Genomic DNA, 143,266 nt, shown 5'->3' with positions numbered 1-143,266 from the left:
GGAACTGGGAAGTTTGGTGTTTTAAAGCACCTACTGCTACAGTCTCTGCAAGTCTAATACAGATACCAATCACTCCATTAAGTAATCTCATGAAAAGTAATGATTGTCACAATTCCTAGTTTTGGGAATTGTTCTCTTGGTTGGGTAAATCTGCAATGCATTTTAATTTGCAGAGTTTGTTGAGCTGACCTTGCTCTTGCTGAGAAGCAGTATGATTTTATTTATTCTAGTTACTTTCATTTCTTCTAGGGGACCCGATCCTGCGGGTGACCAATATTCCAAATCTCCCCCCCCCCCGGAAACCTTCCCATCCTTCAGTGTGTCAGTGACTCTTGCAACATTGTTTCTTTTGCAGTTAAGCTCCCTAAACAAGTTTATTTCAAATGCTGAGAGACCTGAGAAAGTGAAAGCGAGCAGCTGCAAACTCAGAATCCGACTAAAAGGCTTTAGGGAACCAGCTCACCACCTTGAGGCACAGATGCAAAAGTCATTATTTACAGTGTTAAGAACAGCATCCTTACATCTGGCCCATCGTGGGGAGGACAGGACAGCAACCAAACAAGTTAAATCCTAGTTTTGATGTGTACTACCCTAATTTGTAACTTTCTATTCAGTAAGGTAATCCCTTTTCTATCAGTTCAGAGCACAGCAGCTCCATGATCCATTTTATCATCTCATTCTGACACCTGATATTTTTTCTAGATTGTTACACTAAGCTCTCGTATCTACACAGGGTCAAGTACAATTCAAGTTTAAATCTTAAATGGTGTCACTTCTTAGTGCCTCAGTGTAGCTGTATGTAAAATGGGGATAATTACTTACTTCATTAAGGTGTGGTGCTTGTAAAATGCTTGAGAGTCTCAGATGAAAAGAAGTGCTTGCAAAATGTAATTATAATATTATTATGCCAGAGGTAAAGCATAGACTTGTGATTCCATGTACAGTGTTTAAATACAATTACTTATCTATCAAAATCAAGAATCTGTGCTATTTCTCTTTCTCTCAGCTCCTGATCCTCTTACCATTAATAATCTGAGTAATCCTGACTGCAGTGAATCTGCTCACTTACTCCTTCAGTAAGGTGTACAAAAACAAACAGTAACAGCAACTCCAACATAGTATCAATTCTGATTTATCACTATTTTTAATATTTTCCCCTGTTTGCAAGAGTCCTTAACTTTCTCAGTGTCACAGTTGTTTTAAAGGGATACCTGCATTTGACATTTCTGTAGATGCTCATTGGTACCAGAGGTATTTGTACACACTTTCTAGAATGTGGATTATTTTTGAAAAGTAGATAATTTTAAGTAAGTGTAGTTTTTCAGGCAAAAATAATTTTGCAAATTAGCCATTAGCTATGATGCATTAGAGTATCTACACGTAATTTCCAATATTCACATTGCTCTTAAGCCTACTTAATTTGGTGTGATATATTCAACACTGTTGGTAGCCTCAACCTTCCTGACAGTATTCCTACAGTGTGATGTGTCCTTTTGTTGTTTACACCAGGCATCAGATGGGCTTTCCCACATCTGCCTGGGCATTTCGTGTAATTACAAACCACCACGTTTTAGGCCAACTTCAGGTTTTCTCCTGCTGGCTTTCCAGCAAAGCACAGAGGCATGACGGCGGCATCGTGAGTGTTTTCCCATCAGGGATATTTTACCCCCTGTGCAGCTGGAAGAGCAGGGGTAACCACACTTCTACAAGTGAGGGTCACACAGTAAGCAGGAGACCGAAAGGGCTGAGACGGGAAGAGCAGAAGCAAACACAGGGAGGAATGGAGAGAAAAGATGCTGTCGCGCAAGGCGGCAGGAGATGGACAAGGAGTTAAGGAAGGGCAGAAAAGTGGTTACAGAGAAGCAGGGCGGCACCGCGCCTTCGTACGGGAGGGCTGGAAGGAGGATCTCAAGAGCTCCCAGGCCCACGCGTGCAGAGCCTGTCTCAGCTCCCTCCTGCCCGCCCATTCCCAAAGTCTGTCTGGGGGTGCCCCCCAGAGCAGCTCCCCCGGAGCTCCCGGGCGGGCCGGGCCGACCCGTGCGTGGAGCCCCGCGGCGGGAGGGCCGGGAAGGGGCCGGCACCGCACCTGGCAGCTCTGCCCTCCTCGGGAGAGCCGCCGCCGGCACCCGCCCGGATTGGCAGGAGCCTGCGCCCTCCTCTTCCTCCCTCCTTTTCCCTCCTCCGCGGGGTGGGTTTCAACCCTCCTCCGCCCTCCTTGGGGAGGGGGTAAGAGTTAAAAAAGAAAAAAGAAAAAAAAAAACCAAGAAAGAAAGAAAGAAAGAAGGAGAAAGAGAAAAGAAATCCCAAGTCGCGTCCCCGACGTCTCCGGGCCCCGCGGCCGCAGCGGCCGCCCCACATTCCTGGCATTCCTGGGCCGTGACTCCCCGCGCCGCCCCAGCCCCAGCCCGGCCCTGGCCCCGCCGCCTCCAGCTCGCCCGCCCGCCGGCCCCGCTCGCCCCCGCGGGACACCAGTCTCCTCCCTCCCGCCCTGCCTCCCTCCTTCCCGCACCCCGCGGCCGGCAGCAGCAGCTCAGGGCGCCCGGCCCTCCGCGCCGCCACCGGCGGCCGCAGCGCCCTCCCGGCCGCCCCGCCGAAGTTCCCCGCGGTGGCCGGGCCGGGGCGGCGGGAGCCGCTCTCCCTCCGCAGCGCCGGTGCCGGCGGCAGCCGCTGCCCGCGGGCCGGGACCGTCGCCTCCCGCGGGCGCGCACAAAGCCGGAGCCGCCGCGCTGCCCAGCAGGTAAGGAGCCGCCGCCGAGTTCGCTCGAGTTCGGGCGCGTCCCCCCGCAGACTTTGAAAGAGCCCGAGCAGCGCCTCGCACTCGGAGTGTGCGGTCGGCAGCGTTTGCATGGGGCTGGCTGTGCGCGGCAGCGGGCTAGCACAGCTCCGCCGTGGGTGCGTCGCTGTCTGTGAGCCACCAAAATAGCCATGCTGGAGTCACAAATGCCAGTCGGTGACCTGCGATAAGCGAGTCTTGGACGGTCCGTCCAGCCCGTGAATTTAATCTGTTAGACACTCAGATAACGCGGCATTTGTCTAGTCAAGAGGTATTTGTAAATAGCGAGGATCGGCTATTTACAGGGCTCCGTGCTGGGCTGCCTCTATTTACATCGCGGCATGCCCGTGTCTGCCTTCCCTCCGCCCGGGGCTTTACCTTGCTCTTTGTTAGTTACAGTCAAGCCTAAACTGGCCGTCTTCGGCAAGTCTGTAACTCTGCCGAGTGCTGCAGCAAAGATCGCAGGGAGGTACAGAAGAGTGACATCTGCTCTCGTTTCTGATGTGGCAAAGTCGATGAATTGTTAAGATCTCAAACCAGCTCACTTTATTGGGGTGTATTTGGGACGAGCGTTACATAATGTATGTGTGGTATGTGGATATGATGTGTGCTGGAGCTTTCCTATCGAGTATGTTTTATCTCTCTGATTCGCATAAAATATTCATATGTTTCCATTATAAGCGACTCTTTGGTTGTAACTTTAACAAGGTGGGAACAGTGACCCGTAAAAGGCTCAGATTCGATATGTTGTTGCCCAAGAAGTTTTCTGGGATTTTTGGCATGTAGCCTGAAACCATGGAAGAAATGCGTTTACCAGAAGCCAGTTCTTTTTTCTTTAAACTTTATGCAGATAGTTGCTACAGGGTTTGGTTTTTCCAAAACCACTGTTACATGCTGCAGTTCTTCAGAGTTTGGAAAAATATTCATAAAAAATGGCTCCCCCCCAAAATCACAAGTCACCACCTGCCAACTTCCATATTATGAGAAGAGATAGTTCTTTTTGAGGGGAGGCAGTCCCAGCAGGGACTGTATTCTCATTATCCAGCTGAGAATGTCCCATCAAATATGAGTGACAAAATACAGATTAAACAGCTTTTGCTCTTGGCCTCTGGGGGTTTTGTTGCTGACATCTAGTAGTTGTTACGTGGTATAAAATAGAGCGTGTGTTGACATTATAGTAATGCCAATAAGCTTTAGGACCTGTTCTGTTACTGGCACTACTTGAACTCTTTCTGGTATCTTTAGAAGGCTGTGCCAGAGTCGCTTACAGACAGAGGGCACTTGTGTATATCTCACGGGTCATGATACAAAACTTTGCAAACTTATGGGCTGAAGCACAGCCCATCAGCTGAAAGATAGTCCCTAAAATCTGTGGCAGAGCTTGTGGGCCATCAGTTCTGCCAGTGCATTTGTGTGTGAGAAGCTGTATAAAGTATGTCTGCCTTGATGCATCCTCAAGGAATCCAGTGGTGCATACCAAGGCCAGAGCGAGGGCTGCTGGGCTGATCTCTATACTGAGCAATAAGAGCTTTTGTATGTAGATTATATTTAGAGTTTTACACGTGCCTTTTAAATGTTTCTGTAATAGTAGCAGAAGTAGCTTTGGTGCAGCGTTGTTCATGAGGGTTAATTAGCAACCAGTGTTAGTACTAATGACTGACTTTTCTCCTGGTCATTCTTGTCCAGCAGAAGCCCATGAGTCAGTTATTGTAACTTAGGTATGGAATGGCTTTCTATGAAATGCATCTACTCTTGTGCACTTAGCAAATTGCTTTGGCCAATTGCCAATTGCTTTGGCTCCTCCAATCATGGAGAAAGTATTTTACATATATACACACAAATAGAGTTGTGTGCATAGTTCTGATAACTCTATGGCTTCCTTTTTCTATGTTTATAGAGCTGAGCCAATCTGTTTCTCATCATATGCAGTGAAGCTATGTTTGATTAATTGTTACTTAAGTAGCTCATTTAATGTAGCATTTAGCATTTAATATCGCATTTAGCATAGGTATATGCAGTATGAAAAGTGTACTTGAACTCCATCTCCTCAGCTGGAAGCAAATCCTCTGTTGCAAGGGTTTGTCAGCTGAGGGAGAAATGTATAAACTGCTGGTAGTGTACAACAGGTACGAAGTTTTCGGCAGGCAGTGCTGCTCAGCAGCATATACGTCCTAGTCCTGCAAAGACCCACCCATGTGTTTCAATTTACCTTGCCTTTGAAATGCCTTTGAAACCATGGGATTTCTTTTATATATGTAATAATAAAGGTGTATACAAGTCCTTGCAGGAGCCAGGCTATAATACTTAGTATGCAGTATATTTGTGCGTGTGTATTCAGCTCAGTTGTAAGAAGATTTCAGTAAAGGCCTGTTTTTTATGCTAAGCAGATGCCATAGAAGTTTTTTTTATGTCTAAGTCCACTGTGAAGTACAGCATACCTTCACCTACTATGCTTGTGGAGTTCTATTGGAATAGATCCTGATCTTTGAAAATAAAGCAGTACTGTGTAGATTTTCCTCCTGTGAGGAGGGAGTATGGTGCAAGATTGCCCACAAGGTTCTCTGAAGTTTTATGTGAAAAAGTCAGGTTTCTTTTTTAAAATCTAAAAACTGGTTTTCTATAAAGAGACTTCATGAAAGCTGCTGCATCCACCTATGAAATTGTTAAAAATACATATAAAAAAGCAAGAATTAAAGAGTAGTTCCTAAAGGAATGGAGGTAGACCGAAGCTGAAGTCCATGTTTGTGGCAAAAATATGATTTTGGTTTCATTATCTAACCCCTATCCTCCTGTGACTGGTGCAGGGGACCTTAAAACTCAGTGGGCTGGTGCAGCTTCCTCTGGCAGTGCTGGATCTAGTCCATGTCCAGAGCAAGTGTAGCCTGTCCCATGGGGTGCCCTTGCTCTCCTTAAAGCCTTTTGCTTTGCTGTGCACGTGGAGCTGAAGAGGTGATCGGTGAGGAGACATGTCACATCCTCTGAAGGAATAGAGCTCCTCGCCAATGTGGAGATAGCCCCAGGAGAAGGAACTGCAGTCCATGACTCTTCCCCTTTCCTTTGGGCTGTCAGCAGGAATGAGGAGAAATCAGGAATGTAAAAGGAATTAAGGACACAAAATATGTAAAAAGAAGTACATATTTGTTCTAAAATGTATTACCTACCTTATCATGGCTGTCCTAATAAGCAGTTGAACATGTTATTATCAGCTACATGTGAATACCTAAGTGGCTGTAAATTTAGCTAACATTAAGAAGGTTTTCTGACCAAAGGACTTTTCTGGAGGATGTTTGGTATATTACATAATGGATGCATGCTGGCTTGGGAAGAAGAGAATGCTGACCCCTCTGTTGTCCTGTAGCCATTGTGACAGTCCTATTTTCTGCTCATGTAAAGAGTTTAGGTACCAAGCTTTGCTCAATACCAAGCACGTCTTCTGGAAGCTGCAACTCTTCTTTCTAATTCTCACTCAGTCTACCTTTCCTTATGACTAAGAATACTTTTTTATTTTGTCAGTGACAATGTAAACCTAAAATTACATTATGTGATGTATAAACACCTCTGAAAAGAGGGTGGTGAACATGCATGTTGGTGATCTAATAAATTAGATGAATGATGGTGTGCCAAAACTTGCTAATGATGCAAAAGTATTTGGATTAGGCAAGATTGAAGAAGACTGAGAAATTGTAAAGGGAATCCAAGAAAGCTGGGTGAAAGGGAAGCATAGCAGATGATGTTGATCAATTCAAGAATATGCATGTAAAATGGAATAATCAAATTACTTGTTCATGTTACTGGATTGTAAATTAACTATATTTATTAAGGTGGAGAGGAAGATTTCGACAATGTTTTATTTGAACTTGTGCACCTTCTCAATGCTTAGTGTTGGGCAGAAGAAAAATGCCACAGTTGTTTTGCAATATTGTGTTAATGACACAAAGGATGTTATTAAACTGGTGCTCAAATTCACGTGGAATAATCAGTTTGTGGTCTCCTGTCACAGGAGAGTGATTGAAAAATATTCATATGATGTTGAACAGAAAATATTCCTGTAGGACTCTTTCAAGGGGGGTCAGTTAGAGGAGGTAGGATGTATATGTGCAAAATAGTGCTTGACCATTACCCTTTGATACAATGACATGTTAGAGGGAGTAGTTTGAAAGACCAAGTGTATGATACTTCTAAATCACCATTTCCGGTGTATATGCCACCAAAGGAGATCATATAAACCAAAGCCTGTTAGGATGAACAAGGTAAGTATTCCTAGGGACAGGAAGAACAGTCACAGCTACAATGAAGGGATTTTAACTGGCCTGCTCTGGGGTGTAAATCAGCCCTATCTGACAGGGACTGAGAAATTCCTCTTAGGACAGATGATGCTATATGTGCCTGTTGTGATATTTTGTATGTTTACTTACAGGGTAAGCTGCTCTTAAAAGAAAGGTATTGGGATGATGATTAGACACACTATAGTAATTTAGTTTCTCTATTGTACTGTGAATGATGCTGATGTTAATTACATATTCATTCAGGGAGAATTGAAAGATTAATTTTTTTGTATATGCTCAGGTTTCATGGAAAGCATGTCTTAGTCTTAAGACTCTAAGTCTTAAACACATCAAGTTTGATGTTTTAACTTCTTGAGATGTGCTCTGCTGTGGCCTGGGTTAGTATAGAGAAGGACAGAAGTGATGGTTAGGCTTCATTTAAAAGGCAGATAGCACTGCTATCTGTTATTAGTCAGTTTGGTTATGATTTCTAGTATGTTTTCTGATGGACAAAGGGTATTTTAAAATTTGGGTAGCTAATATAGTTTTGATTTCTGTATCAGAGTGGTAGTTTTGTGACTGTGAGAAGCACAAGGACTGGTTTATGGGGGTAGCTACATCTCTTGCAGCTTGTTGGATGTTACGAAGTAAATACTGTCAAAGCGGTAGTATACCAACACTACGGTATACTTGATTCTTGCACATCTATCAGCTAGGGGAAAGATTGATTTAGTAGCAGGCATTGTGATTGATCTAACAATCAACACCTCATTACCAGATTAGTGTATGTAGTGTATAACATAGTCAAGAGTTGTCTGTAGAAGTTTCAGGAAACTATGCTATAGCTTAAAAAATAAGAACCCAGGACTTGTGCAACTTTTAGGTGGTCTGACCAGCCAGAATGAGCTGTCTTACAGCCTGCCTGCCTTGCAGCTATCTGCAAAATAAAATGTGGACTGGCTTTGCCTTCCCTGTTGAAAAAGCTGAAGCTGTGTGAAGGGAGCCTCACACAGCTTTTTGAACTTAGAAAATAAAGTTTGTGGGAAGGCTGTCATTTGCAAAGGTGCATAAAAGTGATGTTCTCTCCTGGGACATCCTTTGGCCATTGGGCTGGATTCAAAGCATATCTCTCTGAAGGACAAAGGGTAGAGCCATAGCCCAGAAGAAGTTGGCAGTGTAGGAGAAGCAGGAGGTTACCAGTAGTTGTTTTAACTTGTGTTTGTGAAATTCTTTCTTGTTTTTACAACTGAGAAAATAGTTTGCATTCCTAAGGTTTTTGAGATTAGCTCTTATCATGGAACTCCCTCTTTTGAGAGGAGGCATTCACTACCTTGTAGATAAAATGCCTTTAGGTTTTTATTGGTGATGATAATTGAGCCACGTTTTTGGACAAGCCTGGGCAAAATCAGGGGACTTTGCCAATCAGAGATTCAACAGATAGAAGCCAGATCCTGTTTTGATGTCTATCGCTGATGCCATTTTGATTTTGACTTCTTCACACAGGATTTTCATTTGTCCTTTCAGTGCAGAGTGTGTCCTGTTGGTGGTGGAAACCCTGCATTTTCTGGGTATGTGATATGCAGTGCTTATCTCAGGTGCTTTGAAAGGGAGACAGTGTGTAAAGGAATTTCTACACAAAACATTGTGCTTGTTGTTTACCAGAACAGAGGAAGAGGAGAGGGGAAGGCAGTGTATTTAGGCTGAATTTGCCTTGTACTGAGGTGGAGTGAAACTTCTGATGCCTTCAGACGGATCAGGCCTTGAAAGTCCTACCTCAAACATAGAAAAGATGCATTTCAGGGGCAATCTGATGTCTCCATTGAGAGCTTTGCAAAATGCCCCACATGAACAGATCTGCCTCAGGAAGAAAAACCCTGATGAGCTTTAGGGGTGGGAATTTATTTGAAAGGTTCTGAAAAACGGGCATCTGAAATGATGATATTTTTTCTTTTATTTTTCTTGTTTTTCCTAGTTGGGCATACTTTTAAGAGCTACTGAGTGTAATTTATGTCTATTTACATTCCTTATAGTGTTGTGAAGTTTCAGCCTGTTTAGGAAGATGCTTTGGTCAGCTTAGCAGATAAAGAAATCATCTGCTAATTGAAGGGGATGGCTGGTATAGTCTGCTGCTGGTAGACAGAAATATTTATTGACAGATCTTCAGAGCTCCATCAGTTTCAGAAGGGAGGGTGGACAGGGCAAGTTTCTGCTTGTGATTAAAACAACTCATGTAGACATATTTGAGTAAAGTTCCTGTGGTTCCTTCCACCTCTGCCAAGACTGTGCTGTGGGAATCTGTGACAGCAGAGGAAGCTAAATCACAGTATTGATGTGCTGCTGTTCCCCACTTCGCTGTGGTTGACAATGACAGGGTTTTTTTGCAAGTTCTCTTCCATGTATCCATGTTCCTCTTTTTAGCTTGGTGCCCCAAAATGCTTCAGTGCAGAGCTGGAAATTTTGTTTGTAGAACAGAACTGAAATATTGCAGGAGAGCATTATTGAGGTGAGATAACATTTAACATCCAAATGGTAAGTATGTTGATTGCTAGCAATTTCACTTCCTTTTTTTTTTTTTATTATCTTTCTTTCTGACAAGGGGGAAATAAAAGCTGCCATTTAAAGATGAATGTTATTTTTAATTTTTGCATATTTTAGGGCTTTTGCTATGCAGCTTGATGTTGCATGCTGCTTAACATTATCTACAAAGGAGTGTTTAAATATACTGTTGTATATGGAGAAATACATCTCAATTCATCAGTAATGTTTTTGTATTCCTTTCTATATTGTAGAATGTACTGGGAAGTTTACTAATAGGAAAAGACAAAATACACGTTTTGAATTCTATCCTAAGGAAGAGAAGAAGAAATGGTTTGGTGCTATAGGCAAATGGTGTATTGGGGAATGCTGGCCTGCATTATTAAAGATTTTGGTTTCTTGGTCATAGTCTGCCCTCTGAAGCTGGTTCACCTCTTGAAAGCTTTTCTGGTTTTCACTTTTGATTAGGAAATTGCCATGTGCATTTGAATATGCAAATTCAGAAATGCAGATTTATGGTTCAGTAATTGAGACAGTTGTTTTGGAAGAAAATTACTGATACCACCTCAGGACTTGCTTGACTTTGTGAAGTGATGAGCATTTCTCTGAAGCTGGAATGAAAAGAAGCACCTGTAAGGAGAATGCAGTAGTGGAGTAGGAGATCTCTGCCAGCTGTGTGTTAGTTTTGCTCTAGCTGTTCTTGTTCCTTGCTGCTGGTGTAGTAACCTAAAACTGTTGGTCACAGAATGGCTCTGAGTTCTTGTAGTGTACATTTGCATATAACTTTTCACTGCTGAAAGGGTAAATTATTACTCTGGATAGGTTAACCTTTCAAAACCTTATCTAACGATGGCCCAGTTGTCTCTTTTGATGTACAAATGGGTTTATCCAGAGAGACTGATGTAGTCATGCAGTTTTTCCTTGAACCTGACTCAGGTATGAAGACTGCCACCCATGCACTAATTAATCTGTCAAAACATCTGACAAGGGGTGGGTGCACATTGGAGACAATTAGTAATTTTGTCTATTAGTTAATAATGTCAACTTTAGTTGATGTTATATAAGGTTTCTTACCTACCTTTGTAATTTCAGCTTTTGTTACAGTAGAAGTTTGTTAACACATGGCTTAACTTCCATGTTAGCTTTGTGTGGCCAGTGTCCTTTGCAAGTATCACCAGTTGTCTGTATGCAGCTGTGAAATTCTGCATTTCCTACCCCCATGCATTCAACAATACCCTGCAATGCTCGTGACTGGCCGGACTATGAGCTGGTGATAATAAAATCCTCTGCATGTAAATGTTCAGTAAGAGGGGCATTCGGCTAGCTTCAGGTAACATTGTCCACTGTTAAATGCCACTTAATTTTGCTTTCTCTGCTCCCTTTAATAGTGTGGATTTATAAAGTAATTTATTTTTTTACTTGGGATGGAATCAGAGCAAACCCATTTGTCAGTCTCTTCATGTTGTATGTTTCAATCAAAGAGAGCAGCAGAGGATGGGACAATGACAGTGAAGGATATCCTCCATTATTCCAATAGTTTCTTATGACAAAGAAAACAGATTTGTGCATGTTTATCTCAAGAAGGCTTTTTACCACAACCTGAGCACCCCGTGGCAGTGGTTTTGAAAGCAGAACATGTTTGTTTTGTTGAGTGCTTTTTGCAAAGGTTAAGATATGTGAATGAAAATAACATTTAAAACTTATATGTTGAAAAGGACCCCTTGGTAATACAGTTAATAAAATAATTTTATAGGTTCAAGGCAGAGTCTAGATTGTTTATTAGGAAAACTTCCCAATAATAAGCTCTATGATTTCTAGTTATTAGTTTCTTAGGAATAGCTCTGTTGTGGAAACTGTGCTAAAGTAAGATTCAACAGTCCACTGAAGCATTCACTGAAGAGTCAATGTCTTTGTCAGAAAAATTGACAAGGTTCTGGCTTTGTAATCAAAGAGGTCACTTTCTCCATAGTGGTTTGAAATAATAAAGTATTTTTTAATTTAAAAACCTGTGATATTAGCTCAAGTAATTGTTATTTTTTGCGATTCTTTTAGAGATAAAGATGAATGGGGTTACTGACCTTGATAAAAAATCAAGGGTTTTTGGTTGTTTTGTGAGGTTTCTTTTTTTGCTTAAGTGTTGGAACCCATTTTTTAGCAAAGGATCTGGTAAAATGGTAGTATAAAACCAATCCAGAAATCTTTAAGTAAGTACTTTTGGCAGTGCAGTGTTTTGGGGCCTTCATGAACAAAGTGACCTCCTTTGCAGTACTTCATACCTTCATACCTGTACTTTAGTAGACACATTTGCTTTATCCTGAGGCATTTGACAGGCCTTGCATTCATCCACCCATGTGTGTTCCTGCCCTGCCTGTGGCTGTCTTGAGCTGTGATGCCCAGGAATGTTTCATGTTGGCCACGCTGGGTGCTTTGTAAAGCATGTTCCATTGGGCATCATTTGACCTGCTCTCTGCAACATGCTCCAAGCAACGTCCTAAATGCCTCTCACAGAGAACCAGAATGGATAGGGACTGTTTGGGTGATGACTTAAATGTAGATTTCCTTCACTGTTATCTCAGTGAAGTTATTATACTGGTATTTGTGGTGATTTCTGTGTACAGCGGTCTCAAACTTAAAAGAATTTAATCAGGGTAACAAATAGGGCTGATAGGGCTGGGTATCAAGTGCTAACTGTACAGAAAGGGGCTCTGCACCCAACAGTGCAGAATCTGTTCTAGATGATGTTGTCAGTGATGGGTGTTTTGTTAAGTCTTTGTGCGGTGATTCCTCTACCCATTAGGAAAAGAGATGGAGGAGAGCTTGAAATGTTTGTAGGGTTTTTGTAGTTTTGTTTGGTTTTAAAACATATCTCATCCCCATAATGGTAGAGATATATAGGAAAGGTAAATGAAGTTTATAAAAAAACAAAGGTATATGGCTTTTAAGAGTAGTTCTGTCAACAGATGAAGACCATTAATCCATAGTCTCCCAGGTGTGATTTGCTTTATTATGGACTGTGAACAATTGTGCTGCAAGCTGCCTATCACCAAAACCGTTGTGGCATTGTGCACTGGATAAGTGGTGTCTAGACATGACCATGAGCTTTACCTCTGCAGTTTGTATCTCTCAGAAGTTATAAATGTTTTTATGACACTTTTTTAATGAAATACTGGAATCAATTATGTTATTTCATTGTAGCAAGCCTTTAAAGACTATGTGTCAAATCTTTCATATTTTCAGTGTTTTCTATACTTTTATATTTTTGACTTAAGGAATATGGCAGTGAGTGGTGGTTTTGAAGATTGGGTGGAATGTTGAGCAGAAGATATTATCAAGTGTGTGGAAGCAGTTTGTGTACTAAGTTTGTTCAAACATAGATGCCTTAGCTCATGAACAGTGAGAACTTTACAAGGACAAAGTGCAAGGTCAGAGGAAATTAAAGACAAAAGAATGCCTGATTGCCATGTCTGCTGAGACTGAGCTCTGATTACACTATCCTTGTCCTGCCAGGATCATGATGATGACAACTGTGTCTTATGTCCTTTGACCAGAATCATAGAATGTCTTGAGTTGGAAGGGACCCACAAAGATCATGGAGTGCAGCTCCTGTTCCTGCACAGGATGAGATCCAGAATTACACCATATGTCTGAGAATGTTGGCCAAATACTTCTTAAATTGTCAGTCTCAGTAGATTACAAGGCAGAGGTGACTGAGACTTTGTTAGGTTAAATTCAGCCCTCTTTTGGTGGAGGAGAAGTGTAATTAGACAGAAGGGGTTCAGAGTCTTATGCAAGAGGAGGCTCTACAATACACATGGCTTCTAAGATTCAGAAGGTGAAGTGTTGCAGTTGGGTACATCCTGGCACTGTAGGACACCTCACATTGTTTTGTTATGTGCCAGGAGTGTGGAAAATTACAACTCAGTTATTCAAGACTGTAGTAAATCTGGTTAATACCTCATACCTCTGACACATCTGTCAGTGTGGTATCATAATTATTTACCTTGGCACTGTAAGCTCCAGGCAGGAAGTCCAGTTGGTGAGCACTCCATCTCCAAGCCTCCAGTGTGGGCTTGCCAGCCCTGCTGCCACCAGCACAGCTGGCAGCCCTGCTTACCTAACCAGGGATTCATGTGAGCAGAGGTTTGTAGGATCAGGACACTAGTTTGCAACAGGAAATTGCACTTCCATAGGTGAGTGTGTGAAAGGGATCAGTAACTCCTGGCAGCTTGTACCAAAGTAAATTCTGTTGGAGGTTATTACCTGCCAAGTTGGGTGCTGTGATTTTATTTTAAAACAAGAGGCTGTAGCAGTAAATGTGGTGTGCTTACCCCAAGTTCCTTTCACACACTTTCTAGCTTCGTCTGGGAATAAGTAAACACTAAAATAATCTCTGGTTTTGTCATCTCTTTGGTAGCGTGCTTACTTCCTGTATTATGGAAGTTATCATTAGATTAGCTGTGTTTAAGCTTCCTGTCTCACCAGGGTTTTTCCATTATTTTTACAATCTCTTTCAGGAGATACAAGTATCATGTTTCTGTAATAAAGGTTTCACTTAAATTATGAGTTGGTTTTTTTTTTTCCTGTTGTTTTTTAAAATTTTTTCTCTATCCACTTTCCTTACTTTGTCTGAAATATCTTTTCAACTCTGATACGTAACCAGGTGTTTTTGTTTTTGTTTTTTTTTTAATTTAATGGCAGATGCTATTGTAATAACATGCAGGCCAAGAAAGCATGATACAACTTCTGTCTGCAATTGGTGTGCTAACATAAATGGTAGAAAAAGCTCAACCACCTATTCAGCTGTATTGCTACTTAGTCTTGCTCTTGTGGGGGAAATGCTGTTGTTTAAATAGGTGACCCTGCAGTTGTGAACTCTGGCTGAGAAAATAAATAACTGAGATGGACAGTGTCATGTTTGGATCATCTAGGGTAGAAATTGAATACAAAAGTCTGCAAATACATAATCTTTAGTATATTCTCTTACCATTAGGTGTGAAAACTCTGGCCACTGAAAATAATGGAGTTTTGGAATTTTGCCTGTGCTCATTTACTTATCAAACTAAAAGGTAAAGCTAGACCTGAGGCTTTAAAGCAAAAAGTGGAGCTGAATTTTCAGAATGGTGAGATAGAACTTCCTCGGGTCGGTTCAACCTTAGATCATGGGCAAACATTTTGCCATTGCCGTGTACCCTGCTCGACCTTCTGCATGCCCCTCATGGTTAAGTCTCATTTCCCACTAATAGATGTCATTCACTTGCTAGGGTGTATGTTTGCCTGTAGTGTTGGGTACAATTGCACTTTTTAGTGTAGGTGAAGACTGGATGTGAAAGTCTTTAGGCTTGTCTTTAGCTTTTATCCTTTTGATAAAACTTTTTTGGCTTTGCAAATGCAGCTGCTGTCTTGCCAATTGATGCTTCTTTGTGGATTTCACCTCAAGTGTTGCGTTACTGCTGTAGAATATATATTAGATCTTTTTGTGTTTTTACCTTCAATTGTATTACTGATTTTGGGAGTTACCAGATTAAGATTTAGATTTTTTGTCATATTTTATTTTTGGGGGTGCCAAATACTTTCTTGATTCATTGCAAGCTAATTGATACCTAAAGTGTTCCGTAGCAGTTTCTTTCTATGTTCATTAATTCATTTATTATATCATCTAGGCTGTTGCCAAATATGTACCTGTAGTGCATTTGGGAGGGTTTTGCCCAATTTGATACCAACATTCACGTTAATTCACTAACTCAAGTCTCTTTTTTCCTAAGCTTAGCAGCAGTGCTGTGGTATAAAATCTTGATCTTGCTTCATAATGATGAAGCTTCTCCTTTATAGCAACTGTCATTTAATTTATTTCCTTCTAAAAGCTATGTATTATTTTAGTAAATGGCATGTTTATATTTTGAATTTCTAGCCTATGACTGCAGTAATGAGTAGCCCTTTCCTTTCTCTTGAAAGATAGTTTCAGGCTCATCCTAATTGATTACTTTCACTCATTTGCTGATGTTGTGCTCTTCATTTGAGCATCATTGTCTTGGTGGTAATTAAACAAAAGCCCAATTAAGTCTCCCGCTATACTGGGAAGCAGCTTGCCAGAATTTGACAGTACAACAAAGAACATTTCAGTGACCAATTTCTTCAGAAGGAAATCTCAGTGGAGGTCTGGAAAGCAGCACATGTGATTTTAGACACTTTAGAGCTATCATTTTAAAATTATTTTAAATCCATGGCTGAGCCTTCTGCTCTGTTCCAAAGATGTGACTCAGAACACTACTTGTGGTGGAGAGCTAATTTCCATCCACTGACAACGTGAAAGCCCTCTTGAAACATCATATTTCCAAAGCAAGCAAAGTGAGAGTAAGTAACCTCTTAGCTTCTTGGAGTATTTTTCAACACAGGGCTTATGATAAAAAGACAGGATTAAAAATTTTCTTTGTTTATCCAGAACATAAGCCTGCAAATCCCACTTAACTGAAGCTATTGTAGTTATTGCTCTTAATATTTTTGTTTCAGAAGCTGTAAATTGGAAGAGCCACTTTAGAATTGGAAAAAGAAGAATTAATTAGAACAATGTTTTTCCAAACTGAGCCGTGCATGGCTGTTGGCATTCATTCTGCCAAGTAAAGTGGCTTGAGAAAGGGGAGGGAACACACAAGATGAAGAGAAAAATGACCCAGAAGAGCCTGCTTTGACAGGACTCTAAAATAGTCACAGGACCACTGCCTCACTGCATGAAAACTTTTAAAATGTATGAAAAGAGAATTTCAATTGAGTCCCCAGCTCTCTCTCTCTCTTTTACTGTTAACTTTTTTTTTTAATGCTACAGCTCTGTATCACTGTATATCAAGACCCAGACAATAATTGTCAACAGTTCCAAGTACGTGTGTACATTATTATGTTTGATTTCCACCGAGCTATAAACACTCTTTGTCCTTTGCCTTTTACTAGCTATTGGCTTGGCTATTCCTTGTGGACAGGAAAGCTGTGTTTAATGCTTTGTAAAGTGGCCATCAGTTCCTTGCTTTTATCTCTATTCAGCATAAATTATTTTCAGCAAGGCCACAGAAACGTTCTGGCCAAGATTTGCAGGTGCCCCTTGTGGAGAGCTATTTCAGGATAAAGGCTTAATCTTGCTGTGTCTTTCCTCCCTTTTTCTCATTTCTTCTCTCCTTGAAGAATACTAATCCTGAATGATAGGAGCCCATGGCTGGTCTCCTCCCTCCTCCATGGCTCACTTCTGTTGTTGGTTGTTGTTTTGTTTTTTTTTTTTTGTCATTTTCAGAATTAACCCTCAACTGGATAGGCTGAAGGATATTCTTTTACCCTTAAGCTTGAAAACTTTGCGTGCGCTGCCACTGCAATATTTCTAAGGGGAAATTCAGCCCCTAATTATCAAATTAGATGCACATTCTGGTTCTTTGGCATGACTTTACTTCTGCCCATCTGTTAGGTTGGCACTCTGCCCTCTCAGAAAGTAGCCAACCAGTTTCAGCTGAGCAGAGGAGCCAACCAAAGATGGGTTAAGAGAGGCAGCCCGCAGAACACTTTATGTTCTATTCCTCTTGCCAAAAGCTCTTCCTGTTTGCAAACAATGTCAGCTTAAGCCCATATGCTTCATTACATGGGATGACATCTGTGGAGACAGATGCAGGGATGGCAATACAAATGACATTTGATAAGGAAGGGCATATGTTATGAAACCAGACACCACTATGAGTTTAAGACCCTGTCTGTACTGCACATGCATACAGAAAAATAGATTACTTCTGTATTTCAGTGTGTGAGTGCATTCATCAGCCCCAGGGTTGGGCTTTTGAAGTGCATCATTGTTCAAGATTTGTGCTAGGCGTACCTGCAGTTTTGTGATTTGGTTGTTGCACTTTATTAGCTGAGGTCAATATTTTGCTTCAGTACATCTTTGAATGGTGATGTTCATTAAGGGTCCAGTAGTTTGCACCATGTAAAGAAACTGGACAATGCCAGTGTAAGAGGAGCTTGTTTGTAGCAGAGGGTTCTGCTGTGAAATGTCTTTCTGAAGGATTTCAGCATTACCTTCCAAAAATCCATTTCAGCATTTAGAAATTAATTATTTGTGTGTGAATGTTACATGTCTGGGTAGAAGAGATGTAAAAACCTCTTCCTTTGGCATGGTCTCTTTGCCCTTTTGCTAGATTTTGCTTTTTCACCAGAGGTCAGCTTTGTATCTAAAGCTGCTCTTCCTCAAACACCTCTGCTTTTAGCACTCTTTTCTTGTTCTTCATATTGCCAAGGCTGATGGAGAAAGTAGCAAGTTTTCATTAAACAGACTTTGCACATAATCCATTTTAACAATTTTAAGAACAAAGATTTACATTGAGGAAATATATTCTATTGGTTTGGAGCACAAGCAAAAATAAAAAGGTGCCATATTTGAAATATATGCTTTATCACCATAGTTGAAGACTATATTTTCAGTCTGGGGTTGAATGGAAAACGCACTTTTCAAAGAAAATGAACAGGTATTGGCAAAGGCCACTCTTCCATTAAAAATAAAAGTAACTTGCACATGAGTATGTTTTTCATACCTTTTAATGGAATTAATATTTGTTGTTTACAAACCTGAAAATGTTTTTTGGTGCTTTGTCTGGCTTTTTGTTGAAAAGCATTTATCCAAGTGACATTATGTATTTGTTAATTCAGATACTGTAGCACTGTAATAAATAGTTGTAGGTGACTTGTAATTGTTCATTCATTGAGATTTATTTTTTGAGCATTTCCTGGAATGGTGACACTCTTTCCTTGGTAGCTTAAGGGCAATGTTATATTTGCTGGCTAAAAGGCCTCCTAAAATGTATATAGCTGTTAAAGACTTGGACCAAATGTGGCTTGTTGAATTTGTAGTGTTGTGGTGGGGAAACCCATCTGGAGGAAGAGGATTTCCTTAATCATAGTGATACAGTAACTTTCTCTGCACAGCTTTTTTGTTTTGCACTTCAAAAAGGATAATTTCACTTCTAGATTGGATTAAACAAAGGAATCCTCCAAAGCATTGAGGAGTGTTGGTTTCTCTGGTTGGGCTTATTAAGAAACTTTAAGCACCTCATTTTCTTATACCCCTTGGTTGTTTTATCTGTAATAAAGGGTTAATAGTGATGATGATGATAGAATCTGGTTTCTAGTCTCCCTGTCCCCTGCATTCTGAAGTATTTTTTTTCTGTATACTCCAAGGTATTACTCTAGTTAAACTCGTTAACTTTCCCTTGAAGTGTCACCCCACAAAAGGTGAAAATAAGTGCTTCCCTTTTTCCTTTTATAAATTGGTTTAGTAGCTGCAAAATGTGATTCCTGGTAACTGCACTGCACAACTGCATAGTAGATGAAGATTCAGTGCAAGTAAAAAGGATTAAATTGTAGAGACTGAGATGTGTACTGGCATTTATTTTCTCACTTACTTATTAAACTGCTAAAAATGCAGCTTTTTTTGTAAAAGGAGCATTTTTATATTAAATGCCTGGATTTTGCAGAAACACAGTTCTTCTGGTGCATTCAATGCCAGTGTTTTTTATACAGTTTGCAGAAAAATTGGTGTTACATTGCAAGAGGTTGAGGATGCCCTTATAATTACTTTGTGAAATATTTTGGTACAAAAAGCCTGGCTTTAGTCTGCAGTGCTTTGTTGTCAATGAACCTCTTCACAAGTACATGTACTTTTTCATATTGAAGGATCAAATAACTGTTTTATTTATTTGGTTATGTGATGAATTGCATTAAGTTATTGCCTTTGCAAAGTAGCCAGTGGAAATGGCCTCAAGTTGGACCGGGGGATGTTCAAGTTGAACATCAGGAAAAAATTCTTCACTGAGAGGTTGGCTAAGCATTGGGATGGACAGGCCAGGGGGTGATGGAGTCACCATCCCTAGAAGTGGGAAACATCTTGACATGGCACTTACTTAGTGTTCAGTCAAAGATTGTATTTCATAATTTTAGAGGTCTTTTCCAACCTTAATGAGTCTGTGGTTCTCAGAGGTCTGCTGGGCACATGAGGCAGTGTGCAAGCTGCTATAGGAATCAGAATCTTCTCTTCTAATGGGAATTGCTCTTCTTGCCTCCTTGTGTTGCTGACAAGTGCTTTCAGTGCGTTGATATTTTCATGCAAGCTCTGACATTTTGCTAGCTGTAGGATCAGGCTCTCTGTCCAAGCTAACCCTAAATGCTGTTGGTTGCAGTTTTAGGATCAGCACTCGGAGGTTTCTGAGGAAATCTGTCACCTGGTGCTACCAGCCCAACAGCTGCAGGAAACTTCAAAGCTCTAGCTGACACACTGGAGAAATAGTTTTGATTTACAGAAACTCTCCTGTAAGTGCTTATCAGAGAATTTAGATGTTGTGAACTCCCTTAGATACACTATCTCCAGTAGTGATGGCTTGCTTTGAAAAGCCTGTTTGCTTGGCCCTCTGGAACAATAGTGGCAGCTATCTTGAAAGGAGGATTTGGACAATTCTGAGATACCATCTGGACCAACTTGGGGATCAAAACAATTCTCTTTTAGAGGAACACTGAAAGGAATTCCAAAATTTGAAGGCTGCCACATCTTGCTAACCAGATGCTCTATGAGTGCTGAATACATCACGCCTGCTAGTAAGGGAAAAACAGTGAGGTGTATGACTTGTTACTGTTTCAAAATATGCTAAATTAACATGCCAGGTCTACTTTAAATAGGTAGCACCATCGAATTTATATTTCTTTACAGAAATTAAAGAATGATGATGCCTGCATTGTAATGGCTGAAGAATTGAGAAGTAGAGCACTATAGCACTATCAGAAAAAACCCATTTTCAGAGAATCTTGAAAATTTCATTCCCATGATTACTTTCTTTACAGACACACTTGCAACTGATCTCATGGTTGTTTCAAGATTCAGAGTGGTTATGGCATTGCATATCTCTCCTAATGATATTAGTCCTAACCATGATAACTAATGATATTAATCTTCTGATGCAAGTTCCCACTACTGTGATCATTTGTGCACAGTGCTTTGGAGGCAGGGGAGAAAAAAATGTCAGCAGCTAGATATTACTTGGGGAACATGCAAGTTAAACACCTGACATCTGGTGAGTCACCTTCCAAGTGTGTGTGATTGAATGATGGCTAACTGATTGCCACAGGTAACTAAGACCAAATGTGTCTGAAATGTGGAACATTTTATTTTTGAAGGTAGTAAGTGCACTGTAAACACCCATAGTTTACAGACCTTAGTACAATATAACTGTCTTCAACCCACTCCCCAGTTGTCCTCAGGAGCAGTTTTGTGCATTGTTTGTTGTTGCCAAGCAAGTATTTCTAAGGTTTTTAAATGCCCTTTGTAGACATTGTTGTTAATTGTTTTCTAAGGCTCGAGGGGAATTGCTACACCTGGTTGTTTTCTGGTTGATTCTTTTCTAATGAAGTGACCTGCCCATTTAGAAGTTTCTGTGCTATCTTGAGGTAAAACTGTGTCTGGGGGCAAAATGCAAATGCTGAACCAACATTTTTTATGATCCACATGTTCAGCATGACAAAGAGAGATTGAGTCTTCTGGTGCAGACAGGTACAAAACATGGTGAGATATGTTCTGTAAAATACAGGAGTTGGGAGCACACAGGGTAAGGACCGAAGAAGCTTTGACCATCTGATGCAATAGCTAAAGGCACAGATTGTTGTTCATCATGAAGATTCATTTAGCTCTGTTGGGTTCTCAGGGAGAGCAGAATATCATCTAGTAAGCCTCAAATAACATTGTAAATAATGAATCATTTCAAAATGTGATTATGGTTGTAATGCTGCAGGATGCAGGTTGGGCCTGAGCACTGGCAAACAGGCTTGTTGGAGAGGTAGAGTCCCCTTCTGCAGCTGTGTGGTCACTGGCCATTAGTTGTACAAGCAGGTGTTATTCAAGTGCTTAAATATAGATTGAGGAACTTAATACTAAATAGATGTTTGAATGATTGGTGTTCATAGTTCAATACTTGAGCCATGATTTACTGTTGCAAAAGTTGTCTGAGCAAACAGTAATGATGCTATGGCTTAAAAAAAATCTGTGAAAATACAAATAGTGAAATTTCGTGTTGGACTGACTGGCAGTAACTCATTGCTGGAATGCAAAACAGTAGTCCAAAATTAGTTGAATGTTTATAGATGGATTATTGAAATGATGAAGCTGTTTGGAATGTTGGGTTTTGAAACAACTAATCCAGGGCAGTGCCTATGTTTTGATAGTTTTGTAGATGCTTTTGTATCTTTGGAAGGAGTTATGACCATTGTTTCTGGTATTGTACATACTTAGTGCACAAGCTTTTAGTAAATTACCATTGTTAGACTTGCATCTTGTTAAACAAACATAGATTGAAACAGATTCCGTGCTGTAAAAACAACTGCTTGCAAGCCAACTTCTTTGTGCATGTGGGTAATGTATCATTTCCCCTCAGGAATTAACAACATACCTTGAACTTCACTTTTTAAATTGATTGAAAGAGAGAGCCTTGCACAAAGAAGAGTAAAACCTCTCGGACTCTAATCTCTTAATCTCCATAAAATTCTTGAATGTTTAGCTTTGATAATGTATGAAACAAATCTGGTGGTCTGTAACATTTCTGATGTGCATTTCTTTTTTTGCAGCAAAAAAAAAGAAATCAAAGCAGACATAAAGCAGTGTATGACAGATGGGTTAGTGTTGGCAAGAGTTAGCTCTCAAGCATGAAGAAATTCCATACCCCTAACTCTCCCTTCTAATATGCTAGTGGAAAGTCATTTTGGTAGCCTAGTGATTCCTTTGCCAATGTTAGTTTTCTTTCCAGTGGGATCACCATGCACTCTATGAACTTCTTTATTAGGCTTTTTGGTGCTAGAGAAGAGACTACCGTGGAGTAATATCAAAGAATGGAACTTTTTGGCTCACAACTTTTTGTGCTTGGAGGCTGCTGAAAAATATGTGGAGCCTTCCTCATGCTAGGGATCAGGAGCTAGTTGAAGAAATATAAAATTGGATAACTGAGATGAGAAGGTGCATATAGCAGGCCCAGCTCTAGCACAGCTTTTCCAGCAAAGAAACAGCTTTACAAAATTGCTATATGCAAGGGAGAGGAAGTTGTTTCAATCTGTTTTCTTATATACATATATTTTTTTCAAGGGGACATAGTTCTTGGGGTCCTGCAGTATGCAAACTAGAACTTAATTCCCTTTTACCTTCCTCCAAGGGAGCAGGAGAGAACTGAGCCCTGGTTTTGGCACATACTCACAGGTGAGGTGATCTCCAAGCATGTTGTAACTATTCTGCTATAATTAGTTTTTTCTGTTTTTAAGTCTCTAGGGCTGGAAGAATGTTTTTTAGTTGTTGTTGATGATGATCGGGGGTTTTTTAGTAGGTGCAGTGGTTTCATCTTTCCATCGTATCTCTTACAACTAACATGTTGTGGTTGTCTAAATGCAGGCAAAATATACATGTTTTAGAAGTGCTTTTAGCTCTTAAAGTAGACATCTGCCCTTTGTATTGAACTACTTGGCCCTTAAGTTTTTTCCACCTTTGGGACCTTACACTAGGATTAAAAAAAAAAGAAATTGCTTCAGAGGAGGATGGTCTGTCTGAAAAGTCTGCTCCAGAAATGCTTGCAGGAGCTAATCAGAATAAAAAAGAAAGAAAATACTGGCACTACACAATGTGTGGATTAGATTGGCAGGAAACTGGACCATAGTTAACTTCACCCATGTGTACTGAAAGCACACTGAACCCCACACCCACGTTGTTGGTCTTAGTCTTTAAAGTTTTGTTGGCAAAGCGCTTCCTTTTATGAGTGGGAAAACAAGTCATACCCACAGCAGACGCAGTTATGCTGACAAAAAGCTCAGTGTAGTCTCTGCCAGTTGAATGAAATCCTGACATTTGTATTTTATTCCATTCGAGGAAGAGCCTTGGCTACCTCTTCCCTGCCCCCTCATCCTTCTTTTTCCAGCCCAGCAGAAGCTGCTTCTCCACTAGTGGGAATTGCAGAGATAACACTGCCTGGTGCAGTCCCTTTTAAGTGTTGGTAAGCCATTAGAAGCGGCTACTGTCATCTTGGATCTTAATTTGTTTCAGTAGGTAAAGTGAAAAATGCTATCAGAGAAGAGAGAGATCACTTGAGGCAGAAATTGCATGAGAAAAAGTACTGTCAGGAGTGCCAAAGCCTCTGATGAGGTTCCTTGGGACTTGTGAACCTTAGTGCACCATCTTCACTTTCTCAGTGGCTTGGTTTTGCCTGGAGGCAGCAGTAAATCATCAGTATCCTGGTGTGACAGGAAAAGATCTTGGGGATCTAGGTCTCCCAAGGCTGTCAACTGATTGATGCAAACTATCACCAAATGGAAGCTGCAGTTTTGGAATGATTGTTTAATTGTTTGTTTGTTTTCTTTTTCTGAGAAGGAAAAGTTGCATGGTTTTTTTGCACACCACCAGCTGCTCATGGCAGATAAGAAATTGCAACAGTCAAAGCTTTAGATTTATTGCTGTGGCCAATTTCCTGTTATTTTTAATAGGATACGGCCCCTCCACTTCTAGACTCATGAGCTGTATCAAAGGGCCTGTATCATGTTTCAAACCACTCTGTCAGGTCCTGAGCACACCAACAGGCTTCTGGCTTCCCATGCAGTGTCATATCTGCTTGGGGTATTTTTTGTCTGTGTGTGCATCCACGGACAAGTTTCAACTCCCTGCTATAGGGATTTTTAGGAACTTTTGCTTGGTTTGTTTTCAAGTCATATTGTTTGAAAAGAAGAATTTGTGTTGAGGTTTGCCAGCACAGGGAGTGGGAAGCAAGGACTACCTGGTTGTCAGGGCAGCCCTGGCTCAGCATGGGTCACTGCTTAGGTCGGAAATTAGGGAATTCCTGGCTGGCTGCTGGGAGAGAGATTCAGTGCCTGAGTGGCTGGAGCAGGGGGAGGAAGTCTGGCTGGTAAACTTTCAGCAGATAAAATTTGGGGTAAAAAACAAGGTTTTAAAAGAGGGAAATACGTTGTGTATCACTGTTTTCTCTTGATTAATTTTATTTGGATTATTTTGGCTATTTTAATTCAAAAACATTTTGAACATTGTAAGTAGTCTAAATATCCCAGTGTTCTCATGTGCGATAAAAATAAGGAAACAGAAAATTGCGTCAGGCACTAACAAAGAACCGCAGAGGGAGTTAAAGGAGGGAATTAATTGGTCTGTATTTTAAAAGAACTTAGTAGGACTTTGAGAAGGGGGTGCTAGTGCCCTGCATGGGATCCAGAATAACTTGCTGGATTTATGCAATGCAATGGTAATTTGGCAAGCTAAATTTGTAACTGTAATTGTTCAGTGGCTATTTCTAGACATTATAGTAAATTTCAAAACTGCCCTTTAAAAAATGTGCTGTTACTTTTTTTTTCTGGCCTTTTGTTTTTTTGGTGGCCTTGGGTGGTTACTTTGTCCTTAGACCATCTACGTAAAGTTTAGTATTAATGAACAATGAGGCTAATTTTAGTTCTGTATATTTTAATGTTTGTTTTCTTAACCAAGATAATTGAATTGCAAATTGGATTAAACAGGAGGTGCATTTCTGGACAATATTTTATTGAATTTATTGCCAGGGAGATGTATTTCTTAGGATTAAGCATTTATAATGTCTCAGTTTGAACAATGAATTTTTTGGTTTTGGCTTTAGAAAGTCACAAGCCCTGTCATACTTTTGACATCATCTTAATTCAGTTATTTTTTCTTTCTCTGTCCTTCTGGAAAATATAGTTTTGCCTTTCGTTAATGATATAGTTAACAAACAAAACCAAGCATTTAGGATCATCCCAAGATTGCAAATTTGATTTCTGATTGGTACAATCATGTGGGGACTTTCTACTAGCTAGAGCTGGGGAAAGAAAACAAATGTAATTTTTAAGCTCAGCTGACCTGGGCAGTTTAAATAGGATTCAGTGTGCCTTGAGGACTGGTAAACTTCTGTCCACTCATTTTGGACAAAAGAATCAGAAATGCAAGGCAGGCTTCCATTCTGAAGGTGAGATAGCAGTACTTGTTTTCATGGATCTTAATCAACAGTATATTTAAAGAATGAAAGCATTTTATAAATTGCATGAAGGTATATCTGCATTACAGTGCTTGTTCATAATTGAAACTAGCTAGCTATCTCAGTTGCTAATGATACAGTTTGTAATTCTGAGGAATAATTTTTTCTGGTACTGGAAACAAGTGAGTTTTACCTTGGAGACTGCTGCTACCTTTAGCAGCTACCTAAGGTAAGTACAAGGACTTTGCCATATCTTGGTTTTAGCAGGAATTTTCCAGCACTGGCACTCCATTTCTAAGGAGTCTGGCCTTTTGTTCCAGAACCCATAATATCCACGGGGTTTATCCATTTTCCCTTTTTAGATGCTTGTCTTTGTTGTTTGCCTCTTCATTAGAGCACACTGGTTCTGTATGAACATAAATATTTGTCTTTATATTTCCTTACATTTCACATACTGACTTTTACTGCTTTGTAGTAGCAAGAACGATAGTATGTGATGAATATGTGCTTGCATGCAATAAAACTATCTATCTCTCCATCTCTATCTACTTCAGATTATAGGAAGCAAAATTGCCCAGTTGAGTTTCTGAAGAGTTCTGGCCAAATTCTGTAAGCCAAAACCACAGTGACTTTGTGGTTTATAAAGTTTATAAATGACAAGCAGACATTACACTTGCTTTTATGGAACCATCATAATGCCAATCTCTGTTCTTGCTAACATGACACAGGGCTGGACAATGGCTGCAAGGGCTCTAAAGGTATCAACCTTCCCAAAGCTTTTCCACTGGAGAAAAATTAGTGTATCAAGCTGTCAGTAAGATGATATGGCTTTAACTGTAACCTCTCCATTTCAGATGCAGAGCCCACAAAAGCTTTGTTTTCCTCATGGGCAATTGCCCAGCCGAGTCCTTACTACGTTTTGTGCACGTCACTTATTGTCATAGCTCTTTTCCATAAGACTTGTAATAACTGTTTCTTTCTTACCATTTTTCCAACCTGGTGCTGGAGCAGGAGAATTGTTTGTCTTTCTAAAATTAGATATCCATGGATACATATAATATTTTTCTCTGTTTAAACTTGGCAGTTCAAATTGCACATGGAAAAGAAAAGTGTGTTCCACTACAGGAAGTCTGCATGTTGTGTTCTTCATTTACAGGAGAATAAAATGTCATATGGGGTATTTCACTCTTAGATCTGTAGAAGGAGAACAATTCTTATAAAAGCACATTTATACTGATGCCTATAGCCAGACTCTTCCTCTTGTTTCATTGTGTATTCAGGATACCACCCTGTGAAGGGAAGCTAACTATATATGGGATACAGTTAAGGCACATAATTCTTATACCACTTGAGAGCTTTTATGTTATTACTATCTTCTTTCTCCAGCTGAAGGAAGGTATTGAAACCTCCTCAGCTGTGTGGACCATTCAGTTTAGGTGTTCTTGCTTCAACCTCTGCCTCCTTTTCTCAAGATCACAGATAAACCTGTCTCGTTTGCAATTTCCCAAGATTCCACAGGTAGCTGTAGTAGTGGAAGAAAATTTTGTAGTACATCATTACTTTTCTTATCTATGAAAGTAGTTAATTTTGTGTTCTAGAACCCTTTAAGATGCACAAAGACTGTTCCAAGGAAAAGCAGGGTGAGAAATTGGGAGGCTATTTGATGTCTAGGGTTGCAGGCTTGATTCCAGAATAGGATAATTCATCTTTCTGACTTTTTGAAACTGCTGTAATATTTGTGTACAGATGAGTAAAATATATTATTCTCGCATATGTGAGGTACAAGATGATAGCAATATGCAAATATGAACTTTTTTTCATTGAATGGTGTAATTGCTCTAATCTGTTGTCTTGAGTAATAACACACATAAAAGGATGAGCCTGATTCTTGAGAATGAGTGGTGAGTAGTTATGTTGGACCTCTCTACTGAAGGAGCTAAACATAAATTAGGATTGAGGTGGTTTCTAGATTTCTTTTTGATCAGTAATATGAGACCCAGATTTTTGTGCATTTTTTCTTTAGAACACAAGTTAGATGAGTTAGGGTTGCTTTTTACTGGCTCTCCAAAAAAAAAAAAAAAATCATGAACTTTGGTTGCAGTGGGAAAAAGTGCAATCTGAATAGGCAAAAGAGTTTAGAAGTTTCCTGAATTATGTATGTTACATTAAATTCATGCCACTCGCTGTTTTACTTCTTCAGAACACTTTTAAAACTTACAAAAATTGGCCAACAGCTGGAAAGTTTTTTCCTTTTCTATCTGCGCTGAAAAAATGTTTTCTCTGTGTTCTTTGCTTATCTTTGCCGGTGTTTTTTCTTTTTCTTCCTATTCTCTCTCCACTTTATGCCAAAGTGATTTTTCCCCCACTCTGCAAATTAAATTCCCACTCTAACTTAAAACTAACAAAATAAATAGTGTCTGTTTTTTTCCTAGTGTCAGATTGAGTACTTTCATAAGTCATAGTAGTGAGGGGGTGCTATTTGACTCTTGGTTATATAGCCCAGTGACCTGAAGAAGGTTCCAGCAATATCAACTTGGTCTTTTGGCTCTACTAGTTTATTTTTTGGATTTCCATTGTGAAAACATGGTAGCAGATTTGGTGCTGTCCTTGTCACTGTCAGAAGACATTTATCTGCCAGTACATACTTCCTACTGCCAAGTAAAATGTTTGGTTTACTGGAGAGTTTAGAGATAGAAACAAAGGATTTTGAAATTTGTCCATCATGAGTAGCAGGTTAGCTTTTCTTCAAAACTACACTTCCTTTTGCTTACTCTTTCTTGATATAATGCTTATGCTTGGATATTTTTCAGTATTCATTTTCTAATTGAATTCTAGGCTTTGTGATTCTAATAGGTTCATATTATTTTTGGCATGAACTGTAATATTAAGGGTCAGCTATTTTTTACTTTGACAAGTTTATATATCAAAGCTTAGGAAAAAGACTGAAAAAATCTAGTGACTTCCTTTGGGGTATGTAATCAATGGTTGCCAATGAAAACTGATGTGATGAAATCCCATAAGGATATGATCATATTCCATCAAATCTTCTTGGCTTGTGACCAAAGAGAAACATGAAGGCGTACGAGTATTAATTAAAAACAGTTAATGCTTCTTGTTTCCAGAAATTTTATAAAAATAGCCAGGTATAATAACAATAAATTCATTTTTCTTATGAGGATATCCGGAATTTGACATGCCAGTATATGACTTTGAATTCTGGCCCTACTGGAAAATGGAGGTTGTTTTGAAGACAGCACTTCACAAGGATTCTCCTATTTATGCTATGGGAATGCCTGTGTTATATTTAGGCACTGAAAATGCTTCTGGACTGAGTGTCCTGTATTCTGCAGTGGGGGAGTGGCTGGGGAAGATATGAGCTGTTCTGTCTTTCAGAAGGATTTTTAAAGCTCTTTTCCAGTGATCCTGTTCCCTCTTAGAGAGTCATGGCTGAACTGTGCTGCCTCCAGTCACCCTCCCACAAGAGCAGGTTGTAAACCCTCCTTATGCTGAAGTGCAGGGCAGTGGTTTGTACTGCAACCACAGCTTTTATTTGGCTGAAAGGGAACACTTAATTTCTGTCACAATTGGGCTGGATACCTTCCAAACCAAAGCAAGGCAACATCACCTCTTCATGATGTCTATCTACTGTGTGACGGGCTTGATTTCATCTTTTTTTACCTTCTTGAATAGATCCAGTATGAAGTTGGAAATGGAGAATTAAAGGTCTTGAGTCATTATAGTCTATCACTATAGAGAAGAAAGAGCAGAGCTGGTGCTATCTCAGAATCACACTTCACAGTGATAGACAATAAATTGCAGGAATTTCTCATTCCTTACTCTGCATGATCTTTGTAGTGGCTTTATCTGTCACTTCATCCCTGGCATCCATTCTGTAAATAATTACCCTGTCACCCTTTGGTCCTTAGTAACTCTTTCTAAAGTACAGCTAACCATTTTTAAAAAAGGCAGGCCAGTTAATTCTTGGCAAGTTTGTCCCATAACTTTGAATCTGCAAATGGGAACGCTGAACTTTAGCAGCAATAAATAAATAGCTTGGGTGGAATTGCAGAACTGTGGCTGCTTGGTGGGGAGCATTTCCCTTTCCCTGCCCACTGACACTGGTGTCTTATGTGCAGTAGATGTTGCTGTGAGACAGCATCAGGCATGGTTTGGTCTGCTCCATTTTTTTTCATCACAAACAGCAACTTGCTCTTCTGTGATTATAGGAATTTGTGTTAGCACAGGCTTATCTTTATTGTTGAACGAAATATACACTGGTGTTGCATCTTTGCTGTTTCATTTCTGTTCAGCCTGTTGCCACTCTGCACTGGTTTTAGAAAGGCTGAAGTTGGAGACTTGGCTGTGTTGGTACAGGGTGTTTGATTGTCCAGGAGTGGGGTCACACTTAACAGCACTTCAGGGGGCTTGAGTGTCTTCACTACTGCCAAGGATAGATTTTACTTACTTTTGGTAAAGGCAGTCACTACATCCACACATTCATTGCACAACAAAACTAGGAATGAAGACATTTAATTTCTTTTTTCTTCAAAGTGGATGGGAATGTAAGGTTTCTTGCTATCCCTCTTGGAGTTTGTGGGCTTGCTGTGCTAATAATTTAGCTCCTTTAAGACATGAGTGCAATCTGTAGTCCATGTCCACATTAAGCCACAGAGGAATGTGAATATCAGGCCTCAAGTTGGAGAGATGAAATGCTTCCAACTTGCTAACCAGAGACAGAATTACAGGGAGGGCTGTACCATATGGGCTTTCTCCACTTTTAATTTTTGTTCCTTGTTTCTTCTCTTGCTTCTCTCTGTGTTGCAGTTAAACTGAGTGTAAGTCTTAGGGATATCTCGTCCCCTTAGGCTTCTGCAAGTCCAGTTATATGATAACGACTAAGATAACCTGATGCATACAGAGAGGCTGTTTAATTATTATTTATTTTACTCCACCTTCTTCTCTTTTGCTGTTTAGGTTTTGTATGTAGAAGAAAATAAGCATACATAACCTATATATAGTATTTTTCTTTGCCTGCAGAACTTCAGTGGCCACTGCAGTGGATCCAGTGGATCAAAGGCCTATTTGTGCCACTGATATAAACATACAATAAATACACCTACCTGTGGTTGTATAGAAGGTGTTTTGATTTTGTGCAAGATGGGCTTAGATCCAGGCTATTTTAATAAATTGTGCAATTTAAATTTAGAGTAACCTTGCTGCTTTTCATTTGAGAACTACAAGTCAGACTAACTCTTGTGTTTCAAAGCTGAGTTGCATGTAAAGAACAGCAAAACAAGAAAATGTTAGTGTTCTGTTTTGATGGTTTTTGTCTCTCTCCATTTTAATATACGAAGTCTTCATTTTAATATACAAAGTCTACTACAGGAGCTACAGAGGGTCACAAGCTTGCAAGTAAATGTTGACCTTTATTGCTCCAATTTTATGCTAAAACTTTAACATAAAAATGGATTAATCTGAGCAAGAAATAGAGATTGTTTATTTTAAGGAAGAATTTCTTTTCGGCTCGTGACAAAGTCAAATTTTCTGCAAAGCAGTTTTTTACTCTGAAGCGTTACAACGCAACTACTTTCTCTAACAGGGGAGATAAAAAGAATCAGGCTATAATCTCATTAAAAGCTGATAAGGTCAGATATGATTCCAGATAAAGCTATCACCATATGTTAAAGGGTGAATATTTTGTGCAGACTTATGGTGAAAGGTTGTAAAGTAGTTATCAAAGTACTGTTTGGAAAGGTGAACAAAGAATGGCATGCCACAGTTTTTAGAATTGATTACAGTGGGTTTATGTATAAAGCTACAGCATGTATTTTGCACTCCAGAGCTATTAGTTTTACTAGCCTTCACTGCAAAGCTCTTCTCTTGAATAGAATTAATGACAAATAATATGTTAGAGGAAATAAGCAGCCAGTCTCAACCAATCTCTTATAGCACTGCTGCAACTAAAAAAGGATAATTTTAGTTTTGAATAATGAAAGAATATGGGGTTCCAGTTGGTGCAATTTCTTCTTCTATCAATGTAGCTAGCAACATCTTTTGGAATACTGTGGAAATAAACTCCTGATTTTTCTCTCAAGCTCATTTGAAACCTTTTGAAAACATACTGCTGAAGGATTAATGTTGATGACTGAAGTGGTGTTTGAGGTATAAGTTAAAAGTTTAAGATATCTGTTTAAAAGTATTAGAAAATAAAAAGACATTTGTTGTTCATAATATCTCAGTCACTATGTGCTATCCAGCACTGTGATTCCCAGGTAATTGTTTTCAAATCTGGTTTATCAATATGATCTGCCACAGAGATGAAGGAAGAATGCAGGGGGCTGCTCACAGAGAGGGGTTCTTTTGTAGCCTTGTAATTCTGAGACACCGGTCAAAGAAGTCAGTCACTTCAAAGAAGGTTCCCCCCTAGCCTCCCCCTTTTTAGCCATAAATCTTACTTCTAAGTATTTTGACTGTTTCAGTCTACTGTTTAAGCCCACACAGTGGGCACTGGAAAATAATCCTTTAATACAGAAAGAAAAGTACCATTAGCTCATTTCCGGCAGCTATTCTGTATTTCAGATGAGGTGTTTTGCTGTCGAAACAAATGCAGTTATTCACTGTGGCTGTGTGATTTACATCAAGGCCTATTTTCAGTTAAGATAACAGATTTGCTTTCTTCGTGCATGTGCCCACAATATAATCCTCCTTTGATGCAACTTGAAGGAATTTTTTCAGCATTTTGTAGCATTGATGTTTTAATGCATTAAGTAGTGGAGAGGCTTTTTTCCGTGCGAGTTCAAAAGTTCATGTTATGATCTTGTGTGAAGTATCTACTCGTGTAACTCAATGTGCCTGGTTGTGGTTTGGGATTGACAGTGTGCATGCTTTTTTAACTTTATTTTTCTTCTCTCTCTCCCCCTCTTCTCTTTTTTCTTCACCCTATCATGTTCGGTTCTCATTGCTTACCTGCAGCCACTTTTCCTCCATTGCATTAGCTCTGTTCATTGCCCAATATGTGAATGGGATTAATTGAGCCTCTCCAGGAGAGTAGACCATTGTTCCAAACTTCAAGAAACTGAATAAAGTTTTATTCTTACTGCAAGTCCTCAGGCATGGGTCTTGCTTCACTTGGTGCCAGTCTTCTTACTGATATCAGTGGGAGCAGCACTGGATGTTGTTCCCGTAAGGAGAAGGTCAGGTTGGCAGTTTAGAGTGGCCACCACATTATTAACATTTGAGATGTTGCAAATACAGTGCTTCTTGTTGATCTTTCCCCTCTCCCCCAGCTGTACATATTAAGAAAACCTTTTCTTTGCTGGTGGGCCAAGGATGCCACGTATGTTGCAACCTCCTTATGTGAAACAAATACCTTTTTGACTTTTGCAAGAGTTGGAGGTAATGTGATACATTTTGGAAATCCATAGTTATAACCCAGGTTTTCCCAGTTTCTGTTGATTTGAAAGACATTACTATCTTCTATATGTAGATAGATATATGTTAAAAAAATTAAGAATAGAAGGTATGCAAGAATATCACTAAGCGGAAATTGTAAAAATTCACTTGTATACGCCATTTCAAAAACAGAAGAAAGGCTGAAGCAGAAATACAACACCTTAATTAAATGCGTGGGACCATATTTTGCTGCAGTTACACACCTTTTCAGCAGGACCTCAGCTGAGAGCAGCCATTGTGTGAGTCCAGGTAAGCAGCTTCCAGTCTCCATCTGACACCAGAGCCATGTAATGAGCTGCAGACACATCTTTCAGTCTCATGAGCAGTGTGGCTATTTGCTTCCTAATCTCCAAGTGCTCTCTTGTAACTGCTTCATTGCAATAACCCACTGCAGAAGTGAAACTGCAGCCACCTCTTGAGGATAGATATATTTTCATTAAAGCAGGATAGGTGATGTTTGAACTCTTGTGTCCTTATTTTTAAAAATGTTTTTATTGCATTATTTAAAATTATACACCAACTGGCACCAGTTTGTGCGAGTGGATGTTTAACTAGTGAGAATGCTCTGGGGTATATTTTACTCCCTATCTGATACTTGGATCTGTTGGAGCTATTGATTCTGCTCTAAATGTTATCCTGTGTTTAGAGCTTCTTAGTTTTACTCATGTCTGTCTTTGTAACATGAGAGAATAATGAAACATGCTGTAAGAAGTTTTTTTGTGGTTTTTACTAAGCGTATCATTCATTGTTTTTGTAATGTTTTTGCATGGCCATCAATCACATTTAGCAGGAAATTTACCCTCTTAAAAATCACTGTAGCTCCAGCAAGTCTGAAGGAGTTGAAAACCTTTAGAAAGCTAACTAACTATGAGGAAAAGTAAATGGCACCAATACTATGTTGCTACTGATTGTAGCCAGTAGGGGTAAAATAGGGACAAAAGGTAAAGAATCCTGTCAAATATACTCAGACATTTTTAAGTCACTTGATTATAATAGGTTTAAAATATTTGACCCTTACAATAATGGTTAGGCTTTCCTGATATTTCATTACTATGAAGTGTTCAGTGAAAATTTAGGCTGCAGGAGCTTGTGCCTTTCCTGAAGGCTGGCACTTAGAGACCAGTTATTGTACGAGGTCTAAAAGAAAGATGTGCCAGAATACCAGAAAGCTGAGCTTCTCCTCTTCTGAATGGCTTGTCCCATGCAGAAAACATAACACATAGAGATGTTGCAATATTAACTCCTCTTATAGACATTAATTACAGAATGCTCTATTTTGGAATGGGGGAACAAAAAAATTAGTGCAATTTGAATCAACTGCTTATTTCAGATAAAGAAATTTTGATTCCAACATAGATTTCCAATACAGGAATAATGGGGATTTCTGGGGAGCTCCTCTGCTTGCTGAGACCAGGAGCCTTCCTTGGGCTGTGATTTCACAAACTGCTCTGCAGACCTGACCAACTGCTTCAATTAAGGGAGAATTGCTCTTATTTGTCCTTCTCTGAGCTCTGTGGTTCTTTTCTTCCCTCTGCCAGATGAACTACTCACTCTGGGCTCTGCTGTGAGCTATCTAAACTCACTAACCAAGCTGAAAAGGACCATATTCTCTTACTGAGTTAGAGGGGTGAAGTGGCTAAACCAGGAGGAGGTTCCAGCAGATTTTCAGAGCTGGCACAAAACAAGTTGTAATGTGCTCTGGAATTAAGGGAGGAAGAAGAGATCAGGACCTCTCTCTGTTCCTGGCAGAAGTGAGCTCTTAAATGAGATTGCCTCAGGTACAAAACTGCATCCTTGGGCAGGTGCCATCCAGGCTCTTGGCTGTGTCTAATTTGAGGTCTTGCAATAACATAGCCAAGGTGTGAGAGGGTTGTAAATGGTTAACTGCTGTACCCTGCAGAGACCTAAACCCTGCCATGACAGGGAGGTGGAGCTGCTGCAGACACCTGGCATTGACAGGCAGCATTTCCTATTTGGAAGGGAAAAATACTGGAGCCTGGCATTTTGATTTGGTAGGTTGTTTTTGTTTTGTTTTTTAACCTTTAGAACACGATGTTGTACAAGGGGAGTGGTAACTCTGCTTTCATTACTGATGTGGATTAAAACTGATCACGATGGCAATGCAAGTGTCATGTAGTTATGTTACTTCATGCAGATGTCACTCCTAACTTGAATGCTTAGACTACCTCAAAAAGAGCCCTCCATCAGTAGTTGCCTTAAAAAGACCTGTTGAATTGCTGTGGGTATTCTGGAGTGATAAGTAAGGAAGTAATGGATAAACTCCTGATTTGCAGTTTGGTAAGTTCACATCCTGTCTGTAATGGAAACTTTGTTGGACACAGACTTGCTAGAACCTATAGAAATACTTGGTACCTGTGGACCTTGTCACAGAAGAGGACTTAGGTGCTGCCTGACAGATTTGTACCCACAAAACTGCATAGTTCTGTAGGTGCACAAAAAAGGTGTGTTTACACTAGAAGTGTGGTACTTTCACATGGGAAACAAGGAGGGAATAACAAGCGGTGGAATAACTAATCTTTATGTGCTTCAGAATTATTGAGTATGTACTCTCTTGGGTACTGCCACAAAGGAGAGGAAAGGGCAGAATTCTAACTTTGAATTGAAATTGTTATTTTGACTTTATTTAAACCTCTCTAGACTGAAACCAGAAACTGACCCAAGCTAGATACAGTGAAAACACACAACAACTTAGATCAAAAACTATCTGTTACAGCAGAGGTGGATCTGATGGAGAATATAAGTTTTCCTGGAAAGGGAAAGCTGTGATTGGACTGGGAAAATAGAAATGCTAACTGAGATGGTTTTTTGATCTTTGTTGTCTGATGACTCACAGTAGTGGTAAGAGGAACAGTTGTCTTCTGAGTTTGGTGTCCCAGAGAAGCCTTGACATCTGTCCGTGCACACAGGTATGGCATCTCTAGATGCTTACAAACTCTAGAAGTTCTGCATAGAATATTAGTTATAAAAATTAAATTAAATTGTAATTTGACTCCTCTTCCAGAATGTGGAGGTGAGAATGTTAAGAATTTTATTGCTGTTTGGATTAGGGAAATATTTAAATTCCTGCCTGCAAGAATTTTCAAGGAGATTTAAATGCCTGAGGATGAGGCCTGTGTCTCACCAGGGACTGTATAAACAAGTAGTTGAAGACAGTGGCCTTGTGGCAAAAGACTTATTATTATGTAAAGGTTAAATACCACTTTCTTCTGTCCAGAGATGAATTAGACTCCTGAGAGGCTTTATGGGACTTCCACCCATAACTGGGTGGGATACAAACACCTTGTTAGGCACAGAAATGTTCCTTGCTGTGCCCTACCTGCATGAAACTCTGCCATGAGAGCACTCAAGGGAGAGAAAGCTGTTTCATGGGAGAGAGATCTCCTCCTCTAGACACAGCTCAGCTAGATGGAGATGGATTGTGTCAGACCTCGTCTCCCATGCACTGTTATTTTTACTGTTCCCTAAAACTGCAGGCCAGCACACCGCTTGCAGCTGCCCTGCCGTGCTGCGGTCTCTGCCCAGCCCAGGGTTACATACTTCCCTTAGGTGTGCTGCTGCTCCTGCAGTGCCAGGAATGCTGGAGGGCTGCCAGGTGCTGTTGGTAAATACAGGCTGCAGTTTGACATAATTGCTTTCTTCCTGGAGTCTCAGAAATTACGTATGAAAGCAAACGAAGTGAAGGAAAGCGTTCTGCTTTAAGTGCGTTTTGTATCAGATGATATTTATTCTTTTTTTTATGCTCCTTTGAATGTAGTACAGTTTGTACCTGTTGTCTGTAATAGAGGAGAGAGTCACGTACTTGGAAATGTCCTGAGAGTTATATTGGCCCTAATTATTTATAAGCTTTTCTTCACTTCTGGCCTTCACATATATCTAAGTGAGAGAATGTCCAGTGACTGGAGCAGTGCCCTTCACCTCAGAGGGCAGCTTCTGCCTGATGGCCTCTTCCTCATGAACCACCAAGCAGCTTGGCTTCCCTTGATCCCTTCAGCCTGTCTTTCAAAATTTCTAGCAAATAAAAATCTTGCAAGCCCCAGCTGACTTTGGGAGAACTAAGGAAGAAATTTTTGTATTTCTGGCTTCTTTTCATTTTAGGTTTGGAAAACTTGTAAAATGTTACTTCATTTGCTTTTTGAGTAGTAGTGGTTTAACCTGGTTTCACAGTAATGTCTCATTAAGAATAAAAAAAACAACAAGAAAATTACTGTTTTGGAAAAGCACAAATTTTTATCTGTGTCAGATAATTTAAATTCATAAGGAGAATTTCTATTCTATGCAGAAACGAACAAAGTTTTCTTAAAAATCAGAAGCAATTCTGTGCTGTATATCACAGTATGAATCTGACCTAGTTCTTCATGTAGGAGTGGCCAGTGAAGAAGAGTAGCTGCTAATGTCACTAATAGCACTAATGGATTAGCCTTTTCCTCCCTAAACCATTATACCTGTGTCATCTTGAAGATGGTTTCTTTGGTCCCCAGCATTGTGCTTGCAAGATATTCTCGGTTGTATGAATTATGCCTTTTTCCCCCCTACCTTTTGGTATATGAACAGCAGTATTCTATGATTGAACAGTGGGGGAATGATACCCCTTGGAAGCCCTTCTATACTGAGAAGGATTTTTTGCAAGAATGATCAAGGAGTCCTTCTTTCCCCCCTTACAAGATGCAGTGGTGCTGTGGAGGAATGAAGACTGTTGGAGAGATCCATACCTCTGTGTCTGCTGCCCTTGCAGCCTGCTGGCAAGGCTTCCAGGCAGAGAGAGATGTTTCTCTTGAGTCACACGCAGAGAAAGAGATAGGTAAGAGTGTCTTGAGCTGAGACTTACGTGGTTTTCTTTAAGCTGTTTGCTTGTGAAGGCTCTTAGGACAACTTGTGTTGTGCTTGGTATGAGTTTGTGGATTGAAGGTTTAGTTTTATTCTGTGTCAAATTTGAAATCTGTGTTCATTCTTTATTGTGTTTTCCCGTTTTTGGTCTTCCCCATTCCACAGCCATTGACTTTATCCATATGGCTTTTTCAAGTAAATACCTTAAAAAGTCTGATTCCAATGTATGTGATAGCAGAGGAACTGTCCTGTTGTTCAGCTTTCTCTTGGTCCGTTGAAGTAGGGGAATATAAATTTTTACCAAGAATCTACAAAGATATTGTATCAGTCTTCAAACTGATGAAACTGCATTTAGGATACCTTTTTTTCCATAGCTGTTTTCTGAGAAATGGTTGAAGGACTTCAAGGTTTTGTGTGTGTTTTGTAGGCCTACAGAGTATGTACTTTAAACATAAGGAATTTCCACTTAGCAGAATGTTTAAATTCCAAAGCTTATGCTCTAACTAAGAACCTTGTTTAATTCAGCATGCTTCTTAGAATGAGCTTAATTTGCAAAGAGCAATTGATACACAAAAAAGAAAAATGTACCCAAAGGAACTCAGTATAATTTCTCTTCAGAAAAATAAGTTCTTAATAGAAAATGTCAGTTTAAAAGATGTTGTGTCTCCCTTTCACACCTGAAATACTCTTAATAAAAATCCTTTGCTAACATCAGAACAAGTTCATGGTTATCTGATTAGCTGTTTATAGGCTTGCGTTAGTTTCAGTGGTTTGGTTTTGTTTTAAGTGGAAGAGTGAGTTTGAGGAGGGGAGTGTTGTGAATGCCTGCTCAGTTGGGATGACTTTATTAGGGACATTGCTTCTCCCAGGCAACCTTTAAATGGGGAAAGGAGATCCAGTAATGGAATAATCCTTCATTTGGAAGACCAAAACATTCCTGTCTCTCAATGGCATTTTTTTCAGTTATCTACAGAATAACCATGAATAAAAATGAATGCTTCTGATGCTTTTAAGATGATGCAAACACTGAAGAACCTAGTTTACCTTTAGGTGCCTGTAAATAACTCGTCTTTGAGATCACACTTAGTAACCTTAACAGAAAACCCAGTGAGAAATTGGTCAGACATCCAGAATACACGTAAACAGAAAACTCAGACACCTGCATTGATTTGAGAATTAACAGCTTTTACAAGCTGGGGCAATCTGAGTTGTTTTTAAGCATTTCCAGCCTTGCCACCCCATTTAAATCTTTAACTGGAAACTAGTTTAAGTGTGACCTTTTACGTGAGTGAGATGTCATGTCATTGGGCATAAATATATATATATTCATATATATATATTTAAGTTAAATGGAAAAGTAACCCAGTCTGTATTACACTGAGTGCATCCATTAAACCATTTGTACATCTGCACCTTGAGAAAATGGTGCCAGCTGATTGCCCTCAGCAGAATTGAGGGAAAACTCCTGTTCCTTTACTGCTTTTGAAAAGCAGGGGAAATACTGGCCTTGTTTTCCTAAGTGTATGATACAACTTTGTCCAATCCATGTTGACATTTCTGGAATACAGCAGCTGATGGGTTTGTTCCAGAATAGGGCGTTTGCACACACCTCTTCTGGGATGGCTTGTCCAGCTGTAGCTGTGTACCTGGACAGCAAGGCCAGACACTTGGGGTTTTTTAATTAACATTGATTTCATCCTTAGGCTACTGCTAACTGTACAATTACTATACAGGGAATGGCTCATGCACTGCAAGGAAATGTGTGCAACTAACGGTAATGAAAGAGAAAAGTCTTTTTTGAAATTGAATTAGCTAGCTAAAACTCTCCTTGTGTCCAATTTAAAATAATCTGTGAAGCCAGAGACTGAACAAAAATGCTGTCCTTGATAAGATGTAGTCCTCCCCACCCTTTCCTCTCTGTAATTTCCTTTCATTCTTCCCACTTTTCAGATTCGGGCAGTAGTTTCAGATAGGTTGGTCAGCAGGGTAGTTGGTGAGTAGTTGGCCAGGGGTTAAAGCAGTAGCCTGTCCTGTGTGGTGATGATGAGGTCTGCAGCCATTGTTCTGAGCAGTGTTGGGCAAGCTGGTGAATGTTTGTTTCAACTCCTTTTTGTTTAAGTCTTGGGTAACATGTCCCTGCCTCGTCAGATTGTTGTGAGGATGTATTTATATATCTTTGATGGCTTCTGATGTTAGAGCAATGCAAGGTATAACAGCTCTCTCATGCAATTACCTGAAAATAATATATTATGTCTGTACCCATGAAAGCTAAAAATGGGAGATTAAACCACAGCAGCTAATTTGATAGGTTTGTTTGCACTTCAGTCAAATAGCAGTGCTCCCTCTCAGTCTCTAGGCTTTTGTCTGGTGGTGCTGGTAGACTACCAGGGTAGTCACACACCTAACCAGTGGTTTTCTGTTTGTGTATTTATTTTTTTTTTTCCTGTTGTGTTTGTGTTGCTCTAACTCCCTAATAAATGTCAAGTTATACTGGCTTTGGAAAATACACGTCATGTAAAAATGATAGTTATTTTTCTAGTGCAATGATAACCACTGTAGTCCATTGGGCAGCTTTTAATTATCTCTATAGCAACTAAATTCAGTAAAAACTGAAAATAACTGATTCATGGAGTTCTGTGCCAAGGGATACGTGTGGGCAATGTACTATTTGTTTGAAATGTCACACTCAGCTGATGCATTCAAATGATGCATACTCTGCTGGCACTGCCTTCCCTTGCTTCTCTTAAGAAATGAGGAAATGGGATCTAGTGTTTCATTTGCAGTACTATTGGTTAAGAGAAATGGACGCTTAAATGTCACCATTACTGTTCCTCTACTTTTTGCTCCAGAATATTCAAACAAAACCAGGAAGACCTGGTAGCAAGTAATTTGCTATTTGCTTCATTCTTCTCGGCAGGTGGAAAGTGGCGTTTTAGAGCTGGTTATGTCAGTGCAAATGCTTTGTTTTAGTTCAGCTTGAACCTGGTTTTAACTGAACTTTTTTGGTTTGTTTCACTTTAAAAGAAGTGGTTCTTGCAAGTGAGGATCATACATCTTAAATGTCATTACTTCTGTATCTCTAGTTCTTCTGTCTACTTTGTGTTTTGGCTCAGCAGTTGCATGTGTCCCTGATAAATTTTAGGAGTACTAGCTAGAAACAATATCTAGAATATGTGTTCTCTTCCTCCCACTCGGTGTTGCCCCGGTCTCTGGCAACCGCGTTCCTGCCATTACTCATTCCACCTAGGAGGGTTTGGAGCTGGAAGCCGGCAAAATGCGAGGGATTGCCTCGGAGGAGGCTCCTCTGAAATGGCTCGGATGCTTCTTGCTTTTCACATGCATATTTTAGGTTTGATTTTTTCGGAGGTGCTGAGTGCCTGCATTTCCTGCGGACCCGCAGCCAGCCTTTCTTCTTTCAAGATCGCACCTCTTTTCAAAGCCTCTATTCCTTCGCTTTTTAAACTAGTTTTCAAAGCTGGCCCGAGGGCATGAAAACTCGAAGATTATGTTATAGACCCCTGTGGTGGGGGTAATGGTGGGAGAGTTAGCACCTCTGGATGAGTGCCCTGTAGAGTTGCTGTTTGTACTGAGCCTCTCAAAGAACGGCTTTGCAATTAAATCCGTGCTTTAAATTCAGCGCCAAAACAGTATTTTGGAAGGTTTCTTGTATAAGGTATTCATGTGGGATGTGTAGTAAGTGCCTGGCAATCCTGTGCGTGGAGGTGTTTATTTCATGGTTTTAAAATGTGACTCTTAAACTTTTTTTCTTTCTCCCTGAACTTCAGGAACGTCTTGTTTCACACTTCGGTCTCCTTACCTGTGTGTGTTTTGCAGGAATCCCTTGGAGCTTGCCCCAGGAATGGACAGCTCCCTCCGTTTCTGGAGGAGAGTAGTGCCAGCTGAAGAAGCCTTCGAGGCGAGTGGACAGGCGTGCTGATAGCTCTGGGAAGAGCCCGGGGACGGGGCGATCCCGCCGGCCTTCAGCCATGCCTTTCGGGCTGAAACTGCGGCGGACCCGGCGCTACAACGTGCTGAGCAAGAACTGCTTCGTGACCAGGATCCGTCTGCTGGACAGCAACGTGATCGAGTGCACCCTGTCCGTGGAGAGCACGGGGCAGGAGTGCCTGGAAGCTGTCGCTCAGAGGCTGGAATTACGCGAGGTAAGGGCAGCTGGGGAAGGACCATCTGTCACTGGATAATTGGACACGTTTTTAGCTCAGGCAGTCTGTGCGTTTGAGTCATGTTGTTCTCAGGGCTGGCCAGATATGATCAGCAGCTGGAGCTTGGACAAACATACTCTGATTGCATGAAACGGCGCTCGGGGCTTTGGGCTGTTGCTCATCCGTCCTAGCCTAGAGAGTTCTTTGTAACACCAAGTTTCTTTTCTTAGAAAGCCGAGTGTTTCTTTTTGAGCTGGAATGCCAAAGGACAAGTTACAGTAACTTTTTTCTGAATGTAGCCCTGGTTTCACTGCGGTGATGGCTGAATTATGCAAATGTAAAGGAGACTGCCGGCTTTTAAACATCTGCCTTTATGTAAATACTCTTGTTACTATAAAACTGAAGAGAGCAACGGTAACACTAATAGTTGTGTTTTACTAGTGGGGTTTTTCTTCCTTTTGGTTTTGTTTAATATTTCACATCTAAAATCTTAAAAGACTTCTTTTACATTCCCAATGGTTCTGGAAATGTTGAAGAAACCAGTCTTTATTCAAGACTGAAATCCTTAATTTTCTACTTCTTGCTGTGTTGAAGTGTTTAGTATTTAAGTGTTGAATCCTTTATAGAAATACCTCTCCAATGTGCATGGCACAAGTGAACTGACTGACTTTTCTTACCTTCTGCGGGTTCCCTGTGTGTATCCTACATCTAGACTTCTGCAAATTATAAGTGGAAAACCATTGCCTGGAAGTTGCTGTGTTATCATCTGTCTGTCCTGGCTGGTACTTTCTGTAAGCACAGCTGGAGAAATTAAAAATCTTGCAGTGTTTTATTCAGTTTGCCCATGGTAGTGGGGGCAGTGGGAAGGTAGCGTACAAATAACTACAATATCTGAAAACTAAACAAAAATTTGTTTGTTTGGTTGGATTTGTTGTTGTTGTTGTTTTTAATAATGATAAAGAATGGGAGAAGAATGGGAGAACTCTGTGTGTGTGTCCAGAATAGGCTGGAAAATATGCAGACAGGAACAGGGCAGAGGGAATATTGCATAGTGTTTTTCATACTTGGGTGGTTTGTTTGTTTGGTTTTAAATATGAATTTTAGTAGAATCATCTCCCCCTCCCCCCTTTACATACAGAGATGAAGATTTATCAATGCATCATGTTTCCATTTTTTTTTCTTTCTGTTGGTGATGCCCTAGGGTGTCCTTAGGGAAGAACCAAAGTTCTCTCTTTCCTTCCAATGCAGAAAGCATTGAAATGAATGAAGTGATTCTCCTCATGTTCCTTGTGAGCTTATCTAGTTGGTGCAGCAGAAGTTTGGGGCCTCCTGATTCTCTCTGGAGGTCCACCTGCATTTGCAAACAATAGCTCTGTCAGCAGGTCAGTGTTCTTTTCCACAAAGCATTTTGTGATCTCAGAACGTGTTTTGTTCCACTTTGGAACAAAGCCTGAAGTTCCAAAATCTTCCAGAGAAATGAAATTAGACAATAGAGTATCAAAGGAAGCTGTTTAGGTCCGTGTTCAGTTTTATGGGGGTTTTCTATTGCTTTGGTTTTTTTAATTTTCAAAATTATTTCTGTCATGCAAAAAGAAATATGTCAGCACAAAAAGTTTGTGTTTCAAGATAAAAAAATATTTTAACAACATAGAAGAGAATGCTTTGATGTTGTTGGAACGCATTCCCCTTCTTTCATCACCCTCCCTGCTTTTTTTTCTAAACAAGGTTTTGGCAACGTTGAACTGGTTTTGTAAAGTTCAGATTTCAACAGTGCAGCATTTTTTGACAGAAGTGGGTGTTTTGGGTTTTTTTTTTTTAAGGAGAGAATTACCTACCTCTTTCAACTCTGAGAGGGTCTCCCTGTATCTTCTTTTGCTCCTTGGATGAGGAATAATTGGAGCTGGCAAGCTTGGAGGTGCCTGGTGCTGTTCTTTCTTTCAGACCCCAAATTCAGTTCTTATTCTGCCCTGTAGTCTTCTTGCCACTGTTTGTAAGGATGATGAGGTAATTTGATGACTGTCCCCTTTCCTCTCTAGGTTTACCATAGTTTTTGAACTCACTGTCCACCCAAATTCTACAGAAGGGTCAAAAATATTTTCACAAAGTTCAAATTTCTACAAGATTTGTGCAACTGGGTAACTGAGTAGAGAAGCCTGTTAAGTATACCTGAGGCAAAAATCCTTGCAAGAATTCATATCACAGAGAGAGTTTTAAAATTCCCTGAATGCAGCAAAACCTGCAGCTGGCATATGCCTTTTCTTGGAAATCCTGATTTGCAAGCTGTGATGTACAAGTAAGGATAAGCCAACCTTTATTAAGTCCCGTGCTAGCAAAACAGTGCTAAAATCCTGTTTGTCTCCTCCTTGCAGTCTCAGGTAATACCTCAGTTTGGTTTTATGTTCACATAAATCCTAGGTGTACCACAGCTTTTACCTTCAAGTTAGAAATGCATCCATGTCTCACTCAATCCAGTTTCTTAGAAATGAACAAAAAACTGTCCAAACCCTTCCTGTTGAAAAGCAAAACTCTTTGAGATTATGCCTTGTTGTGAGGGACTGTCGATCATACCACACATGACTGAAAAGAAGTATCTGGTGGATTATGCATATTTCTATTTGATCTCTGGGGAATGCAACTCCCTGCCTGACTGACTCAGGGTTCAGGAATAGGTCAGCAGAAAGTGGAGCCATGTAACTACTGTAAAATCTGGTTTTATCCTTTTCAGCAAAGCTCTTGACAAAGCATCAGGTCTTCTACTTGAACAGTTACCAGTTCCAATAAAATGAGCTCTTATTCCAGCATTATGTAAAAGGTAAAGACAAGAAGAGGGGAGGAAGGGAGAGGAAAGACAAGGTCCAGAATGTCATTTTATAATCTTGTATGTATGTGCACAGTTTATGAAAAGGATTTTTCCCCAATATAATGGCATTTTTCCATTCCACTTCCAGACTAAGTGAACCTACTTGAAGTAGCAGAGTAATCTGTACAAATCTGTTGGAAGTCTTCATGTTTCCTTATCCTTTTTGTTCTTTTTAATTCACTTTCTAAAATGTTAAAATGTTTAAAGGTGGTATGTTCTGATGTATTGTAGGTAGGGGAAAGGGCAAAAAGGTTCTTTCCAACCAAAATTATTCTTGTGAACCAAATTTCACAATGGTATGTCCATCAGTGTCATCCTATAAGCCCCCAATCAAAGCAGGAGGTTGGTGAGCTGAGCACCACAGGCAAGTGCTGTCCACTGTGCAGAGCTGGCCTTTTGCTGCTATTCTGACCTTTACTTTAGTGGCCCAGAAGGTGCTCCTTTCTTTTAGGGCACAACTGAAACCTGGGGTTTTGCAGCTAGGTTGCCTCCAAACCTGGCTTGGTTTGACTCATCTTGCCAGCAGAGCTGAGATGGGGTTCAGGCAGTGCTTGGACAAAAGACCTTCTATGAATAAATGGCTGCTGTAAATGGCACCTTCCCCTCTGTTCAAGTGCCCTGGAGTAGCAGCCTTAATGTTTTTTGCCTGGAGAAGCTGGAACTCCATCTCTTTCTCAAGGATAAATATTTAGTTGGCCGACTAACCAGATGCTTTAACAAACACTGAGCTGGGCTCAATGAATCTTTTAGAATGACATTTGCTGGTTTAGAGATTTTTTGTCATCTCCTGAGGATGACCATTCTACTTGTTTGGCCCAACATAAAGGCAGGAGTAGTTCTGGACTTAGGAGGATAGCTAAGGCCAAGTCCAAAACAAATTAAGTTGCCGTCTGAACTCGCAGCTATTTATTTATTTATTAATGTCACCTATTTTAAGACTTCCCAGTGCAGTTTTTGTATGTCTGGTGTTGTGACTCACTGTATTTTGAGAATCACCTTTTCATTCTGGCACCCAAGTGCTCTGGTTCTTGTTTGCTGCTTTAGCAGAGCACTGCAGCTCCTGGAGGAGTGTGAACCAATTTCCTTGTACCACATATGAAGTCATGTGTGGTAGGTGAGACAAATTTTAAAGCGTCAAGGGCAATATGTGTTACTTCAGAACCTGACATCTGTAGGTATAGATATTGATTCCATGGAAATCCAAGTGCAGATGGACAAACAGACCAGCTTTTGGAATCAACCTAGTTTTTAATCAGCTGCTTATAGATAGAAGATCCCATTTTTTTATAACCTCAACTAAGTTTCGGGGTGCTTTGTGGACTGGACAGCATGGCATGACTCACCTTCTGGAGAGCCAAATGCCTTCTTGTAGCATGCTGAACTTGGTGGTCCAGCCATTTCCAGTCCCACATTGTTCTGTTCGTTTTTGGGGATCACTGATACTCGTAGGGGGGAGGGTCTCTTCAGGAGAGCACAGCAGTGGCTGCAGAAGTCCTCCACTGCAGGTTCTTAAAAAACACATGACATTTTCAAGAAGTGAAGTTGCTGGCAACAGGGACCTGATTTTCAAATAACTGTGTGTTTTGTCTCTCCAAAGTGCATGAATTTGAGACATGAGCTCTGCTCTGCTATCGGTTCCTGTGCTTCAGCTGCAGTAGCTTGATCCTCTCCAGGCTGCTTTCCAGGAAAACAGTTGTCTTCTAGTTGTGCAAAATGCATGCTGCCCTGTTTGCTCCACAGTACCTGCTGTAATCTAGAAGCTTCAACAACACCGTGTTTCATTTACTTCTTGTTCCTTGGGATTGCTTCTAGATTTGGTACTTGAAGAGCCTTTCTACTGTAGCAAATCTAAACTTGTGCTGTCTCCCAGCCCCCACTCAAAGGGGAGGGACTGTGCTCATTCAAGCTGTTTAATTGCAATCCCTGAATTCCTTGAATAACTCTTCTAGGCTTCAGAGTCCAAATCTTCTTCTTTGGTAGATGTTTTACAAGTACTTCACACTTCAAATTTGGGGTTCTGGGTGTTGTGAATGTTTACTTTTTCAAGTAATATGGAAGCTCTGTTTTTGCATCTCTGCACTGTTTCTTGCTAAGGATGAGCTGTCCTGCAGTGATTTTCAAGTGCGTTAAAGGGTTTCCCTTTAGAGGTGGTAAAATCACTGCTTTTTTCTGCCTTCACATTAATTCCTTTTCTTTGCTGCCTCCACTGTCCCTCCCACCTTCCTTTTAATCTAATTACTACCATGCTGAACTCATCAGAAAGAATTTTTTATCCACTGGTGACTACAAAGGGATAGTAGAAATATATCAGGGAACATTTGTGAGGTTAGTTTTGTTTGAAGTTTATCCTGTGGGAGATGCTGACTTCTTGATTTATTTGTGCCCTAGATAGATTAATTGATGGACTGATTTATTGAAGATACCTTTAATTTCTAGGAGGAAATACTACAAAAGAACAAGTTTGCTTCACTGTACCAGACTGAGCAGTGCTCAAGCTGTTTCAGGCTTAAATGAGGAATCAAGTTGAATTAGCTATCACCTTAGTTAAATGCTAGTCTGGATGTTGTCCAAAGTTGAAAATATGTATGTAATGAGACCCTAAAGTAAGTACACCTGTGCTCCCATTCAGAGTCTTGCATGTTTGTCTCTTGCATGCCTTCAGCTATAAGGTAGTTGAAGCAGTGCTTCCCTACTGGTTTGTTGCCATTTGTAAACATTTAAAATTTTTGGTATTGTATTACTTGTCCTTGTGTTGTGTGCTAAGTCATGGTGTGTGCAATGGTTTTTATAGAAACATCCATACCAACATGAAACAGTCTGTTCATGGTGGATTTTGCAAAGTTTAACATCTGCAATTTGTCTGCTACAATGTTTTTCACTTTTTCTTCAGATCTGCAGCCATAGTACTTGCTGTTTAAGTGCTTTTCAATAAAATCCTTCATGATGGATTGGCTATTCCTTCAGCAGCTTTATTGCCACTTTGTAGCTCTAGTTCTGAGTGCTGTCTGTGTTAATTCCTCTTCACCAGCAGCAGTCCCGTGTGCCTCATACAGTAGCTGCTACAGCCATTGAGATTTGCACTGGGCAGGAAACAGCTGAGGTTTCCAGCCTGGTATTTCTGTAGAGCCTAGAGCAAACAACTTGTGTGATGTGCATGTTCTAACTGTATACTTGTCCATCATAAAACCTTGTGAGTGTGTTAAAAAAAGAGAAGAGTGAACAATTCTGTGTTGGGTAAATGGCTCTGTGTTGGGTAAATGGTTCTAGATATATTTTGATATATGCATGTGGGTTTGCATTCTTTTTTTTTTCCTAGTTGGAGGAGTCCTTGTCCTTTGTGTGCAGTGGGCCTGATTCAAAGCCTCATGAAGCCTTTGCACTTTAATTCAGGCTTAGTGTTTGCTGTCTGTTCACAAAGCACAGGTGTCCCTTAAGAAAACACTCAGGCACTTTCTGTAAATCATTTATGTCACCTATGCCACAATGTCTTGTAGAGCTCTTCAATATGCATTTGGGAGAGATGGTAGAAGGCAGATAGTGCACTGTGAAGTATATTGCAATATTAATTTGTCATTGTCTCCAAAATGTCCCACAAAAATGGGCAGTAAAAAAGAAATTACTTTGACTTTGCTTATGGACAAATGTACACAATGCCATCTGTTCTTATTTGCATTTGTGGCATTGTGTGAGTGATCTAGCTGGCAAAGGTAAACTGACACTCATGTGTTTCTCTATCTAGACTCACTACTTCGGCCTTTGGTTTCTCAGCAAGAACCAGCAAGACCGCTGGGTTGAACTGGAAAAGCCTCTGAAGAAGCAGCTGGACAAATTTGCCAATGAGCCTTTGCTTTTCTTTGGGGTGATGTTCTATGTGCCCAGTGTTTCCCGACTGCAGCAGGAGGTGACAAGGTATGTGCTTCCCTCTGTTCACAGTATTGGGATAGAGCTGGGAGAGAATGGGACTGTGACAGAGCATCTGAGAGAAACAGCTGCTCTGTTTCTGGCATTCAGTATTTGCTCAGGTATCATCTAGTTATTTCCTTTCCTGATGATTGCCCAAATGGGAAAAATTTGGAGAAGTCACCATTTGATTATGTCTGCTTGGGAAGAAGAAAAAAAAAGCTGTCTCACTGGATAATTGTGCATGACCAACTGCAGGGGAAAAAATGGGAGTTATAGTTATATGACTAAAAATCTGACATAAATTTTAAAAAGGACCGTGGTGACCATGGATTTTCTTCTGTAACTTTCTACTGGTGAAAAGGAAGCCACAAAGGAACTCTATATAGACTTTTAGTTTATTATTCTTAAGCCTACGTGTGCTTTGGTGAAAGTGAACTTTGGCTTTTTTTTTTTCCAGGTTTTGCTCATCCCACTCTTGATTTTCCCTTATGCTTCACAAAAAGATTAAAACTGTTAAGAGGGCATTAGTCCTTTAATTATGATCAGGGCGTACCTTTGCAAACAACTTCAGTGGGAATTACTCTTTTATTCAGAGCTCTGTGCTGCAGTTGTAACAATACAACTGTTTTGAGGGGCTATTTTTGTAAACCACATCACTGGGTGGTTTTTGCACATCTGTGCTGTATTGAAATTTAATAATACAAAAAAGAGAGTGCGGAGAAAAAAGCCCACCTCACCTAAAAAGGGGTGGAATTGTTTTCTTTTTAACCAAAATTATTTCATTTGTCTAGTCTGAGCAAAGTTGTATCAGCACAACTAAAGGTAAAGCCTGGAATAAGTGGATGAAGGCTTCAGGGTGGCAGAGGCCTTGCCACTGAAAAAACCCTGCTGTTGCTGAAACCCTGGAATTCACCACATGGTCATAATAGCTAGGAAAAGATATATAAATAGTGAAGAAAGAATGGCCTTAACTCTAGAAGGCATCCAAGACATGAAGCAATTTTTTATATTGCAGATTGCATATTTTAAAGGATCTTTATTTGACACTGAACTGGGAAGTTGGTATTGTTAGGATGTGAAAAAGTTGTATCTTGAAATGGCAGCTGTCAAGCCATCCTTTGACAACTGTTTGTGCTGAATTCTTGCCAAAGAGTGGGATAAAAACATCATAAAACTTCAATTTCTCTGAGAACAGACCAAACACTGATGCTTGTCTGTATCTGTGTGTTCCTTCTTTGTAGGCACTGGGAGAGGGAAGCCTCAGTACCTTTTCCTTCAGAATTATTTTAACGTGCAGACGGAATGTCTGAAATGTTGTGTTGCTCAATTTGTCAGCCCAATCCTGGCCTGGTTGTGTGCAAGGAAGCATTGTGGCTGCTTGGATGCTATTATCTCTTCAAGCTGCAGCCTGCAGTGCTGATTGCTCATTCATAGCTCACCTGCAGAGGTATATTTGCTCATTCTGCCCAGGCTGGTAATAACAAAGCATTTCAGTGACAATTGAACTTCACAGCACTCTCAATTGGAGTGGCTGCTGCTGAATTGTTTTTCTTTCTGAAGTGATTGATAGCATAAGCTGTAGAGTCTTATAAGTGCCTTTTATGTTTCTTTAAAAGTGTGTAGCAGTTTACTAGAGGATTTCAGATATAGAATAGCCTGTTAAGATTTGTTTGTTTGTTTCATGGAGTGGAATTGCTGCACTGTAGATGGTGTGATGGCAGCAAACCTTCAGCAACAGGTAGATTCATGTTTGAGGCAATGGTGGGGACATGGAGGATTCTTCCTGGCAGAGAAAGGCTTAGTTTAAAACCTGATTAGATGCACAGATGGATGTGGGCTTTTAGGGTTTTTTTTTTTTTGCTCTTGGTAAATTAATTCAACATTTGCTTTTATTTTGTTGGTGTCTGCTTCTAGGATTAGCCTTGATCGTGATGTGATTACATGTGATGTTGAGGTAGGCACTGGACTCGCCCACTCAGTGCCTGTGTATTTGATTTATATTTAGGTACAAATGACAAATCTGTCTGAAATGCAGAACTTGTGATGAGACACTTCATCCCCTTCTGGGAGGCTGCAGAACCACCTCAAACAAACCCAACCCCAAAACACAACCGCCACCAAAGGCCAAAGGTGCAGAGGTGGTGACAATGCAGCCAGCAGTGGACCTGTCACCTTTGTAACCTTCTCCAAGTGGAAACAACTCCAGCCCTGAGATTGCCTGGCTGTGTTTGGAGCTGAAGGTGAAACCCATCTCTCAACAGCAAGCTTTTAGTTAATTGTAGACTCCAGGGTTTCCAAGGTTGATTAATATTCTCTGAAGATGATGAAGTCTTCTGAGAATGCTTCAGCAAACACTGACATAATGCACAAATATTCAAACACTAGGGAGTTGGTTTCCTGAGCTGGTTTACTCTGCCTCTGATCTGTAGGATTATAGACTTGATAGCTGGTTTTGAAAAATTTGTCGCCAAATTGAATATTCCTTCCTGTTTCCAGTGGCTGCAACCTCCTGTGTCTCACATACTGTCATTGCAAAAAGGGAAAATGATGCAAGTCTTTTAGGCTCTGTTGGTTGAGAGGAGCATTACTTAGGGTGTTGGTCACTGGCTCTGAGGTAGCGTTCCTTAATAATTTTATTTGAAAGATCATCGGAAAGATCTTTCTTTCAAAAATATGTGAACAATTCAAAGCAATATGTGAACCATTTTGTGTTTGGCTGTTGTTTGATGGTTGGGATGAACAGGAAGAATCCTGCTAGCAATACTACAGTATTTATAAAATTATAACTCCTTTACATCTTATCATTACTGCCAGAAGTAGAAAATGCTGATTATGCCTCCAGGCCTGTGGATTTTAACTGCTTGCAGGTGTTGGTAGTGGTCAGGAGCTCTTCATGGTTTCTCTGGTATTGAAAAGCCAAGTGTGGAGGCAGAAGTAAGGGTGAGTAACACTGCTCCAAGAACTGTGTCCCAGTGCTGGACAGACTTGATGGAAACCTGTCCTCATGTGCCATGCTGGGAGAGGAGTGGAACAGCAGTGTTGTGAGAAGTCAATGCTGTCCCTCACAGGGAGTCACAGTGTGGGAAGGGCAGGTGATTTACTGAAGTCAAATGCAAGCAGCAGTTACAGAATGGTTGAGGTTGGAAGGTATCTCTGTCTGGAGATAGGAGATTGTCTGCTCAGAGCAAGGTCAACTAGATGAGATTGCTCTAGGATCATGGAATATATTCATGGAAGGAGAGATTCCACACTTACTCTGGGAAATCATTTCAGTCACCCTTGCAATAAAGAAGGGGGTTTATGGTTAGAAGGCATGCCATGTGTTTCAGTTTGTGCCCAAATGACCCCATAATTTCAAATTGTGGATTGATGCTGAGTGGGTGAGTGGGCTACCTGGGCTGGCCGTGTAACTGGTTATTTAGGACCTGTAGAGCTGCAGGCACCTGCCATATAAACACAAGTACTGCAATGTCTTCATGTGGGATGGATGCCTGTAGTTAATTTGTAAGAGGTGTTTCTGATAATATGAGAGACTGTGGTAAAGAAAATGAAAAGACAAGACTGCCAGAGCAGTTTATTTAGCTTTTAAGCTCTTAGAAGCCAACCTCTGAGACCTGCAAGAAAAGATGAAGTGAAGAGTACTCTGGGGAGCACATTAATTGTTTTAGTAGGTCACATCTGACTCTGGCTTGCAGTTCTTTCCGTCTTTGATACAAGACTGATGCTTGAAGATGAAAATGTTAGTGGTGTAGAGGTTTTTTCTCTTTGGATGAAGTTAATCACTGGGACAGGGTAAGAAGCACCTGCAGGACATTGTCAGCCTTGTTCAATTTGTGGTTTTGAATGCAAATGCTGGGGCTACTCGGGGCTGTCATGTTTCCTGACCCGTGATGGATGCTTCCCAAGGATGTCCCAGGGAAACATACAGAAAGCAGACACCAGTTGTAGAGTACCTGTTTTTTGTTTCTGGTAGTGGCCATGACATAAATATTGCTATGCCTTGCTTTCAGTGCATTGTACTCTTGGCATTAAGCCTTCTCCTAGGAAAGCTCTTTCCTACCTTCTAGACCTCTTTTTCTCTACCCTTTCTACTCTGTTTCTTTTCTCTTGAATTGAGGCTCCCATCTGTTTATATGCCCTGTTCTTAATCCTGTCTCTTCCAACATCTCAGTGATTCCAGCATCTCCCTGCCCACTGGTCATGGCATTCTACTGGTCCCCAGTCCCACAGATGTTTTCCATTTTTACAGATTAACTAAAACTCCATGATAATTCCTTAAATTGTCAGTAGGAGTTTTCACCATGTTATTATTTCTACAATTTGAAAATTTCTAGAAGAATTTGTGATAAACAGAATAAAAAAACCAAAACAAACAACAACAAAAAACCCTCTTCAGACTCAATGGCAGTTATAGCAGGAGTAATTTGGGTGGGAGTATGGGGATTGGCACATTAGCAAAAAGCATTTTTCATGGAAGGCTACTTAGACAACCTCTTTTTAGTCATCCAGCTGTTCTCAGTGAGCAGCCATCGCAGATGGAGATGCTGTGTGTGCTTTTGGCATATTTAAAGCACCTGGGATCTGCATACTGTCTGATATAAAGCAGTCTTTGTGATGCCCTGTAGAGAAGATATTTGCATAGATTAGACATATAAATCTGCCTTTTATTTTCTACTAACTCCTCAGAGAGGAGGCATCCTTTCAAGCATTTATTTAAAAAAAAAGTCTTTGTATAGTGTCTAAAGTAAACAAGCTTTCTTTCACTGTGCTCTTGTTCCAAAAACAGAGAACCCACACACTCTTGTGGCTTTCTGAAAATGTGGGTGCGATGCTGCTTTCTGCACAATTATCAGACAATCCAGGGCCTTTTTCTTTTCTCCCCTTCCCACAGTTCTAAGAGAAAACTGAAGTCACATTTTACTTCCCACAGTATCTCTTTCTTAGCATGTGATACTGCTGTGCCTCCTGTGAAGGAATAAAGGTGTGCTTTGCTCTGGTTTGCTTTTTTCTTTCCTGGAAGAAGTTTTCAGTATCTTACTAGGTGCTCTGTACTCAGTAGTATCCAGTGGCTTTTGTGCTATTGCAGAGTGGGACACAATTCTGGGAAGTGAGAGCAGTTCCCAGTACAGGTGCCCCATGGAGCTGGGCCCCTGTGGAGCTCTGCATGGTAGGTCTGGCATGCACAGCTCTGCAAGGAGGGACATGTTCCAGCACCTGCAGTGTGCTGCACTGGGCTTCTGCCCCAAGTTCAGCTGTCAGCTCTGCATTTCCCCAGAAGAACATGCTGTACAGCTTTCCTGTGAAAGGAAACAGTGTTTGGAATGGGATGGCTGCACCTGTGAAGTGTGGGAATGAATGTGTTTGCAGGTGGAAAATTAGAGCCCGTGGCTCCCAGGCCTCTTTTTTGGATGGTCTGGGAAAATTCAGCCTCAAACTTACCCTCTTTTAACTAAGTGAAAATTTATTTTCCCCAATATTTTGCTGCCATACCCTTTTCTTCACCATTTATTGTAGCTATTTTTTTGTCTTTTAAGGAAATATTTCTTCTTCACTGTTCCCAGCCTTTCCCTTTCTTTGTTTTTCTATGAGTGTTAGGTGAAGACATTTTAAACAGAAGTTCTTTTAAAGCATAAAGAGGTACAGACTCCTAGGACTATATGAATTTTTAAATTATGTGAGTATAAAGTAGAGGGGGAAAATTAGTGTTTGAGTGCTTCATATTTACAGGGAAGAATGTTTTCGCAAATCTGTTTTAACAATATTGGAGTTTTTGCCTTCCCTCAAAAAAGTCCTTGTTGGATGTCTTGCCTACTTGAGCTTATCTTTGCTTTTAGTCTGCTGTGCTTTTCTTTTTTTTTTTTTTTTGAAAAAGCTAAAGTTTCACATCCTCCTGTGTAGGTAGCTTTTAAGACAAGTCCAGTCAGCTGCAGATTTCTACCAGTCCACTGCAGTCTTTTCTGCTAGTTACTGCTCCTTACACTGTGCTTTTAATTTCTGTGTTAAGGCTGGATATCACATATCGTCCTGTGCCAGCCTGGTTTTGTGGCAAGCTCAGTGAAGTGGAACTCTTTTGGCTGTTAAGGACATAACATTTACATGTGACAAGTACATGAGGCTGCTTTGCTTTTCATGGTTGGTCACACCTGCAGCTTGTGGCTGCAGAAGTCTCTGTGTGTACTTTTGAGCTCATGGTCGTTGGTTTGGCTTCATTGTCCAAAATAATTATTTTGAATATCACACTGTGCTGGAAAAAACAGCACAATGTGTACAATCAGATTTGTTCCAGACATCCTGGACTGTGCTTGCCTGAAGCGAGGACTGTGACTGATTGTGTGGCCGTGCTTGTTGCTACACCACAGATAGACCTACAGGATTTTTTTAATGCCAGTGGACCTCAAAAATGCACTGGCATTTAACAAATTTTCTATGAAAGTACAGAAAAATAGCATGCAGGATGGGAGGAGAAGAGAGATGCATGTTTTGGATTGCATGGGTGGATTGGTAAATGAGAGAGAACTGAGTGATACATGGCAAATGGGAAGGTAGAATGATTAAAAAAAAGTCCAGAGTTTGGTCTCTTACACCTGGAGATTTAAGTCAGAATTTAACCCTTCAGTGCTACTGGTATGTAACAGAGTGGAAAAAAGTTTAGTTTTCAGGCAGCAGAAGTCTCACTGCTTTGTCTTGCTTTGTCTCTTCCTAGGAGCCTTTGTCAGTTCGTGTTTATGGTGTACTTACCAGCACATGTTTTAGGAGCATGCCTGCTGTCTTGGAAAGATCTTATCTGAAGGCAGGCTATGTAGTTTCCAGAAATATGATTGCACTCATTGCCTGCTTTTCTGGGAAGTGTCATGGCTACAGTGCTTGTGCTGATGAGCTCTACTCACACCACACAGGAAAGGCCCTGACACACAACCCTCCCTCTTGGCACCAGAAACAGCCCTGTGGCTTGCCCAGCTGGAAGAATGATGCACCTCCTCTTCACTATGGTGTTGTCTCCAACATAAATATGATATTAATGGTCAGAAGAGTCCTGTGTTTTTAGCTATTTTCAGTTATAAAGTTTGTCAGCTCCCTTTGTTTCTTAGCTTGAGCTACCCTTGTGTAGCATAAGCCAGTGTAGCTTCTTCTAGAATATTTCCAACTTTATAATTATATATGTATTATATACATATATATATATATCGTATTTCTGTTTTATAGAAAGCTTTGGATCAATGGACTGCAATGTTAAATTATTTGCATGAATTAAAACAGTTGCTGCTATACACGGAAGCTGTATCAAATGAACAGAAAAGGACAGGGTAAGAATGTGTAAGAATGGCAGACCTTAGAAATGGAAGATAATTTAATCCCATGAATCTCGTCAAAGCCTGTGTTCTCAGCTAAATGATTTGGGGAGTGAAATTACTGGGTAAGTTTTTACAGAGGAATGGTGTGAAACAACAGTGAAAGGGCATGGGGTGTCAACTGCCCCGTATGTAGTGGTACTGTTTCTTTCCTGCTTAACTAGAAGAACTAATAGAGGGTGCTGTAGGTATGTGCTGACTATTGAAACACAGCAAAAGAAGAGATGGGATAAGTACTAATCTAAGTGTCTTATTCATTAGAGTATTTGTGGGATATCATGGTGAGATCTCCCAGAGGAAGCAGTAGGAACTCTGGAGCTGAAATTTTATAAATTGACGTGAGGCAAATAAATTTTTGCTGGAACAGAATTCCCTTGGTTTTTAGATGGCTCTTGACAGCCTGCATGACCATACAAACCCCAGTCCTGTTCAGGGTCCTCAAGTTGTTTGTCTTACGACTGGAACTGCACCCCATCTCCCAAAGCTGGGAGAGAGGCAGGCTCTGGGATCCATTGCTAAGTGGAGCCAGGGAGTCCTGAGTCCTCAGGGATCCCAGCTCTCTTCTCTGAACAAGATTGTGGGTGGGTCGTGAAGTAACTTGGAAATGTCGGTGGCTTTTTTTTTCCTTTTTTTTTTCTTTTTCTTTTTTTTTCTTTCTTACTTTTTATTTTCTTTTCTCTTCCTCCTAGCTGCTGGAATTTGGGCTCATGTTGTCCAGGCAAGGGAGCAGTTCTGGAACTGCATGCAAGCTGGATGAGTCCTAAAAGCCCTGGGTGGCCACCCAGGCTTAGACAGTCTGGGATATTCGCATTTTGGTGCTCCTTTGATGGTTTTATTGTTTTGTTTTAATTATTAGACTTTTTTAATATTAGTGGCTACTGCAGCATGAAACGCACACATTAGGCTTGTACTTGCCTTGTTGTAAACACCCTGATACTTAATTAGCTTTCATGTTGTATTTAGAGAACAGCAACAACAAATAATGTGCAATATTTACCTGGGTCTTGTGTTCATATTATTGCAGTGTATGTGTTGTTTCACTTTTCAGTAACATTTTTCAGTTGGTTCTTTTTGGATTTGTATTTTAGTGGATGTTTAAACTTTGACTTAAAAGTAAGAGCTCCTTCAAGGCAGACCTAAGATTCAACATTAATTCCCTGTTTATAAAATATTTGCTGAGGAGGGCAAACCCTTCTCCCAGCTGACTTTCTTCAGTGAATGGGGAGCTTGTTCTCTGTGTGTTGGTTATTGAAAGCTGAGCTCTTTGTGCCAGATATTTTAAGAAACTGTTGACGCTTAGATCTAATCTGTTACATTATACTGTGCTTTTAGACCAGAAAGTGAATGTGTTTTCATGTGTGTGGTTGGGCAGTACATGTGTAGCAACTCTGAAAAATAGTGTTGCATAACTATAAATACAGCGTAGGATACTTTCAGCCTGCATTCTTGCTTTACTGTGTTTTGAAGGCAATGGCTGTGGTGGTTAGAAATGTTGCAACAGAAATGTCTTGGCATTGGGCAGATTCACATTTATATCTGATCATAAGGAAATAATACTAATTTTATGCTCTAGGGCTTAGTCATGTGTGCTAACATACTGCTTTCCTGATGGGAGCTGTTTCTACATTCAATTCTGGTAGAACAAATGCTTTTGGAGTAATCTAGCCTTTTTTATTGGACCCTTTTAAATGGAAGCAAAGATTACATTCTGAGGTTCTGCTCTTCTTGTGGAGTAGTGATACCTCATTTACAGAAGTTGAGAGAGTTTCCTCTCTGGTCTTAGATAGCCCGGGTTGAACCCTTCCATGCAGTTATGGTAGTGGAGACGTTTGCACTTGGGAAAAAGTGCTTTGGATCTCCTTTTCTTGTCCACCTGGGCACGTGTGCTGTTGGAGACACTGGCTGAGCCTGTGTGTTGGATAAGCAACGTGGATGGCTTTTACCATGGCTGACAGCCATAAATGATTCAGATTTTTAAAAAAACAATTCTGCAACTGGGTACAATGTGGCAATTTTATTGTCCATGATTTTTACTATGTAAAGGTTTTCCCAAACTTTGAAGATCTTGGAATGAGGTAACGATATGAATTTCAGTCTGGGATTTTTTACATGTTCAGAACAGAACTCAGACTAGATTAGTAAAGGGCAAGTGAAGAAGGGCATGCAAGGTATGATTCCAAATATTTTATAACTCTCAAAAACCAGAAGGAAAAAGAATACCTAGCTTTACCAAAGAAAGAATTATCATTTTTCAGTAATGGTATAGCTTTGAGGGGGTTGATGTGTGGCCTGTGAAACTTCAAAGATGACAGTACATTAATTGTGCATCCATTTCAAAAGTGTATAAGGAACCAGATGAATAGAATATGTGGATATGTGCAGCAGAACAGAAGAGTCACAGAATCTCTCAAGTTGCAAGGGGCCCATAACAATCACTGAGCCCAACTCCCTGCTTCTGGCAGGACTACCTAAAACTGGATCATACGATTTAAAGCATCATTCAGATGCTCCTTGAACACTATCAGGCTGGTACTGTAGTCACTTCCCTGGAGAGCCTGTTCTAGTGACTGACCACCCTACAGGTGAAGAATCTTTTCCTCATGTCCACTCTAGACTTGGAATTACAGAAGACTCATAGAATAGTTTGGGTTAGAAGGACCTTTGGAGGTCATGTCTAGTCCAACCCACCTACAATGAGTAGGGACTAGGTAAGGGTGCCCAGAGCTCCATCCAACCTGATCTTCAGTGTTTTCAGGGATGGAGCAGCCATTACCTCTCTGGGCAACCTCTTCACCACTCTCACTGTAAAGAATTTCTTCATTATGTCTAGACTAAATCTACTCTTGTTTAGTTTAAAATCATTGCCCCTTGTCTTATCATAACAGGCCCTGCTTTGTCCCTGTTTTACAATCCCAGGGTAAGTACTTTCCCTAAGGCAGCTTCATCCCATTTCCTTGTGTCCTATTCCTGGTCACTAGAGGAAGTGACTTTTTATAATTAGGACACAGCTGCAAACCACTGTGTTAAAAATGTGTCTCGATTATATAGACTGCCAGGATTGAACCTTAATTCCAGAAAGAAGAGCTGAGGGTCCATGAGACTGAACCTAGTACTTGAGACATTTTATAATCCTTAAAGAGAAGGAAATACATTAAGCATTTTGAAACTTGCTTTGAAGGTCAAACCAGCTTCTGTTGCAGGAAAAAAATGTTCTTCTGCCTTCCTGCATGGAAACAAAAACAATTTGAGTGGCCTATATATTTATTTTGTGATATCTGACAGGTGAAATGGTGCTGAGACTAGAAATCTGGGCTTCTGCTTTCATCAGTGAAGACCTTGCTTTGTGTATGGAGCTGTGTTTGGATGAGTCACACTGACTGCTTTTTGTTTTTCAGCCTCTGAGGAAGCTGTCCTCACCGCTGCTTAGTGATAAGCACTTGTATTAGGAGGATCACTGTGATAACCTGGAGTTGTCTTCCATTTAAATCCAGCTTTTCTTGCTCCTTGGTTTTCTCCTGTTAGATTTCCCAGTGCCACACAGACACATGGTTGCATATCTGTAGCTGTACTGCTAGCAGTACCCATTCCATGTGTATGGGCATATTAATGGAAAACCTGTTGAATGTCTACTTGTCTGATCTGGACGTGTCCCTTTTTCTTGGTTTGTATTTGTAGCCAGTTATCTTAAATAGTGATGAAAGGAGATTTTTAATCTTGCAGTAATTGGCTCTAGAACCTCATGAAAACTGTGACTTAACCTACTTTTTGGAATGAAGTGGAGAATTGTGTCCTGCTTTCTTTGAACTGCAGTGTCTTAAGGCGTGACGATGAGTGTATGGATAGTCAGCTTCTCCTTACGCAGCTGGAGGACGTGTTAAAAATGGTATTTAACAACATGGCCTTGCTACATCTACTTACACTTGTAAACTCTACAGGAAACCTTCACCTAGGTATTTATTCTTAAAGACTGTATCAGGCCTAAGACAGGATGCAGAGATACAAAGAGCAGAGAAACAAAGAATGGACTTTGTTTTGTAATAGTTTTATTTCTAAATAGAAATAATATTCTGTAGACTGGAAAATTGAGTCTAATGTTTCCTGATGGAGCATGCTGCCATCACCATGATGGACAGGGAGTTCCGTCCACAAACTGGGAGATTTCTGTAAACTTAGTGAAAAAGTCTTTGCTGCTGGAATGATTCTCAATAGAATCAGTTATGATAGAATTTGCTCCCTGAAGGTTCTTAGTATATTGTTGTCTCCTTAAACCAGACAGATGCAACTAAAAGCAAATAGAGGGTTTTAGAAAAAAAGATGATAGCTTCAATGTTTTGGTTTAAAGGAGAAAGGATAAAAAAAGTGGAAAAAGGAAAAACACTTGTCATCCCTGGCTGCTTGAGTCATGGAAGTGCCCATCAGCATTTTTGCATCTCCTCAAATGAAGATGAAAAGGATAATTCCTCCTCTAGTTTAGGAATTGAGCTGCTCACTGCCTTTGTCATTTAGACTGTTGCACACTACTTGGCCGCCCTTTTTCCCCCTCCAGGTGTAGCAGCAATGTGTGTCACTGCAGAGGGAGGTTTCCCACTCATTAGGGAGCGCTGTGCACAGGTTGGGTGTTCTGGTGCACCTCACACACCGGCATGTGCTTCAGAATTGTCTGCCAGGGTAGTTTAAGGCACTGGTTTGGAAAGATGACTGCATTTCCTAGGCTGGGGCTGGTACTTTCCTGTCAGTCTTCCCACAGATGCAGTAACAGGGACTTAGCAGTTTCTTCTCAGGGAAGTGCAGACTGCTAGGGGACATACTCCTTAAACTCTTTGTGACACGCACCACTCCTGCCCCAGTCATGTTGCTACTCCTGATAAAGCCTTACAGAGTGAGGGTTGCTCTAGACTTCCTGTGTAGTCAGTGAGAAGAAATGGGCATTTCCACAGCATGATTCAGGATTCCTCTGTTGTGCATCACTTTCTGCAGGTGATTCATTTTCTCTTTCCTACTGTGTGTTTTGAAAGGGAACTGTGGATCATTGGTCTTCTAAATAGAAGTCCCAGAAAGATGTCTGAAATTTTTCTACAGCATCAGGTAGAGGGTCAAGCCACTATTAGCAGCAGCATGAGAGCAAACACATGCCTGGATTTTGACTGGAATTTCTATCAGCTTTTTAAATTTTCAGAATTCAATAGGCAATGGAAATCTTGGTTATGGTAGCACTGCCAGTCCTTATTAAATTTATTCAATGTTGACATTTGTACTGCAGCCTGGATCAAACTTTTTCCCTTCTCTTGTAGCTGAGACACAGATCATGAAAACTTAGTTCTAAACTTACCTTTTTCAGTGATGTGAATAATTTTAATTTTTTTTGCCTTGCTGGCAGGGTATAGCACTAAAGGCTCTGCAATTGGATGTCAGTACAACCCTCAAGTCTTCAAATGTGTTTAAAAGAAGCATTTGTGTGGAGGCCCTTATACAGCTGAGAATCTCAACAAGAATTTGGCAGAAATCTCAGTGTCGGAAGATGGCAGATTCCTGTGCAGTGAGATGTTTACTGGTTCACTGTTTTATCTTTGGCAGCTGCTTTTGCACTTGATATCTTCAGCTGTTTTTGAAGCTTTTACAAAGAATAATTATTCATTTCATGAAATGGATCTATTTTACCCACCCAACAGGGCGCTGATTCACATATTTCCCTGGCAACATCCCATCGTTATCAGAGCTGTGTTCACTTTTGCAGGATTGCGTTCGCTGGGATGTTACAACTTCCTGGGCTGTGGTTTGGTTGCATGATTTACTGAGGTGTGGGGTGACTGTTTTCAATTATTCCTTTGGAAACACTAGGGTCACTGGGGTGTCTGGGAGGTGGAAGCAACCTGAGTTTTCCTGTTTTCTGCTGGCAGTGATGCTAACGTAGATGTTCCAACAATCTTTTCGCAGGAATATAAGGTGTTGTACTGACGACCTATAGATAGGCAGCAACTTCACTGTGTCACATTTCAAGCAGTGTTTTCTTTTTGCCAAGACAGATTACTGTAAAAGGCAGTAGCCAATGGACTGGATTTTAACTCCACACCAGGTAAAATTCCACTAAATCAGTAGAGCTTTCTCAGACGTTGATTATATGAGTTTGGGACGCTACATAAAGGTTTCATTGAGAAGGTTTTGTAAATGAGCTCTATAAATTCATGAAGAATGTTTCACTGCAGGCTCACCAGAGCCTTTTTTTGGTTTGTTTTGTTAAGTTCAGGCTAAGCACACATTCTTCTGTAAGTCTGAACGTGTTCACTTGCTCTTTGAATAAAGTAACACCTGAATACACTTGCATGCTGCTCTGCACTCACAAAGCAATTATTTTGTGATGTGCTTCTGGATACTTACATAGGCATGCCAGTTGTTCACTGGTATATGTGCTCACTCAGTTCAGCTTTTGCATCAGTGCACAGCAGAACACATTACATTTAGCCAGACAAACATAGTGGACTTGAGTAATTCCAGAGTTTAGAGCGGTATGGATGGAGAGTCTTTAAAATATATATTGAAAAATAAAATGGGGCTTATGGGGTATATACATTGTATTTTATTGTTACAACTGACACAATGTGGGGAAGAGAATGGAGCAATGAGAACTCTTCATGTTTGTTTTGGGTCCAAAGAATAGTTATGTCTGTACTTAAGCACCACTTAAAAAAAAAAGTTATCTATTTATTTTCAGTATTGCATAGTATGAGCTTGAGTATATACATTTGTTCTAGTTAACTCACCACATTTTTTTAGCATGATATTCTAACCTGCTTGGCCATTAACCTGGCTGGCTACCAGGAGAATTTTCAAACTGTTGACTCATATTGCTTCCATATGTAGCTTAAACCACCTTTTCCCACAGTAGATACAGCTTGAGGGTTAGCTGTCTTGTTTTTCAGGGCAGGGAGAAGCATATTTTGAACTGAGTCAACACATACGAATAAAGGAAGTAAATATGAGCTATTATTAACTTTTTGGGGTCTAATCTCATTTTTGCCAAAATCTAGTTCCAATTCAGGAAAGACCAACACGGATTTTTTGTGCTCCTCTTCCCCAGGAGGTTAAGCACTCTTCAGCCTACATAGCCATGGCTTATCTTTGCACTTTTGCATCTTTGTGAGGATGAATCTTTGCTGCTGCCATTTCAGGATTTTTTTGGATTTATTCCACCTGGAGATCTGGGGGCATGAGTTGCTCTATGTGTGTGGGACCTGCTGTTGTGAGGATGTGACTAACCAAGAGGGCAGTGACACACAGGCTGCATGCCATGGCACCTTAGTGAGCACCTGTATGTAGGTGGGGCCCATGTGTGCTTGTAGCTCCTGTTCTCAACTGGAGCCCATGCTGTGTGTCAGGCACCAAAGGACAGGTGCCTGACACCGGGGAGAATTGGTTTATTATCCAAAATCCTGCATCAAAGCAGTAGCTGCCTCTGGGACACACAGCTCAGGCTTTGGAGGAAGAGCCCTGGGACCCTGTATGGGAATGGGGAAGATTGTGTTCGGGGGAAGGTGAAGGTGGAGGCAGCAGTTGAGGAAGATAATTGTAGGTTTGCACTCAAAAAAACCCCAACCATGTTGTGAAAAGTGATACGTGGCATTGCTGTCATTCACCTACCAGACTCAGTCCTACCTTTTTTTTTTATTTTTGTGATCAAAAAAGAATGTGAAGCTAAAAAGAAAGAATAGTTTCCTGAGCTGTAACCTTTGGATCTCTGTAGCGAAATGCAAGTGTTCTGCCCGGTTCAGGAGATATGAGCACATAGTTGAGCATGTTTTCAAGCCTAGGCTGAACAATAACACTTTTAGCATGTGTTTAAAACCCAAACCAAATGGATACATGGCTTTTTTCAAAGATGTGGATAACAAACTTTTTGCTCTCAATTTTTTTATTCTAGTGTCTCTATGTAATATTTATACTTGCATTGAATGTTTTGGGTTGGTTTTTTTGTGTTTTTTTTTTTTTTCCAGTTAGAAATGCTAAAATACAGATTTCTTTCTTCATCTTTATATGATTTTTTTTTGCTTTACTTCTGCAATCCCACTCCAGCTTTTATAAAGATGAATTCTATGGTGGTGTCACCAGGGTTTGCTGGACTCCAGTTGACTCCAATTTGCAGTGACCAAACGTAGCCTTTTCTAAATGAAAAGGCTTAGAAGACAAGAGAATATGGCTTCCCTGGTGGTTTTTTTTTACTCTAAAAGGCATGTCAAAGTTTTGTGCTGTATAATTCTTTAGGTATTTGGATTAACTCTGATAAAATTATAGGTGGTTGTAAGGGAGTTTATTGTGCTTATAAATTGTAGTGGGGCTCCCTGTAATTTGTTATAATTAATTCAATAGTTCAAGAGCAGAAAATCAAGATCAGGTTGTGGCATGCCTTCCTTTCTTGCAAAAGCATGCCATTACTGGCCTTTTTATTTAAAGTTTCACTTTGTGCTTGTGGGTTTATTTGAACTTGGAGTATGCAAAATGCATAATACGCTCTTAAAAAAAACGTACAAGTACAGAGGATGGACCTTTTGTGGTTGGGGGGGTTCTGTTTAAATGTAGAGAAATTGGTGGATACTGTGGAGCTGCATCTGGTGGCTAAGCCTCTCGTGGAAGGAGTGCGTGTTTTGGAAGGCTTGTGTCATGTCTGCAGGCTGCGCAGGGCCTGCTGCATGTCTGTGCTTGTGGCCCATCAGAAATGGCAGGAAAAGAAAACCACAGGCAGAGCACTTCTTCCCTGTGTGCACTCCCTCTCTTGCTGCCAGTGAGAAGGCAGAGTGTGAGGCTGTTGTGCCCTGGCTCCTTGCTGAGGGCTTTGCTGGCTGTCCCTTGAACTCTGGGCAGCAGAGAGCCACAGCAGTTTGCTATCAGGCTACATTGGAAGCACGTACTGCTTATATGGGACAGGTTACAGTGTGTTACCTGTCCTGTGTTACTTTCCTAAACAGTCAATGTCCATTTGTAATATAAACATACTTTTCTTTAAGCTCTCTATTTTTCTGCAGAAACTTGGCGTTATTGACTAATTCATGCCAAAATAAAAACTGCATTGCTCTTAAAATACTTTGCATTTACTTCTGAAATCATGTGCCAGCTGTGTAAAGAGCTGGAGGAGGTGAAGACTTGGAATTTTAATTGTCTTTTGGGGAATGCAAGCCAATTAACAACCTTTCAGTAGTCAGCTGTTGAAATGGAGGTGGTAAACAACAGCTAAGCAATGCACAATTCTCATCATGCTGTCTTCAGCTGTGCAAAGGTTTTCCTGTTCTAGTATCCCTAGCCAGGAGCTGACTGTGGAGCTGGCCCTCAACCTTTGGAAGGCACTGGCCTTTAGTAGGAGCCTCACTGGTCATCTGTGGTAGCTGGCTTTTCACTGTGTGCCTCAGTGCAGCTCACCATCAAGCCAGGCATCCAGGCTCTGCATCATTTGTCCTTATCTCACAACCTGCACATCATAATAAATGGAAAGTGACCATCGCTGTGAAGTTAGTCTGCTGTAGCCAAATCCCCTCTTTTCCCCTTCAATTATAATGTGTTGCTTTTAAAGAGGGAAATTGAGTGATCTGGAAGTAGGTGATAGGAACTGTGTTTTGATCTGTTCTCCTTTTTTTCATTTAAATGTGTGAATATGATGCTATCCCAGCATTGTTCTGTTTCATTAGGAAGGGGAATGACACAAATCTTTCCATGTATTTTTTTTGGTTTTAGTGTCAGTCATGTTTTCCATCCAGCTGCTGGAGGAAGCCAGGATGTAGGCAGCTAGATGCTGCTTTTGAAGAGTCATTTCTCAGTTACCTGAAGCTAGCCTTGACCTACCCTCTAAGGTTTCTATGATCAAAGAGCTCTTACCCTGCAAGATGTTATGACTCTGTTTTTACTGTTGGCATTGACAGTTTGAGCTTCTGAAGGAATTTCCTCCTGCATGTGGGACAAAAGCTCTTTCGTCTCCTTTGCTCTCTTTTTCTGGCAAGTCTGCTGATCTTCCTGAAGGTCTGTGACAGGGCGTGGTAGACTCATTCTCAACAATACCCTTCCAAAAATATTACCCTTCTATTAGTGGAAACACTGTCATTGCTTTTTATATTCTAACACAAATCCCAGGTAAATGGCTGTTGTCTAGGACTGTGAAACACCAGGCTTTTGCTGGGAGAAGTTGATGAAATTCCAAAGGAGTGAACTAGAGATGGTGTTTATCAACACCATCTAAGTTTTTAAAGTGGCAAAGACGAGGCATTAGCTCTATGTTACTGAAAATGACATCATGGATCTATGTATCTCTCTTTTTAAAGTGTCTTTAGATTAAGATGTGCTGATTGAATCCTTGCCTCCAAAATGTGTTTCAGCATGCTCAGGCTCAGAAATCATAACACCATATTTGCCAATATACTGATGTTGCATTTGAAAAGACCAGTCTTGTCTGCCTGTCTGCCTTCCTTACCATATAAAATCCAGTCCAAGTTTGCGAGTCAGATTTGTTGCAGAATAATCCACATGAAATAAGCTGCATCCAGTAAGTAGTACTCTGGATTGAGACTTGGGAACAAAACCTTAGATCTCCCAAATCCACCTTGGATTCCTGCCCAAGTTTACATGAGTAGCTTCACCAACCTCAGATATTCTATGAAATTAGGCTAATGATCATTAATACATTAAAGCATGTTTTTCTCAAAAAAGCTACCAGTAAGAGTTAAGTAGTAATACAATTCTCTTAAATATGTAATAAATAAATTTATTTATTTATTATTAGGGAGTCATTATTAGGGAGTTCCTTTGGTTGCCCTGAATAGCCAAGTCATTGGCTCTTCTTCTTCAAAGGCTGAGAAAATATATCCTCAAAATAAAAAATGGGCTTCTATTTCAAATGTAGCATATAGGTATCTATGGAATCCTGTTGCTAAATAGTATAAAAGCCAAAATCATGGCAGGTTTTAGGTGTCAGGTGAACAATAGACACATCCATATCAAAGCTGGTGCTTAAAATAATTTTAGTAAATGATAAAAGACTTCTGTTCTGGAGAAACCGCTTCCCCTGTAGGCACATTATTGCATAAGTGTACATTGCAGCGTCCCTCCTCAGAAATATATTACCATACTAAGATAATCTCAAATGAGCTGACTTGGACTGTTGTGACTCAATGAGACTTTTATTGTGTTCCTAATTTTAGAAGGTTGTATTGTACTCTAATTGCAGTTTTTTTTGAAGTTGGAAAAGAGCTGAAGTTCTTGAGCTGGTGGACTGATCTGTTTCTCCATTGAGTCTTTAAGGTTTCTTCTTTGGAGGTATGAAATGGTAGAGCAGTTCTCTTTTCCTCCAGAGAAGTTAAATTACATAGCTATGTAGTTGTCCAATAGATAGGCTTGGTGCCAAAATGGTACCTAATGAGTTGTAAAAAAGTTAGTCATGCCAGTAATAGCATCATTAGAAACGATTGTAAAGGAGTTGTACCTCTTGGGTAACTAATATATGTTTTGTAGTGCTTTGTGTATTTTCAGATGCACTCAAGGTAAATATTTATTGGTATTTAAACTGTGATGTATTTATACTGGCTCAAAATTTCCAAATAAAACAAACTGATTAAAAAAAAAACAAAAAACATTTTAAGTGTTTCCTGCTGCATTGGAGGTGCAAACCCTCCCTGATGTACAGAGAAGGAAAGTAAAACTTGTTGAAAATAACAAAAATCCAGACAGGTTACATTGCAGTATTCAAACTGTATTATACCTTATTAACGCAATACTGTCACCTTTTTGTATAAAATATGCATTTAGATTGTAAATCCCTGGGACAAAAAAGAATTTTTTGTTCTGTTTCTTTACATTTCCTAGCGGAGTTTGAAGCTGCTTACTAAGGCTAGTGGATCTGATAATACTGAGTAATGATTAAGGTAAGGAAGTATTTGCCTTGTGGTTCTTTGTGGAAGTCACTAGTAAGAAAATCCTGAAGATGCAGTGCAATTACTTTGCAAACGTAACCCATATTCTTACTTTTGTAAATCATCCTTTAATTTCTCTACAAAAACCTCACTTCTTGTGTTGTTCAGGCCAGGTTCTGTGTGGCTTGTGATATATGAAATGTTGGTTGTTGAGGAGAATAGCAATCAGTGAAATTCAGTTATTTTCTGTGTGTATCAAATAGCAACAGGGATTTTACATCATGTAAACAGTGGTGATGGAAGGGTGCAATGACTTCAGTGACATTATACAAACACCCACATTCTTTTTTGAAGTGACAGGAGAGCAAATGTGAACCCTGGTCCTGAGGGAGGTACATGCAGAATTGTTTGAGCAAATGGAGTTTGCCTACATTTATGCAGCTGTAGCAGAGTTTGAATCTGGGTATTGCAATTAAATTTTAAAATAGTACCCTTATCTCCTGCTCACTAATACCTGTTGGGTTTTGGTGGGCTTTTTTTTCCTTTAATGGCATGGATTGCCAAAATGCAGATTCTGGAGTTGAGATTTTGTCTCACAGTCATCCAGTTGCAGCTTCTTTACTCTGTAAAAATGTGCTTTTTGTTGCCATACATGCAAATATACTTCCAATGTTTTGTGTGTTGGCTAAATAGAGTTGTGGGAAATGATATCCTTATAATGATGGCTTTGTTCAGACTTGTTGTCCACTCCCATTCCCCTTGGAATTAGCTACAGGCTGGCAAACTGCAGTCGCCTTTATTATATTAAATACACAATGGCTCTGCTAGTAAAGTTTAACCCAAAGAGAGCAATGAAGCTGAGAGATTTCAGCTCTAGGCTGACTCAGCTATGGTGGTGTCTGCTGCCCTGCACTCCTCTGGTATGCCAGAATGGCTTTGTGATTAAACTGTCATAAATCTTAACTTTGATGGTTTTGTCTTTTATTATTTGGGGGTGCAGATTGCAAACTTCTCTTTTTGTTCTCTTTTCATAGGCTTTCCCAACTAAACCACCTAATAGAAGGCTTCTGAAATGCATGTTTTTATCTGCTGTCCTGGAACGACTTTCCTCAGTGAATCTATAGCTGAAACATTTTTAAAATGTTCAATTTCCCTCAAATTATAGATCTACTTTTGCAATCCAAGCGAACAAAGAGCAGTTTCAGTTAGCATGGTGGTATAATAACAGCATTTAATTCAATTTCAGACGGAGGAGTCTCAAATCCCTGACAGAACTTGGGCCAGTTGCTCCTCTCTGTTGGCTGGGCAGGGAGCCTGACCACAGTTTTGCAGCATGGCTAGCCATGAATCTGTGGCTGGTGGAGTTATTAGAGCCTTCTAGTGGAGCTTCCTCCAGGGTATCCTCCTCCTCTGCCTTGACACTGGAATTAGCCATCCCAGTCCATGCTTGGGGACAGATGTCCCGGTTCATGCTTTATTTGGACACCATGAAAAGACATGTCAAGGGACTCTTTAGGTGGATGTCACTTGTCATTATCAGCCTATGGTTAAAGGGGAACCAGGTACCAACCACAGGTTTCTGCCTCAATCTTCTTCACATTATCTTGGCAATTCCACTGAAACAGGTGCCAGAACCACAGTAAGTGATTGCATTTCAGTGAGTTTGCCTGTGAGAAGTGGCAACTTTCTCCATGAGATTTTTTCCTGACAGATACACCAGTTAATGTCAGAGCACTAATTGTGTACGTCCCTTAAACTCTTACTGCATGCTAATCTACAATATATAATAAATCCTAAACTCACTAGATGATATTTAAGGTCCATTCCAACCCAACCCATTCTATGATTCCATAATGTTATAGAATATTCCTAATAAGATTTTTAAATGTGACCCCTTCCTGTGATGATCAAGTGAAACACCTGTAAATAGACATCTTTCTCAGATTGTGGGTGCTGTCAGCTGTCTGTGAATGTCTAACTGTGTGAGTGACTGTGAAACTCAGAGTGTGAGTGTGTATGTGTAGCAGTGTGTGTGCTCTTTATTTGCCCTAACATTTCTAACATCAGCGTTGGGGGAAATTTGTGAAGACAGCTCTTGAGAATTCCACATTGTCCAAGGCAGACACTAAGCAATGTTTCCTCCTTGCTTTCATCACATTCCTATGGCAAGTCAAATGGCAATTCAAACCCCACAACAATGTTTCTTTGAAAACCTAAGTCATAATATTTGATACTACAGTAACTGCATTGGCACTGTATTTTGTTGATGCTTACCTAAGTAATCTTTCCTGTGATTTGTCTGTAGTTGTGTGGACACTGTGGTTGAAATCATGGTTCCTCTACAGCTGGTGACATTCTTGACTTCTGTACTGCTGGGATGTCACTATAAGATTTGACATTGGTTTGAGTCTCATGTAGCCTCTTACCACTCTGTTTTAACAATAGCCTTATTTTATGGCAGATCCAGATTTTACTCTCCTTGTTAGACTAGAATACATAACTCGTGTGTATATTTGTGTGTGTATTTGTAGCATGGACCCAAATAGCTGCTTTTGGGATTACAAGTGTTAAGGACCAAATTCATCCAACATTTGCTCACCTGCATAGTTGATAAAGCAGCTTATGTCAAGCTTCTATGAAAGCATGCATGTTTTCAGAGTTAGGATCTGGTCACTGCAAAGGAGTGGAAAGAAGCTCTTGGACCAAGCAAGTGTGAAACCTGGGGCTGAGGCACAGGGCCTAGGCTGAGAAGCTGCTTGCTTTTCAGCCTGCCTCTCTCAATCAAATTTCAAAATCCCCATCAGTTTAAATCTTTATTGGGCTGTGTGAAAGCCAAATTTGAGCATTTTAAATGAGATTATATTTTTCTTATACCTCAACACAAACAGTAACACTTGCAAGCATAGTTAAAGGCAGCACAGTTCATGTTCTGTGGGTGATGTTGCAGTGGTTCTCCCTTCTGTTGGGGGTGGGAAGGTCACTTACACTCTAAAGCAAGGCCAGAACAGCTTCTCTGGGGAGAGGTTCGGAGGGAAGGTCGGATGTGGTTGTAGCTGAGCACAGTTAGGAGTTTGCTGCCCACAGACTTTGACTGCTCTTCACTGTATGCCTTGCAGAGCTTGCAGTCTCTGGGACTGGCTGTGTGCTTGTGTACCAATTCTTTCTATCCCAGTTTATCTCAAGCAATTATTTCTTAAATCCATGGCATTTTAAGTGGATGGCCTCCACTTTCAGTTTCAGAGGGAGAGCAGGCATGCAGCTCTAGGGTGCAGTAACCTCTGTGCTGCTCACAGCCTGAAATCCCATTTGTTGGGTTTTGAGGTTCTTGATTTGGATGACCCAGGTGTACCCAGGGGTTGGAAGCATGAGGCTGAGTGCACACATGGACTGTGCTAGAAGCTGTGTTTGCTTGGTTTGTGTGTCTTAGTCATCCTTACATATGAATAATGCCAATTAGAAAACCTTTTTTATGGGCCATAGTTTAAGGTAAATCAGCAGACAAAGTGTATAGCTAAAATTCTATTTCTTCAATCAAAATGGTGACAATGGATCAAAAACAAGAGAAGAAACATGGAAAAGCCCCTTTTTGCATTGGAGATTGCATGGTCTCTATAAAATTTACAAAAGAGGTAATCTTCACAGATGTCCCTCTTCTGTGTGATCTGGGGAACCCAAACTAGAGCCTTTTATTTGCCTTTTATTTTCCCTTTCATCCATCTGGAAGCATTGCACAGGTAGGGATCATATTGGTTTGTTATGGTAATGAGGAGCTTCTGAAGCTGGGTACAGGCCTGCTGTTCAACAGCCCGACCTGTTTGGGGTGATTTTTTCCTTCCTTTCCACAGTCTTTTTTTTCCCTGTAAGAAATGTGCAAGCATATAGATACTATAATTTGTGCTCATTTGTGCTTTTTTTTTTTTTTTTTGGTAGATATCAGTATTACCTACAGGTGAAAAAGGATGTTCTTGATGGGCGATTGATATCCTCATTTGAGCAGGGGATTCGACTGGCTGGTCTGGCAGTGCAAGGTAGGATGCTGTGACCCCATAGCCTCTGTCCAGGAATGGCTCTTGTGGTTTGTCCTTCATCTTGACTGGGCACTGAGGCCCTGCATGACTCCTGCTCACAGCAGCTGGGTTTCCAATTGTTTCCAAAGTGCATGGGTGGACTGCTGTGGATGAAACACTCACAGCCTCAGGGTGGGAATGAGGGACGACATCACAGTGCTCAACTTTCCTATTTCTAAAATTCATGCAAGCAGATCTCAACAAAACACCAGTTCTTCCAGCCCTGACCACGGAGTACTTTGCAGTAATGAATTTGCTTCACGTTCTCTGGTTTCAAATGCAAATTACATCAAAAAACATGGCAGCAGCTTTAATTTTGCCTTTAATTAAAATCTCATTTTGCTGTATAGTGCTATATGAAGTATGAAAGAACACATGACCATAATTGTTATGTGAGTTATAAGTTAATAATAAACTACTTCTTACAATATGATTTTTATTCTGAGACTCCTAAGGACATCAATAAAAGTAGGATCATAAAATGTGTATGTGCAGAGCAAGAAGCCCTGTATTTGGATAAAGTATGTTCCAGTCTATCCACAGCTGACTATGAGAACTTGAGGCAGAGTTTCAGCAGTGATGTTCTCTACATGCTCTCTAATGAGTGGGAAGGGGGAAGTATATACATAATAGCAAACACAAGGATCTGATTCTTGACAATTAAAGGTTCAATGGAGAGAAATGCTTTTATGGTCTTTTTTTAGAGCAGTAGAAATGCTGTGTTTGTATCTTAAATCTTTGCTAAAATTGAAGGGAAAATATTTCTTGTCAAATCTTGAAATGTTTGTCTAATAAAGGGAAATATGTGTATAAGATTCCATAATAAATCTTTTAATTTAGGTAAATGAAGATTTTCCAGTGTGTAAGTAAGGTCTGAATAGATACTGAATATGTTTTTGGAGCTTTTTCCCAATTTTGAGATTGAGTCAATCCTACTGTTCCTGACCTTGTATTACTTCCTTTGTCCTTTGCATGTGATGCAACCAAAGGTATTTGAAATACTTATTTCTTTTAAACTTGCAGACTCTGTTTCATGCCCATTTTGATTTCTTTCTGTTTATGTTAAAACATAACTCTGAGGTAGAAACAAAATGAAACTGCATTTTTGGCATCCTTCAATATGTGAAATTGTCTAGTAGCTTTGAAAGAATGTTTAGATAAAATGATTTATGGTGGGGATTTCCAACTCCTATAATATGAGTATCTTGTAGATGGCGTTTGATCCTGTTCAATTAATATAAAATAAAAACCTCCTGGCAAGATCCTCTTTTGATATAAGCTGTTGTATATTTAACAGATAGATAAATATAGGCATTGTTTGGGGTTTTAAAATGTAGTTTAGCCTTTAGTAAGCATTTCCAAAACTCCACGGTCTCAAGGACATTTGGGCAAGAATCCTCAGCCTGACAGATGAGGGAATGTGAGCATGGAGATGAGTATCTTTTGGAGAGATGTAGAAGCAGAGAAGTGAGTAGAAAGATGTGGGCCAGTCAGTTAAACCAACACAGTGCCTGCACTGCTAGGTTGGCTGCAGAAGGATAAACCTTCCCCTATGCTGGCTATTGACAATTTTTAATAAAACTGACCTTTAACCTTTTTAGGTTAAATCTAAAGCTTTATAGGTTTTTAACCTTTATAGGTTGTAAATTAATGTTTTGTTCAACTGTATAGAATTGTAGCAGAGTTAGGTTAAATTTTCTATTTTTTTGTCTGGTCAGGATTGGAAATGGTGGAGAAGCAAAAGTGTGCACAATTTTTAAGGAGGCTGAGCAATCCCAGCATTTTTTTAATGGGGGTATGATTTTAAGAAGGCTACAGAAAAACAAACTCTTGCACTCCTGATGGTTAAGCATTGCAAATAGTCATTATATTAGGGATCAAAGAAAGAAATTACTTGTTGGCTGTCACTTGATCTCTGGTAATAACACTGTTATTTTCAGACCTCCATGTTAAAAGCTAAAGTACAAGCAAAAGTCTTTGTGCTGGGCTGTGGCTTCAGAGAGAACTTGCCCACTTGAAACTAAGCATCTGTGCAAAGGTTGAGTATGGTCTTGACATGTGTGGAAAGTGCCAAAATGAGTAATTGTGTTGATTTTTTTTTTCCAGCGGATTTTGGAGACTATAATCAGTTTGAATCTCATGACTTCCTCCGAGAATATGTTTTGTTTCCTATGGTGAGTTCCTTATCCCTCTCTTTTGTGGTCTTTTGAATAATTTCTCCATGACTCAGAGATGGCTTTGTTGATAACAGAGTAAAAGCACCAGCACTGGACTAGTGAAAGCAAAATTTTCTCCCCGAAACTTGATTGCGGTTGAATTATTCTATGCTGTGGAATGTCAGCCCATTTTCACTTGCTGTTGAGCCTTCACTAGGAACTGGTGCCCACAAAAGAAACGGGCATCTTTGAATAAAAAAAGGATTTGCAGCTGTTTTAGAAGGTGTATAATAGCAGTACTGTGATATTAGCAACATGGCACATCAAGGGGATGTAAGGGCTGCTGCTGTAGTAAATGTTGTGTCACAAGACAAGCCATGCAGCCACTCCTGAAGAGAGTGTGGATTTACATCAGCTGACTGTTGCACTCAAGTGAAGCCTGAATCAGGTCTTCTCAAAATGTTCTCCAAGGACATTCGCTGTAAATTCAGTTTGCATTTGGAAACTAGCAAATAACTTGAATGTTTAGGGAAGGAGCTTAGATCACTAATGGTGTTGGAAATTTGGTGACAAATGCCAAGCACTTGCAGTCTGTGACATTGAGATTCTCTGGGAGGATGAATTAGAGAAGAAATAAACCAAAACAAATGCCTGTTGAAGCTAAGGCTGGCTTTGTCTTAGATGAACAAGTCCATCTGTGTGAGTATTTAGTGTAATCTTCATAAATATAAAAGATTATGGAATTCTTTCCAACTGGAAAAAATATCTGGAAGCAGGGTGGGGTTCCCATGCCCTGAATGTAGCTGCCTGGAAGTTAAGGCATCTGGTTTCCCTCTGCAATTAGTGGAGCAGTAGAGGGAGAATGATTCATCTCACTGTAATTTGAAGGCTTGAGAAGCATTTCATCCTACTTACCCATGCTCTTTGCACAGGAACTGCAGTGGACAGTTCATCTTAAGTCCAAAAAGGTGACATCTGCCTGGTGTCTTGAAGTGAAAGTGCGAATTTGAGCCACTAGATAGTTCAATACAATCTGAAAAAAGCAGAAGGAAGATGGGAATGCACAGAGATCTGAATATGCTTTATGTAGAATATACATGTAAAATGTGCCTTCAGTATTAACCTTTCACTAATAAACTTCTGTTATCTTCTCTATGGAGCAGAATTTCTTTGGTTAGCCATCTTATCTATTGATAAGTAATTGATGATCTTGTGTACAGTTGATGGCTTATGAAGTCATGTATGATAGCCTAAATGGCAAAGAAGATGGCTGAAATTATATATGGAGAAAAGTGTTGCTTTTCAAATTACTCCTCAGGGAGTAATTTTGTAAATGAACTTTTGCCAAGTTCTTTCAATATAAAATGAATCATGGAGTGGTTTGGGTTGGAAGGGACCCTAAGGATCAAAGAGTTTCAAGCCCCCTGCTGTGAGGAGGGATACCTCCCACTAGACCAGGCAGCTCAATGCCCCATCCAGCCTGGTCTTGAGCACTGCCAGGGATATACTGGTACTATTTTTCTGTTCAGAAAAAAATTAGGGGAGGTTTTAGGTCTGTAGATAAGCTTTCAGGTGGTTAATTTCTCTGTGGTTCAGCAATTTACTCTTTGAGCCCATCTCAGACCCTCTATTTTTGTGTCAGCTGCCTCCATAGTGGTGTGGTCAGCTCTCCTGCTTTGTATGCTTGCCATCGCTTTGTGGTATTTTGCCTTTCATCCACGCAACTATTGCTAAATTTAAGAAGATCAGCAGAGTGTCTGCTTCCTACACCTTCAGAAGTCTACTCTTAAATCAACTGTTTCTCTAGACATTTCTTTAACTACTTTTCTTTGCTCTCCTGGGGAGGATGGATAACCTAAAAGTAAATCTTTCACTGCAAGTTCAGTAACAGTGGCTAAGTGCTGCAGATACAAACGAGTCCCTAAGCAAGCTGGGGGATTTGAGTGAATTTGGGGCATAGAAAAAGCCTCCGCTGAGAACATGGCTATAAATTCATTAGTGAAGTGAGCTTGTGGATGAGGGAGGGGCAGCTGCGTTTGTGCTGTTTGATCTTGTGAGGCTACAATATGTGTCAAATGGCATTTCTTCAGCAGTGAAAAGAACAAAGTTATGTACACAGTACACCCCACAGGTGTGTGGCTGTGCATAGGCATGTACCATGCCATTTTTCATTAGCACACTACCACTTTCACATTTTTTTGTGGCAGAAGCAAATATCAGAGGGGAGGGCCCCATTGAGCAAGAAGCAGTGTATTTAAGTACATTACATGCAGCCTTAAGGCTTTCTTCAATAAAAGTAAGAACTTTGAGGTTTTGCAAGAAAGTTTTTCAGCTTCCTTTTTTTTGGCCTTGAATTTATGAGTAGACTTCCTTTATTAACTTGCTCCCAATTATTTCAGAATTGTTTCTACCGCATGTTATTAAATTTGGAGAGTATAAAAATTTCTGCTCAGAATGTGTTGCAAGCATAAAGTAGGTTTTAATGCATCTTGGAAGAAGTAGCAAAACTCAATCCCTTTAATGTGAGGAAGGGAGTACCTGTATGTTGCAGGACAAAAAATACTCAATTTTCCATTTTTTTTTTTTATTTTCAAAAAATACTCATGAATTCATTTTCCATTTTTCCATGGTCTGTGTATTATATTGTTTTTAAAAGGTATCTATTATTTTGTAGATTTGCAAATTTTTTAAGGATTTGTTCAGTACTTATCCAGGAAGAGGTCTGCACTCTGTATTCTGTTCTCTGTTTTGGAATAATAAAGACTTCACCCCATTTTTAACAGTATCTCTTTACCCTCTCAAAAGAAGGTAAAAAAAAAAAAATCAGAGTTTTGTGTTCTTCTCACATATTTTCAGCATCCCATGTTTTGAATTTTCAATGCGGTCAGTGATAGGTCCTCTCTCTGTTACTACAAGTCTTGAACTCTCTGCTGTCATAATTTCTGTCTGCCATATTATGCTCTCTCTCTTTGGCTGACTAGTTTTTGATGCTGCTTCATGTTCTTACAGGATTGGACCCAGGATGAAGCTGTCCTGGAGGACCTGACTCAGAAGGTTGCTCAGGAGCACCGAACTCACAGGTGAGCTTGACATGATAAAGTTTGTGTTATTTTTTAAAAATTTTTTTATCATCATTCTAGTACTTCCCTGCCTCCCCATGCATTCCTGGCAGTGTTTAACTAGCTTATCTTCATGTTGCTATTATGCTTTGTGTCACTGGATTTTTAATTAGTCTATCACAGAAGATTATCTGCCTCTTGTAAACACAAAATGGCTGAGGAGCTTAATCCCAAATAAACGAGCATTTACACCCTTGAGTTTAATGAGCATGTGTAACCCTACTGGTGCTATGCAGTTGAGTCCTCTCTCTTTCTGATTTCATTTAAATCCTGATGTGAAAGACCCTGTGACTTGATCAGTGGTGATCCGAGAGCCTCTTTCAAGAGGAGGGGGATACAAATGCTCTTGGTGTAATGGAAATGAAAATAACAGGAATTGGGTTTGAAGTCTCAAGGAGAAGACACAATATAGTGTTACTAGTTAATGAGCCAGGAGTGTGTGCATTAGTGCTTCACTAAAAAAACCTTCTTTGTGAGCAAGTGTCTTTCATGTTGTCCAGGTGTTCAGTGGTGGAAGTGTTCAAACCTCTAGAGTGCTGTTATGGGAAAAAATGGCAGTGCCCACATGTCATATGCAATAGGAATATTATGTGAAGGATGCTGCATTCCCCATTACATGAGAGAAAGTGGTTGTAAAAGGACAAATACCAATCTCTGAGTCTAAGGCCGTTCTCAGTTTTGAGTTTCAATGCAAGCCTGGGCCTTTGATGCAACCAAAGGAATAGCTTCCAAGCTGGCCATGAACAGGCCTGGTTCTGTTCTCTCCCTGCCATAGGCTGCTTGTGTGATCTTGGTTAACTCACAGACTTGAAAGGAAAGATTTCCCACCTGCTGTGCTCTATAGTGCTATTTCTGCAACACAAAGAGCAAATACTTCCTATCACTTCAGCAGGTAGATCATATTCCACCTCCCTTCTCCCAGGTATTTGGTTCCGATATTTCTGCTTGTAAGCTGTGGTAAGGAGGAGTACAGAGGAGAAAAATTATTAGTGGCTTTTTTTGGACCAACCTGTAATCTATTCTGACCTGCTTTTGAGAATTGAAATCTGTTTGAATTCCTGAGCTGTGACAGGAGAGTGTGTAGACACGTGTGTAAAAGTTTTCAGCTGGTTTGTTCTCTCTTATGAAAGAGAATCTGTTCAACTTTTGGATTTAGTGCCTGTGTTTTTGAACAGCCAACTTGAAAATGTAGGTCTTTCCTTTTAAGTCATTTTAGGAAGCTTCAGTGGCCTTGTATAATATTCAGACAGATTAGCACCCCTATGGTTCAAGTTGTCCATCCAAAACTATCCACAACCTGGTGGTTTAATAAAGCCTGGAGAAATTTTATGTGTGGAAGAAGCTGAGTAATGTGATCAGTTCTGTTTGTTCCTCCTGTCATTTGAAGTGTGCTTTGTACCTTAGCTTAGTGACATTTAGTAAAATTTGCCCCCTTGCTGAAAAGGATCCTAATGTTGAAAGCTATCGTTGTGTTGTGCATTTCTAGGCAGCATTTCCAAAGTGTCTTCTCAAGTGGTTTGTGAAACTCACTTTTTTTTTGCTAGTATTTGTGTATGTGTGTGTGTAATATTGAGCTATTCACTGCCTTTTGTTAATGTAATTGCAGTGGCATTACAGCAGCAGAGGCTGAGCTAATGTACATCAATGAAGTGGAACGTCTGGATGGGTTTGGACAGGAAATTTTCCCTGTGAAGGTATGTCAGTGTATATTATAAAGGAACCTCTGAATCAAACGATGCAGAACTCTGCAGCAACCTTTGGTCTGCATCCAAGTCATGTTTGTCCGAAAGAGACAGGACTTGTTTAACTGATTCAGAGGGTGAAATGACTGCTGGTAGTTTGAACGGACATTGCAACATGAGGCCTACAGTGCTGCTTCTCTTCCATGAAAATCCTTGTTACAGAAGAGGTTGCTATGTTCTAGGGTGTGCTCTCTTGGGAATAAGAGATGCTCCTTGCTTTTCTTTCATCTGCTGTCAATGGGAGAGTGGCCAGGGCAAATGAATCTCAGTTCTGGTCATCTTTAACAGGATAGGAAAAGGAGACCTTGTCTTTCTAAGTTGCTACTTACCAACCATTAACTTCACTTTTCCTTAATTTCCAATGTGTGCATGCAGGTCCTCCATGCATTTTTAATAAGTGGGAATTTCAGGGATTATTTTGCATTTGCAGTCACTTTCCCTTCACTGGAAGTCCCATCCTGCCATGGATTGTCTGGATGTGTGGCCTTATGGAGCACATGCTGCCATGATAAGGTTGTGCTGAGAAACTGAAAACCACTGTTCCCAACATGACCCGTTTCTTTTTGCTAACCTACCCAGACACCATAAGTGGTGGATTGTGAGTGGTTTTCCTGCTATTTAAAGATAACTTGGAATTTAAAAACAAACCCAAATGCACACTAAACAAAACAAGCTCCCTGCTTGTTTTGAAGTCAAAATTGATCCTTTGGCACCAATCTTAGAATTGGCCTGGAGGGGAGGAGCTGAATGGCAAAAAACTTTCAACCTACCAAAAAATTTTGGAATGTTCATTGTCAATGAACTAAATGAAAGCTCTCCTCAAATTCATTTGGAATAATGCTGCACACTACTGCAACAGATTTCTGTGTTGGAAGTGTCATTAGATATTATTGCATGTGTCTGTAAGGTAAGTATGAACAATGGACTGGGTGCTCTGCAAAATGGCAGGAAGGTGTTAGCCTTGCATCAAGGAGCAGCATGCTGGCCATGGACACAAACAGAACTGCATTCAAAGGGGAAAACAAAAGGTTTCTCTTTTTTCCCAGGTAGAAAATGTTGTTAGAATTACGTGTTTTTCTTTCCCTGTGGGTATTTGTGTGTATACACGCACACACGTAGATACATGTACTTGTATGTGTACAAATGCATACATTTTCGGCCATGCATTCCCAATCTTTTTGCCTTGTAAAACTCCCTGTGACACAAGGCAGAAGAATGTGTTATCCTCTAATCAGACTACACTGCTGTCTCTCAGCTTGTGGATGAATATCCAGCCAGGATAACCATGGAAATGACATACACCTTGGTATTTTCTTCATGGGCATCTTCATAAAAAACAGAATTGGAAGGACAACTGTGATTTTTTTTGCAAAAGGCCTAGCACTCAATAGTTAAACAAGTGCAGAAACTCCATCGTTGCCTTCTGAGGTTCAAGCACAGCAAGGCCAGGAGAACAGCTCTAACCAAGTCTATTAAAATGCAGGGGCACCTGATGGTTCGTACAGTGTGTGCAGGCATATCCTTTCTTCTAGCCATGCTTTCTAACCACACTTGTGGTGTTAGAGTGATTTCTGTTTACCACTTTAAAGTGTGACTCAATTACTATATATGCAGCTGAGGGGGAACTGTTCTTGCTTGTTGATAAATGTAGAAAAACCTCTTTGTCAACAGTATTAAGCTTTTGTAGCAAAAAAAAAAATAGGAAAAGATTTTTTAAGAAAACAGATTGCAAAATGGATCAGGAGCACGTGGTTTTTCAAACAGGAGCCTGCAAGGAGACATGGGTAGGTGCAAAAGTAATAGGACTTCTTAGAGTCCACTGGTTTTGCATTGTTTTTATGTGGTGTGTGCAGTTGAATATTTAACCCAACTACTGAAAATCGATAGAAGATATAGCTGCATAGAGAAGAAAGTACTTTTTGGTGTGACATGCTGTGAATTTCTACATGGACAACTTAAAGGAGGAAGTGTGAAGGGTAGAGCTTTTGAGAGGGATTCCATCTCCAGGTGTGGTGTTCTGAAATCTGTACATGTTTTAACAGATGTCTGGAGAAACACCATGACTGTGAAAGAGAGCTACTGCTTTTGGTATTCCTACAGGCTCTAGATAGTTGCAATCACAAAGACAGGTGGGATATTATACAGTGAATGCCAGTTTGTGGTCTGCATGGTGTTTGGAGAGGAGAACTTGGAGGTCATTTATCCTTCTTCTGTTCTCACTAATCAGCACAATGAATCCACTTAAGTGCTAACTGCTCTTAAATAATGAAAATCAGAGTCCAGTCAAGCTGCAAAATATAGGTTGGTCCTGCATCCACAATGAAGGGCTTTTCTTTGGTACTTCAGCATGCATTCCTGTAAAGCTATTGACCAGAGTATTTATTAAATTAAATTTATTATCCTTTCTCTGCAGGATAACCATGGAAATGACATACACCTTGGTATTTTCTTCATGGGCATCTTCATAAAAAACAGAATTGGAAGGACAACTGTGATCTATAGGTAAAAATGAGGGTCTTTTATATTATTATCCAGAGCTGTATGTGTGGGATTTTTTTCCTTACTTGCATATGTGACTGTAATAGTGCCAATCCTCTAACTAAGGAGTAGTAACCTTGCTGTTTTCAGGATTGGTCTTGTGGCCCAAAGAGAAATAAAGAATAATTTCTGATGTCTGTGAATGGGTTGGATGGCGAGAAAGTTGTAGTAACCTGTCATGTATCTTGTTCTAGTTTACAAGGCTTTGATCCCTTTTCTTCTCTTGTCTTTGTCTTCTTCTTTGATGCTTCTGAATACAAATCTGTTAAACCTCACAGCTGGCAGCCTGGGAGCTCAACACTTCTGAAAATGTGGTTGCCACATTTAGGTGCCCCACTAAAAAAATGTTCAGCTTTCTTATTCTGTGATTTTGAGAATCAGGGCTGTGTCACTCTATTGTTTCTTATGCAGTTTATTTTGGTTAATAAGAATTACTTATCCATTAACTTTCTTTTGTGGGTTTGTTCTGTATGAAAATGTTGCTAGAAATCTCCATGGTTTCAGGGAGGATAGTTTCGCTCTTTGCTTCTCTTCTAGTGGGTATTTTTATTACTGTTGCTGTTTACTTGAAGTGGATTTTTACTAATCCCTGTGATTAGAGTAGGAATTTTGTGCAGCCTTAAAGTTGTGGGTTTTGAGGTGCTCTGATTTTCAGTCAGTAGCTAAGGCTTATATCAGACTTCAGCTGGAATTCTGGGGGGAGGGTTGCCTTAAAAGAGCTTTCATTAGTCAGCTTAAAAAATGTTAGTGTTCCCTTTTCCCCGTAGCTCTGGTTTTGCATATGTAATTTTGAGAAGGAATTAGATAATCCTTTAATTGGGCCAGGTGACAAAAGCAAGAAGTTTCTTTACATGTAGAAATGAGAGTTAGTGCTGGGATTCTAACTCTCTGGAAATATGTACTGCAAGCATCCTGCCATGACATGAAGAGGAATGCATGCTGCAAACAGAACAAACAAGTCCCTTCCATACCCGTGGATTGCATGCAATGTACGCAAATGTCTGTCAGCTATTTGTAAGAAGATTATAACTCAGATCTTGGGCAACCTCACAATTACTTGGGAAAAAAAAAATAAAAAAAGATTGCAAACATAAGGCCAGAGTATTAACATGGTATGCATAGCCTACATAACCATGTTGTCAACTTAACCTTCTTTAGCAAGAATTAGCGCTGAATGAAAGGTGGAAACGGCATTTGGGGAGGAATGATACTTAAAACAAAATAATTCTGTTACATGTCACCAAAATCAATCAGTTCCAAAATGCCACAGTTCAGTAAAATGGTTATCATTACTGTGTTTTCAATGTGTCTTCTATTGTGGGTCTTCAAATTCGTATTTTTAAAGACAGCTTTTAACTCTCCTGCTTTGGGTTAAGAGCTGTTTAATCAGAACCTGATTTCCTTGTTTTCCTGACCAGGTTTCTTCACCAAAAAGTTACTGAAAACCTTTCCCATAAAATGAGACTGATGTTGACTAAAGGATTCTTACTGTGTTTGTGAAATGTTTGAATGTATGTGTTGGCAAACTCCAATGCATTTTTTTACTCTGCAGGTGGAATGACATTGGGAATATTGCTCATAACAAGTCTTCAATTGTTCTAGAGTTGATCAACAAAGAAGAGAATGTACTCTTTCACACAGTAAGAAAAAGATCTGATCAGTGTCATCATGAAAGCTACTTATGTAAAAATAAACCTTTAAAATTCTTTTTTCCCAGAGAGGCTCACTTGCATAACACCACCCCCCTCACATTCCTGTTGTACTTTATGCAGAAAGAGAAATTAACTTCATTTAGCTACTAATTTCTGTGTTTTCTTCCAAGCATCCTGAAATGTCCTGTGCTGGGAAGTCTGCAAAAAAACTGAAGTGCCTTTAGAATGGCATAAATACAGCAGCATAAGTAGAAACTGGGAATGAGCTACCATATGTGTACATACTGGAACTCAGAGGGCCACGAGGCTGTTCTGTGCTGTGTAAAATCACTCCACATCTCCCTGAACCAAGGCCAGTACAGAAACTGGACCAGCAAGCTTGAGCCATTTTATTGCTGCAGTCCCCCCATACTGTGCCTTAGCAGTGAAGTGGCAGTGTGTAAATGCACACCACTGGGTTTCAGTAATCCTATGCCATCAGTGCTCTTGAGACCACTAGATGTGTTCTTGGGAGCCAATTCCATGGTAGACCATGGAATAGGCCACGGGAGACCTTACCCAGCATTCCTGCAACTGGATTTTTAAAAAGCTTTTGTCACTTCTTGGTAAAAATAACAAAATATTTTTTTCCTATTTTTTCTCATTTTTAAAGGATGATCTTGAAAATGCTAAATATATTTCACGTCTCTTTGCATCAAGACACAAGTTCTACAAACAGAACAAAATCTGCACAGAGTGAGTACTCTTGCTTCACAGTTGCTTTCTGGCACCTTGCTTTGGAATTGGTCTGAATTTTGGCATGACTGGTTTTGTTTGGTTTTGGGGATTTTTTTCTTTTCTTTTTTTTTGGGGTTGGGGAGGTGATGTTTGTTTTTGGTTTTGGATTTTTTTGGGTTTTTTTCCTAGTCACGTATGTCAGTTATTCTTCTCCCCTTTCCCTTTTTTTCTGGTTTTGTTTTAACCAACAGCAAGGACAGATGGTTGGGAGTCTTGTGAGCTTTGGTGCTCCTCGCACAGTCAAATCCTACAGGGAGTCTTGAATTGGAGGTCTTGGTGTCTGCTCTTGATAGCCCAGAGTATTAGCTTAAACTGGAGTGAAAGGTGACATTGGTCAGCATGTCAAAATGTGAGCTGTAGCAGCAGATGCACTGCCCATCCAGCAGATAAAGGTGCTGGAGAGTGGAGGCTGTCATCTTCTAGTTTGGGCAGGATGATTTATCTGCCTCTTATGCATGCTGAACAAGGAAGGACACCTGGGTGTGTTAATCTGCGTCGCTGTGCTGCCACAACACAGCAGAGATTGTAAATCTAAACCTGAAGTCTCCTTTAGGCTCTGGTTTGAGCACTTTCTTAGAAACTGGCCTTGAGCTAGTCCTCTCACATAGGTGGATTCCTTCTCACTGAAGGAGGAATTCATTAGGCTTTAGCTTTAATTCAAAAGTCTGTTTCTTAGCTGAGATGTTTCATTTGTACCAGCACACATTTTCAGATTGAGATAAATTTGGCTTTCAAAAGGTTAGAGTTTTGAGAAATTTTCGTGGTGTGCTGGGCATGTATAACAGAGAACATTAAATTCTTGCAAAACTTACCATGAAGAAGTCTCATCTCTATCAACAACTCTAGTTAGAGCTGGACATCCCATCTGTTCAGCTGGGTAATGCCATCTGTTGGAAAATAAAGCCAAAATGGTGAGGGGAAGATTGGAAGGTCTTTCATGTGTGCCCACATTATATTGACATATGGTGAGTTAGAGCATAGGAGAGTCCAGAGAGGTGAACTGCTTCAAGTGATCTTTTCACTTACAGAAAAGAGATGTTGGTTAGATTTTACATGTTGCTTACAGTTCCTGGGAAGTGAGTGAAAGACTGGAAAAGACATTTCTTAGCAGCATATAATGGATTTCAGTAGTCCAATACTAATTTCAATTTTAATGGTTCCAGAGGGATTGAATTCAAAGGGAGCTCCTGATTGTTTTCCCTGTGACAGTCAAGAAAGAAAACAAAATACCATAGTGTGCCACCTTGGGATATTTCCCCTTTGAAGCTGTGTTGGGGTCAACAGAGAGAACTTTCTGTTGCCAGTCACAATCCAGACTGCAGAAGCCATAGCTTCTGATCATGTTTCTTACTAAACACTGAACCATAAGTATGTGGGTCCTATGAAAGTGTTGTATGTAGCAAATTCACAGGCCACTTGCAGATATTTGGACTAATAAAGGTAGGGGATGTCACAAAGTCAAAGAGGGAAATAACAAGTTTCAATGTATTTTGGTCATTAGAACTGCTCTCCTGACCATGGTCTCATGTGGTATAAGCTTGTGTGCTAGAGCTTCAGATATTGATGACAGCATATGCCAGTGTATGTTTTCTAGCCAAATAATTTTCCTGCCCTCTGTGTTAAAATGATAGTTGTTTGTTTTCCTGTGTGCCTTTCCTCTAATTGCACATAACATCATTCACCAGATCAGAAACTGTAAGAGGACAAATTCCACCTTTCCTCTCTTCACGTAAGCACTATATTTCTACCTCCTTTCAACTTGTTTCTTTCCCTTTCTCGTATTTTTTTATCTCCTACACTCCTTGCTCCTTCCACTGCACCTGGCTACTCTAACATTGTATGTGGCTCTGCTAGTATTGTCTAACCAGATGGTTTTTTTTTCCTTTTCTTCCTGATCTGTTGCATTGCTTTGGAGTGATTGCTGTCAATTTCATAACATTGTCCTTGTGTTAATGTTCACATTAAGTCACCTGAGATTGTACCTGTCTGCCATGTTCAGTTTTTTACTTAAGAGACATGTTGAATTCATTTTAAACCAGAATTTTTATTTCTTGTGTTTCCATGTGAGCCAAACAGGATAATGATCAAAAGGCATGTATAGTTTGGAATGGGAACATTTCCTGTATTTAAAAGAGAACCTGAATTATTTTCATTTATCCATATATCTGAAAATCTCAGTAATGAGCAATATGAACAGATTCTTCACATCTTGTTTTTCCCATTCATTCTTGACTCAGAATTGAGATATTGTGGTTTCTATCATTTCTCTTTTTCCTCCACAGACAATCAAATTCTCCTCCCCCTATCCGACGACGGCCAACCTGGAGTAGGTCATCTTTGGTACGTGCCACTGTGAGGTCTTTAAGAATATCTATACCATTTCTGATGGGATGAGGCATTGTGTAAGATGAACGACTTTCTAAATTTCAACTAAGCCCATTAACTCATTTCTTGTTGGCAATATGATTGGAATGAGTTTCAAGGGTGTGACTGCCCAGATTGATTAACTGGATAATATCACCATTGAGTAGTAAAAATTACAGTCTTCAAGGCATTCTATTTTTATTTGCCATGCAGAAACTGAGCATCTTTTCTGCTGCATTGAGGCTATTTCAATATGTAGAGAAAATAATCCTCTAGAAAGAGTTTGAAGTGTCTTGTTCTCTGTGCATCAAATCTAGTCATTACAAAATGTTACATTTCACAGTTCTTCAATCCTCATGTTTTTATATAAAGACTACTTACAATTTAGCAGCTTCTTGGGTTAGGACCCTATTTTATGTGTAAAATTACTGTTAATTTAAGTTAAACTATTAGAATCAGTCAAGATTGTGATTCAGAGTTTTTCTTAAATTGTTTTTATTTCTATTTAACTAATCCCCAGAAGCACTATCAATCTGACAAAACTGGGTGTTTTTTCCTGAAATATTTACCAAAAAAAAATCATATGTTAGTCTTTTTTTTTTCCTCCTGTCCATTCTAAAGAAACTCTTTTTGGATTAAATTTTAACATCTAGTATGTCAGTATTTTTTCATCTTATTTAACCGATTCTGAATTTCTGTAACAGTAGCACTGCTGGTTCCTTGGACAGAGGGCAATATTATCTCTATGCAGGTTGCCAGTTTTCATGTGTGGTATAAGTTGTACCTACTTTGTAGACCTTTCCAGAGTGAAAAGTCCATTACCCTATTGCTGCCTGGCAGAAAGGTGATGTGGGCGAGTGTTTTCTTGACATTTCCCCACAGTGTGGTTACAGTTTGTGAAAATGTTCCAAAATTAGGCTTAAGCAGGTACTGATTTTAAGATAGCTTTATCCTTGCAGATTTCAACGCAGGTTATTTTCCTGTGTGAATGTATAGAATCCATTAGATCTAAAGTTGCACTCTCTGTGTCCCAGGCACTGGCAGGAAAGCTGCTGTAGCTGCCTCCAGGTTTCTTTGTCTTTCCTTTGTTAAGGTGTCATGATGCAATACACAGGCTGTGTATTGCATTCTCTGTAGCATATTTACAATATTTTTGGTATCTATGAGTTAGAACCGTGGAAATAACTATGAAAAACTGACGGTGAAAAAAATGAATGGTGCTTTGCATTTTTATGCTACAGCCTCTGTAATATCATGAGGGGGGAAAGTGAGCTGCTTTCTAAATTGTATGTGAAAAATGGAAATCTGCTCTTTCAAAAGAAAAAACAAATCATGCTGACACTTTGTTTTAAGCATAAGCATGCAACAAGCTTTAAATCCCCAGAATCTCAGGAAGATCAAGAGGAAGAATGTGGGCTCATCAATTGAAAAAAGTGCACTGGGCTGCTGACTGCTCACGGTGAACTTTCAGCTGCCTTTTTCATAATTGTTCTGCTAACTTGTTGGAACAATTCTCTTTGGGAGGAAAAAAAAAGCCCTCCTGACTGTTTTCTGAACTGCACATACCTTCATACACCTACCTATTCATTTGTCTTGTGTAGCAATAAATCAGTAGGCAGAAATGGGAAGTGAAGTGGAATCTTTTGGGTGAGGCTCTGCCACTTCACTAGGCATCATGTTCTTTGCTTTCAGATCAAGACCCTTTATATGGTTTTGGCATGGTTTCTGCTGTCTCTTTTTCCTGTCAGACCACCCAGCAATGTTGGTTTTCCAAAAAAAAAAAAACCCTCAGTGTAGGAGACCTTAATATAATGGTATGTTTAATTACCTGATTTTTAAAAAAAATAAGTCATCATTAATTGTTGTTCTGCAGACCCCAGGGTTCTATTTTTTCAGAGGAGGCAGATGGGCCTTAGAAATAAAAATTCCAGATTTCTTGCAGATACCTTTCATAACATCTATCACAAAGAAAACTGTCTGCTCCAGATGCATGCATTCTTAGTAGAAGTCACTTCTCTTTCCTTGCACTTTTTCTCTGCCCTCCATTTGTTAGGCTTTCCAGCACCAGGTCCAGCCTCAGCTCCTCTACTAAAATTGTCAACAGCAGTCTCCTTGGCCCAGGTTGTTCAGTGAGACTAGGGTTTTATACCTTTGGAAGCAGTTCTTGTAGCAAAAATACTTCTTGCTGTTTTCCAGCTCTGGCTTAACACACCTATTTTGTATGCAAGAATTCATACTGAGCTCGGTATCTTTGATTCTTATTCCTTCTCACCATTTACATGGAAAATGTAAATCTTACCCCTTCCCCACCCCCTCTTTGCTAGCAAACTTGCAGGGTGCTTATTTGGTGCATGTGCACACAAAGGCAGATTATGTGGGGTTTTTTGCCTTGGGCATCCACAGTATTCCTTAATAGTTTGAACTACGTGAATCAGCCTGGATGAAAAGCCCTTATTCTGCTGCTAAGGAGGACACATTCATGAGACAGGAGTGTCTTCCTTGTCTTTCTGCTTACTTCATATATTGAAATATGTTTTCATAAACTTTGCTCTGTGACACCAGACAGGACATTGCAGAGCAGGTGGCAAAGTAGAATTGCTAAACACATTGGTTTACCAAGAGACAAAGCTGGGGAATACAGCATCAGCTCTGATTTATTTTCTGTAAATGATCCTGCTGATTTAATACTGAATTGCCCCATCTGGGATTTGCATTTAAAAAATTCTTTCAGTGCAGGTTATTGGAGTAAACTCGAATTCATTATCTAAGGAATTCAATGTTTGTGTAATTTACGGAGTTATTTTAAATCCATATGTGGTCTTATTGCGTGTGTAACAGTGTCCTAAATCCTTGAATTTGTTCCATGTCTGCTTTTGTCCTGATTAGATGTCTGTTTTGTTTGGGTTTAATTCTTCAAGGGCAAAGGCTTTTAATAAAAATGTGAAGAATTTTAAAAGAGCTGAAATTAGGGATGTTGTTTTCTGAAGTGGTTGAGAACTCTAAACTGGTCAGTTTTGGACTGGCCAGTTTAGATTAGTAACAAAATTTAGCAAGGAATTTACAAAAAGTTATTATCTGTTCTATAAGGAGCTGCCAAGATGTGTTTTTGGCTGGGTAAGAAGGAGCAGTATTCAGTGGAAAGGGCACAGAACCATTTTTCCTGTTTCAGTTGCAAAAATTGTGGCTAATGCTTTTTTATTTCCTTGTGCTTTTATTTCAGCCAAGACAACATCCTTTTATACTGCCTCCTATGCATGTCCAGTGTGGAGAACACTACACTGAAACACATAATTCACAAGGTACTTAGAGCATATATTTTCCCTTTAAGGTACTTCAATTTTATGTGTATGCAAAGAAGCTCCTAAGCCTTATATCCAGATTTATAATGCCATCATGGTCAAATGGGAGCTGCTGCTGCAGGAGAACTAGCAGTTTTATAGTTAATGTTGCAGTAAGTCTTCTGTTTGAAGTCCAACTCCAGTTTTCAAATTTCCCTAAAATATCTGTGTGTGATTATATGGACCTTAAACTTGGTATTCCAGTTCAGTGAACTGAAAAAATAATTTCTGAAGGGAGTGTGATGGCTGTACTCAAAGGCAGTGCCAGCTGGGGCCAGGGAGAGAAACCGAGTGAGGGAAAAGGAGACAGCAAAAAGCTTTTACTGTAGGAGAAATCATAATGTCCCGTTCATGAAACTGTATCTGTGGCCAACCTTTTCTGCCGATTTTTCACCACCATCTGCCTGCATTGTTAGCCTTACAGACACAAGGAGGGTTAACTGTTTTCACGCCCATATTTGACAAATAAATTCTTTAAGAGGTTGTGCCAGGTTACTTTGATCAAGTCTGGGAATGGAGCCCAGCCCCTAAACAGCTTGAGTCTCACACCCTTGACCACCCCACCTTTTGGAATACACGTAGCCAGGTCTGTTAGGCTGCTGTTCTTTGCAATTCATGAGAGGTGCAGCTGAAGTACTCTCAGCAGCAGAGGAACTCTCAATCATACCTGTTAATGTTTTGGATTGTGGGGTCTGACTATTTTTAAGGCAGAATTTGGTAAGTTTTGAAAGGAGCCATTTAGTAGAGTTCCTTGCATACAGTAGACTTGAATTAGTGGCTGCTACTGTTCTACTGTGAAGGTGAGACTGTGAAGAATATTCTCAATTTTAGAAGAATTGTAAAATTATCTTAGTTTTACAAGAGACTTTTCTACATTTTCAAAGAACTCGCTGATTTCAGAGTTTGGGAGTACTACTCTTGTCTTACAAGATTTTCAACAGGGACAGACTTGCAGTAAAGTTGTGATCCAGGATATGATCTTTATTGTCTTGATTTCCTCTCAGGGCTTTGCTGAAGCATTTAACATTCTATAGTGCATCTGCAGGGTGGTTTGTTGTTTGGGGTTTTTTTTCCTTTTTTTTTTTTTTCACTGAGCTTTGATCACCCAAATGTGTCTTCAGATCTTCAAAACTGTTGATTGGCCTAAAGTAGGATTTCCAATTTCACAGTCCTCTGCTACTCTAAATCTCAGACAGCCATGTATCAACAGAAGAGACAAGAGAATTTTTCAGGTTAACCATATGCTTGCAGTGCTGGAGTTTTAAGGTGCCAGCATCAGTGAACCCTTTCACGATGCTAAGGGAGGAGATGCCCCTTTATTCTTCCTTGCCACCTCAGGCAAAAACACTTCCTCTCTTTCCCCTTTCATGTTTCCCACAAGGATCTGAACTACTACCATGTTTTGCTAAGTGTTGGGAATGTTTATGTTGGTAGCTTTGCTTTAGTTCTATTTTGATGGCTCAAGGATGCTCCCAAGACCAAACATTCCCTGCACTTGTGCACTAAGCTATCTCTGTACTCACTGGTGCAGACTGCATTTGAAGCTTTGTTAGCAGTGAATAAGTCCTTGTGGGTTAAAATTGTCAACATTTCTCTCTCTGCTCTACACAGATAGCATTTTCCATGGAAATGAAGAAACTTTCTACTGTAGGTCTCAGACCAGTTTGGATAGGTGTCCAATGGACTTCAGCTACTTGAATGGTAATGGACCCAATGGGAGTGTATGCAGTGCCCACAGCATGAACTCCCTCAATCGCTCACAGAACTTCATCCAGGCATCTCCAATGTCCTCAAATCTGAGCATCCCGGGGAGTGACATCATGAGAGCAGACTATATCCCCAGCCACAGACACAGTGCAATCATTGTCCCGTCTTACAGGCCAACTCCAGATTATGAAACAGTGATGAGGCAAATGAAGAGAGGGGTGATCCAGATGGACAGCCAAAGTCAGTCTTTGAGGAATCTCAATATTGGAAACACACATGCTTACAACCAGCCAGAGGACCTAGTTTACAGCCAGCCTGAGATTCGAGAGAGGCACCCTTACACGATCACCTATGGGCCGCAGGGGGGTGCCTATAACAAGCCTGTGGCCCCGTCTGACCAAATGAACCCCAACAATGCTGCCCAGAATAAGACAGCAGCCAGTGCCATATCCCACACAGTCAGCACCCCAGAGCTGGCCAACATGCAGCTGCAGAGCGGCCAGAGCTACAACACCACCCACATGCTCAAGAACTATCTCTTCAGGCCCCCGCCTCCATACCCGCGCCCACGCCCCGCCACCAGCACGCCCGACCTGGCCAGCCACCGGCACAAGTATGTCAGCGGCAGCAGCCCCGACCTGGTCACCCGCAAGGTCCAGCTCTCAGTCAAGACCTTCCAGGAAGACAGCTCACCCGTGGTGCGCCAGTCCCTGCAGGAGGTCAGTGAGCCCCTCATGGCTGTGAAGCACCACGCGGCCGTGAACAAGCGCCACAGCCTGGAGGTCATCAGCAATATGGTGCGTGGCATAGAAGCCATGGCCCTAAAAACTTTAAACGCCCCCCTGCCACGCAGGAACACTCTGCGGGAGCAGGTGCAGCCGGAAGAGCCGGTTCAGATGGGCCATGAAGTTCAGCAGGTCCCTCACTACCACCACAAAAAGACATTTTCTGATGCCACTATGCTGATACACAGCAGTGAAAGCGAAGAGGAGGAGGAAACGCAGGAATCTGTGTCCCGGATAGCAGCCCTCCATGAGAACATGGAGTACAGTGCTCAGCTGCAAGCTGCCTTGGCTAGAATACCAAATAAACCTCCTCCAGAGTACCCTGGGCCTCGTAAAAGTGTCAGCAATGGAGCGCTGAGGCAGGACCACGTTAGCATTTCTGTGGCTGTCGCCAGGGCCAAGGCCATGAGGCCGGGGCCTTCCAAAGCCATCAGTGTCTCTCGAACTGATCAAGTGGCAATAAATGGGTCTTCACTGGGGCCCTCTATCTCGGAGCCTGACCTCACCAGTGTGAAGGAGCGGGTCAAGAAAGAGCCGGTCAAGGAAAGGCCTGTGTCTGAAATGTTTTCTATTGAGGACAGCATTATAGAAAGAGAGATCATGATGAGGGTAAGTGCCTTCCTCTGTTGCGGTGGCTTCTTGGAAATTAGTAATCACACAGGTCAACTTCCATTCTAGAAATCTGTTGGGTCAGTAAACTGCAGGGAACGTGTGGGTGGGAAGCTGTGGATTTGCTTAAAGTTGGGAAATGTGATATTAAGTGCCACATACAATTTGGTTTTGTGGGCTATCAAGAGGGTTGATCCCATGCACTGCTTGGGCTTGTCTGTTGCCTCAGCTGTGGCTCTTTGGCTGGTGGCCAGACCTGTGTCTGACCCAGCTGAGGATGCCACCACCCTGGCAGCAGTGCTGGCTGGAGATGGGTGGATGGCAGGGCAGTCATCTGGGGATGAGGAGACTGATGGCAAATCCCCCCTTGATGCCTGCTTCCCTTTAGGATTTGAGGGCAGGGCGAGTCTGGAATGCTGAGATGGGTGGGAGGTTATGTTTTTGGCACTGGTGTTTTATTCGTCCTTTGCAAGCGTGTCAGGTGAAGTATCACATAACATAATGGCATCTCAGGATTTTTTTCAAATGATCTTTAATTCCCTTCCTGCCACTTTATGTAACATAGTTCTCTGAATAAAACCCTGGTAGCCCTAGAATATGGATTGTTGGTTTTGCCAGTAACTGAGGAACCGGATATCTAAATAGAGAAGCAGCAGATGTAGAAGCTGTGTGGTTGAGCATCTGGATTGTTTATTTTGTTAAAAATGCACTCAAGTATGAGACGTAGGGTTCTGTTAAACTTGCAACAAATTTAAAATAAGAAGTATTTAAAGGCAATGACAGAAATATGAGGGGTGCTTATCCCTTAGTGACCTACATGTATACCTGGTGTAGTGCTGTAAGCAGTGCAACTGCAGTCACTGAAACCCAAGTGTATGCTGTAGTTCTCATTTTCAGCACTGAGGTCTGAAACAAAAACAATTCCTGAAACAAATTAATAAAGCACCTATATGGTCCAAAGCAGAAAAGAGTTTGTAGTGTACTAGATCAATAACTCGCTAGATTTAAATACTACTGTCTATTCAAAGACATTTTCTAAACATATCTGTTGCTGTTCTTGTCCATTGGGAATCCTTATGCTGATGTAACTGTTAACAGTACAACCTGAGCTACTAAATTGCAACATGGAGACTGAGTTTAGCCCTTGACAATTCCTAAATGTAAAATAGAAAGTAAAAAGAAAAAAAAGGGAAGTAAAGGGGCAGCCTTGGCATTAAGCTTTTAAGGCGGTTTCAGCCTAGATCGGGAACTTTGACATGTGTGGACCTTTCTTTTGTCACAGGAATCAGGTGTTATATTAATGGTACTTTGGTGACCTTGATCTCTTAAGCACAGACTTTCTTCTGTTTCACCTTTGAAGTAGTAAAAATTAAATAAAGTTCCCAAACAAAGGGAAAATACTTGCATTTCCCTGCTTTCAGGGAAAGAAAGAAAAGCTGGAGTGGGTTTGGATGTTTGTTTTTTTGTTTAGTGCTCTGGAGGAGCTCAGTGGTGAGGAAAAAGCTCACAAGCTTTTGAAAAATCAAGGCATATGCATATGTCTGAGGGCATTCAGGTTCCATCATGTGTTTCTAGGAGCTGAGCTTGGCTCATCTGGTGACCACAGCTTCCATATGTGCTGAAAACCAGGCACCCCTTCTGCTTATTCCTCCTTCCAAATCCAGCAGAAAGAGCTGTTAAGGAAATGGAATAAAATATTCCTAATTTGGGTGCTTCTGGAGATGCTCTGTCTTTTTTGATGCTTCAACTCCCAGTGGCATAAGGAGGAGGCAGCAGGATGAATTTAAAATTCATGCTCTGGTTCGCCATGTCATACCATAATATGATTCATGAATATGATAAATAATATCCCTCCCTGGCTGCTATTGCGTTCAGTTTCTGGGACATGCAAGCTCAGTTTTTAGTGCAGAATATATCATGGGTGCTGTTTGAAACACCATAAAAGCTAAGTGCATCAGAAGACTTCTCATTTTAAGCATTATCATCACAGAAGAGAAACAATGGCCTGTGTTTTAGTGTTTATTGTTATAGATTGAAATTATTGCTTTTCAAAAGATGCCCCAGGTATCTTGGCTTCAGTAGTGCTACTTTAACGTAAAAGGGTGATGCGTTGTGTGTCCTGCATCCAGCATAATGTCTGCAGGAAAATGCTTGAGATTGTATTTGTGTGTCTTTTGATGGCATGTAAACTGTATTACATGCTGGGATTGCTTCTTTGAAATTAAAATTCTGTGCTCATGTAGGAGCAGGCCTTTGAGGAATAACAGGAAGAATAGAGGTTGTATTTGAATTTACGATGCTAATGGTGATCATCTGCATTCCTTGGCCAGAGAGTTGCAGATTTTGGAGATTAAAAAAACATTCCAGCATTTTACTGGCATTATAAATAATCACACAGAGATGAAAACGTGCCTTTTCTTGCCAAAAGAATCTAGAAAAGCAGAAGATGGCAGGCCTGGAGGCCCAGAAGAGGCCCTTGATGTTGGCAGCACTAAACGGACTCTCAGTTGCTAGGGTTCCAGTGCCGGAGGACAGCCAGGATGAAGTCACCAAGGTGCCAATGGATGAGAGGGTAAGATGGAGCCTCACAAAATTTTGTTTGTTCTCTTTGTTCCCAGCAGCATGAAGTATCTAAAATACTAAAATCTGATTTAAAATATGAAAAAAAATTCTCTTATAAGTTTTCAGAGCCATTAATGCAAAAGGTCTGTGGCTAACACTGTATGTCTTTGAATGGAGGCAAAGAATCAAATGTCTTGAACATTTACTGAAGTCAGTGAAAATGGAGGTTGTTGTGTTTCACCTGACTGTACAATGTCATACAAGATTAATCTGTAAATATAACACTTTGCACATTTTTCACTTGGTTGGGTGAAATGCTGCAGTGCTCACCCACAGAAACTGTCTTTCATGTTCTGATACAGATAAGGAGTTTGGTTAATGTCTCTAACGGGATTAATTTCTTAAAAAAAGAAGTTGTTTGCCTCCTGATGTTTGCACACACGGGTGTGTGTGTGTATCTGGAATTTCAGATATTAAAAACAGTTGCTGCTGTTAAGATTTGAGAAGCAAATTTGCAAAGAACCTTTCTGGTTTTCTGGATAGAAATTTGCAGCCTTGTGTTGTCTAGTACCCAGGGAGTAGAACTTCACCTCCACCTTGTCTCTGTGTGGAATCGTGTTCAATGACAGGCATTGCATCCTTGTGAGTTAGGCAGTATTTTGAAAATGTGGGCCACATCACACTTCTTGCAGTACAATCTTTTTCCTGGAAAAAAATTAAAATATCTATTATGTTGAAATCATATATTCATACCGAAATTCTTACTGCACCAAGATTATTTAGCACAGGTTTGCCTTTTATGCTATCAGTCTTCAAAAATGTGGAGGTGGAATGTAAAATTGTAAAATTTACCAGTGGTTTCACTTCGTAGAAATAAGTATGTCATATTTCCTCAGATAACTGCAGAAGAAGTGAGTGAGAGAATGCTGTGGCTGTGTATTGGAATTCAAAGAATGGATGGATGGGTCTAGTGGTGAATGCTGTTCCCAGAAGCATTAATGGGTTGGTGGTCCTTTCTGTTAAATCCTAGTGCAAAATCTTGAGGAGGAAGCTGGAGGAGGGGATGGTGTTTACAGAATACGAGCAGATTCCAAAGAAGAAGGCAGATGGGATCTTCACCACTGCTGCCCTGCCTGAAAACACGGAGCGCAACCGCATCAGGGAGGTCGTTCCTTACGAGGAGAACCGAGTGGAGCTGGTGCCGACCAAAGAAAACAATACAGGCTACATCAATGCTTCACACATAAAGGTAAAGGCTTCCTTGAGTTTGGCTTGCCAAATGAAGGTGTGCTAAAGCTTTGTTTGCGTTTCTGGCTGCACAGCAGCATCTTCTGTACCTCAGGAAAAGGTTTCTGAAAAGGTTTAGGGTCCATTGTTATACCTTTTTGTGTCACCGTGGGCATCTCTAAAGTCTCCTATCAACTGACATGCATAAGTTGATTTGATGCTGGAGACTGGGAAGTCAATTTAGAGAGGCATCCTGGCTTTTTTGTGCCCACCTCTGCCAGCTTGTTGTGGAAGGACTTTGCTGGTTAGTGTAGAAAGAGGTGCCATGTTTCTCAACCATCATGAGAACGCATTAGATCAGCGCCAGTACCTGCAGCGTGATAAAGCAATGTTTTAAAGTATGCACTGACCTTACCAACAAGATCCCTGCATCTCTGACTGGGAACTGCATTGAACTTCATGTTTCAAATTATGTTTTGAACAAGAAAATTCAGATTTCTTGTTAATTCAATGTAGAAATAATTAAAGATACAACCTGACTGTTTTTACAAGCATGGTCAGTTTTAACAGTGAACTATACTCCAGTGACTGCAGATGCTTGTTTTTCTTTAAGCTTCCAGCAGTATTTGCAAAGTCCTCTGTTGGCCTTTACTGTACCCTGAGAGAAGTAACAGAAATCCTCTGCATCAGATGACAGATATTGTTGTAAGAGAGGATTTTCTGTGTTTTCTCATTGTCAAAATCCAAATTAAAAAGAAATAATTCAAAAATAATGAATAAAACATCCTGTTAAATTAATATTTTCCTTGAGTAAAAGCCTTTTTAAAGTTTAAAGAGAGTTTGCTGGCCTTGGCTGTGATTTACTGTGTTAAATCCTGGTGATTCAAATCTGAATTTTTTATCTGAATAATTTCTGAACCAGGATCCTGGAAGTTTGTCACTTCTCTGCATAGCCTGGTAGGAAGCAGATACTGAGTTTTTGCATAATCAGACATTGCTATGATGATGAATTTCTGAGCCCCAAAATTTCTACCTCATAGTAGGTGGAGAAAAAGAAGATATTCCTAAAGGATGCTATTTTCCCTGGCTAGTTTTGGGCCCACATTTTCTCTTGTGTGTTGCTGTTGGACACAGACACATCTTGTGTCCATGGAGCACCCAGGACCAGGCAGCAGTGCTTTGATGCCTGACACAGGGCCTTGGCAGGGTTTCCCTCCTGCACTTGGAGCAGCGCTTTCAGAAGCCAAGCAGATGTGCTTTTGCTTCGAAGGTGAAATTGCATCTGTGAAATTTACCTCAGCAGCATAGTGTGTGCCTGTGTTTTCAGCCCAATATTTAATTTTTAATTTCCTGCAGTTAGGGCATTAGAATGCAGTAAACATTCCAGGCATCCCATTCCTTTCAGACTATTTATGGGCCTTTCATGTCATGTGCCAGGAGGCTTGGACCAGGAGTCAGTAGACAAAGAAAACTCCTCTGTCATCCTGATAAGATCCATGCCTGGAGGATTCCAGCTCCCACTGCTTGGTCTGCAAGGCCCACAGTTTAACAATAATTCTCTGCATATTTACCATGGATCATTACTGTTAAGATACAAAGGTCATCATCTATACCAAAGAGAAAAATAGTAATTAAATTTATAAAGACTATGCACATGGTTCTTAAGAGCACTTCATCTGACTGACTGTGTCAGGTCAGTATTGACTTAAACAGCTCAGTAAGGCTGTACTAGCACTCCTCAGGGCTGTGCAGTCTGTATTAATCATCTAGTACAAGAACTTAAGAAGTCTAGCACCCTTGGTCTTGCTGTTTTTAACCATCATTCAAAAAAGAAAATGCTGCATAGTATGAAATAAAGAAAAGGAGCTGTTGTAGAGGGTAAAACAGTTTTCAGTGAAGTGAGAAACTTGTTATCATACAAAAACTATGTTATTTACAGGTGTAGAACCCCAAGCATCTCAGATTAATAAACAGTTGTTTGACTAATAAATAAATTGATTTTATTTCTGAGAATGTATTCAAAGACTTGTACCTCAAACACAGTATGTGGTTGAACCTGTCAGAGTTATTGATTGTTCCTTGTAGCGTTGTCTGCCAGTACATTGATATTTATGGATGTGTCAGCATTTTTGTTGTAAATCTTCTTCTCTGGGATTTATAACTTCAGGAGAAGTGGCTCTGGGCTAATAAACAGAATTAGGAGGCCTTAGACTAAGAAGGAAAAATATTTCAACTTTCCAAATAATGAGTTTGGCTGGTTCTTCTGGTAAACATATTTTTGAAATGATATGTAGTAGTTCTAAAAGCACTTTGTTTTTGTACCAAAAATGTTAGAAAAAAGATTCTGTAAGCTTTTTCTGATGTGAAGCAAATTGTGTCATAAAATTATGATTTTTTTTTAATACAAAAGTGATTTTTTTTAAACTGCATCTGTCAGTTAAACGAAGCAGTGTTTTATACTTGGTAACTGCAAGGCAATGCTGGCCCTATTCAGGCCACTTCAGAATTTACAGTCTGTAAATCTATGTGTTAATGCTTTGAAAAGAATTTCATTACCTGTCATGCAAATACACAAATACTTCTGTAAGATGTGGTTGGTAAACCAGTTGTGTATTGGGAAATAGATTTACATGACTACAGCTTTGGGTTATTTTAAATTTATCATGGTGTTTGAAAGACATTTGATGTGCTGCATTTACTCAGTGGTAGTTTTCAGGTTCTGAACTGAAAAACCCAAGGTGAGTAAAATCCACAGATTTTTTATTTGGTTGGTTGTTGGGTTTTTTTTTTGTCTGTATGATCCAGATGCAATGGCAAGAAAGAGGGCATTTAGACCAAAGCTTTATGGTTATGGGCATCAAGACAGGACATGGAAGCGCTGAAGGTTAGCACTGAAGGTTATGTTTTGTCAGATTTGCTCTTATCAAAATGATGATTTTTGTTCACAATTTTAACCAAAAGTAGAAAAACAAAGAAGTAAAGATTTCACTGTAGTTCTTTTATTTAAAAGGCAGTTCTGGCACAGACACTGCTGAGAATTCAGGCACTGACTGGTTGTTTCTTTTTCCCTTTCTCCCAGGTGACTGTAGGTGGAGAGGAGTGGCACTACATTGCTACCCAAGGGCCCCTGCCACACACATGCCATGACTTCTGGCAGATGGTGTGGGAACAGGGGGTGAATGTCATAGCCATGGTCACAGCTGAAGAGGTATGTGAAATCACAGAATAGTTCTTTCTGATGTGAACCAATCTCCTATTATCATCACTTCCCACTCCAGTAACCTGTTTTTCGTATCAACATCCCCTTTTCCTCTGGCTCTGTTTGAACATATGCCTGTACTGCTCTCATACTATACTTCCTAACTTCCTGACACTCAGTTTGGCAAATGCTGAAGTGAAACAAGCAGGAGCCCTCCTTCCCTCTGCTTGGGCCAAGCCAAACAAAGATGTTTCCATTGGAATGTGAGAGCACTGAACTTGCTCCTGGTTAAAATGACAGAGATTTCCACACCATCCAAGGCCAATTCTGTATACCATCACTCTTATCAGCTGAATAGAGAACAGAAGCTGTTGTTTCCATAGAAGTGTCCATGAAAAAAAAAAAAGGCAAAAAACCCCCAAATAAAAGCACCCCACAACTTTTTATTCTTATGCCAAGCAAAGCAGTTATTCCTATTGTAATCCAAGAACTATGTGCTATGTTGTAAAAACTGGCACATGTTGTTAACTAACACCGCATTCGGCTTCGTGCCTGGCTGCTTTCAGCAAACACAGGGAGTAGCAGAGCACATCAAGTCACTGTCCAGTTCCCAAGGCTGATCAAGAACAGACACTTTAAAGCTGCTGAAGAGATTCTCCTTCTAATTAAAGGAGAGTCTTCCCCAGGAGGAGAATATTTACCAAGGTGTTTTAGGCAGCTGCTGTCTTTTGTCACAAGACAAGAATCTTCAAGTAGTTTTACACCTAAAAATATTATATGACTGAGAGTTTTAATGGGTATTTTCTTAACTTTGTGGGATGCTCCTTACTCTTCCAATGCTTTAAAATAAGAATATTTGGTTTATCCAGAGAGATTTACACCCTTTGTTTGTAGAGAATTGCAGAAACTAATGGCTTTTTGTCTTGTTTTGTTATCAAGGAGGGAGGAAGAAGTAAGAGCCATCGTTACTGGCCTAAACTGGGCTCTAAGCACAGCTCAGCCACCTATGGGAAGTTCAAGGTGACAACCAAGTTCCGCACGGACTCTGGCTGCTTTGCAACTACTGGTCTGAAGGTCAAGCATCTTCTCTCTGGGCAGGAGAGGACAGTGTGGCATTTGCAGTATACTGACTGGCCAGACCATGGGTGTCCAGAAGAAGTCCAAGGCTTTTTATGTAAGATTCCTTTATTTTGCATGATAAATCAAGAAAAAGATTGCTTACACTGGATTCAGTTCACTGTACCTAGTTACAGCTGGGACTGATATCAGGTGGTTGCTGTGCTATACACAGGCCTCAACTAGGTTATACTTTGCTGCAATTTGGAGGAAAAAAAAGAAAAAGTGATATTCCAGAGGTAGGAACTAAAGTGATTAGCAGGAGGAAAAATCCAAGGCAGCAGCAGTGCCAAAAACTCAGGAAATTATAATTAATGGGGTACTTCGGTTGGTTGATCTGTTGGTATAACTTACTGCCATTTCCTAACTACTTAATGAATGCAGGAGATAATAGGCTGTACACAAATGTGATTAGAAAGGTCTGAGTGAGAGGATCAGTTGCTATTGAAATAAGGTGCATCTCCTCCAGTTTTACTTTTTGCAAGAGAGCAGAGGGCTCTATCACACATGCAGTGCCACCCTTGTAACCACAGGTACCCAGGCAATGCTCAAGGGCCTCCCCAATTACATATGGTCCTGGCATATGCTTTTCTGAAAATACAGCAATTATATTCATCTGTAATGTGTCAATAACACTTCCTGATTCTTACCAAGTAATAAGCACTCCCATATTAAGTAACAGGAATTCAACTAGTATTTAACTAAAGACACATCTCTGGCAGTACAGTGGGGAATGATGCAGAAATCTTTAAATTACCACTGAAGGAGTTCTGTACATGGTGTACTGATGTGTTGGAGATGCCTGTCATGTTAGTTCCTGAAAGCTTTGCAGCTGCAGTGTTGCTCTGTGGCAGCCAAGGCCTCTCTCAGGAAGATCCATTAGCTCCTCTTCAGTTTTGCCATAGCTCCAGTCTTTAAGTGATGCATTCTCCTTTGCGTGGTACACACTGCATGTAAATACTGCATCCTCCTTTCCCCAGATCTGTCACCAAGGCAAAAAATAAAAAATGTCATTTCAGCTTCAGCAAAAGAGTACCAGGGAATCTGTCTTAAGGAAAAGCTATTGCCCAATTCCTTGTTTGTTTCATACTTTGTTTCTCGTACCCTGTAGCTGTGTTTGGGCATGGCAGTAATTGGAACCTGATTGTCCCCATTTCCTCTCTCCCATTGTTTGCCACCACTTGGAGTCCCATTTCCCTGTGTGCATTGAAATGCAGCTTTTCTGACGTTGGTAGGGCTCCAGCCCCATCCTGCCTGTGGGGAGAGGACAGCTGGGGCTGCAGTGCCCTGACACCAAGGGTCGGAACAGGAGAGCTTGGCTCAAGTCTCACTTCCCACTTGGAGTGCTGGGAAGCCAAGTGAGCTTTCAGCATGTGAGGTTCTCAGCGTGGTCTGACAGCAGGATGTGTTGAATGATGCTAGGACAGCCACACAAGGCAGCTGTTCCTGAGCCCCTAGCTTTCTACAAATGGCTTCAGGGAAAACAAAGCAGTGATCTCCCAGAAGGGCTTGTAGCTATTGAGAAACAAACCCTGAGCAGAGAGAGGGGGGGAAGATTCTGTCAGAGTCTAGAAGAGAGAAGGAAGAGAGGAAACAGGGCAGATGGACGCTTGCTTCCCATGTGATACTGGCTTTGACAGGCAGTAGTTTCAATGGGACTTAGCTGTTGTTTTGATCCCAGCCTGTTAATAGCAGGAATTGCTGTAAGTAATGTCTAGAATCATCTGCTTAGGGGACCTGGAGATTTGCAAGGGGGAAAACAGAATTTAATTTTTTAAAAGAACTATTTAATTTAAAGGAGCAGACTCCCAAGTAATAATTGACACCCAGCTGCTACTTGCTGGATGTAGTGCTGCTCAGTGCACCCTGGCCAAGATAATTATTATGTTGTAAAAAATGTAAGTTATTGCCACTTTGACAGAGAAGAACTTTTCCACACTCTTTCCCCCTCCCCTCCTAATTTTTACATTTAGAGATGTAGATGTTTGCAGCCTTGCCTGCTTTTCCCCTTGCAGCTTACCTGGAGGAGATCCAGTCGGTGCGTCGGCACACCAACAGCGTGCTGGACAGCAGCAACACCTGCAACCCTCCCATCGTGGTGCACTGCAGTGCCGGCGTGGGCAGGACCGGCGTGGTCATCCTGACAGAGCTCATGATTGGCTGCTTGGAGCATAATGAAGTAAGTCAGCTTCCTTTGCAAACCCCCAGCTTATCCCTTGCCTAACTGGCTACATTCCTCAGGTTGAAATTAAAAGGCATTGAAGTGCTTTCTTTCTGTTACCTCTGTGAGCAGGACAAGGACCTTAAATGTGATGGGCAAAGATTCCCCATGGCAGGTTACTTGCTGTAGTTTTCTGTATAGTTGATATTATTTTTTTATTAGAATTATTTTAATATATTCAAAGTTAGGGCCTTCTTCCCTCTTTTAAGAATTTAGTCTAATCCATACCTGTATTTAATTAAAAGACTAGAGACAGTGTGTTTACGAGCACTACCTGAGAGAGGCTAGAGAATAATGTCTTGCTCTTTTAAAGGAAGTTTTCTGCTCTCTAAGTTCTCTCCTTGGGCTCCTTCCTCTCTCTTGTAATCGCACCAGGAATGAAACTTAACTGTGTTTTAAGAATAAGTGTATTTATGTATTCCTGTGGGGAATAGGGCTTTAGGGTTGCAGCCAGCATTATGAGTTACACAGTCTGGAGTTAGGAACAAGTGCCCCAGTAGAGCAACCATGGGTAACAACCTAATTTTCATCTGTCACTGGGAAACGGTTTAGGAGGAGCATCACATCTTGACTAACAGTGTGCCACACAGTTTGCATGACAGCTGTGGAAACCAGGGGTTTCTCTTGCCAAAGAAAATGCTCTAAGACCAAAGCTGCTTGTAGAGATAAGAATGCAGTAAGAGTGACAAACAGACATATATCATCTGCCCCTTCCAATAATCAGCCACTGGGTGAGTTCAGGGAAGACTGAGAACTCCAGCAGCTCATCATTCTGGAGTTACAAAACCCCTACAGATCCTGGGCTCAGATCAGCTGGGACAAATCTCCAACTCTGCTTGGGCCTCACTGAAGGTGAAGCTGTCCTGTAGATATATGTCACAGGTGACACTTTGTTCTTTTGCTTTATATTTGGGGTAGAAAGGGAAAAGAGGAGGTATCCTGGCCAAGAAAAGGCCCATGGGGATGTGGTTTGGGAATCCAGCAGCTCCCAGTGCTGACTGCTGCTCAGTAGCTGCTCCAGTGTGGGGCAATGGCTCCAACTCTTGGCCCTGCTTGACTTTTCCTTATGCACTGACACATGGAAGTGACTGCTTCTGTTGTTCACATGGCAGCCACGAAATTTCTGCTTTCTTTTCCAGAGGAAAGCTGGAGAGTTAAAAGAGCCATCCTGAATTGCTTGTGAGCATCAGTGTAGCTTTACAGCACCCTCTATATGTGCACAGAAGCAAACTCTAAGGGTTGTGCAACAGGGTCTGGCCACCTCTGTTTACAGAAGTCAGTCTGTGGTTTACAGAAGTCACCCCTTGGGCAAAGAGTAGCTTTGGCACCTCAACATCTAAGCATGGGGGTGAGCCTTGACATCATTCATATGAGCTTTCATCAACTTCACTAGGCCCTGATGGTAGTGCTCAATAATAAGGGATTTCACTGATGTCCCTTAATTAAAGCATTCTTTTGTCTTGATTAATAATGAAAATCATCATTAACAATAAATACAATTTTCATTAAGGACTTCATTTCTCTAGATTGTACCAAGCTAATGTTTTTGATGTGTTAAAACCTAATTTTAAAAAAGTATTAAAAATCTTGACAGTATGTTTTCAGTTTGTGACAGATTCTGCAAAGAGGACTTCCTTTTCATTTGTTTATTTTTTACTAGAATTGGTTGGGGTTTTTTCTTGAAATAAAATTATTCCTCACTTAAAATGTTTTAGTCTTAGGAACTGGTTTTCACAGAAGTGTTCTAGCAAGTAAATGTATTAACATTTTAGCAGTGAAGAAAAATCATGAGGGAGTTTGAAAATTTTGATGAAGAGCATTTTGAAAAACCTGCAGCAGTGCTGGAACAGAAACCAGAACTCTTGAGCCTGAGGTTTCAGGTTCAGGTAAAAAGTCATGTTTAATCAAATTCTGTACAGCTTCAGTCACTGTGGCTTCTGGGCAATGGCTGGTTGAGTCCAAAGCTGTATCTCATTGCAGGGATAGAGTTTCAGTAGCTGCTGCATGGCAAGTAAATGTCACATCATTACATCCTTACTGCTGTAGACACATAGTATGAGAAAGTAATTGAGAACCTGCTCTATCAACTTTTAGTCCAGACTTGGCACTGGGACATTAACTCATGAGTGCATCTGCAGCATGCTTTCACATGGGAGAGCTTTGATTTGGGAGGCAGAAATAAGTAGCATTTCAGTTCTGTTTGCAAGTCCCAGCTTAGCAAAGTATTAGGTGTATTTTTTTTTCTTTTTTTTTGACATGTACATGGTAATGAAGGTGAATTTAGGGATTCTCCTTACCTGGAATCAAATACTAAGCTGGCTATAAATAGTGAGACTAAATAGGCAGGATGGGGTTTTCTTCCATTTCTGAGAGAGGGCAAAGCCATCTCCATTTTGAGGAGGTGCATGGATCACTGTGTGCCCACTAAAAGCTAATGAAAACCTGAGAGAAGAACATTATGTGCAGGTCAAGGCTGGCCTGCATTTTTGTTACAGTTGTTCAGGTGAGATCAGGTTCCACATGACTCTGCTCAGCACGGACCATTTCATCAGCATCTGAGTCCACAGGGAGGCCTTCTCCAAGTTAGCCAAGTTAACTGGAAAGAGCTTCCATTTTTCTTTGCACCTGTTTGATAATAATATGACATTACTCATCTCAAATATTTACACTCGTTAACTCTCTAGAGATGTCCTTTTATAACAGCTTGTTGGGGTATGTGGCAGAATATTTGGCCTTGTTTTCAGAAAGTGATAGCCTATGAGTTAATACTTGTTTACATGGAATGGAGATTCTGAGTTTTTTATATATGGACAGAAATGGATATGCAGCGTGACTTTTATTTTAAACTTTCCAGGAAACTTCAGATGTCCCTGGAAGCAGATTCCATGCTCAGCTGGGGCTCCAAGGCTTAGCAGCAATCTCAGTCAAAAGACTTGCTAAGCTCCTCTTGGTGTTTCTGCAAGCAGGCATTACAAAGTGCAGTTTATGTTGCCTGATAGGGTCGCTGCTCTTCAGTTTTATATCTTGACTTGCTTAAGAGCTTCCCCAAAACCAGTTGTGTGTCTTAGTGCTCACGTTTTTTACTGCTGCCATAGAAGGTTTGTGTTCCTCAGCTTGGCTCACATTACACGCTGCTTGAATTTGAGCCTAGCAGGCTGAGCTTCATGGCTCAACAACTTCTCAATAGCTCCTTGTGTACCTGTTGTAACAGATAAAACACAACAGCATCATAGGTTTCTGGCTTCCTAAATGCCAGAAATCTGATGATAGCATCCTAATGAAATGTGCAGTGATTTCTAACGCTTCAGCTCATGGGCCTCTGTTTCACAGAACTCATTTGGTTTTGAGTTCAGACCATTATAGGCTGCCTGTGCCTGCTTAATGGGGTTAGTGCTGTGCCTTCCCAGTGGCTTTTCTTATCTTTCCTTATCCTTATCTTTCCTTATCCTTATCTACTTACTGGACTTTAGTTCCTGTTGCAGAGCATTTTCAGGGCACACAAGTGAGTTTCTTTTGGGTGAAACTAAGGTGGAAGATGCCTTCTTGGAGAACCCCTAATATGTCCCAGTGGATATTCAGTAGGTGGCAACAAACTGATGCTGGCCTGGAGTCTGCAAAACACATATTGTGGATATTGGGTCCTTGTTTCACTTTACAGACCTATTTCTCCCGGAGCACTATTTGCTAGCATACACTTGGCTGTGGCAGATAAAGATGTTGGAGTTTCTGGATCTTTTGGTGGCAGTGAGTTCTCTTGCCCTTCAGTGAAAGGATCTGTATCTTTGCCTGTGCATTTAATTTTGTCCACAGAAACTTTGTCTTCTATAAATATAGTATAGTTCCCTGTGTCAGCTAACTGATATTTGAGACAGTGATTGTTTGATTTAATGAATACACATCCTTTTGCTTTTTTCCCCCTTTGCTTTACAGAAAATGGATGTTCCTGTGATGCTGAGACACCTGCGGGAGCAGAGAGTGTTTATGATCCAGACCATAGCCCAGTACAAATTTGTCTATCAAGTGCTCATACAATTCCTGCAAAACTCGAGACTTATTTAATCTTTTCAAACATCCCAGACCCAGCATTGTGGATCTGACTGAACCTTACTGATGAACAAGGAGAACTGCCTTGACAACACTGTGTGCTTATATTGCACTTTTTAAAGTTGTCTTGAAAGTAAGGAATGATGGTTCTTTACTAGTCTCCCATGGATTATTTTATACAAGATATAATTTATTTTTCTTGGAATAACTTTTGAATTACTTTCATAACTCATGAAACTTATAGTGACCTTCAAAGTGAACCACATTTGACATGACTGGTCTGCATTGTAACATGTCTGTAAGGAAAGCAATCCTTTGTAAAGGTAGTTTGCTGGCTTTTATTTTGCTACACAGCTTCTGAAACCTACAGTTATTTGGCAGTAGGCTTTTTTCACGTAAGGACCTTCTGGACCCAGTGTGTGGCTTCTCTGGTAAAAGCAAGACCTGCTAGATGTCAGCTACAGCTCTGTGTGAGTGGAAGCTGAGGGTGCACAGCAGGGAGACCTGAGCTCTGCACGTGCAGCCAGGCACGTTACAGAGGGCTCGAGCACAGGACATTGTGAGGACAGAGAGTTTTGGGTGCTAAACTCTTCAAATTCCACAAGAATTACGGTTTTAGACGAGTCCTTGAAAAAAATCACTATTGTATCTTTTTAAGGAAGCTTTTTGCTGGCTGTGTGCAACCCTTGAAGGGAATCATAAGAAGCAATGTAGGGTGAAGTGCAGTGACCTCCAGCAGGCTGAAGTCAGTGAATGACTCTTTCCAATAACTCTGGTGGTCTGAGAGTTTAACAGCGGAGCATTTTCAACCAAAAGTATCTGGAAAAAAACCCAAATCAAGCACCTTCCCACAAATTACACTGAAAGTATTATTGCCTTGAGGCTCACCCTCTGCAGACAAGGAATCTCATTTAAATTAGGCATCTCCAGTTGCCTTAGTCTTCACGTGTGAGCTATTGTTGGATGTTAGAGAAGGAATCAGGCTAGAGGGGTGCCTTGGAGGTCTCTGGACTCAGCCCCACTCACCCCACTGGTGACTTTAAACTTGGATAGGCTTGTCCAGGGTCACATCCACTTTTGGAATTCTCAAGGGTAACGATTTCACAGCCTCTCAGGGCATGTGATGCATTGCAGTTACTTTGTTGTGGTGAAATCACCTTTCTTGGTATCCCTTCCCCAGATACTTCTAATATTTTAATCCTACTGTTGCTTTTCTATTTCATCCCCACCTCCAAACCTTGGTGAATGTACAAAGGCCTAAGCCTACAAGGACTTTTAATTTCAGCACTAAAGGAACTAAAATTAGTGGGGAGCTTAAGCCAAGGTTCTGTACCAGAATGTTTCTTGAATGTATTTAAAACTGCACTGTGTTGAATTGGTGCTCTGCAATACAGGCCTGACATGATGACAAAGTCTCTGGTGAAGACTTGTAACCACCAACAAATGGAGAGGAATTGTTTTGCTTTAATAGCTTGACCATGTTCTTTTCAGGGATCAGTTGAGCTTTCAGTCAACTTCAGTTTTTCTCTAATTTTTTTTCTGCCAGTGCCAACATATCTCTTGTTAAATTAGCAGCAACCATTTACAGTCTTTTCAGCAGCATCTGCATGATAATTGCAGAGAGATGCTTTATATCTGGGAAAAAAGCCAAGGAATAAACCTTGAAGCAAAGCGTATTAAATTAGTTATCTCGTTATAACTTTTTGAATAATTTCCTAATGATGAATTAAGTTTGAACTCAGAGCTGTCAAGTCCCATTGCTCCACTTGGATGTGAGAAGTAGAAAATCAGGAGGGAAAAGAATCTGTTCCTATGTGTTATTATTCAGCTGCTCTTGGCTGCAATGTGTATTTCTGCTGCTACAGTGAGCACAGGAAAGTTATTGCATAAGAGAGTGTGAAGAGCTGTGTTTGAAGGGAAGAAAATTAAGCAAATGTTTTTTTATGCAAAGATGCATCATAGGTGTCTTAGAAAAACATTAATTAGGAAAAGGCACTAAAAATCCTTTCCAAATTAAGTCAGTGCCTATTAATGAGCCAAATAAGTGGCCATGTGGTAAGCAGTCATTTCCAATTAACTCCTAATGTGGCTGGTATGGTAGATAGAGGCCAATGTGAGTCACTTTTTCCTTTTCATTGTCAAAGAATGGTAATTTTAAACTTTTCCTTTCATCTGACTTCAATGTATTTTTCCCTGCTAGATTTTATCTTGACTAGATCTGTTAATATCCTAAGTGAATTGGGCTGGTGCATGTCTTCAGAGGTTCTTTTCCATCCCAGCTTACAAGCAGCCCTCAGCATGCTGATGTTTTATGGTTGAAACGTGGTACAGTTTTGTAAGGGAAAAAATGAACCTTCTCACTTTGAACCTGTTGTAGTTTTATCAGGCCAAAATTGCTTGGGCAGTATTTCCTAACCTTTAGGGAGTGACAGGAAAATGCATTTTGCATCCAATTTTCTTAGTCATAGCAGGAATGAACACATGGGCCTTAAAGCAACAGTGCTGTTAAATTTCTGTCCCACAGACCTTTAAACAGCAGAACCCTTGAGGAGAAAAGGACAGTTTGGAGTTGCTGTTTGTTGTGTTGCATGTTTTTTAACATCAAAGCCTGACAGTTGTTTGAGACCGGTTTCATCCATTTGGAGTAAAGTCTGGATTGAAAATCTCACAATGATTCATCAATGAACAGAATTTTGACACAGGCAGTTTTCTCCCAGGGCACCCACCTTGCAGTCTGGCATGTTCAGCCTACACTCCCGGATGCTTTCCAAGAGAGAACTTGCAGCAGATGAGTAAGTCTGGCTTGGGCATCCATTGTGTCTATTTTTCTTTTAGTACACTCTTCATCTGTATTTAACAACTTTTTCCTTTTTAATTTAAACTCTTACCAACTGTAGTATTGAGGTGCTTGCATTGGCTTTTTGGTTAAAGTTATGGTCTGAGCATTTCATGCTTCCCATTGTTAGAGCAGGGATGGGAGAGATGACAGCTGAGCTGTGATGCTGCTGCATGCTCTGGGGATCCTGTTTCTGTCCCCCATCAGTCACACTGGAGGATGGTGGACATCAGCTGCTCAGGTCCTACTTGTTTCAGGTCCTACAAAGGCTTGTTTAGGCACCTCTTGTCCTTTACTACCTGAGGAAAGATGAAGCTTGTGCCCACAAACATTTTCCTGTATAGGCATACAGGGATCCTAAATGCTCAGCCTTATCAGAAGTTCCCTAAACTAATTTTAGCTGGCAAAGGACACATCTCTGAGACCTTACTCAACCTATTGCCAGCACAGTCCTTGAAGTATATTGAAGAGCATTTCTGTTCTACTTATTTAAATCAGCTGCCTCAGCTACAAATATTATTAAATATTTGCATGATTTCAAAAGCTGGGGGTTTTAAAATTTCTTTCTTGTAAACAAACAGAAATGCAAATGGCAAAACATAGACTTACTCATTCTTTTCCAACCTAAGTGCTTCAACAGTGCTTGTCATGTCAGCCAGGACATTATGTTTTGATCCAATACTTGCTATGTCTGTGTAGTCCACAAGCAACTCTAAAAGAAATGTTGATGGGCAGCCTTGTACTTGGATATAGCACAGAAATCTCTAGGGAAAATTGAGCAGAGCTAACTCTGACAACGCTGCATTTCCAACAGCTGACTTCCCACTGGTCTCCTGGGAGTAGGTGATGACTGAATTAGCTGTTGTCAGCCTCACTAACAGTTTGTGGTCTGTGTGCTCAGAAAGTGGAATCATCAGGCTGATCTCTGCTGTAGCAGCTCTCGTGCATCACTGAGGGAGGTCTGAGTTAAATTTTGCTGCTTGTCTTAGCGGGTAAAAAAATGCTAGAGTGACAGCCACTGCAGGTAATAAAGGCCTGCATCACATTGCAGGAGCAAATTCCTGAGCTGGCCATGAGAGGAAGGACTGCATGAAAACAGCCTTTGACCACCCTTCTGCAAAATGAATACAAAGCTGCTGATATATACTTCAAGGCATATCGAGTTTGGGCTAGGTTTTGATGCCAGTAAGAAAAAGGCTACAAGTCCAAACCCCAAAAACAGTTGTCCCCAGCTCACTCTTAGCCTTCTAGAGTGGTTTTCTTATAGGATCTGGTGCTAAGGGAGCTATAGATGCCATCTAAGTCTTTAGAGAGAAGGACATTATACATGCAGCTGCTTCCAGGGATTGGGGATTTGAGGAAGGGAACAGATGGCTGTGGGGCAAAACAAGATGGAGGTATTAACCATAAATAAACTATTGTTAGATTTGAAACAAAACAGTGCACAGGTCAAAAATAGCAGTGTTTATGTAAATATTTAAAGTAAACAAATTTAGTCAGTGTTTTTGGAGTATCTTAGATTACAGTTCCATTGGTTTCTCTCAGCTGTTTTGGCTGGCATTTCTTTGAAGGTTTGTTGTCTGTGCTTTCTGTGCACCCTCACTGAGAGTTTCCCACATGCTTTAACAACAGGACTTTGCCTGCAGAGAGTGAACTGGAAATCACTGAAAATAGTAGCTTCCTCTGGAGAATTCCAGCACTATATAACAGCAAGGGAAGGACTGCCACTGATTCTCAGTGGCTGGGCAGTCAGTTCCAGGTATTTCAGGGGTAGTGCTCCTAGATTAGGCAGGGAGGCAGAAAAGCAATGCTTCCCACAAACTGTTTCCATGTCAGGCTGGGGGACACTCCCTGACTTAGACAGTGGCTGGTAGTTGAGGAAGAAATAGGGATGTGTCTAGAAAAGGGTGCTCAGCCCCTCTGGTGCACCTGGCAGCAAACTTTCAGGGCTTCCTGTGGCCAAAGCTGTATCCTGCTCCCTGTGTGTAGTACCTCCTGATGGATCCTCTTCCATGAATCACATTGCCTTCTCTTTAGAAGCCATTTATTCCTCTGGCCTTCACAATGTCCTGTGCTGGTGAGTTCCGTAACTTAGAGATGTAATGTATAAAAACTTCCTCTTTGTGTATGGTAAAAAAAGTATTTTCTTGCTTCTGCTTGGTCTTTAAAAGAAAGCAAATCTGTAGTACCAGAAACACTGGTAATAGGATGTTTATCCTGTTATCTGTATGGAGCAACCTGTTGAGGTTGCTCCATACAGATAACATTTTTTCCTCACTAGTAAAGTACCTTTCTTTTGTTATTTTACAAAGGAAAAAGTTTACACATGCAGATGACTGTAATATTCCCATATGTTATTGTGTGGAATGTGGTAAATGAGATAACATGTTTAAGTTTTATGTCACTGGATTTTACTGTCCTGTTTTACTGCAGTATTGTGATGCCTCTGGTTTTATTTGTTCTGTAATTCTGTACCTGACAGTTTAGCACAACACAGTGATCTGATCTCACCACCTCATTGTATGTACACATTTTGTAGAAAAATGAGACATCAGTTATGTGCCCTTCCTGCCCCCAACCCCTCCTGTTAGGGCTGAATGGCAGAATTATTCTATGCTATTAAAAGCCTTTAAAAAAATAAAAATCTATGCATGTTATTTTATATTCTAATGTATTATTCATATCAGTACATAAGCTTATGCTTGTCAGTTTTATCTTGTGTATAGAACTGATTACTTTTGACAGTATTTTTGCACTGCTTCTTTTCTTTCTCTTTTTATTATAAAAAGTTCTATCAGCATTAATTGACTGCAATAATTTTTTTACCCCTTTCACTGCCTTTGTGTAAATAGTTTCTTATATGCTTTTGCAAATGTGAGAATGTCTTCAGTCACTAAGGTTTTTTTGGTAAGGCTGTCCCTCATATTCACAGTATACAATAAACCATTTTTTTCAAGGAAAACAATGTTTGTGTTCTTGTCTCTATCAGCTTAAGGGTTTTGTATTTGCACCTACACTGCTTGAGTTGGTTTCCCATGTTAAACTGATAGGCACAGCCAGGGCCACAGTGAGCTTTGAATAACCTTCTGCAAATAGTAATCCTAGTTTCACAGGGGCAAGGCTCCCACTGGTGCCTCATGTTCAGCTAATCCAATTCTTTGGTATTGAAGTGTGGTGTGGGCTCTGGACAGACTTGCTGAAATAAAGGTATTATTTCCCAGGACAAGAGTTTATTTGACAAGACAAAGTTAGGATAAAAATAGTCAGCTAGTGCCCTCTTCCTAGGCTTGGCTGTAGTTAAATGGCTTTGGCTTTCTGGAATTGTAGATCTGGTGCAGTTTTATATACTCCAGCAACAACTGCTGGCTGGAGAGCAATGAAAGATTTCAGCAAAATGAGCTGACAAACCCTTGTTCTAGCAGTTTTATTTTCAGAGCAGTGCTTACAAGAAGGAAAATACAATGAAGTTCTTAAGGGTGATGTGTTCTTTCTCATCATACTTTATAAACTGAAAACAGTAAAGAGGCAGGTAATTTTATTGTACACCATTTTCAATTTTGATGCTAGAAGTTTATAGCTACACACTTTTCTTTCCCCATCCTTAAAAGTACACTCTTGCCATTGATCTGAATGGAGGGGGAAAAAATTCTCTTGTTTTGTATATGGGTAGAGAAAGCTAAGTCCTGGACTTTTTCCTCAGAAAGTGTTCGTGTCCCTCTCTTAAAAATAATTGCTAACATATTATTTACAGTAGTTGTAATCCACTGGAGGTGAAGGTATGGCTGTAAGGAAATATGAGCTCTCCTCTGCAATAACTCACTTTAACTTGTAAAGGAGTGTAAAAAGCCAGAAGTTGCATAGTTCATGTCTTGTGCAAGCCTTCAAGCTCCAACATAGGTGTCAGTATTTTCTGTACAAGACAAATTGAGCTCTAGGTCTTTTCTGTGATGAATCCTCATCTGCCAGGAGCAGTGATTGACCTGCAGATTAACTGGTTGAGGGAACATTGGTGGCAATGCTGTGAAATGTACATAATTCATCACCCCATTTCCCCTCTCTCTCAGTTAAGCCACTGCAAATAAAAATGATGCAAGAAAAAAAGGAAACGTGTACCAAACCACAACAGAAAAAGCAGGGCTTTTGCTAATTTGTCAGATTAAGCAAAACTATTTGGGCAAAAGTACATATCACAAAACTTATTGCACCCACTTAAGTGCACAACAGGAATCAAGAGGGGCCAAGACCACTTTATTTAGTTTACACAAATAAGATGCACACTAACACCCCTAAAGAAAAAAATGGCCATTTCTGCACATGAGCCATCAAAAGGCATAACCTTTAAGAAACCATGGCTGCTTCCTTAAAAAAAAAAATAAAAAAGGCAATTGTAGATGTGTGGAAGCTAGGCCTACGTGTGTTTGTCATTCCAATTATAGGACAGAGCTGTGTTCATACTCTACCGCTTTTCAAAGCGCTCCTGAAGGTTTCCATAACAAGGCTTTTTAATAAAGGTTTGAAGGATTGCATAGATTCAAAGGCTCAGTGGTCCTCTAATTCCTTTTTGATCTCTGAAATGTATGGATGATCTTTCCCATGTGCTACTTCCATGATAGCAATTGCCTATGAAAAGAAAAAAAAATATTCACACAATTGATTCATATATAACACCAGGCTATAAATACTCTCTTTAGAGGTTTGAAGCAGTCTGACACCTCTAGCTACTTTTTGTCCCCTTGTAGTCATAAACCCAGTGGGAAATAAAATGAAATTCAAAACTAAGTAATAAAGGTTTTATATTCAGAGAATACATCTTTGATCTTAAAGGAGCCCAAAGCACCTTTCAAAATTATATTCCTGACAAAACTACTTTGAATGCCACCAGCTCCAGGACAGAAAACTGCAAGTGTGGTGGGTAATATTCCAGCAGAGGACTTAGCCAGTATCAGAGCCAGCTCTGCTCCTACCAATTTATCCTTGAGCTGTGCCAGACATACAGGCCTAGTGCAGGAGTAATGCTGAGGCATTTCAAACTTGAGTTGTAAACCCTCTGCTCCTTCCAGGGGCTGTCAATGCTTTAGGAAGGAAGCAACAACTTAGGCAGAAGTGATTTCCCATAAGATTCGGACAGAGGCTGCTGTGCCCAGCTCCCTGGTGTTTCACCTGCTCCAGGCCCGAGGGGGAATGCTGCAGGCAGCCAAACCCCTGACTGGCACCTCTCCTGCCCTGGAGTGTGTGCCAGGGCAAGATTTCCCCTTGAGAAAATAAGTGATAAAAGGCTACACTAGAGAGAAATGGGAAGAAAGTTCACTGTAAGTCTGAGAATGGTTACAAATCAAGGGAGCTAAGACAGAGCAAGGAATCGCAGTATCCTGGCCCTCTGAGCATTTGGTCATTTCATCCTTGGGAAACTTTTATGCTCTTGTATTTGTTAAGCCAGTACAGCAAGGGCTTTTGGTTCCACCTCAGCAGCGAGAAATGACCCCACCCCTCCTCCTGCCTGAAAAAGAAAGGAGGACCTTCTGGATGAGCTGCTCACAAACTGACAGGGAACAATGGGTTTGCTTTTGCACTAAATCCCAAACATCAGAGGCTGGGATAACTTTGGGCAGTTCCTGTAGACAGCTTTTGGAAGTGAGTCACTAGAAAATGTTTGTGTTAGGAAACTAACTATGCCAACAAATTTACCTCACAGTTCCCTACCCCCCATCCCGTGCTCCTACTGGCACAATTCCCATTTCTACTCAAGGGTTTAACACCACAGTGAAGGAAAACCTATGCCAACTTCAAACTAGGTAACAGTTAAATTTTAGAGCATATATCCTTCTAGCATCTTTCACCATGGTTGGATGGTGCTGTTATTTGCTGGCTAAAACTTGCCAGCATCTAAAAGCAAGAAGAAATAAATACATTGTGACATTCCACACTGAGTCATTATATGCTACAGTAGTCACTGATGCTTAAGAAACTAAAATAAATTTCTGTCCAACAACAATAGGGGAAAAGAGTCAAGAAACATAGTATAGACTAATAAAAAATAGCAGAATAAAAAACTAAAGAATAAGGTACAGACTAAAAAAAAGGGGTGAAGAAAAACATAAAACCAAAATGCTGTATTTGCCAATTTCAGCATTACCAGATGCATTGAATTCCCTTCAGCTATGTAAAAATCGATTGGTTCCAGAACAAATAACCATCAAAAGCATGCCTAGTTTAAGTTGGATATAGAAATCACAGACTTCAATGAAACACTATGTGCCTTTTATAAGAGCCAAGCATTTTTCCTGTCCTTACCCAGCAAATGAGGGGAAGATAGGGTTCTGCTTCATTTACACCAGTGCAGCTCTAGCTCAGTAAAGAACTCAGAGCAAATGTTTAAGCATAATTCTCACTCCAGCTGCTGCAGTATGAGCCCACTGTGAAAAGGCACCCAAGAGCAGACCTATCCTCCATCTCTAGAAAAACCAAATCTGAGCCAAAATTCCCGTGACCGAATATATTAACACATGGTGCATTTCCTACCACGCCAGGCTCACTGACAGAGAAGCACACAGTGTTTCAATGGCTGAACTGGTGTTATTAATGGAGAAACCAGGCAGTAAATACCCTCTTCAGGGCTTTCACTCCAGCCGTCCTGTTCTTCAGCGCCATGTACAGTCTCCCTAACTTCAGCCACATGGAGGCAACATTCAGCGAGTAGGAGGGATAATGTTTACTGCAAGAGAGAAAGAAATGCAGCTTCATCAACTTTGGCAGTTTCGTAGCATTTTCCCAGTGCTGTTCCCCTCTCATGGGGCAGGAAGCTGCCTCTCGGTGCCCCTGCCCATTCAGCGCTCATCCCCTCTGCCGTGACTGCCAAGAGCCCGTGCCAATTGTGTCTGGGATGGGGATGCCTGTCAGCTGGGAATTGGACTGAAACTACCATATGCCTCTGAACAGCTGTCAGATGGCAATGACTTTCTGCCACTAGATTTAATCTAGCCAGCTACAGAGAGAGCCTGCATTGTGATGAGTTTTTGGAGCCACCCTGCACCCGCAGCAGTGGCTCTGTGTGTTCCACAATGGTTGGTGGGCTGGAAAGCGAGGGGCCCTCCGCAGTGCGCAGGGCACACATGGCAGCCTGTGCTCACACACACTGAGCAGGCACAGCCCGCCTCGGCAGAGCTGACCTGGAATGCCAGGCTCAGAGCCAGAGGAGCTGGGCAAGTCCCAGGGAAGATAAATAATACTGAGCCCCCGGAGGGGGAATGTTGGCTCCTTCTTTGTATCACTGCTCTCTGCCAAGTGATCTGTGACTTTATGTTGGCATCTGTTCCAAAGGGAGAGCTTTTCTTGTGCTCCCCCCAGCTGGCAAGAGTCACGTCTCAAGACGAGACTCTGGGAGATTCACGGCAGGACCAGACACAGCCAGCGTAACTGCCTGGCCCTCACCACGGGCTCCCTGCTGCAAACCAGAGAATTTGATCAGAAACAGTGTTCATAGCTCCTGCAGAGGCTGTGAGCTGCCTTGCCCCACGCAGGGCTTCAGCCTGGGCATTCTCCCACGCCTCCAGCGCTAGGGCAGCAGGATCAGGGACATGGGGCTGGACCCAGAGCTCCAGGCGCAGGAGCCGAGCTCGGCTGCAGCTCCCTCTGCTGCTCGGCCCCAGCCCTGGGACGCGGCTCTGCTCTCCTGCAGCCAAGCACACCGGGCTGCTGCAGACAGAGAGGACTGGGAGACTGCGGCGGGCTGACAGCAACACAGGCTTTGCCTCCATTGCCTTGTACAAAACGCTGGCTGCAGATGAAGTTTGAAGCCCTTCCTTAGAAAAAAATGATATTTTAGAAACCAGCATTTATCCAGCTAAGCAGAATTATCACAGCACCCAAGGTGATACAAAATTATTTTGAGAACCCAAAGCAAGGATTTCTAAGTCAGTCCTACTGTATATTGCAGACCACATTCTGACAGTAACAGACACTGTCCTGGCATTTAAATATTCCTTTTTGAGTAGTGGTATGATGGGTAGAATGCTTATACAATATATACTGAGAGAACTGATCCCTGCACAAACTTGTCTTAATTGTTCAGATTACTAATTAGAGCATTAAAAAAAAAAAGTCTGTCATTTTTACCTGTAGGGTCTGATAATTTTTTGCCCGTAACACAGCGCACCTTCCCAGTCCTGCACGTAGAGACAGACACCCATTGCCTGGTACATCATATGTAACATATAAACATTACTGTCCTCAAACACTGCACCCATCTTGTCCAGGCTGAGTTCACAGATCTCCAGTAATTCACTGGGGGGTAGGAAGAAGTCAAGGAACGCAATAACTCGATGGCCTCTCATTATACAATTAGCTGATAATGCCTTCAGCCACAAAGAACACAGAGATAAGTTTAATTTCTACTGGTCACAGTATTTCTCCTGCATGTACTTCTGAAGCCCAGCAGGCAAGATTTTTAGGTCACACACCAGTGGAGTCAGGGTAAGACAAAGGATATATTTGTAGTGTTTGGCTCGCCTGAATTCCTCAATCACGTTCCTGGCATATTTGATCATGTCCTTTACTGTCTCTGCTGACGGAGGATCATTCAGCTTGCAGATTTCCAGTTTCTCTTTATCCTGAAGGAAACACAATGGACCTTACAAAGGCAGGTTCCCAGCCCTACAAATAAAAGTGCACCTGCTATACAAAATTTCTCTAATAAAAAGACACAGATGTGAACTTAAGCTCTTCAAAGAATGAAAAAACAAAGGTAGAATGTGCACCTGCAATTTTTCTCTAAAGCCTTGGCTAGAAATCCTAGGATCCCCTGGCCTTCCAGTTCATCTGCCATTCTCTACTTCCACGAAGTCCCTTTCTTTTGAAAGATTGAAGAGCTTTTTGCTTTTGTGTTGTAAGTGGTTTTACATAAGAAATGTCACTGCTTCCAAAAGATTAGGATTTAAAATAAATTTGGGCTTAGTTTTAAGGCTATACCAGTTCAAGTACCTTAGGCTGCCTACCAAATGATATCTCTCTGGAAAATGACATGATCTTAAATATAGGAAAGAAACTTTCAGATCTAACCACATTTCCATATATTTTGTTATTTCTGCTGGACAGCTCCACTTTCTCTTACCTGTCTAACATACTATTTCATGAGGAGCCAGCTACAATCTAGAGACAATTTTTTGCTGTTTAAGCTTCACATTGTTGCAAGATTTTTTTATTTTATTATTTAATCTGCCAGCTGAGAGAGCTACAGGGACTCTTTCCAAAACTGAAGGAGGCTGAGTGACAGGGGACTCCCAGAGTAGCACATTGCTGAAAATCACAGATGAAATCCTGGCTTCATTAAACTCAGTGGCAAAATTATCAAGGTAACTGTGGGGAAAAACACAAATGATATGGTATCAACAGAAGGGCCTCAAGCAACAATACTGGGTACTATCTGGAAAAAAAAAATCACAAAAAATGACACCATTTAGGGGAAGGAAATGGTTGTCTGGTCACTTTGGGAAGCCTGGTGAAAATGGGAGGAAAAATTATCTGGAACTTAAAGATTAGATTATGCCAGACACACTGATCTTGTCTGGAATGACAGATAAGCTACATAGAGCTCAATTATTGTAGGACCTTCAGTGAAAGAGGTCCAAATGGCTGCACAGGCACAGCTGTCTCAGTATCTGTTGGGTTTGGGTACGTTTTCCCTTCAATAAGTGCTTTTCTTTAAAACACCTAACACCTGTTGTCAGGAACACTGTCTGGATCTTCCTTTGTCTTTTGAGGGGCACCAGCTCATGTTTAATGACCACAGCTCTGGCCTGCACATCACAAGGGGCTGTGAGCCAGGACCACACTGGCCCTGAGCAGAACAGTATGAGGCTATTGCAGAAAAGATCATTCCTCAGATTCTGCTGTGTCTCCAAACCATCCAGACATGCCATACAATGTCCTCTAGAACTGACTGAAATGTCCCACCCAGGGAATGCAGCAGCACTCTATCCCAGAAGTGCCCCAAGCAAGATTTACTGGCTAAGAGTTGGTAGAAAGCATGAAATTTAAAAAAAAAAAAAAAAAGTTCTGAGCTAAATCCATTTGGCCAAGTAGCTTAGACACAGTATAATTATCTACTTTTAACAATGTTTTCATCTTTGCTTTGTAGCTCAGCTTTAAATAGGCCTCTACTAGGAAATTTCCTGGTGTGTCATGATTACAGTGAAAAGAATGAGTATCAGAAAGCATTCTGGACAGAAAGACAGAAAAACACACCCACCTCCCCCCGCCCCCATTATCCTACTTTCCAAAATGTAATTAAGCCAGATAGGATGCTACATCTCAGGACATGGGTAGGTGCCTTGACAGTCAGCAGTACATTCCCCACCGATTCCATTACCTTTTCTTTTGTAGTGCACTCCCTGCAATCACAGCTAAAGAAATAGGAGTCTCTTAACCGGTCATTTCTGTCTTCTGTGGGATACAGCAGGTCAATATAGCTGCTAAAAATCTAAAAATGGTAAAAAAAACCCCAAACAAACAACAGTCAGTGAGAAGCAGCATCACTAAACATATTTATTACACTTGTTCTGATATATGTAGTATGACAACTGCATATTCATGCAGCTTGTGGACCCCTGCAGCCACATCACCTGCCTGCTGCCTCACATTCCAAGCCCCTTGGCAGCATCAGGAGCTGTCACTTGTGAAAGCAACCTGACAGAGAAATGTTCCTTTCCTATTAGTTACGGAATTTCCCTCAAATATTACCCTGGCTTGCACCCAGGACAGCAAGATTCAGGTGTGGATAAGGAAACTATTACAGCATAAATCTCAGGCTCCTGTCAGACTACAAAGAGATGCTTCCTTTTCAGAAGTAAAATAATGATTTCAGGTATCCAGCCTAGGATAAATTACAGTGGCCTGGTTTTTTGGAGACTGGAATCTCAAATTTTTCTTTCTGAAAACCTACAAAAATTGGGGCAACAGCAGTCACTAGTAGCTTTAGAAACTTAGGACAAGACCTTTAGATCTCTGAAAAGAAGAGAGGCCCAGTGCTCCAGTTCAAGGAGAATGAATATCAGATTTACTTCAGCAGCAATATTTTAAAGCAAAGAAAATCTGCTTTTGAACATTTTAAAGGCCCTTCATATACACTATTCTTAAGTTTTCCTCTATTTCAATGGTCTTCAGAAAAGAACCCCTGCAACTAGCTTTAATGCTGTGCTTCTAAAATGAGATCTCCCCCAAGAAACACATCCTATGCTCAGTGCAGTTGATCATTCTACAGACCAAGGAGCAGCTTTAGCTCCGTTTCCTCATTTAAAGTTATTTGAAATGCTTTGCTCAGTCTTTATACCTAAAGTTTCTCTTTTCTTCAAATGTAAAATTACATGTAATTTCATACAGTGCACCTTCTTCTTAAGTGTGAGTGTGTCATCTCACACTTTCCCTCACACTCCTCTCCTCCCTTCGATATTTTCAAAGCATGTGGAATGCAGGAACCACATTCACAGCAAAAATAACTTTAAAACGTTGCCCTGCAATGGCCACACGGAGCCTGAAGATGGAGACACAGGCTGGGAGACTGCACAGCGACCACACACAGGCACAGCTCACCTTTAGAAAATTCTGAAGGGTCAGAAAAGCAAATGTGCAAAACCTGTGAGGTCCTGGAGAGCTGATGAAATTTCTAAGGCAGAATTCAATCTGAAGATGTTGAGCAACATCATGTACCTCTAAAGATACACCTTCCCCCAAAATGCTGAAAATGTCTGGGATTCCACACCAAAATTCTGAAGCCAGAATCAGAATTGTCCTGTTGGTTACCACAATACATTTGCAGTGAGTGCCAACATCACAGAGAAAAATCATTGCTGGCAAATGGTATCAAAACAAGTTGCTCGCCTGAGTCCTTCATCCTTGGCTACAGCAACTAAACTCATCTTGTTCACAAGGGGGATAGGTATAATCCACAAAAATAACCTCTCTATCTTTCTTCCAGACTGCTATTACACACCTCAGAAAACAGTAGATGTTATCAAAAATCAAATCTGAGCTTATCAGTATGAACTTTGTCCATTAATTTCACACAAATGAGCCATTGAAATTCTGTGCAAACTCCATCCCCAGAGAGGATGTTCAGTATCTTCATTCCCTACAGGTATTTGAACATCCTCCCCAGCTCTGTTTAACATTTTTTGTGGGTTTTTTTGTTTTGTTTTGTTTTTTAGTAAAGTGCAGCTCTACTGTTTAAAACTCCCTGCCAAATTCATTATTTGACTGAGAAAGTTTCAAAGTAAACCTAGAGCCTTACTTAATTTTACAGATTTTTATTCCTTTCTGTTCAGTTTCACTCCACCTAAAACCACACATTTGTTCTTCTGTGATTTCCCAGCAAATGCCACTGAGGTGATACGACCAAGTCCCATGTTTTGTGGATGCTCTGTCCAAACAGAAGTCAGAGGATTTATCTGTACCCATTTACCTTGTTTATTCTGGCTTCAATTTCAACACATTACTATTATACTGGGAACTATTATAGCAGTAATAATTTGCTTTGATCTTGGAATTTCAAAGCACCAGCCAAACATCAGTAAACTCAGCCTCATTTTACAGATGGGTAAACTGAGAGAGAGGCTGGCAGATACACAGTGACTGCTGCAGGTGCCCTTCCCATTAGCAAAAAATAGGGTACTGCCTCCAAAAATCCCTTCAGTCCTCCAGAGCCACCCTAATTTTTCCAAAGCACCATCTTGCATTTCTCTGAGAAGCAAGAGATCCTTCCTTCCTGTTTTTAGATTGCCATCTAATTGAAATGATCCCTGAGAAGCAGAATGAATCCTGCTGGGCTGCAGGAGAACAGAGCACATTCAAACACCACACTGACCTCCTCTCCAGGCTCAATCTCTCTGACAGCTCTGACTTCAGCCAAGGTTCCCTTGTAAGTCACAATCACATTTGGGCAACAGCTATGGTTCATCAATGCAACACTGTAAAAGTAGAAAAGTAAATGTTTTCCCCAACCACCACCACAAGCAACACGCACAAAGTTAAGCACCACTTCACAAAATAAATAAGTCTGAAAGATTGAGTCAGTCTGTCTCTCTAAGCTGTTTTTATTCTGAGGCTTAACATGAAGGTAACCTTGGGAAAATCTCTTGTACAGTTATTTATTCTAATGATATGGAGAATGGCTGTGCTAATGAATCATTACAATTTTTAAATCCTATTATTGCAGAACTAGGCAAGTTATTATTTCCCCCTTCTTACAGTGCTACAGGGCAGCTGACAGGTATGTTCATTCAGCTTTACTATCACCATGACAGACAGACTATTTTCCTCAGAGGAGAAAGAAAAACATGTTAAAACTAAAAGGAAACAAGTAAATACAGGAAAAAAAAAGTCTTCACTGCACTTCAAGTTGAGATGGGTGTTAAAATTTTAGCTGGCTTCTATTCAAATATAAACTGCCTCCATGTTTGAAGTGGGAGGGAGGAGATGTCTGTTATACAAGTACATGACTTGGACAAAAACCTGGATGGATAGAGAAAAGTAAACCCCTTATTACCAAGTCTGGAGAAAGTGCAGTTCACTGGTCCTCTGAGATAAAATTTGTAATTTTAATTCTTTCTCTTTCAATCTATCAAAATAACAACTGTCTCTTCAGTATTTTTAGCTCAGGCATAACTGTTAAGTAGGAAAGACCTGACTCTTGTATCCTGAGCATTACAAAGGATGGTGCTGGACATTTTTCCAGAACATCCTGGTTTAATACTCTCCTCTTCCCACAATGACTCTGATCCTGGGCATTTCAAGGCATTAATTTCCAACCTGTAGATCAGGGATATGAACATCAGACAGACCTGCCTGAAGAAGAAGAATAATGCTTCTGTGAAGCAAGGACTAGCTACTACTGCTTGTCTGCAGCACTTGGCAAAATCACATCCAGCTTTGAGTGGGCATCTGTAAGTTTCAGGTTACTTTGACACAGATAAGCTACGAGTAATCCAAGCCTCACCAGGAAGTCAAACTAAGCCTCAGTGCTAATACCTTCATACAGGCTGTGCAAAGATCAGGGGCAGAAAATACCCTCCCCTGCTACAATATTAAATGAGAAGGACAGATTTAAAAATGCAAGAAATGTTTCTCGGCCCTGAAGAAAGCTGCAGTCCCGCATTCACAAACTGCAGTTAACACTTAACATCTGCAGTTTATTTGTAAAGCTAAGAAGCTTGTACATATTTTTTTCCCACTGTCATAGCAAGGAGGCACAAAGAAGCTGCGAAAGGGATTTACTATTTGCCAGGGAACAAAGGTAGAAAGGATATTGTTCAGAGAGCACCAGGGGAAGGATTGTACCCAGCCAAAACAGAGCAAGTCACCTGCAATCCTTTTCATTTGGCTTTGATCATTACTTAATGTCTCTGAACCTGCTAGCCAAATAAATGTTTTTTACCAACCTGAATATAGTTCACAATCTATGTTTCAAAACAAATTATATATGCAATTTTACCAAAATTACTGGATTTTTAAGAAAAAACTGCTACAAATAATTTGCCACATTTTATTTGCCAACTAAAGATTTTTAAAACAAGATAAATTAATTATTTTGGTAGATATCTACTTCTTCTATTTGTTTTTAAACAAATTAATTTTATCTTTTTAAATATTAAAATCAACCTACTCGGGAAATATGGCTGATCCCAAATGCGAGAGTTCTTCATCTTCAATTGTGAAGCCATTACAGTTAACCTAAGAAAAAAGAGAAAGGGGCTGGATCAGCTTCTGGTCAGCTGAGTACTCCCCATGTACTCACATGTCACATTCTCACACATCAAAATCAATTGCAGAAATTTGCTTACAATTTTTTATCCACCTCTCCAGGACTCAGGGAGCTCCATGACATCCCAACAAGTGAAGTGAGGACAAAGTCCCATTCCAAAGAGACACTAAAGAACTGACAGTCCAACACTTGCACCTGCTCAGGACACACCTAGTGAATTGCTCCTTGGAGGGCCAACCAAGAGAAGTGGGGCTCAAAAAGAACACACAAAACCTCACCCCAGCATGGGGCAAGGAGACTTCATTGGGCCATGACAAGGAAAGGGCCAAAGCAGAACTACATGCAAGGAACAATGTGGGAGACAAGGGCAGGAAACTCAGCCAGACTGGGGCAGTGCAGAGCTTTGATGGAGCAATGTCACAGGGACCTGCCACAATGGCCCTGTCATCAAAGCCTGCACATATCAGCCACAGCTAAAGCACATGTGAAAACAACAAAACCAATGAGAAAGACTTGAACCTCATAAAGACATAGAATAGGAGGGGACAGAAGAAGGACAGAGTATGAGAGGAAGTGTATTCCTAATTTAAGCAGACACAGGATCAAAAGAACTTGTTCACAAAACTCTCTTATAGAATAGATTCAAGCAGGTTTTAAAACCTTCTCACTTTTGTTCTCATCCAAGTCAAAGGAATCTTACAGAAGTTTCAGCTTTTTCATGTGGTTTGTAAGACTTTAAGTGGCCAAAATGCACCTCAGTCAAGTACTTTATTCCACTTCCACTTCAAATCCCACACATACTGACACAAAGAGAGCCCTTTCCACATTCACCATTATCTCCTCACAAACATGAAAAAAGCACCAGTAACACACTGAAACAACTACTCACTAAAACAACATGGCCAAGTCCAGTTAAAGCTAGAAAGGGCACAAGAACAGTCAATCAAGTACAGTGCAGTATTTGTTTTGGAAAGGGTAAGAGCTGACAACAAATACTACCAGCAGTAATCACAGAACCATTGAATGGCTTGGGTTGGAAGGGACTGTAAAGATGAAGTTCCAATCTCTTGTTTTTCCTCCAATCCCCAGAGGCAGGGACACCTTCCAGTAGACCAGGTTGCTCACCGGGCAAAGTGATATGCCCCACAAGCTGGAATGCAGCCTGGACTGGCTTTTAGAAATACACAAATACTCAAAGCCACTCCTCAGATATGAACTGTTCAGGGTGAGTTCACAATTAAGGCAAATATCCTGATGCACTCATCAGTATCTCTGCTATCTTTGCTTGATCTTTATCCTGTTATTTTTAGCGACATAGCACCCAAAGGTTCCCAGTCTCTCAAGATGGGCATGCTACTGCACTGGCCAATGTAAGAGCATACCAGAACCAAACCCAAAATGTAATTGCTGAATGCTAAAACAATAGAAGGGAAAGATAATATCAACAGCAAGTAAGAACATAAGGCTACAAAGGCTGACAAAGAACAGCTTGATGGTTCTGAATCACAGAGAAATATTTAAAAATACATAGTGAGTTATCATCAACTTGCCTCCACTAAGCCAGAGACAACACACTTCATGAAAGTATCATATTAGAAATGACACAAGAGGAGGGATTAGAAGGGATGAGATATCACCAGATGAATGCATGACTAAAAAGAGGCAAAGTGGAGGGAGTGAAGAGACAACAGCAATAAAAGTGGAGTTCCAAGTTGTTCCCAATGGTGGAAAAGAGAATGTGCCAAGGGAGGCACGAAATGCAAAGTCTTCAAGGAAAGGCTGAGATGCTGGAATTCGAGACAAGAGAGAAACTGTTCAAAGAGTATGACAAGGTGAGACTGAGGAAGAAAAGCTGCAGCCTCAAGAGCTATATTCCACAGGGACAAAAGAGAGTAGAATGATGCCAACAGCTGGAGAAGAGAGCAGTGAAAGGCAAGGACTTTGGACAAAAGAATTCTATTCCACTCCAAATTCTATTCCAAAGGAGCACTTACACTTTAGCTGTGTAGGGAACAGCATCAGACAAAGTTCACTAAAAGCAATGAGGAGTCAGAGGTGTTTGAGTCCCAATGACTGCCCTGAACTACAGAGAGAAACCATGGGGAGTGGAGAAGCAAAACAGACCACATGAGGCCACAGTAAGTGTTGAACGAAAACAAAGGAGCAGCAGCATATCCATACTACTGGTTTTAGGTCAAGTGAACTAATTATTAGGAAACATGTTTGCACAGCTCAGGTACAAGCATACCTCCCATTCTTGTGGAAAGATTTATCCTGGGACTAACACCTCAGAAGGTTGCATCCTATAAGACATTTCTGAGAAGCATCCACATGACTTCTGGAGATTTAGTTCAAAAAATTCTAATGTCCACAGTGGCAGAGAGTTACCTGATGACTAGGATGAGCTTAAGATAACACCTATGGGTGACATCCATAGAGAAGACTGGATGGAATACGAGATCTGGGAGCCAGCAGCTCACAGAAGTCAGCTAAAGTACCACAATCTGGTGGAGCTGCTCTTGGACAGGACATGAAATAAAAGTCATTATAGCCAAAATACTGAAATCTTTGGAGAATTCTGGCTACATTCTAACAAAAATATTCTGAAATACCAGAAGAAACTGGTTGTACTAACATCTTCAAAGTATCCCCTCTGACAAATATAAATTTTAAAGTCTTCAAAAGAGAAAAAACTCCTCATCATTGAAAGGAAATGTGTAATTAGAAACAACACAAGGGATGATAAGCAGATGCTAAACATACTAAAGAATCATTCCCCTACAGAATAAGAGTACCACTGTAGTAAGGAAACAGTAACTGTGCCTCCTTGTTGGTAGATGCCCAGCTCTACCAAACAGGAGATTTCCATCTCAGCTTTCATCACAGAAGTCAGCATTTGCCCCCATCTCAAGATATTATTTTACTCAGAAACCTAAGTACAAAAGTAGCTCATATTGAAGGAAAAGAGGGAAAAGAAGAAAATGGATCTTTCAGTATTCCACTGGTGTATTATTCCATCCACTACAATACATCCAATTCAGATGCATATGAAAAGTAGGTGAGAAAAAAGAAGTGACATATCAGAAGTTATCTAACAAGACATCCTGTCTGTCCTTCATCTCTCCAGATGGCCAAACCACCTGACTACATTTAAAAGCCACACAGCAGATAAAAGTTTTAGGCTGCGCTTTCTGCTGCTCTTTCTATGTCTCTGAAGTTTACTCCCTGTGAAGGTCAAACACAATGATGACCTGACCAGCAAGGATTTCCACAAGTTTGAAGCCTGAATGAAGGATTTGCCTCTGCAGGGTCTCAGGCCAGCAGCCTTCCATGTTAGTTCAACAACAGCCACACTATGTTTGGCCCACAAGAAGCTTAACTTTGGCAGGGTTTATTAAAGGCTGTTTCCCCTTTTCTTCAGTGTTTGAGAAGCAGCTCATGGAAAGTCTGCAGGCAAGAGTATCTCCCCTCAGGATGGAAGTGGGGCACATCCAGCCACTACTGCTCAATGAAGCAGATCTCCATCTGTCCCTAAGAAAAGCAAAGAGCTACCATTTCTATTGCCATTAACATTCTCCCCCTTTCAGGAAGGCTAAACTCCTACAGCACCATCCACCTAAGCAGGCTGTGTTCTGGCCAACTTACTTGTGCAAAGAGAACTACAAGGGCAGCATTGTCAGGGTAGTCCAAGTGCTTTGAGTAAAAGTGATGAAGAGCAGCAATGTCGTTCTGAATCAGCTCTCTCTTTTCATTGTCTAGTTTGTCAAGGTCTGTGGACAAAAAATACATTTCATTTCAGTAACAGGAACACCCCTCCAGGTAGCCTTAGGTTGGAAGAGGCCCAGACTTTAACAGAAACCCTGAGGGACAAGCCACTTGGAAGTATGGCAAGAAGTGCCTGCTCTTCCACAAACATAATGTTGCCTCTGCTAAAGCCACACGTGCACTACAAGAACACAAAATCACACAATCACGAGGTTGGAAGAGCCCTTCAAGATCACCGAGTCCAGCACCGAGTCCAGCACATGCCCAACATCAAGGATTAAAAAGCATTTTCTGACATCTTTAGGTTAGCAGATAATTGGACACAGACTACTTTCTTGGGAGAAGGGCTGTAGTCTTTAAAGCACATTTGTTAACTCTGGCAGACAGCCCAGCAGCCCTGGCCCTCTGGGAGCCTTTCAGCTGGGGATAGCTGTCCTCAGCTGTGTGACACCACCTCACCAGCTACATGCTCCCACCCACTGTGGCATGAGCTCACACTGAACATCACCCACCTGGAAGCATGCTTTATGTAAGGAAACTTTCTCATACAGACCTATTCCTTAATAGCACAAACACCCCAAACTGCTGCCAAGGCTGCTTATCCCTGCTGCTTTTAGAAGATGTGGTCTTTCCTGGCATAGATGCCCCAACATCCACAGATGCCCCAACTCTTTGTGGCCACACGTGGTAGGGATCTAGCAGCAACACTGGGGCTGGCTACAGGAGCTCCCTTTGCAGCAGGAGCAGGACAACATGAGGGTTATTGCCCAGGAATGCAATCCACCTGACCTATTGCAGGTACCTGCTCAGGAGGGAGCAAACAGGGCCTGAAAGTGCCCACATCTCCATGGGCTGGGGGTCACCACCAACAGAGATGTGTTTAGACATCTACTAACAGGACACAGCAGGAACATCAGTGGAAATGTCCTGGCACACCTGCCAACTGTATTCCATTATGGGTTTCTCCAGTGGCAGTGTTACTACTTCTCTCCTGCTCTCTCCAACTCAAAATAATAATGTAGAGAAAAGGCTGCACAACAGTCAAAGAAGGAGAAAATTATTTGTAAGAGCAGGTGTGAATGATGGGGGAGTCACAAAAAACACTAAGGAAAATGAAATAATGAAATGGGACCATTTGATGAGAATGAAGACAAACCAGAAATAAGAAATTCTGAGCTTCCAACTGACAGCCAGGTGCCTTTTCCTGTCCTGTGTATGGTGTTGCAAAGCATAAGACAACTGATAAAGGTGTGCTAAGCAGTGAGGTGAGTCAAAAAGCAGCAGGAACAGAGGTGCTTGCTAACAAAACAAAGGCTTCTAGAAGACAAATAGGACACTGCAACAGAAACAAACATTTCAGCCTTTTATCTCTCAAATTAATAAATTACTGAATACAAGCTGAAATGCAGAAGAATACACAGAAAGTTACCCATTCTCCTCAACCTCAATCCTGCCAACCTACCTGTAGAACTATCCTTGCCACAGGCAAAGTTAAATGTTGACATTTTTCCCCCTCGTTCCCCCCGTTGTCCCAAAAGCAATGGCAGGAGCTTTTGTTCAAGAAGCAAACAAGACCACTGTGCTTGGTTACCCTGCTACCTCAAGTCCTAGCAATGAGTACATTTATTCAGCATTTTGCAAAAGGTTTTGGAAGCCATGAGAGTGAGTAATGTGAACATACAATCCATTGCCTCTGTGTCTATTACGCTCAGCACCAAGAAAGAAAACAACAGGCAGGTGAAAACTGTGCCAGGATGGGCACTAATGGTCAGTTTCTAACTCAGCCTCACTGGATGTAAACAGCAGCTTTCCAGTTAAAAGCAAGCCATTGCCTTATCTCCTTCTTTGGATTATTTTAGAGCATTTAGGACATGGAATCATATATATAACATGTCAGATTTGACTGGCAGTGACAGATACTGAAGCACAGTCCAGAGGGTTCTGCAATTAGCCCCTTAGTGACTGTCACCATCAAGCAACTGTGCTGTCTCTGATTTTATGCCTCCTGGTAACATATACCAGCTATTTTAATTTTGCAACATTACAATTCTCAAAAGACACTAGAATACCAGAGAAGCAAGAGATGGATGTATACTACATAATTAACTCTGTATAGGTTTTCATCCTTGTTTCACAGCTCCCACAAACAGCCAAGGAAAAAAAAAGAAAGAAGAGCACTGCACTTTCAAAAAAATTAAGAACCACCATTCTCTTTGTATACTCCTTTCCTCCAGCAGGAACAGGATGTTCTGAAAGGTGTTGATGGAGGGGATCCATGGGGAAACAAATCATTAATATAGTTAAGTCAAAACCTCTGTTTACCTGCAAGCCTTTTTTACTTACGTGATTCAAACTCTCTTACAGCAAGCAGCTTCTCTGACTGTGTTCTTTCAGGGTGAGTTTTCTAACAAGAAGGGGAGAAAAAATAAGAAAACATTTTAATGTTTCACTTCAGCAGTTTTGTGTACTCATTCAGAATTTGGGAACTCCTACCTGTAAGACAAACCCAAATCCACAGTCTCTGGAATTTATAGGAGTAGATGAACAGCAATGAGTTAAATTGACTGCCCTAACTAAAGGCATAGAAATATTCTCTCCACACCAAATTAGGCAGCCAAAGATGAACTCCTCTCAAATTTATATACATAAACTGAACAGTATTTTAAATATGTCATTTGCTTTGTTCTAGACACCCAGAAAGCTGCTAACAATAGCAAGCAGGCAGAAGACAGGCTTTGCTTTGAGGAAAGTGAATAAACTGACTGTTGACAGAGTTCAAAAGCAATGCTCCACTGTTGGCCTAAGGCCACTTCTTTGTAATCTTGGCCATTAAATATGGCTTTGCAGGTGGCCCAGCAGCTGAGGTTCAGGGACTATAGTTTGCATATTTAGCTTTTATATGACATGTAGGGTTCTCCCCCCTCCCTGTAAGCAATGAAAGCAGAAATTTACTCCAACGACTTTTTGTCATTAAACATTGGATTTTGTTTGTGGATCACCCCCAAACGGCTTTAATTAAGTCACACACGTGTACATTCATGCACACACATCTACACACACAGCAAGGATGCAGCTACCTTCCCAGCAGGCCACCAAAATCCTCCCTACATACAGTATCCAGGTTGCCCTTGTCACATAAGCAGACCTCAATCATAAAAATATGCTTCAAAGAGGATTTGTTTTTGCAGAGAGAGTTTAGAGCTATACAAAGATACACAGCACAATAACCTTGAAACTCATGAATCCCATCCCACCCCTGTAAGCTGTTGTGTTATCCATATAGTTAAGGAACACTCAAACGGAGGTTGACATTGCAATCTTCTTTCCTTATTGACATTTTTTTTTTCCCAAACACTAAGGGTCTGAGATTTCTCTCTCAAACTCTGGCTTTCACCAGCTAACTCATAATCATAAATGTTTATACCTGAATACCTCAGAGGTGTTTTGACTAATAAATGTACTGAGATTTATATGTTACACAATGCCGTGCAACTGTAGCTGAAAAATACTACAACAGACAACTGCTTCATAAAGGTATCAGAGCCTGCAGCCAGATAACTCCAGAAGCATTCCTTGGAATTAAACCCAAATAGCAAATCTTATTCTTCTTTCTTTTTATCAGTGTGGTCTTGGTGCTTGCCCACATGTGTACCCAACAGCTCAAGTCTACCAGAACAGAGGCTGAAACACCAACGTGAAACCACCAGTAAATATTCCCAGGCTCTGTTCAGCAGTACCTTGGCCACAGGTTACAGCTGAAGACCTCGCTAGCCTTTCTCTAGCTTCCCACAAAAGTCTCCAGCTGGATCATGCTGGCCCTGACCCTGCTGCAGTAGAGTGATGGTCAGTGCATTCCGCTGCTCGAGCTCTGTGTTCCACCTGTCTGTACACAGGAAACTTGTGTCTGTGCGTCCGTATGTGCTTTGCAGGGACAGTTACTGTCGGCCAATTTTCATTTTCCTGCCTTCCCTGGCACCCAGAGCAGGAGCAAACCTCCCAAGCCTCGCCTTCTGCTCACCTGTTTGGCAAGGATCCTTGCTGTTAGCCTCACAGTCTCTGAGGGATGCCAGTTCTGCCCAAAAGTGCACATGGAGGCACATTCCAGCTTGTGCATTGGCCAGTCTTCCTTCTGAAAACAGAGGAAAAAATAATTAAAAAAAAAAAAAAGAGCCATGGAGATAAACTTATGAAAAAGGGGATGAAGCTAGTCCTGCCAGATCCTAGAGGTCAAGTGAAATGTGTTTCCTTTAAAAAATAAGGTGACGCTCAGTAAATCAGAACAAAAGCTTGAGTCACATTTAAGGGGTAGAGCTATCCTGCTTTTTCCCAAACAAATCCACAAGGGATGAGCTGAGGTCAGAACATCTTCATTTACTCAACAGAAAAAAAGTATTAAATGACAGAGGAGCAAACAGACAACATGATTTATAAATCACCAGTTCTTGTTGTTCAGATCAAGCATGTGAGGACGCAGTAGGTCTGAGCTTGATGACTTTATTGGGTTCATTTCCATTTAATGCCTTGGCCCCTCACTACGAGGTGACCCTGCTGTAATCAGGAGTAATGTGTCTGAAGTCAATGGATTCACAATCCCTAACAATCATTTGACGGTTAGGTCAAACACAAACATTCTGGTGGAATTATCAGATTTTTTTCCTTAAATGTTGAAGAATAAACGTACAGCCAGACAAGGAAAAAAACACTAATACAGACAAACATTTTAGCAGAATGTCTAGAATATAGTTTAGGTAATGCATAGCATATTCCTAGCTCAACAGACAGTAACAACACACAGGAGTGATGGCAAAAGGCACTCATTGGCTTTTGTCACTCAACAAATTTCACCCAAGGCCACAGAATCTTCCAAACAATAGCACAGAATCACATCTAAACAATCTGCACTAGCCCAGGCTGTCCTCAGACTATATCAAATTTCATTTTATTAATTCATTTAAACATGGAAATATTCAAGCAATGCAGTTATTTATTGCTATAGCTCATCCCAAACACATGTTCATAGCACTATGTTAGAACAGACCTATAGTTTTCTGTCTGCTTAGGAAGCATCAAATTTTGCTTTCATACCAGATTCAAACTGGTGGAAAACACTAGCAGAGAAAAAACTCACAACAAATCCCACAAATCTGTAAGTGAAAACTTGAAAAAGTTTTAGCACCTTCCAGAACGTTCTGAAATCCCATTACTGTGATTCACTCAGTATGGCAGACCCTAAGTTGGCCCACTCAGCCCCAATTTTCAAAAATAATTTTAAAAACCCACCAGTGTGGCCCATCACAGTGACTGAGTGGCACAGAAGGAACAATTTCCCTCAGCTGCCTTACCACTAAGGGCAAGAGCTGTTTGAAACACCAGGGACACACCCTGGAGGCTGTCTGAAGCATCTGCACAGGACTGGTAGATGTGCTACTGGTCTGCTGGGAGATGGACTCCTTGTGGGAACTACAGACAGCACCCCAAAGCAGGGAACAGTCAGGGGAATCAGGACCCTCAGTGCCTCCTGCCTAGGCTGGTCAGCTTATGTACAGGTTTTGCAGATCAAAACAAAAGCCAAGATTACTAATTTCAGAGTTACTACACCAAAATTTCTTCCAGTGAAAACAGTTATTTTAAGTGTCCTGGGCACAGACAGCTTTAGGAGGTTATTTTATTAGGAAAAGAAAGGTCAGCACCTGCCCTGGCCTTGGGTAGGGTTTGAAGCAGTGAAACACTGCAAGGGTATTCAAGCCCTTACAATGTCAACTTTGCTGTCTTCAATATCCCACTATGGTACTTCCAAAAAACCTACATACAGCCTGCTTGAAATAAGCTCCAGTGTAAATATTCTAAGAGATGTGGCAATACAGACCAGAACCAAAATAGTATATTACACTGTAATCATGTCATGTGAAATTACACTCTCAACTCTCCTACAGCTGTCACACTACAAAATGACCCCAGAGAGACCCATTTCCCACATATGCCCCAAAACCTTTTCTGGAAAATTCCTGACAGCCTTTGCTTAGCAATCTACAGGCTAAAGGCTAAAAAGACACAGAGGGAAATCTCATTTCTCACCTCTTCTTGCTTACCCAGGACACCCACTAACTTTAGCATGCTTGTTCAAAAAGTGAAGGCACTGAACCTGAAGCTTTGCAGGACTCTCATCCATACACACCCATTAAATAAACAGAAGAAATTACCTGATAAAACAAAAAATCAAAATGCAAAATCACGTGCCTGTCTTGAAGCAGTGTTTTAAAAAAAATCCATTTGTCCCTTTATTCTTTACACATGGTTAATTAAAATCTTTCCCCAGGCAGAATCACACTGAGTTATATGAACTGGTAGGGAGGTTAAAGGGACAAGATACGGCTGAATTGTGCAAAATGAGATAAAAGCCTGAAACACCACAAAAAAAAGAGGGTTCTGATGACTGAGTAATACCTGGGATAGAAACACCATGACAGCAGCTTTCCCTGCGATCACAGCAGGACTGTATTTTGCATTCTTTTCCACATTTTCCTCCAGGTAGTTTGAATTATAACAAGTAGCATTGTTCTAGCTGAATCTCTAATGCTACATTAATGATATTTTCTTCCTATTTTCATTACATCCACAATATTTTCCCCTTCATTTAGGAGTGACAACATTTTTGGAAGGGAAGTTCTTTAAAGCTTATGCCTTTTTCCCGTCAAAGCATGGGAACAGTCCTCTTCACCAAGTTCTTCAAAAAGATTCTGCCATCTAGGACTACTGGATTGATTCCCAGAACACTGTCTTATACCTCACCACAGGAGAAAAACAACAAGTGACAAAATATAATATTAAAAAAAAATTAATCCCAAGTCCAAACAAATGTCCTCATACCTCCTTTTTCACATGGGCTTTTTCAATACTAAATAAAAAGTTCTATTTCACTCAATTGAAAAGAAACACAGATAAATACCAGAGAGAAATGATGGGCAAGTCAGTGCAGGGTTAAGCTCACTTCTTCAGAATCTTAAGGCCCAATTGTGATCAAATGGCATCAAACTCCTTAACTGAATTTCAGTGAGGCAACTTCTGAGGTCTGATATTAATTAGTAAAGTTCTCTGATACAGCCTTTCAGCAAGCAGTGAAGGCAGAAGTTTTATATATCTTCAGAGCCACCCTTCCCTATCATCATTTACCAAACGCTGGGCTAAAGAGGGTATTTGACTTTCATGGGCTAGCATTTAACATGTTCACAGGAGACATTTGCCAAAGAAAAATACACTGGGAAAGTTTTTGTATAGGGGGACAGACACCCAGTGCAATCTTGCAGTGTCAAAAACCTTTTGTGCAGAATCCTTACAGCAAAAATATTTTGTATTTTTTTTCTACATCTTTACAGAGACGAGTAGGCAATTTCTACAAGGTCCCATTTAAAACACACCTGCTTAATGCTAATTACAGGTGTGCAAGTACATTTTCAGGCTTACTAGCTGGTAAAAATACCTCTTTCACTCACTCCAGTAATACCAACTTCAGCAGCCTTTAATGCGACATGTTAAAAAAAAACCCCATAAGTGGTTTGTTCAAAATATATTTCAAATGTTGAAATTCACCACAGAAACATCTCCTTCTGCACACTGGCTAGCTATCTCCAATCTCTTTGGGATAAATGATAGCCATGTGTAATAACAGCAAGAGGAGTTCCAGTAGCTGGTTCATGTTCACCAGGCCCACAAAAAATTGCAACACATAACCCTATTAAAACATTTCTCTTCAGGGTGTTCCAGCAGCTAATTTCTAAAGAGAAAAAAGGAGCACAGGTCTCCTCCCGCTTGACTAAAATGATTATAATTTAAGAAGTCAAGACCCAAACAGCTGCAGATGGGGGCTGAAAGCCACTACTATAATAACAGGCATGCTCTCCAAGGAGGTGAAACTGGAGAGTGGGACGGTGTGAATCTGCTGGAAATCACAATCCCTTTTAAAAGGAGACCTGGATTCGGGCTTGGGGAAAGAAAGATCCAGCAAACCCAGACTAGATTCAACCCACAAAACATTAAGAGCAGCAAGGACAGGCAGGGAAGGCAACTTCCACTCTTATGTGCCCTGAATCCACACCTATGCAAGCATCTAGCTTAATATAGGTGAAACATGTGGTTATCCATCCCAAAAGCAAAATAAGAGACCAAAACAGGAACACTAAGGAGCTGTGCCAAAGCCTGTGTGTGTGTGCACAGATCCACCTCTCCCCACAATGAGCAAGAATTCCTATGAATTGTGGAATAGGACATCTTTAAGTAAGAAAACAGCAAGCTCAAAAGCTTTGGGCTTTTATCCCACTATGCCTCACATGGTAAACATCTGTCTAACTGCATTGCCTTGACTGAGAAGGTACCAATCAACATATGAAATCATATCATGTCCTTGTTGGGTGCATACAATTTTTAGCTGAATTGACCAAAAAATATGGATTTACAGGGAAAAATTAACTTATAAAATAAAAATGAAATGAACAATACTATGACAGTTCTCAAGTACAGCCCTGGCCTTTTATGAGTGTCTCATGATGTCTGACATCCATGCAGGCAAAAGGGACACATTTCCTGTACATTCCAGTGTTACAAATTCAGTATCAAGGCACAGATATCCTTCTTAGCTTTTACAGAGAATTGCTGAACTGCTGAAAAGTGCCTTTGAACAAGAGGCTGTCTGTGTAGCAGAGTGGAGTCAGTGGAGACCAGTTTCTAGAGAATATTGTGCTTGAAGGTAATTTTGAAAGAATGTCAAAGAATTCAATCTCAGCAACATTCATAAATTTCATCAGACTGACTCAGAAGGGCCCAAAAGATGGAAGACAGTGCTATATAAACTAGGGAATCAAAAGCCATTTGTATATCACCAGCAAGGATGAGGTACTAGTACCTGAGCATGTCATACTATAGTTTAGACATCAACAAAATCTAAAAAAGGCCTTTATATCTAGAGCATCATACCACACAGCAACAGGTAGGAAAGATTCTAATTCACTAACTTATCAGACAGACAAGCTTTTGCTGAGCAGCAGATTTAGCAGACTTAAGGACACTCAGTTTGAGCAGTTCAGGTTTTTACTCTAGGAACATGACCCTCTAGAGAGAGAGAATTCTGACCACCAAAACATAAAGATTAAAAAAAAATCAATCTAAAAAAAGGCAATACATATACAAAACTTTACAGAGAAAAAGAAAATAAAATAAATCAATCCCTCCTTGTTTGTAAATATAGAAGTATAAACTTTGTCAAGGCTGGAAGTCAGGACACTGAGGGAGGGCCACTTGGTGATGAAAGCAAAGGACCATTGATGAGAAGAAATAAGTTCTTCCACCTCCAACATGACATCTACTTGCTATTTTCCCCAGCACAAATTACTGAGCTTTTCTACTTGAGAAAATCTTGCACAGCTGTTTCATAAGCCATTGTACATTTTATATAGTAAGAGAAGAAACAGTTTCAGAAAAAAGCTGCTAAACAGCTGCTTTGTTCAAGGATTTCCTTACCTCATCTAGTTAAAAGCTTGCAAGAAATAATGACATGAAGAAACATTTCTTAGAAACAAGCATTTTTCATGAACGAATCACAGGCTTTCTCTACACTGTCTTTAAAGCTCATACAGATTTCTCTCAAGACCCTTAAAGATGCTCATACAGTAAAATTTCACTTTGGCAATTCTATGAACTACTGCAAATTTTGTAAAAAACTCCTGTTAAGCCTTTTGAGATCTCCTGATGCCTCAAAACCAAAAGGCTATTTGATTCACCCACAACTCACTAGGATTCTGTGGGAAAGCAGGAAGTAGGGGAGGTAATAGAAGGAAAACTGAGGAGAGATCAGGCTTCTTTTGAAACGTGTGCAACAGGAGAATAAGAGACATCCTCGAAATAAAAGCAACAGCCATGTCCAAAGTGCCTGGGCACTGAGCAGCACAAACCATGACATCTCTGACCAGGTAATGACAACAGGGACCACTTGGCATGGCCCCATGCACCCAAGAGCACATTAACATGTGGGACAAGATTTGGATTATTTATAGCAGGCACACAGTGGCTTGCCAGGCCTTGGGTCACTCAAATCCCTCACACTCTGTGCCCAGCACCACAGACCTTGCATAGCTCACATTATCCAACCAGCAACCCAGATGGGTTTTTCCACACAGAAACTGGATCATTCTTCCACATCAGGCTGAGGGCCCAAAAAGGCTAGATTCTAATAGTCTAATCCTGTCTCTTTTTTTCTTTTTTCTTTTTTTTTTAAAGATGCTTATTCTAATTTGAATAAAAAACAGAGTGAGAACCGTATGCAAATGTTTTGGATGTCTTTGTATTGCTCTACTTTAGTATGCACTTACATTCTACATCCTTTAAAAAACCAAAAGGAATAAAATTTTTAGCTCACTGAGTAAGTTCAGGAGAAAGCCTGGTAAGTTGCAAATGGTTATGACTACCATCAGCTGTGGTAGTCTCAATAATCAAAATATTTCAAATATTCTAAAAAAAAAAATCTTAAAAAACTCTCTCTCTCCTAAGATGGCTATTTAGAGATTTGATTTTCTTCCATTAGACACGGGATCTCTTACCAGTTTAGTGAGCTAATGCTAAATTATCAGGTCTGTCCTTAAAGGAAGAAGTAATACAGACATAATTAGTGGGTTGACAGGCAGCTTTAATCAAAGTCTCAGTGGTACCAAGCCCTGAAGCTACTGATCTTGAAAGAGTCATGCAGACCATGTCGAAATCCTGTAATTGTCCAATGCACAGCTCCATGGTCAGCATCTGTGGGATACTGGAACTGACTGGACTGCTATTAACCACAGCTACAATTAGAGCATATCAATGCCACACAAACAAAAACTGGAGTTCTGCACCCCCACCCTCCTTCCCCCACCCTCACAAATTGCATGACCGTACCTGACATTCCACATTGCAATAAAAGGCCTGTTTGCATCTTCCACACTTGGACAATCCTTCTTTCCTTAAAAAGAAAACAGAAGTTATTCTGTTCTAGAAACCTGAATGAAATAAAAGTGTATACTGGATCACTTTTTGCATCTAATACAGTTTCATTTCACAATGAAAACTGTATTAGACTTTCAAAAGCACATTTTTCCACGCAGCTCTCATTATGCAAAAGCACTCTGCTTTCTTGAAAAATTGCTGGGTTTGAAGACATGTTACTCCATGCTATTTGACAGACAGCATCATATTTTGCCACTATACAAAGAATAATGAGCTAAAGTTATTGTGTTTTGCAAACTTTAAAATTGCTCTGTTCACCAATATTAACTCTTTGGTTCTGCTATGACAATTCTACTGCTTCTTTGGTTACAGAATGCATGACCTTTGTTGAGTAAGTGCCTCCAAAAGCCCAGAAAAAATACTGTGTTATTAAATATACTGTTTGATCTCCTGTCACCTTAGAGCCCCTTACTGTCGCACCCTGTCTGCTCTGATATCTGTGTATTCTGAGCAGACCTAAGGCCCACACTCTCCTCTTTTATATTTGTATATACCCCACCAGAGGGAACTGCCACGAGGAAGGTCCTTTTCTGCTTTAAAGTGCATGTGTTGCAAGAGATCCCACCAAAAATAGAACATGTGTTACCCAACAAGTGACATTTTGGTGTGACAGCAATAGGGATCTCTCAGCAGTACTGAATGCTTTTAAAATGTCTGCATACCCTCCCTGGGCTAAGTAGAAATAAATAAATAAATAGCCTTACACTGAGGTAAGCTCATTGGAGTAAATCAAGGGTGAGGGTCCTTACATGATGTGACAGTGTGCAACATTTGGGTGGTCACTGGCATTTGGAGTCCATAAAACCCAGCGAGCCTGGCATCCTCTGATTGTATCTGCAAAGCACACAAGGTGCAACCTGAGCGAGCCGGGCTAACACCATGACTCCTCTTGCTGACATTACAAGCAAGTATTTAAAGTAACAACCACTATCTCATGCAAATACAATGTTACAGCCTCATTTTGCCCATGTAGTCACAAAAGTTCTTGGGACAACTTGGCCAAGTTTCCCTTCCCACGGCTGGTGTCGAGCCCACAACCTCCCTGCTAGGGCTCTTTGGAAGTCCTACCAGCACAGATTGGAATCTGTACGTGCTAGTTCAGCGCTAATGCAACAGTCACAGACACAGAACACATGTCTGAGCACTGGCGGATCACCTTACATCACCCAGACATCGCTCCTCTTAGCGGCACTTCATCACCCTGGTGTGAAATAAATTTCAGATTACCGCACTAACTGCTGTCCTGCTGCAGGCAGTGGGTTCCTTGATTGCCGTGCTCCTCCAGAGCTCCAAAGGAGAAGCTTGCATGGATAACAAGCAGCTGCTCCCGAAGATAACCAAAAGCTATTCCATGAGATAACTATTATCCTTACAGTATTACTTCACCTCAGTGAGGTATGGAAGTATTCCCGGGTCCTGTGGCAGACAAATCTGAATATGATAAACAAAACTAGACAGCTTCTCTGGCACAAGGAAACTTGTGGTTAGGTACAAGAGTTAAAAAAAAAACAAAAAAACTCTTAAACCAAACACAGCACTTCAATGCAAACCTTACAGGCTGGGAAAAGGTGTAAAGGAGGTGATGAAAATCACCTCAGCTGTACCCTTCTTCAAATTAATGGAACTCCCTTCACCAGCTTCACTAGAACTGTATTAGGTGCTCATATGCAAAGAGCGGGGTGAATCAAGTGACCAAGTCATAAGCAGATAAGGTAATGAGGAAAGAAAAAGGAGGTATGGACAAAAATAGCACAATTGCAACAGTTGTTTTTCTTTGCTGAGGCAACTACTAACATTTGCTCTGAGTTATAACCAGGTAAGCACTTAATTCCTCTGCAAGCTGTCAGAAGCCACAAAAGTACTACACTTTCTAAAAATATGGTGTGGTGTGATGTGCCAGAGTGTCATATCCATGCTGAATTTGCTAACCCCAATACACCTTTTAATACACCCTGCAGCAGCTCACATTGAGAGGCTTGAGGCAGACACTGAAAACCTCCCCTGCACACAGGTGAGGAGGAGCTGCAGAGGCCCCGGCAAATTCGAGCCCCCGCATCCCTCCAGCACCAGGAATCCCGAAGCACTCAGGAGCAGGCAGCACTCCAGTCCCAGTATTCCCAGCCAGGAGACAAACAAGTTCTTGCATTGCCTGTGCTCCGCCCCAGTAAAAGTAATTTGCAGACTAAGGTTTCAGACACAGGTAATATACAAGTATTGGTGTATATTTCAATACGGAGATATATACATTTCATTCATAGATATTCCATCCGCACTAGGGAATGTGAGGTGTGAATTAGGCGATTGCAGACCCTTTCTCCTTTATCAAACCTTCATTAAAACCACCGAACACCAAGTTATTACAAAACTAGACGGATCAACGACACTTCCTGCCAGAGGATGGTTACGCACGTGTCTACGTGACCGCCAGAGCACGGGAAGAGCAGAACTTTTTTTTTTTTCCTTTTCCTTTCTCTCTCCTGAGCTGCTCAACACGGAAAACCAGCTTTGACTTTAGACCTCCGCGCTGCCAAGCAGCACCACGAGCCGAGGAGGGGGAAAGCAGTGCCGCAGCCCCTAGAAGCCGGGCGGGCCCGGGCCCTACCTGGCGAAGCAGGCGTCGCAGTGGCTGCCGCGCTCGCTGACCGTCAGCACGGCCGCGTAGGCCGGGCAGCTCAGCAGCAGCTCGCCCACGGCGAAGCGCCGCAGCGCCCGCAGCCCGCGGCCCTTGCCGGCGCTGGCGAACCTCTCCAGCCCGTCCAGCTGCGGCGCCGCCTCCGAGCGCATCCCGGCGAGGGCAGCGAGCCGGGCGGGCTCGCGGCGCTGCTCTGGGAGCCGGGGCCGCCGCCGCCGCCGCCGCGGGAAGCGCCTCCTCCGGGCGGCGCGGGCCCCGCCGGCGGCTGCGCACCGGGAGCGCTGCCCGCCGAGCCCTGCCCCGGCTCCGGCACCGGGAGCGCTGCCCGCCGAGCCCTGCCCCGGCTCCGGCACCGGGAGCGCTGCCCGCCGAGCCCTGCCCCGGCTCCGGCTCCGGCACCGAGCCCTACCCGCCGAGCCCTGCCCCGGCTCCGGCACCGGGAGCCCTGCCCGCCGAGCCCTGCCCGCAGCTGCGGCCCCGAGCCCTGCCCGGCCCGCGGACACGCTGCCCACGGCACGCTGTGTGCGGTGGAAGCATGCCGCGGACCCACCCGGATCTCGGGCAGAGGGGGCTCTCCCGCTGGCCTCACGGCCCTCTCGTTGATATTAGCACCTAATCCAGCTCCCAGCGAAGTCAGTGAAGCGAGTCCTATTCACTTGAAGAAAGGTACAACTGAGGTGATTTTGCTCTCCTCCTGAACATCAGTGGCTTTTCCCAGCCTCTAAGATTTGCTGTTGGTTTTGTTTTTTAGGTTTTGGGGTTTTTTTTAACTTATGTGCCTAACCATAAGTTTTCTTGTGCCGTAGAAAGTGGCTGGTTTTATCACATCTGGAAGATTTCTGTCTGCCAAAAGACCAAGAAATACTTCCATGCTCCATTGCTATTCAGTAATATTGTGAAAATCATAGTTATCTCAGGAAATAGCTTTTAAGTATCTTCAGGAGAAGCTGCTTGTTATCCCTGCAAGCTTCTCCTTTGGAGCTCTGGAGG

General features: G+C 40.9%; 2 protein-coding genes across 4 annotated transcripts; one reads left to right on the top strand and one right to left on the bottom strand.

The window, feature by feature from the left end:
* Positions 1-41,147: 41,147 nt before the first annotated feature.
* PTPN14 (protein tyrosine phosphatase non-receptor type 14) lies at positions 41,148-113,070 on the top strand. The gene is made up of 19 exons (XM_054630016.2): positions 41,148-41,565; positions 41,727-42,052; positions 48,652-48,821; positions 71,977-72,074; positions 74,220-74,287; positions 77,279-77,349; positions 78,995-79,082; positions 81,544-81,632; positions 83,221-83,308; positions 83,973-84,055; positions 86,380-86,437; positions 89,682-89,760; positions 91,411-92,900; positions 95,329-95,472; positions 96,493-96,711; positions 99,769-99,897; positions 100,828-101,062; positions 103,020-103,183; positions 107,156-113,070. The coding sequence occupies exons 2-19, from the start codon at positions 41,879-41,881 to the stop codon at positions 107,282-107,284; spliced, it is 3,576 nt and encodes a 1,191-aa protein (XP_054485991.2). The 5' UTR covers positions 41,148-41,565; positions 41,727-41,878; the 3' UTR covers positions 107,285-113,070.
* Positions 113,071-113,514: 444 nt separating this feature from the next.
* SMYD2 (SET and MYND domain containing 2) lies at positions 113,515-142,524 on the bottom strand. Of its 3 annotated transcripts, none has more exons than XM_054629873.2 (12): positions 142,247-142,524; positions 139,537-139,600; positions 132,638-132,748; positions 130,963-131,023; positions 128,500-128,624; positions 124,756-124,823; positions 122,959-123,061; positions 120,469-120,579; positions 118,591-118,711; positions 118,218-118,392; positions 116,709-116,817; positions 113,515-114,725 (listed from the first exon to the last, which is right to left on the bottom strand). In XM_054629873.2, exons 1-12 carry the CDS (start codon positions 142,426-142,428, stop codon positions 114,645-114,647), a joined length of 1,311 nt encoding a protein of 436 aa, XP_054485848.2. In that variant the 5' UTR covers positions 142,429-142,524; the 3' UTR covers positions 113,515-114,644. The 3 variants fall into 3 exon arrangements, with proteins under 3 accessions (XP_054485848.2, XP_077032016.1, XP_077032017.1); XM_077175901.1 differs by lacking the exon at positions 142,247-142,524 and adding an exon at positions 140,394-142,199; XM_077175902.1 differs by lacking the exon at positions 139,537-139,600 and having other exon boundaries at positions 142,247-142,375.
* Between the last annotated feature and the right edge of the window lie 742 nt (positions 142,525-143,266).

Source organism: Agelaius phoeniceus, chromosome 3 (genome assembly GCF_051311805.1).
Source record: "Agelaius phoeniceus isolate bAgePho1 chromosome 3, bAgePho1.hap1, whole genome shotgun sequence".
Taxonomy (NCBI): Eukaryota; Metazoa; Chordata; class Aves; order Passeriformes; family Icteridae; genus Agelaius; species Agelaius phoeniceus.
This window is presented reverse-complemented; position numbering and strand designations above follow the sequence as displayed.

Excerpts from the sequence above, each read along its gene's own strand:
- PTPN14 (XM_054630016.2), top strand. The coding sequence starts at position 41,879 with ATGCCTTTCGGGCTGAAACTGCGGCGGACCCGGCGCTACAACGTGCTG. Across the intron at positions 72,075-74,219 it reads GGCTGGTCTGGCAGTGCAAG|CGGATTTTGGAGACTATAAT; the intron begins GTAGGATGCTGT and ends TTTTTTTTCCAG. Across the intron at positions 99,898-100,827 it reads CCATGGTCACAGCTGAAGAG|GAGGGAGGAAGAAGTAAGAG; the intron begins GTATGTGAAATC and ends TTTGTTATCAAG.
- SMYD2 (XM_054629873.2), bottom strand. The coding sequence starts at position 142,428 with ATGCGCTCGGAGGCGGCGCCGCAGCTGGACGGGCTGGAGAGGTTCGCC. Across the intron at positions 124,824-128,499 it reads TTGTAGTTCTCTTTGCACAA|GTTAACTGTAATGGCTTCAC; the intron begins GTAAGTTGGCCA and ends CTTTTTTCTTAG. Across the intron at positions 120,580-122,958 it reads AGATTGAGCCTGGAGAGGAG|ATTTTTAGCAGCTATATTGA; the intron begins GTCAGTGTGGTG and ends TACCATTTTTAG.